At 39.1% G+C, this 144179-nt stretch overlaps 8 protein-coding genes, 1 long non-coding RNA gene, 1 other non-coding gene and 1 pseudogene across 15 annotated transcripts in view; 4 read left to right on the top strand and 7 right to left on the bottom strand.

The window, feature by feature from the left end:
• LOC121765755 overlaps positions 1-1272 on the bottom strand; it is a 5133-nt gene extending 3861 nt beyond the window's left edge. Inside the window, exons 1-2 of the mRNA XM_042161970.1 lie at positions 672-1272; positions 1-76 (exon numbers count right to left, since the gene is read on the bottom strand). The exon at positions 1-76 is cut by the window's left edge and continues 110 nt beyond it. Coding sequence (XP_042017904.1) covers positions 1-76; positions 672-902 — 307 coding nt within the window. The 5' untranslated portion in view covers positions 903-1272. The remainder of the gene's footprint in view (positions 77-671) is intronic.
• A 3072-nt stretch (positions 1273-4344) lies between these two features.
• On the top strand, positions 4345-5291 carry LOC121764327 (annotated as a pseudogene).
• A 50118-nt stretch (positions 5292-55409) lies between these two features.
• On the bottom strand, positions 55410-57621 carry LOC121764326. Its single transcript, XM_042160366.1, has 3 exons — positions 56070-57621; positions 55867-55985; positions 55410-55796 (listed from the first exon to the last, which is right to left on the bottom strand). The coding sequence occupies exons 1-3, from the start codon at positions 57619-57621 to the stop codon at positions 55410-55412; spliced, it is 2058 nt and encodes a 685-aa protein (XP_042016300.1).
• A 518-nt stretch (positions 57622-58139) lies between these two features.
• On the bottom strand, positions 58140-61132 carry LOC121764744. Its single transcript, XR_006042617.1, has 3 exons — positions 60906-61132; positions 60043-60239; positions 58140-59414 (listed from the first exon to the last, which is right to left on the bottom strand). It is a non-coding gene; the product is annotated as an uncharacterized LOC121764744 (long non-coding RNA).
• Positions 61133-69569: 8437 nt separating this feature from the next.
• Positions 69570-70959, bottom strand: LOC121766014 (expansin-A4-like). Its single transcript, XM_042162345.1, has 3 exons — positions 70799-70959; positions 70252-70564; positions 69570-70121 (listed from the first exon to the last, which is right to left on the bottom strand). The coding sequence occupies exons 1-3, from the start codon at positions 70941-70943 to the stop codon at positions 69818-69820; spliced, it is 762 nt and encodes a 253-aa protein (XP_042018279.1). The 5' UTR covers positions 70944-70959; the 3' UTR covers positions 69570-69817.
• A 9646-nt stretch (positions 70960-80605) lies between these two features.
• TRNAW-CCA lies at positions 80606-80677 on the bottom strand. The gene has a single exon. It is a non-coding gene; the product is annotated as a tRNA-Trp (tRNA).
• A 422-nt stretch (positions 80678-81099) lies between these two features.
• Positions 81100-87459, bottom strand: LOC121765422 (B3 domain-containing transcription repressor VAL1-like). Of its 4 annotated transcripts, none has more exons than XM_042161575.1 (15): positions 87260-87459; positions 86953-87062; positions 86600-86764; positions 85804-85885; positions 85607-85723; positions 84650-85260; positions 84448-84544; positions 84171-84345; positions 83702-83778; positions 83507-83587; positions 83192-83410; positions 83054-83103; positions 82635-82748; positions 82277-82341; positions 81100-81969 (listed from the first exon to the last, which is right to left on the bottom strand). In XM_042161575.1, the coding sequence occupies exons 3-15, from the start codon at positions 86710-86712 to the stop codon at positions 81305-81307; spliced, it is 2466 nt and encodes an 821-aa protein (XP_042017509.1). In that variant the 5' UTR covers positions 86713-86764; positions 86953-87062; positions 87260-87459; the 3' UTR covers positions 81100-81304. The 4 variants fall into 4 exon arrangements, with proteins under 4 accessions (XP_042017509.1, XP_042017507.1, XP_042017508.1 ...); XM_042161573.1 differs by having other exon boundaries at positions 86600-86772; positions 87260-87458; XM_042161574.1 differs by having other exon boundaries at positions 86953-87459.
• Positions 87460-104498: 17039 nt separating this feature from the next.
• Positions 104499-106098, top strand: LOC121764325 (protein FAR-RED IMPAIRED RESPONSE 1-like). The gene is made up of 2 exons (XM_042160365.1): positions 104499-105582; positions 105935-106098. Exons 1-2 carry the CDS (start codon positions 104499-104501, stop codon positions 106096-106098), a joined length of 1248 nt encoding a protein of 415 aa, XP_042016299.1.
• Positions 106099-114007: 7909 nt separating this feature from the next.
• On the top strand, positions 114008-114509 carry LOC121764324. Its single transcript, XM_042160364.1, has 2 exons — positions 114008-114312; positions 114399-114509. The coding sequence occupies exons 1-2, from the start codon at positions 114040-114042 to the stop codon at positions 114507-114509; spliced, it is 384 nt and encodes a 127-aa protein (XP_042016298.1). The 5' UTR covers positions 114008-114039.
• Positions 114510-116221: 1712 nt separating this feature from the next.
• On the top strand, positions 116222-134108 carry LOC121765165. 3 transcript variants are annotated; one of them, XM_042161211.1, is made up of 3 exons: positions 116222-116810; positions 131306-131420; positions 131512-131886. In XM_042161211.1, exons 1-3 carry the CDS (start codon positions 116618-116620, stop codon positions 131657-131659), a joined length of 456 nt encoding a protein of 151 aa, XP_042017145.1. In that variant the 5' UTR covers positions 116222-116617; the 3' UTR covers positions 131660-131886. The 3 variants fall into 3 exon arrangements, 1 of the variants encoding a protein (XP_042017145.1); XR_006042745.1 differs by lacking the exons at positions 131306-131420; positions 131512-131886 and adding an exon at positions 132313-134108; XR_006042746.1 differs by having other exon boundaries at positions 131254-131886.
• Positions 134109-136719: 2611 nt separating this feature from the next.
• LOC121765928 (trans-cinnamate 4-monooxygenase-like) lies at positions 136720-139681 on the bottom strand. Its single transcript, XM_042162224.1, has 3 exons — positions 138833-139681; positions 138115-138245; positions 136720-137517 (listed from the first exon to the last, which is right to left on the bottom strand). The coding sequence occupies exons 1-3, from the start codon at positions 139615-139617 to the stop codon at positions 136919-136921; spliced, it is 1515 nt and encodes a 504-aa protein (XP_042018158.1). The 5' UTR covers positions 139618-139681; the 3' UTR covers positions 136720-136918.
• Between the last annotated feature and the right edge of the window lie 4498 nt (positions 139682-144179).

Raw genomic sequence — 144179 nt, 5'->3', positions numbered from 1 at the left:
GACCTTTTAGGATGGTCAAATCAATATCACCATCCGGTAGGTACGTCTTTAGTGGCACTGACCCATAGGGAACAACCTGATGATACCAACACGAAATAGCCAACATTAAAATGAGAGAGAAATGAGCTGCTATATTAATTGATTAAAAAAATTCACTATGCAAGTTGTTTGACCTGGAATATAATAATACAGAGAAACATCTTCTTGGGGATTCAAAAGAATTTGATTAAATCATGTTAATTACAGTATTTCTTAGTGGGAAAATAACTCATCCTAGTTTGTCATGATCAGCACATGGTATAATAGGATAGGACCATACACACACATTAGTTTTACTCTTTATCACATAAATTGCAAAATCAAGATTAGTACTAAATCCAAGCCCTACAAGCCTAAGAAGTCGTAAAAGCTTTGTCTTTCCTCAATATATCTACCTAATCAATTCCAATCTCTCCCTACAACCACCTTCACCATTAATAACAAGTTAAGAAATAAAATTAAAATTCAGATCCATAGAAAACAATGATAAAATAATCGTAAATCAGCAGAATCATACGCTTCCACCGACATGCACATTTAAAAAATAATTCAATTTGAAAAAGAATGTAAAAAAAATATAATTCAATTTCGGGGAGAGAGAGTGAGAGAGAGAAAAGACCAAAATCGATTACCTCGCAATTCAATTGACTCTTGACGAGCTGCTGAACGTAATCGATGACGTCTCTCCTCTTCTCCTCCGAGTCGAGTGTGGGGTGTACGCAATTCAGCACCTGTTCCGCCGCAGACAAACACTCCTCACTAATCAACGCCGGATCAGCCAGAGGAGACGCCTTCCGCGCCACGCCAAAATCCGCTCGCTCCTCCGCCGCTAAAACGTCGATTTCGGAGCTCAACTCTCCCATACTCGATGTTAGTTACTTAAAATCAAACGAAAAGACAATTCAATCAATGAGAAGAATCATCACTCCTCCGTCTCTTAATCATCATCGTTTCACTCCTCAACAAGTTAAAACCCCAAGGTTTAGAAATTTTGGGGGTTTTTGCGCAGACATATAGCAATAACTCCAGCCTTAATTTATCTTTTCCTCAATTTTCCGCCAGATTTCTTCAGTCAGAGAATTCATCTTCCTCCAAATCTCTCCTCCCCATTTTCAGTTATTTGCAGAGAGCAAAGGAGAAGACAAAACCGCTCTCATCTCTCTTCGTAGTGAAAAAGATCTACAAATAGCGCAGCGGCAAGGCGAGACGCCACGAGAAACAAAGGAAAAGAATAGTCGCGTTTTCTATTTATGTATTTTTATTCTGACATACGACGACGTCGTTTAATAGCCATTACGTGTCGTACTGTGTCGTTTTCATGGGGCCTCGGTTACGGCTGCGGAATTTGTAGGAATAATAAATAAACTTTAACGGAATTTCGTTTCCATAATCTTACACACTTTTTATTTTACACACAACTTTCATTTATGTGAAATCGGATCATTATACTCTTCTTCACATGGAATGAGATCTTTTACATGATTTAATTTTAGTGGTTTAGCTTCGATTTACAAAGATTTACTATATAATGTGAATTTTTTGTAGTTTAGAGAGACACGCCATTCCTCAAAAACACAAAAGAGAAAACCATACCAATTTTAAATTTTATGGAAGGGAGTTGGTAAAAAGTTATAAAAGGTGGAAATGTTGCATTTGGAAAAAATATCATTTAATGTAGCTAGTGACATCAACAATATCTTTTGCATCCAAACAATATGTGTGCAAATATCTTGAATAATTTTAAGCAATATTAGTATTTAATTATGAGTTAGTTGTAATTTTTACTAAGATAATGATAATGATATTGATATTGATATTGATATTGATATTGAATTGTTTATGTTAAGATGCATATTATTTTGTGAGTTAATTCCTTGTATTGCAATTTTTATTGATTTTATAGAGAAAAATATCGTTCACGTCATTATGTTGTCATTGCATGTTATGGTGAAAGGGTATGTGATTTTAAAGAGATCGAAGTTGCTCGGGGTCATAGTTGACCTATCGGCCAAATTGAGTTGGGCCAAAACCCCCCACAACGAGTTGGTGGGGGGTTGAGGTGGCACAAAGGGAGAGCGGGAGCGGGATCAGGGGCCGATGGAGTCGCGACGCGACGACGGTTGGCCGTCGACTTCTTCCTTCCTTGCGGCCGGCGTTGGGAACTACTCGTGCCGGCGTCGGGGCTACCCAAGTTAGCTCCGGTGAGCTGGGTGGACACCTCATCGGAGCCGGCGTCGGATAGGGATACCGACCTCGACCGTTTTCCAGAGGAGCTAGAGGAGGATGATACGTCTCCCCTATACTTCAGATGCACATGCACCGCATGCCAAACATTGAGGTACTTGAACGGTTTGTAGTGTTGGGATTGGTAGGTCGCCAACGCGGCACTAATGATGTCGACCTCGCTTCTGCCGCTCCCCGCCGACCGCTCTTTTAGATTTCTTCGTTGGCTATGTATATGGCATTGCGCACCATACTCTCGTTGCGCTCGATTGTTCCAGCCGGCCGGTTTTGATTGTACCGGCGAAAGATGTGCCACCAAAAATGATTCCCTGATTGGTTCGTGCCAATCTTCGGATCTTCGGAGATTGACAAAAACGCTTTGAATAATTGATCCATCTCCCCCGGAGTGTACGGGGTGCAGACACCACGAGTAGGAACATGAGGAGTTTGAGAGCCGCCGCTCCCTCCCGCTCTAGGTACGGGTGGTTCGGGTGCCCACCCATATTGCCCCTCGGGGGCATCTTGGTCGTCCACCGGGTAAGGCCGATAGCCACCCGGAGCTTGCGAACTTTGGGTTTGAGGAGGGGTCGAAAATTCCATTTTCGGACTAGGAAATGGTTGCGAGCCGAACCATTCGTGGTTCCAACCGCGGGAGTAGGAGGGGTGATCGCCGGAGTCGGACATTTTTTTGTTGTAAGAGTGAAAGAAAGATTGAGAATTGTAAGAATGGAAATGAGAGAATTTAGATGAGAATTGTGTAGTGTGGTGTGAAATTTTTTGTGTGGAAGTGAGGGTATTTATAGATGAAAATGTGAATTTTTGGGGGAAAAATTGAAAAATAAATTAAAAGTGGGGAGAAAACGGATATAATTTTTTGGGAAGTGGAAAATATTTTTTTTATTTTTAATCGGATTTTTTATTAAAATCTGATTTTAAAAAAAAAAATTAAATTGCCAACAGTATTGCCGTTGGTCAATCAAAGGAGGACACGTCAGCTGCTCGCTGGCACGGACGTGCTCGATGCATCGAGCAGCACCGTGCCAGCGGCGAGAGCGCAGTGGCGGACAGCGGGTGCCGTGCCGCTGGTACGGACAGACGGATGTTGTCCTTCAACTGCTGCGGATGCTCTAATGCTCATGGATAATATTGTTTAATGGAAGAAAAAACTTTCCTTAAGTAATGAATATTATTATTAGTGCCTATACTTCATTTATGTTTTATTTAATCCCATTTTTTGAAGATTTATATAATACTGGTAGTATTATTTTTTGACTTGGCTTCCACATTTCTTTATTTCCTAATAAATTATAAATTTATCCACTATTATAAATTTATCCATTATATACATACAGGATATGTTATTTCATCCCATCATTAAATATGAAGTAATCTCCGTTTGTCGATTCAAAACCGACATTTTTTTCTGTATTAATATAGATAAGATAAAAAAAAGTGTTATACAGATTGCTATGAGCATGACTCTAACGTTTGTGGATCAAATTAAAGAAAATATGGGATATTTTAAGAAAAAGAAGAATATCACTTTGACGTTTTAAAATTATCACAAATTATAGTATATAAAGGCCATATGAAGTAATCTCCGTTTGTCGATTCAAAAATCAAAACCGACATTTTTTTCTGTATTAATATAGATAAGATAAAAAAAAAAGTGTTATACAGATTGCTATGAGCATGACTCTAACGTTTGTGGATCAAATTAAAGAAAATATGGGATATTTTAAGAAAAAGAAGAATATCACTTTGACGTTTTAAAATTATCACAAATTATAGTATATAAAGGCCAAAACTAGTACTTAACGTATGCACGTTTTACGAATTTTGGCCCTGGACATTATCTATTGAATTTTTTTTATCCCAAACATTTCAACTCGGATCATAATTGGTCCAAAGTTAACTATTCCGTCAAATTTTAACGGTCAACGTTTTTAATCCCAATTTTGACCAAATTAAGTTGTTAAATAACACAACAAAATTTAGCGACGGAACAAATCCGTCACTAATTGGGAGATTGGGAGATTCCCGGCTGAGGCGCATTTCATCAAACACCTTGCCTTCATCCACATGAAGACCGGCGCCAAGTTCATCGCTCTCCACCATGGAGGGCCGGCGGGGCCTTCCCACCGCGTGTGGCTCTTCGTCTTCGTCTTCGTCCTCTTCTTCACCTTCACCTTCGTCTTCACCCTCTTCACCACCAGGGACGCCGCCGGCCGAGAATTCCAAATCCAGCCTCCCCAACTCCGTCTTCGACGTGCTTCTCCACTACGCCGCCCTCAACGCCTCCTCCACCGGCCGCATGTCCGCCGACGAGATGAACACCGTCGCCGCCGTTCTCCGCCGCTGCACCGCCTCCTGCAACCTCCTCGTCTTCGGGCTCAGCCACAAAACCCTACTGTGGAATTCCCTCAACCACAACGGCCGCACCGTGTTCGTTAGCGACAGCGCGTACCTGGTGTCGAAATTGGAGGAGAAGCAGTCGTCGATTGAGGCGTACGACGTCCAATTCACGACGAAGGTAAGCGAATTGTACGATCTGATTTAGTATTCAATAGGTGGGGAGTGCCGGCCGGTGCAGAATCTCCTCTTCTCCGATTGCAAATTGGTCGTCAACGACCTGCCTAACCACCTGTATGACATCGCTTGGGATGTGATCCTGGTCGACAGGCCGAGGGGGTACTTCGGAGCGGCGCTGGGGCGGATGTCGGTGATTTTCACAGCCATAGTGAGAGGGGCGGCGCGGCGAAGACGCACGTGTTTGTGCATGAATTCTTCGGGAGGTGGAGAGGGATTGCAGCGAGGAATTCCTGTGTGCGGAGAATTTGGTGGAAACGAAAGATTTGTTGGGGCATTTCGTCATTGGAAAATTTGAGGATAATAGAAATAGGTTGGATTCTGCTCAATTTCTCCCAATTAGTGACGGATTTGTTCCGTTGCTAATTCCGTCGCTAAATTTGTTGTGTTATTTAACGGCTAAATTTGGTCAAATTGGGATTAAAAACGTTGATCGTTAAAATTAGACGGAATAGTTAACTTTGGACCGATTGTGATCCGACTTGAAATGTTTGGGATCCAAAAATTAAAAAGATAATGTCTATGACCAAAATCGTAAAATGACATATTTTTAAGACCAATTTTCGCCATTACTCTAAAAAAATACATATGTTAATTCAAATATATAGTAGAAAAGAAGAAAAGAAGAAACAAATTGACTTGAAAGATATGGTTGTTCTATTCGTGTAGCCAATTTGATTTCCCTTATAAGGGCATCCACAATAGGACGCCCGATGGCACGCCCGATGCGTGCCATCGTCCGCGCCCTACGCCCACGCCCGATGCATCGTCCGCGGTTGAAGCGCGGACGATGAACCGCGGACGATGGCCTATCGTCCGAGCCATTGTGGGCTCGGCGGACGATGGACGCGGACGATAGGCCATCGTCCGCGCCATTGGGCGCCCCATTGCGGGATCGGGGGACGATGGTCGTGGACGATGCCACGGGTTTTTAATTTTTTTTCTATTTAAACCTCGTTTCTCATTCACTTGTTCATACGAACATCTCGCCTCTCTCATTTCGCTCCTCTCTCACATTTCTACCTATCTCACATACCAAAATGAACCACGACGATGACACCACTAGTTCTAGCTCCTCGGAGTCGGGTAGTTCGCACTCGGAGACCTCGACAGCCTTAGATGCAGCCGTTGAAGAGGCCATGGTGGAATGCTTACTAGAACTGCAGCGCAAGGAGACGGCGGCGGAGCAGATCCGCAGGCCTATTCGACGTCGGACGTCTGTCCGACGCGACCACGCGGCAGCTCACCAACGTCTGGTTGAAGATTTGCCGATCAACCACGGTGGGGACCGACTGTTTTTCGCCGGCGGTTTAGAATGCCGTGTTACCTATTTCTCAGCATTGTCCGGGCGTTGTCATCACGTGATGAATACTTCACGTATCGGGATGACGGCATCGGCAGACCCGGCCTTACACAGTTGCAAAAGTGCACGGCTGCACTTCGTCAGTTGGCATACGGCACCACGACGGACATTTTCGACGAGTACCTCCACATCGGGGAGACAACAGACCGGGAGTGCTTGAAGAGATTTTGTAGGGGAGTTGTGGAGGCCTACGACGACACATATTTGCGCAAGCCGACTGCCGATGATTGCCTGGGCCTGATGAAGATGCACGAGACGGCACACGGCTTTCCTGGGATGCTAGGGAGCATCGATTGTATGCACTGGGAGTGGAAGAATTGTCCGACGGCGTGGAGAGGCCAATTCACTAGTGGATATAAGGGCAGTCACCCGACTTTGATCCTCAAAGCCGTCGCTGACCATCGGCTCTGGATCTGGCATGCGTACTTCGGCGTAGCCGGGTCGAACAACGACATCAACGTCCTCAACTCCTCTACCCTCTTTGCCGAGCAATGCAACGGCCCGACCATCGAGTTCACTGCTAACAGGCGCCGATACCACATGAGGTACTACTTGGCCGATGACATATACCCACGGTGGCCTGTTTTTCTGAAGACGATCAGCTGCCCAATGGGTGAGAAGAGAGTTTTATTTGCGCAAAGGCAGGAGTCGGCGCGGAAGGATGTCGAGCGGGCATTTGGTGTGCTCCGATCACGGTGGGCCGTTGTGAGAGGGCCGGCTCGTCTTTGGTTCAAGGAAATCATCGCCGACGTCATGTATGCGTGCATTATCATGCACAACATGATAGTCGAGCATGAAGGTGGGAGCATCACCGAGTGGAACGATGATGACGGTGCATCTAGCTCGTCCAGCACGGCGACCGAGCCCCCCGCTAGAGGATTGCCGTCGGGCTTCGACGAGGTTCTAGCTAGACAGGCCTCAATGCGCAACCAACAAGACCATGCGCAACTCATGAACGACATGATTGAAGAAGTGTGGGCCCGTAACCTCCGTCGTTGAGTTTGCGTATTCTTTTTAATTCGTATTGTAATGTATTAATTTTTATATATGAAATAAAGTTTTTTCCCAATTTTTTGTTATTTAAATATTCAAATAAAATAAAATGCATAGGGCGAGCCTTAGGGCGACCCATTGCAGGTGGGGGGTAGGAAGATAAAACTGCTGACGTGGCGCGCCATAGGACGCGCCTTAGGGCTCCCCATTGTGGATGCCCTTATATGCTATAGTCACCACTCATAGTATTTTGTTCAATTATTTGAATCTTTTTCGAAAAATGTATAAATGAAGAATTCACTTATTAAGTACAGTTACTGAAGATAAAAGGATGTACATTCAATGTGGATGGAGGCAGCGCGACGATTTCTTTAAAGTTAAAAGCAAAATTGTTTTAATTTTTTTGTAATTATCAAATACCCATATATGTGAAGAGGTTACGAGGTGCGTAGGTGTCGTTCAAGTGAGGATATATCCTACTGGCAGGATAAAGATCCTAACTAAGCCTAGACCTCGTCTTCAAAGATTCCTCAACCCACTTCTACTGATCAGTATAGTGGAGGTAAGGGTCGAATCCCACAGAGATGGTGCGTTTAAACTACTGCGGTGATGTTTTGGAGGGTTGGTTAGCTACCACGCTCGGGTTGAGTTTCTACCTAGGCGAGTAATTAAAGGGTGGCGTCCTACTGACTAGGATGGGGGAGCAGATCATGAAATGCAACTGTGTACGTGGAAATGAGGGGACATGGTGTAACAGAAATTGTTTGGAAAGGACGGTATTTCTATTTTTGGCTAAACAGAATATTCAGAGTGTAGTGGAGGTAGTGGTGACTAGGCTGACAGATCTGCAGGTACAACCAGAGGTGAAGGACAAAAGAAAGCAAAAGTAAATAAAAGTAAGGTGGTCCCCAATCTGGATGTAGACATCGTCTTCTCCAACAACACAACTTAAACTCAGATAACAATTCCAGATCCAACCCGGCAAACGCAGATTAACAACTCGCGAACACAGATCTAAAACTAAGAAATCAAATCTGAAATCAAACGCTGAAACTGGACTTCTGCATGCTGGTCAACATGAAAGATCGATTCAGAAAATAAAACGAAACCTTGCATGCAACGATCTACTTCCAGATCAAATAGTACATGTTTACCTATCCTAAAGAAATTTGTTACGTAACAGAATTTAGAGATTTAGCACTTAAAACACCGAGAAATCTTAGATCTAAGCTAACTAGACAAGGAAAGAAAAGAACACTACAATGAACGAAACGGAAATCAACTTCATAGCATTAACACGTTCGGATATCCAAAGCAAGCATTTCAAAACAACAAAATCCCAAAATGTAACAGAAATCCAACGTAAAGACGGAGAACTAATTAAACTACGAAAGCAATTTAAAGATTGTTTGCCACTCCGGGCGATAAAATCTCTGACTGGAACTACGATCTAGCTAACTGGAACGGACGATGACTGGAACTCGGGAACATTCTGAACGTCAGGTGATCATGGCTCGGCGAGGCAAGAAGTGGACACGGCTGAAAGACTGAAATTACCGAGAGAACTCTCTACCTAAAGATGATGGTGAATTGAAGTCTATCTCCCCCCGGCTTCTCCTTCTCTCTCCAACTTGGCTACCTTTTATAGGGAGGCTACCCTTGATTTTAGGGTAAATCCTCGCTGCAATTTGACTTCTTTGCCCTTAATTGTGGGTAATCCGTCCCAGCTATCCGTCTTCTTCATCTCAAGCCGTTTTAGCACGTATACGGATCAGTATGAGACCATGCTGGCGCTTTTTCTACCCGAACACTCCGGAACTTCCCTACTGGCCAGAACACTTATCCTGCACACTTTGAGCAACTGCTTTGCAAATATAATCATTTAAACCTGTCATACTGACCAGTAACCGAGGCCTAGAATACGACTTATCAAACTGCTCACACTTACCACATGCTTGCCCTCAAGCGTGAAGAACAAACAAAAAGCAATAAGTCGCATTCTAGCCTGGTTACTTCCCTGCCCGACTCTACCTAAAACTGGACTCTAGACTACAACGACGAAGAAAAAAAGAAAACACAAACACAAACACAGAAATACATAAAACACTAACAGATTGGGCTACATTTTCAACCATCCCTCCCCTCGGGATCAGGTGCAATCCGGCCTTAGACAGCCTTGAACTTCTGCCGCCCCCCTCTTTCTCTCCCAGTCAGTACATCTGCTTGTCAAGATCGCCCACACTCTCGGTCAACCACTAGGTTCACTCAGTCACTCGCACCTCACCAGGAACGTTAGGACTGAATTCTCTCATCATGCTCAACCACAATTGCTTTGGACTTAGATCTCACGTGCAGCTACTGAAGGACTTTAAGGCTTGTAACGGGGCTGTTGGGTTGTAGTGTTTTGGGTAGATGTTCCTAAGGCTCTAAGGTTCAAAAACTTCTATTTAATTTATGAAGGGGGATTGTGTGCATCAGGCTTCTGATCAGTTGCTTTTCTTAGCTGGTGCTTCTGGCTTGAGTTTCCAACTGGTTAGTAGGCTTCTTGTGGCTTCGCCACCCTTATTCCTTCATTTTTTTGTGTGGTCAAATCTCTGACCATTTTCTTCTTTTCTTTCTTTCTTCCTCTCTTTTTTTTTTTTTTTTTTCGTGGCTTTGCCACCCTTATCCCTTCCTTTTTTTGGACCTGGAATGTCTCCCTGGTCGATTTTCTTCTAACTTTCCTGCCCAGCTGGTTTCTGCTTTTTTCACACTTCTTCCTAGCCAGTAAGCTCCATTTGTTTCATGCCTTACACACAGTCCCAGGGGCTAGGGGTGTTTATCTGGGTATAAAAGGTTAAGAAAAAAGGGTTCTAAAGGTGGTGGTTTTCTTTTTTCTTTTTTTTTTTTTTTTTTTTTTTTATGGGGGGGTTCCTACTGCCTTCAGTATTTGCTACCCGTGATCACTTCACCCTAGGCAAATTGTGGCAGCCTCCCTTTTCTTTAAGTGTATGTGGAAAGTGGTTCCACTTTAAGGCTTATAACTCACATTTTAGAGGGCTTTCGTGTTTGGCTCTAAGTGTGGGCCTTTCTCTCATACTCACATCATCCATACTGGTCAGGAGGTACTAAGGAGAGTGGTTTCGGTTTTCCAGCTTGTCTTATCTCCCTCAATTCCCTTCACCTCCAGCTCAAGACGGTTGAGTTTTAAGCCCAAATCAGCACACAACATAAAAAAACTAGACCTAAAAAACACAAAACGAGCACAAACACAGAACACACATATATACATCATACTGGCCATTACGTCCCCCCCCCTACTTCACAAGTGTCTGCCCCAGATAAGGCTGTGAAGTGGAAAAAAAAGTACTGGCCAGTATGGTAGACACACAGACAACAAAATAACAAACAAAAATAACAACTCAAACAGAAACTTCTCACACTTAGGCTATGGAATAGGCTAAGTGGGAGAGGTTTGAACACCGGACAAAATCCACTAAACAAAGAAACACGTATATACAAAAGAAACACAGAAAACATGCTACCAAGAAACAAACCCTAACTTCTCACACTTAGACTATGGAATAGGCTAAGTGTTATGAAGTGGGGTTTGCTCGCAAACACAGATTATACTACCTAACCGAATACCACAACATAACAAAAATACGAAAAGTTAAAAAAAACTTAAAAAAAAAAAAAAAAAAACTAACTTGGTCAGTAGGGGGGGGTCTATCGAAGTCGTCTGCTCCTTCGTGGGGCAGGTGGTGCAGGTTGTTCCTTCGGGTTGTCCTCTTCCGTTCCAGTTTCATTTTCCTTCGCCGGCTCCTCGGCTCTTGCCGGCACCTCGGCGTCCGCTGTCTCTTGCTCATCTGCTACTCCGGTTTCTTGGATATGTGGTTCATCAGTCCGGCCACCATGGCCACTCGGTCCTGCAGCTTGCTCCTTCCTCAGGTAGGTCATTTCTTCTAAGATGTTATCCATACTGGCTAACATTCTGTTCATTGCTTTTTGCATCTTGGAGTTTTCCTCCCCGAGATCTGATACGATAGCTTCCATGGCCGCCTGCCTCTGATGCATCATATCCTGCTCTGCAGAGCCCTTCAACATCCTTTCCACAACTCCTGCCAGCTTGATCACCTCTGCCTTCAATTGCTGATTCTCCTCTGCCATTTCAGTGACTGTCCTTTCTAGAGCGGCTTGCTTCTGAGTCAGTATTCTCTGCTCCGCAGACTCCTTCAATACCTGTTCCATTGCTGACGCTAAACGAATCATCTCTTCCCTCATCTGTCTATTTTCCTCAGCCATCTTTTCCACAGATTGTTCAATTCTGTCTCGCCTCTGGTCATGTCCTGGTGCTTTCTGAGCTGTTGCTATCCGAGCAGTGGGTATTGCCTCTTCTCCCATCGCATAAAAGTAGGGCACGCCCTGCCTCATGTACACCGTGTTCGTTCGGACGAACAGAGGGATGTCGAACAATCCTGGGGCGCTCACCATCGTTAGTGGGGTTAGGTCTTCGTCCTCCGAAACGGTGATGTTGTTCCTCATGAAGATTCCCAATATATGGCAGAGGGAAATATTCCGTGCTGGGTGAGTTGCGACGAGGTGACATGTGTATGCAGTCCAGAACCCTAAGTGCAGCTTCTTGCCCTTTTTTGCACACCATATAAGGTACAACTCCGTCATTGATGTCCGGACTGCCGAATTAGACTGCCCCAAAAGATTGTAGTCTAAAAAAAGTTGAACCAGGCGTAAAACGGGGTCGCTAAGGTGGATCGATCGGGAGATCGTGGATTGGAACTGCCCTGCTCCGGGGTGAGTAAGTTCCTCCCAAGCCGACTGGGGCTCAAATTCCACATGCCGGCGGGGAATCCCCCGCTCCCTGTTTCTCCATTCAAGTCCTATTGCCTCCTCCAAACTGCATATACCCAACCTCACAGTCCACTCAATCAGATTCATCCTAATTTCTCCTCCAAATACCCTGAAGCTAACACACTCTATATCCAAATCAGTTGTGACTTCGAATCGAAAAGTTGCGAAAAACTCCTTGGCCAAATCGACCGGGACACTTAACTTCTCATTCCTCAACAACCATTCAAAACCCAACTCATGCAAAAGGGCTAGAAACGATTCACTAATTTGCATCTCATCTAAGGATGGGAGATGAATTACCTTTCCACACTTAACCTTCTTGCCTTTTGCGTTCTTTGTGCGGTAAACTGACTGGAGCTTCTTGTCGTCAAACAACTTCATCTCTTCCACAACGTCATCCGTGAGTTCCACCGTCCAACGCTTATACCGGAGTGGTTCGGCAGGTGGATGCAACAGTTCTCGATGATCGTTGGGGAGTTCCCGCTCCTTGTATTCCTCCTCTTCCATGGTTGTGTCGCTATCTGATTCAGATTCTTCACTGGCCTCGTACTCACTATCGCTCTGTGTCTGCCGGTTTGATGGGGTCCTCCGGGCAGTCTCAGTGATCACTATGCCTGTGTTCGGGGTACGCATTCTTTTGGTTTTTGATTTTTTCTCCACAACGGTCTTGCCCTTTCTTTTCCTTTCTACTTGGTATCTAGCTTCCTCTTCCGCCTCGGTTGGTGGCGTCTCCTGGGTAGTGGAGCTACACTCTTTCTTGGCATCTTCCTTCTCCAATTGTTCGGGGCTCACTGACTCGGGTGCGAGGTCCAGTCCCTCAGCCACCCGCTCGGCTTCCACACCCTGATCCTCTTGCGCCGGACAGGGTTCGTCGTCACTCACGATCTCTAGGGGATCCTCCGCCGTGTTCGGTTTCGCTCTGTTGGGTGCCCACTTACCCAAACAACGTTGCGATTTCCTCTGCGGTTTGGGTGGCTCTGCCTTGGAGCCTGTCTTCACTACCAGTTTCCTTCTGACGGGGATCGGTTTAACTACCGGAGGGGCCCCTGGGGTGGATGCCTCTACCTCTGGTTCTGTTGTCTCTGTTCCTGCTTCCTTGGCTTCACTCTGCTTTTCCCTCTCCTCTTCTCCTTCTGACTGGGATGTCTTATCCTTCGGTATGGGTTCTCTAAGAGCTTGTTCATTCTCTCCTACTGATCTTGGTGCGAGGTCCAGACCCTCAGCCACCAAGTCAGTTGTCTCCTCTCTTCGGTTTACCCTGTTCATTATCGAGTCAAACTCCTCGTCCGTCATGAGGCCCTGTTTCCTGGCTGATTCGTTCAGATCTATCTCTGGCCGTCTTACTTCTTGAAATACTGGGTCCTTCTCGGGCGTCATTTTTGCTCCGCCACTCTCTCCCTGGGTTTCCCTTACTTGGCTGGACCTTTTCTTTCGCTCCTCAGAGTCGGAGCTGTAAAACGCGGCGATAGCTTCCAGGTCTGCCGAATCTGGTACCGAGGGTTCCGATGCCGCGGTGGCTGAGGGAGATCCTTCCTCCGACTGTAGTTCTGCGTGTCTGACCTGTGCATGAGGAATTTCACTGGGTGCGGTTCCTATGCCCCCCGTGTGGCCGAAATTGGTCAATGCCGCCGTCCAGTCCCTAGTCGGGTCTTGTTGGCGAAGGAATACCATTACGGCATCCAAAGAAATAGTGGCCGGCGGTTGAGCAGTCGGTGCGGGTGGTTGGTTCGACTGTGGTTGGGCCTCCGGGGTATCTTCTCGCAGCGGCTGCGTATCTTGGGTGTTCGCACGACGGGGCTTGATTTTCCTCGCGATAGCTTTCTTACCCATGGCTGTAATTTGTGATTTGACGGTAGAAATTAGGGTTTGGTTTGAGAACGATGGTTCTGTGAGAGGGATAGAGGAGAATTTCTTGAAAGGTATTTTGGAAATGAGGGTTTTTGAGGGAGAAAGGGAGGGTCGGTTGGTTTAGTTCGGATTAGAAATGGCAGTTGCAGGTGATTTCAACCGGCTATCAGTGGTTACCGGTCATGCCGCTTCATGTGAAAAGTGGTTGGGCGACAGGCGTTGGTTCCTGATTGGCTAGCGTGTGTACTCTCTCTGCTCCACATCATTCCAGCACTGCCACCCTGCAAAAGCTGCACACGCTTAATTCAAATTTACGTCCTATCCACAATTTCCCTCTATACTTACCTATTACGGAAAATAATTCAAAATGGCACTTAAATACAAATTGGAGTGACACTAAATAGGTAATCTCTTGGTCAAAGTGTACCCCAACCTAAATTTAAGGCCCGAAAATATATTTTTGGATTTTTAGAAAATTTTCAAGCATGCAAAAATTAATTACGTATATACAGTATTTACATTCTCCTTAGGTAATTTGGAATCCTACCTGGCCAGTATATGCAGAATATTATCAAAATGAAACTAGCCACGTGGAATTCCAAATTCCTATCTTACTAATCAGTATGTGACCTTAGTATGTGGTAGTAGTGGAATTTCATCCACTACCCCCACCTCACTATTATCCCTAAAGATTTTCAACCTATGTCCATTCACAACAAAAGGCTCAGAGTTAGAAAGACTCCCTGAAATCTCCACCGCTCCATTAGCTCGGAGGGCTGTTACGATGTACGGTCCTGTCCACTTAGATTTGAGTTTCCCGGGCATTAACTTCAATCTCGACTGGAAGAGTAGTACTTTCTGGCCAACATGGAGCTCCTTGGTTCTCAGATTTCTATCATGCCATAATTTCGTTCGCTCCTTGTACCACATGGCCGAGTCGAAAGATTCCAATCTAAGTTCTTCAAGCTCCTGTAATTGCAGCTTCCTTTCCTCCTCACAGGCTGTAGCATCCATATTCACTTTCTGTACTGCCCAGTATGCTCGGTGCTCGATCCCTACAGGTAAGTGGCACATTTTTCCAAAAACTATTCGGTAAGGGGACATACCAATGGGGGTCTTGTAGGCTGTTCGATATGCCCAGAGAGCATCCTCTAATCTCACGCTCCAATCCTTCCGAGAAGGATTTACAGTTTTCTCCAAAATCTTCTTTATCTCTCGATTAGAGATCTCGGCTTGGCCGTTAGCTTGCGGGTGGTAGGGGCTTGAAAGTCTATGGTGCACACCGTACTTTTTCATTAAAGCTTCAATTGTACGATTACAAAAGTGTGTACCTTGATCAGAGATGATCGCCCTTGGGACTCCGAAACGGCTGAAAATGTGACTCTTTAAGAATTTGGCCACCTCCTTTGCTTCACACGTACTTGTGGCCGTCGCTTCTACCCATTTGGAGACGTAATCCACCGCGACTAGGATATACAGATTGCCATAGGACGAGGGAAAAGGCCCCATGAAATCCATTCCCCATATGTCGAATAATTCACAAACAATAATCGGTACTTGCGGCATCTCATCTTGGGCAGATATTCCACCGGTCAGTTGGCAACGCTCACAGCTCCGGCAGAACTCGTATGCATCTTTGTTGAGAGTTGGCCAGTAAAAGCCGCTATCCAGAATCTTCCTTGCCGTCTTCTTGGATCCGAAGTGCCCTCCACATGCTAACGAATGGCAGTGGGTCAACACATCCCGCTGTTCCCAGTCAGGAATGCACCTTCTTATCACTTGATCGGATCCTACCCTCCATAGGTAAGGGTCGTCCCAAAAATAATATTTTGCCTCACTCTTGATCTTCATTCGTTGGGCTTTGGTAACACTTGGTACCTCTGGAAGTTCTCCAGTTACTAGGTAGTTGGCCAGGTCCGCATACCATGGCTCCTGCCCTACCTTCTCTTTTCCTTTTGCTGCATCATTCTGACCAGTAAGTTTGTACACTTCTTCCCAATCAATTTTTCTGGGTGCAAAAATCACCTCACATAAGTGTTCCTCTGGAAACTGGTCGTGCACCTCCTCGCTGTTTCCTTCTTGCACTATTCTGCTCAAATGGTCTGCCACCTTGTTTTCGACTCCTCTCTTATCTTCCACCTCCCAATCAAATTCTTGCAACAAGAGTACCCATCGGATCAAGCGTGGTTTTGATTCTCTCTTGGTAACTAGATACTTAAGGGCTGCATGGTCAGTGTATACTACGACCTTAGATCCCAGCAAATATGGCCGGAACTTCTCGAAAGAAAACACCACTGCCAGCATCTCCTTTTCGGTGGTATCGTAATTCCGCTGGGCTTGATTTAGAGTCTTGGACGCATAAAAAATTACGTGCCTCCTCCCATCGATCTTCTGACCCAGCACGGCCCCTACCGCAAAGTCGCTGGCGTCGCACATTACTTCGAAAGGATGGTTCCAATCAGGAGCTCGTATGATAGGTGCGGATACTAATTTTTCTTTGAGAAGATCGAAAGCTGCCTTGCATTGCTCATCAAAAACGAACTCCACATCATTTTGAAGCAGTCTGGTAAGGGGTTGGGCGATTTTGGAGAAATCCTTTATAAATCTTCGATAAAATCCAGCATGTCCCAGGAAACCCCTTATTCCCTTCTGATCAGTAGGGAATGGTAATTTTGATATGACATCCACCTTGGCTCGATCCACCTGGATACCTCTTTCTGAGACTACGTGTCCTAGGACTATCCCTTCGGTGACCATAAAATGGCACTTCTCGAAGTTCAAAACCAGACTCTTTGCTTGACACCTTTCCAAAACTATGTCCAAATGATGAAGGCAAGAGTCGAACGAGTCTCCGTAAACCGTGAAGTCATCCATAAATATTTCTATGCACTCCTCAATCAAATCGGAAAATATGCTCATCATGCATCGTTGAAACGTACCTGGAGCGTTGCATAAACCGAAAGGCATGCGACGGTATGCATAGGTTCCAAACGGGCAAGTAAAAGTGGTTTTGTCCTGGTCCTCAGGATCCACGTGAATTTGGAAGTACCCGCTGTACCCATCTAGGAAGCAGAAAAATTTTTTCCCAGCTAATCTCTCTAATATCTGGTCGATGAAAGGCAAAGGAAAATGGTCCTTCCTTGTTGCGTTGTTCAGCTTCCGGTAGTCGATGCACATTCGCCAACCCGTGACCAGCCTTGTTGGAATCAGCTCGTTCCTCTCATTCTTGACAACTTGGATCCCGGATTTCTTTGGAACCATGTGGATCGGGCTGACCCACTCACTGTCCGGCACTGAATAGATAATCCCTAGCGACAACAACTTCAAGATTTCCTTTAAAATTTCCTCTCGCATGTTAGGGTTTACCTTCCTTTGAGCATCTCGATGAGCCTTCGCTCCCTCTTCTAGCCTGATGTGGTGCATGCAAACGTCGGGGCTTATCCCTACTAGATCTGTAAGGCTCCATCCGATTGCCTTCTTATTCCTATTCAACACAGTCAGTAGCCGCGCTTCTTGTTCTTTTGTGAGACTGCTGTTGATGATTACGGGATATGAGTTCTCCTCCCCGAGGTAGGCATACTTCAAGTTCGATGGTAACTTTTTTAGCTCGACTTGGGGTGGAAGTGTGTCTTCGGGTAGAGGGTTTTTCTGGGCCTCCCCGTCTTTCTTTAAGTCTTCCCCTGAAGGTTCTTCCGTACTGACTGGAAGCTTGGCCCCTGCGGCTCCAATGAACGCCGACTTTTGACAGAATTCCTTGATCGCTCCTTCTATTTCTTCGTCGGTCAACCCCTGGCTACTGATCAACTCACACCACGCAGCAGCTTCTTCGTCGGCCTGATCACAAGCATCTAAAGCCTGGAGTTTTTCCTGTAATAGTTCGGTCTCAAGAAAATCTTGGACTAGAGGGTCAATCACATCAACAAAGCATAGATTTTCAGAATCAATGGGTTTCTTCATGGCATCATTTATATCAAAAGTAAACTTCTCACCATTAAAATCAATGCAAATAGTCCCCTCGGCCATATCCACTATTGTCTTAGCCGTTCTCAAAAAAGGTCTCCCTAACAAGACTCCACTAGACTCTCTCGCTTCATGCTCACTCATTTTGATCACATAAAAATCAGCAGGGTATGTGAACTCCTGTACTCTAACCAACACGTTCTCTAAAACTCCCTCAGGGCTTATGCACGACCTATCAGCCAGCTGGATCAACACCCTAGTGTTTGACAGCCTCACTCCTTTCAGTCGGTTATAGATTGATAATGGCATGACATTAATGGACGCTCCAAGATCACACATCGCATGTTCAACCTTCACATCCCCTATAGTTATGGGTAAAGTGAACATACCTGGATCGGCCCTTTTGGGCGGCAGTTTCTCTTGCACAATTGCGGATGCGATCCCTTCCACCATGATTTGACCATCTTTTTGAGCTTTCCCGGCTATGAAATCCTTAATGAATTTTCCGAGCGGGGGTAGTTTCACGGCTTGGAGGAATGGTATGGTGACGTCCAACCTTCCAAAAATCGACAAGTAGTCGACCGGGTTCTCTTTCTTCCTCTTTGTAACAAATCGGAATGGGAATGGTTTCTCCCCTTTTTTCTCTTCTACGGGTTCCTCAGCAACTTTCTTTGGTAGCTCTTGGGTCCGAGCCTCCATTCTGGGATTTTTCTCTTGAGGAGGTTCCTTCCTGGTCAGTAAGGCATCGGGTTCACCTCTTATACTTGGTGTATCATCCAGGAAGAATGGATCCTGCATTCGAGGCATGAAATTCCCTATTTCCTCAGCTGAAATTGTCTCGCCTCCTATCTTCGTTCCATTCGATCCTTCACTCGGCTGTTTCGGTTGAGGTGCATCATAAGTAGTTCCTGACCTCAACGTGACCTTACTCACATTTGCCTTCTCGGGCATTTGGACTGTAGATGGGAGTTTTCCTGCATTTCCCTTCAAATCACCCATCGAACTGGCCAGTTGAGCTAACTGCCTATTCATCATATCCATGTTCGCCTTATGTTCTTTCTGGGCATTTTGCATCCCCTGCACGACTTCATTATGGGCTTGCAATTCTCCTTTGATGTTCTGTTGTGATGCTAGCATTTCACTCATCATGTCCTCAACGGATCTCCTCGGCCTGTTCGAGTTTTGGAAATGACCCGGCCCTTGGTGTTGATAGTTCTGGAAGGTTTGCTGTCCTTGATTAGGCGGGTATTGGTTATATTGGGCAGGAGGAGTGTACTGATCTTGAGGATATTGATTCTGGTGCTGGGCTTGGAATTGATTCTGGTTCTGATGGTGTTGGGATGCTTGGTTTGGTTGATTTTGGTAGTTTTGGAAATTTCTCTGATGGGGTGGCACGTAAACAGGGTTCGAGTTTGAGCTTTGTGGGTTATAGTTTTGGGCTTGTTGGTTTCTTCCTGACCAGTTGGGCTGGAAGTCTGGGTTTGCTGGTCCACGGTTAGGGTTTTGGTTCGGGTAAGGGTTATATTGGTTCTGGCCTTGACCTTGGTTCTGGTTTTGGTTCCCTTCTCCCCATCGAAAATTCGGGTGGTCCCTCCATGGTGCGTCCCGTTGTCTCCCCTGGATCCAATTCCCATTCTGGTTAAAATACCCAGCAGCATTAGCTTGCTCCGTACTGATCAAGTCATTCGGATGCTCGTATTGGGCCCCTTGATTCCCCTGCTCTGCACCCTTGTAGTTCCCAGTTGGGAGAGGTGGTGGAGTGCTCTTCTCGATGGCACTCAAAAGTGACTTCTTCAGTTCATCCATCTTCAAGTCCATTTTCTGCTCCAGCTTGTTCTCCTGATCAGTAGTCGATGCCACAGCAGCCCGCTCTCGGTTGTATCCTTCCCTGGAATGGTCATACTCTTTCTTTGCATTCAGTAGCTTCCTTAGGACTCTCTTTGCTTCGCTGACCCGTAATTGCGTGAAGCTTCCTCCCGAAGATGAATTGGCCAGGTCTTTGGTTACCGCGTTCATGCCCTCGTAGAAAGTATGATGTACTTCAATGTCCGCCATGCGATGGTTGGGACACGATTCCAAAAGACCCATGTATCTTGCCCAATAGTCGCTCAAGGGCTCGTCATATCCTTGCTTCACATTCGTTATTTCTCTCTTCAGTGCGCTTGTCTTAGATGACGGAAAAAACTCGCCCAGGAATGCTGACTTGAAGTCGGCCCAAGTCTCAATAGAGTCAGGGGGCAAGCGCATGAACCAGGTGTTCGCTTCCCCCTTGAGCACAAATGGCAGAGCTTTCAGCCTATAATCATCTTCAGTCGCTCCTGCTGGTCTTCTCTGCGCTCTACAAATCTTACAAAATTCGTGAAGGAACTCATACGGCCCTTCATAGCTTTTCCCGCAGTATGTAGGTAGAATCGCTATGACATGAGGCTTCACGTCACAAGCAGTCTGTCCCGGGGTGACCACGATAGCTTGCGGTGGTTCTCCTTCGGTATGCGCATTCAGCGTACCGATCTCTGGATCTTCGTCCATGTTGGCAGCCATTCCTGGATTGCCTTCCAACAGTGGTAACTCCACGGGAATTGGTCCTTCTATGGTGTACTGTTCTTCGTCGCTACTCGTGTCTAGGTCAGACAGAGTTGTTGACAGGCCAGAACGAGTGGTCACAAGTATGGATCCTCGCTGAAGTATCTTCGGTTTCCACGGATTAGGATCCGAACTGCTTCTCATAAACTGAAACAAAAGAAAAAGAGAAAAAATTATACACAATATTTACGCCAAAGTATCACACACAATAGTATATAAAACGCCATCCATCCCCGGCAACGGCGCCATTTGAAGAGGTTACGAGGTGCGTAGGTGTCGTTCAAGTGAGGATATATCCTACTGGCAGGATAAAGATCCTAACTAAGCCTAGACCTCGTCTTCAAAGATTCCTCAACCCACTTCTACTGATCAGTATAGTGGAGGTAAGGGTCGAATCCCACAGAGATGGTGCGTTTAAACTACTGCGGTGATGTTTTGGAGGGTTGGTTAGCTACCACGCTCGGGTTGAGTTTCTACCTAGGCGAGTAATTAAAGGGTGGCGTCCTACTGACTAGGATGGGGGAGCAGATCATGAAATGCAACTGTGTACGTGGAAATGAGGGGACATGGTGTAACAGAAATTGTTTGGAAAGGACGGTATTTCTATTTTTGGCTAAACAGAATATTCAGAGTGTAGTGGAGGTAGTGGTGACTAGGCTGACAGATCTGCAGGTACAACCAGAGGTGAAGGACAAAAGAAAGCAAAAGTAAATAAAAGTAAGGTGGTCCCCAATCTGGATGTAGACATCGTCTTCTCCAACAACACAACTTAAACTCAGATAACAATTCCAGATCCAACCCGGCAAACGCAGATTAACAACTCGCGAACACAGATCTAAAACTAAGAAATCAAATCTGAAATCAAACGCTGAAACTGGACTTCTGCATGCTGGTCAACATGAAAGATCGATTCAGAAAATAAAACGAAACCTTGCATGCAACGATCTACTTCCAGATCAAATAGTACATGTTTACCTATCCTAAAGAAATTTGTTACGTAACAGAATTTAGAGATTTAGCACTTAAAACACCGAGAAATCTTAGATCTAAGCTAACTAGACAAGGAAAGAAAAGAACACTACAATGAACGAAACGGAAATCAACTTCATAGCATTAACACGTTCGGATATCCAAAGCAAGCATTTCAAAACAACAAAATCCCAAAATGTAACAGAAATCCAACGTAAAGACGGAGAACTAATTAAACTACGAAAGCAATTTAAAGATTGTTTGCCACTCCGGGCGATAAAATCTCTGACTGGAACTACGATCTAGCTAACTGGAACGGACGATGACTGGAACTCGGGAACATTCTGAACGTCAGGTGATCATGGCTCGGCGAGGCAAGAAGTGGACACGGCTGAAAGACTGAAATTACCGAGAGAACTCTCTACCTAAAGATGATGGTGAATTGAAGTCTATCTCCCCCCGGCTTCTCCTTCTCTCTCCAACTTGGCTACCTTTTATAGGGAGGCTACCCTTGATTTTAGGGTAAATCCTCGCTGCAATTTGACTTCTTTGCCCTTAATTGTGGGTAATCCGTCCCAGCTATCCGTCTTCTTCATCTCAAGCCGTTTTAGCACGTATACGGATCAGTATGAGACCATGCTGGCGCTTTTTCTACCCGAACACTCCGGAACTTCCCTACTGGCCAGAACACTTATCCTGCACACTTTGAGCAACTGCTTTGCAAATATAATCATTTAAACCTGTCATACTGACCAGTAACCGAGGCCTAGAATACGACTTATCAATATGTTATGTTAATAACTATTCCTTCCTTTGTCCATCAAAACATATCACATTTTGTCATTTTATATATCTACAATTTAAAGCTTCAGTACTCCCTCCGTTCCATAGTAATATAATCATTTTATCATTTTGGTACGTTCCATAGTAATGAAGTCATTTTCTTTTTTAGTAAAAGTCAACACATTTCTCCACACCTACTTTATTCTCTCTTCATCTCTGATAAGGCTAATTTCATGCATCGGTCTAGGGGTTCATTTCATGAAATTGCTGGGTCTAACGCATTGAATTAAGTCAGGTATGTGAAGTTTTTCGCCAGATCCAGGAAAAGAAGAGGACGCTTGCATGGTCCTAGGAAGCTGGCGAAAGGGTGAACAATTGGAAGAAAATTGCTAGACGGAGGAAGCCTCGGAGTTGAAGGGTAGAATAGGGATTTCTACGAAAACTCTAGAAGGCTATGTCCGCATCTATAAAAGGGAGAAGCATGCAGGCTGGAGGGACCTTCTCGGCTGGAGGCCTCACTAACAGCTCCTTGCTCGATTCACCTTTCCACACACTTGACTCTGAATTCGCGAGAGATTCCAGTTAGCACTTGACTGGTGGTTCACGTTTAGCTTTCCGACAATGGTTCGAGGGTTGTAACACCGTCCTAGTTCAAGGGCGAAGAAACAATTTACATTTCCGTTGCTATTTACACTGATTCCGCCGAGCTTCGCTGTTCGAAGCTCGGTTTTCTTTTGACAACCAATATTTCCGGTTTTATTCCAGATTTTACTTTTGCTTATGTCTATTGTGTTCATTTCTGGTTTGCTGGTTGAGTTCGATTGATTTCGAGTTAGGATTGTCGGAGTTAGTTACTTTTGCAGTTGGTTCTGATTTATTGCCGATACTTGTTGTTTGGATCTGAAGAATGGTTCTGCTTTTTGGATGAATCGGAGGTTGGGTTTTGCTGGAGTTTGTGATTTGTTTGCAGATTGTTCATGATTGGTTGAGATTGGAGTAGATCTGTGAAAATCGGAGTTATGGCGTTGGTTTTGCTGTTTGTTGGGTTCAGATGGCTTGGATCCGGAGTGGATTAAGCGTCCGGCGTAATCTGAGAAGGAGTACTTGATTTCCATGCCTAGTTTACGTATTTACATTTCATTTCGCCTAGTTTACGTAGATCTGTCGTATCTTCGAGTTATTGTAAGTTTCCGTCGACCAAATCTGTTTATTATGTTTGAATCTGGGCATTTCCTCTGTTTTCTCCATTTGCGAATCTGAATTAGTTAGAAAAGTGCATGAAGATTGTTAGCTGCAGCTTTACCGTACGTTGTCAGGTTTGGATTTCATGGTCCCCACTTTTTATTTCCTTTGTCTAGTGGTTATCGGTAGTTATGTACTCGGTCTAGGAATTGTTTAACTTTTTCTGCCTGTTACTTGGTTTAAGAGTCCTTTGTTCTTCGGTCTAGTATTTACGTTTGTGCCTAGGTCTAGTAGTAGTTAAAATCTCAACCCCTTTTGCGTGGCAGCAGCCATTTTGTCCAAATTCTCTCAATACTAGCCTACGAATCCATCTCTGCGGGATCGACTCCACTTCCCTATACTAATCCATAGTATTCGGGTTGAGGAAATTTAATTGTTGAAGGAGCGTCGTGAGTGCCCAACGACCGGAGCGCCATTCGATCCCTCGAGTTACTGGACCCTGTGATTCAGTTAATTCGGAGAAGCGTGGTATCTCGACCTAGCAATTGCTTAGATCGAATTTTGCAAGCGCATAGCTCGCTAGATTACTCTCACAAACCTCCCTTCAAATGGCGCCGTTGCCGGGGATGGATGGCGTGCTTAGTGCTAGTGTTCAGAGTCTGTGGTGTAAATAGTTTTGATTTGTTTTCTTTCTCTTTTTTTGTTTGCAGTTTATGAGCAGAGGCTCAAGGTCTACCTACTGGAGCAACTCATCTGGGTGGACACACGGCCAGTTTGGTTGGCGGGTTAAGGATACAGTCTCTACTGTGACCACCAGATCAGGGTTCACCACGGGAGGCCCGTTTCCGAGTGAATTTACTAGCGACGAATCTTGGACGTCATCAGGACGCGAAGATCCAGAATCACCACCCGAATCAGAAACAGAGTCAGAAACAGGGGAAGCAGAGGAATTAGTCATGGCGCAGGTGGTAGACCCAGATCCAGAAATCGGCTCTCTCACTGCCCATTTAGATGGAGAACCAGCTCAAGCTATAGTAATGAATCCACGCCAGAGGACTATCGAGATCAAGACAAACGTACTCGGCATCTTGCCGACGTTCTCTGGGCGTAGAAATGAGTGTCCGTATGAGTTCTTAAATGAATTCAGTAAGTTATTTGGTATTCAAAAGAGGCCGAATGATGCAACAGAGGAGGATTATCGCTTACGAGCGATTCCGTTTACCTTGAAGGGGGAAGCTAATACGTGGCTATTGAGGTTGCCTCCGGATTCTATCCGCACGTGGAGGGACTTCAAGTTGGAATTCTTAGATTATTTCTTCCCATCCAACAAGACGAATGCACTTAAGAAAGAAATACTAGAGTGTAAGCAAGATTACGATGAATCGTTGAGTCAGTACTGGTCGAGATTTAAGAGGTTGTTGGATGCATGCCCGAATCACCGGATGATAGAGGCAGAGACCTACTCTCTGTTTTACGAAGGAGCCACTCCCGAGTCAAAGGACTTAATGAACTCCTCGAGTGGGGGAAATTTCACAAGAAAAAGGGGAAGTGAGGCAAGAGAGATCCTAGGGAAGTTGATTGACGCTAAGAAGGCGTACGATAACCCTAGGAATGCAGTGAAAAGAGGATCGGTGCATGCTGGGAGAGAACAAGAAGATAACAAAGTCGAAGCAAGGATTGATAGGCTCGAGAAGGCTCTTTTGAACGCGATTGAAAAGACGATTCCACTGGCTTCACAAGGGAATGAGAAACCTCCTGGTCCAGGAGATAATCAAATGCAACAATATTACGGGACCCAGGAAGGAGATTATCAGGCCCAGGTCAATGCAATGGGAAATTGGAATCCCGATGGGAGCTGGAATCCAGGGAGACAGAGAGATGCGCCTTGGAGAAACCATCCGAATTTCAGATGGACTGGCAACGAACAGAATCAGCCGGCACCACAACAAAGTCAGCAGTTTGCACCTCAGCCCGAAAGACAAGGTAACTGGTCAGGAAGGAATCAAGAGGGGCAGGGCAACTGGATTAATCGGAACCAAGGAGACCACTCGAGCTGGGGAAACAGGAATCAGAATAATCAAGGGAACCCTTATGTACCACCGCACCAAAGGAATTTCCAAAACAATTACCAGGGCCAAGGAAATCAATACAATAACTCTTCAGGCGGTCAAGGAAACGCTCGTCAGAATCAAGCAAGTGGACCGACTCTGAGTATAGGGCCGGGACCCAGTCAACCACCAAAGTTAACAAAGAATATCGATGATATGGTGCAAGACCTCGTCAGTTCTCAGCAACATATGCAAAACAACCTGCAATCGAACAATGACGTAGTGCACAAGCTGCAAGATGCTCAACAGGAGCAGACAACAGCCATGGATATGTTGGCTAAGCAATTGTCCCAAATAGCCACTTCTTTGAGTGACATGCGGGGAAACGAAGGAAAAATTCCGGCCTCAGTAAGGCCACCTGATAGAGCTAATATAAGTAAGATTACCTTGAGGTCCGGGAAAGGATATGAGGGACCGATGGTGAGAACAAAGGAGGGGACAGATCCTAAGGAAGGCAAGAAGAAAGAGGATACAACCCCCAGACCCAGACACTTGGAGGGAGGAAGTCCCTTGGTCAAGGATGACCTTGAGGAGAAAGATTTGGAGAAACAATTGCCTAGACCGACCGAACCATTCTTCCTCGATCCAGAGCCGGAGTTGGAAGATGAGGCAGTGGGAAAAGAAACTGGAGAGTTATCAGCTGAAAGTTCTACCGGAGCAGGGAAGCGACTGAAACCCTTTCCGAGTCGGGGGGAAGCCAAGAAACAGAAGGAAGAACCGGTAGACTTCATGGACATTTTTGGGAAGTTGGAAATCAATCTGCCATTTTTACAGGCCCTGAAGATGCCAGTCTTTAGCAAGTTCATCAAGGAATTTATAGCTGGGAAGGCTAGGCCCAGTGGGAAAATTCTGATAAGCGAGAATGTCTCCGCAGTAATTCAGAAAAGGAAGATGCCTTCAAAATGCAATGACCCAGGTATGTTCACCTTACCCATCTCTATTGGTAATGTAAAAATCGAGCATGCTATGTGTGATTTAGGTGCGTCGATAAACGTGTTACCACTTTCCATATACAAGAAGTTAGTTGGGGTAGGCATGGTAGATACGAAAGTTGTGATTCAATTGGCGGATAGGTCATGCATCTGTCCTGAAGGGGTGCTTGAGAATGTGATAGTCAGGGTACATGACTTCTTGTACCCTGCTGATTTCCATGTGATTAAGATGAGTGATAATGAGTCTGCTGAGTCGGGCGGAGTACTTTTAGGGAGACCCTTCCTACGAACCGCTAAGACTATCATTGATGTTTTTGATGGAACAATTTGCCTTGATTACAATGGGGAGAAATATACATTCAGCATTGATGAGGCAATGAAGAAACCTCTTGACGTTGAAAATATGCATGCTATAGATGTTATTAACCCTTTGGTCCAGGAATATCTTGAGACGGAATTAATGCAGGAACAGATTGAGAACTCCGAGGTGAGTCTTGACATTGATAGATAGGTAGCCAGTTGATGTCAAGCAATGAACACAAGTGAGTTATCTGATGAGGAGTTAGCTGAAGCAATTCTGGAATTCTGTGCAAATCCGGAGCTAGCCAGGTCAAGGAATACACCTTATGTGGCGAGTGTGGAAGGTTCTGCTGGGTCAAGGAAGGGAATGACTACGGAAGTAACAGAGAAAAATCCCTTGCCCCAGGAAAAAGATGTTCCCAAGAAAGAGCTGAAAACACTTCCACCAGGCCTAAAGTATGCTTATCTAGAGGAGAACGAAACTTTCCCTGTTATTATCAACAACAGCTTGACCGAGGGACAAGAAGAGGAACTGCTGAAGGTAATCCGAAGAAACAAGAAGGCTATTGGGTGGACACTCTCTGACCTGGTAGGAATTAGTCCAGATTTGTGCATGCATCACATCCGCTTGGAGGAAGGAGCAAAAGCCTGCAGAGACCCTCAACGCAAATTGAATCCTAACATGAGGGAGGAAGTGCTGAAGGAAGTATTGAAACTACTCTCCCTAGGAATCATTTATTCCATACCAGACAGTGAATGGGTGAGTCCAGTCCATATGATACCCAAGAAGTCAGGAATACAGGTGGTCAACAACGACAAGAATGAATTGGTGCCCACCAGACTAGTCACTGGGTGGAGGATGTGCATCGATTATAGGAAGTTAAATGAAGCGACCAAGAAAGATCATTTCCCTCTACCTTTCATTGACCAGATGCTGGAGAGGCTAGCGGGCAAGCAATACTTCTGTTTCCTAGACGGGTATAGTGGGTATTTTCAAATCTATGTGGATCCCGAGGACCAGGAGAAGACAACTTTCACGTGTCCTTTCGGCACGTATGCTTATAGGAGGATGCCGTTTGGCCTGTGCAATGCGCCGGGCACTTTTCAGCGGTGTATGATGAGTATCTTCTCGGATCTTTTGGAGGACTGCATCGAGATTTTTATGGACGACTTCACTGTGTACGGGAATTCATTTGACTCATGTTTGGCTAGTCTGGATAAAGTATTGAGAAGATGCCAGGAAAAACATTTGGTTTTGAACTTCGAGAAATGCCACTTTATGGTCCCTAAGGGAATTGTCCTAGGGCACGTAGTCTCGGAAAAAGGTATACAGGTAGACCAGGCAAAGATTGAGGTGATATCAAAACTGCCTTACCCGACGAACCAGAAGGAGGTAAGAGGATTCCTAGGGCACGCAGGATTTTATAGAAGATTCATTAAGGATTTTGCGAAGATTGCTCAGCCACTCACTCATTTGCTGCACAATGATGTTGAGTTTGTTTTCAATGAGGAGTGCATAAAAGCTTTTCAACTACTGAATGATAGACTAGTATCGGCTCCCATTATCCGAGCGCCCGATTGGAGTTTGCCATTTGAAATAATGTGCGACGCGAGTGACTATGCAGTAGGGGCGGTGCTAGGTCAAAGAGTTGACGGAAAAAGTTACGTAATCTTCTATGCGTCAAAACTGCTCAACCAGGCCCAGAAAAACTATGACACCACGGAGAAGGAAATGTTGGCAGTCGTGTACTCTTTTGAAAAATTCCGACCATATTTGCTTGGGTCGAGGGTGATAGTCTTCACTGATCACGCTGCGATAAAGTACTTGCTGGCGAAGAAAGAATCCAAGCCGAGATTAATCCGTTGGGTGTTGCTTTTGCAAGAATTCGATTGGGAAGTTAGAGATAAAAAGGGAACTGAAAATAAAGTAGCCGATCATCTGAGCAAGATATTTCAAGGGGAGACCGAGGAAGCAATACCGGACACATTCCCTGAGGAACATTTGTACTACGTAAAAAAATTTCCTCGACCTACCAGCTGGGAGGAGGTTATGGAGTTAACAGGTCCAGGGGATGACGAAAAAGGGAAAAGCCATCAAAACGCTGAGCCATGGTTCGCAGATCTGGCAAATTACTTAGTCACTGGAGAAGTGCCCAGTTCGCAAGTAATCTCCCGGGCCCAGAAGATGAAATTGAAGAGCGAGGCCAAGTACTATTTCTGGGATGACCCGTATTTGTGGAGAATGGGAGCCGACCAAGTAATCCGGAGGTGTATCCCGGAGTGGGAACAGAGGGATGTGCTGAATCATTGCCATGCCCTAGCTTGTGGAGGTCACTTTGGACCTAGGAAGACAGCAAGGAAGGTGTTAGATAGTGGTTTTTACTGGCCTACGTTGCATAAGGATGCATTCGAGTTTTGTCAGAATTGTGAGAGGTGTCAGCAGACCGGGGGAATATCCAGGAGGGATGAGATGCCGCAAGTCCCAGTGATTGTGTGTGAGATCTTCGATGTTTGGGGGATGGACTTCATGGGTCCATTTCCGTCTTCATACGGGAACACCTACATACTTGTGGCAGTGGATTATGTGTCAAAATGGATAGAGGCAAAAGCAACCACCTCGTGTGAAGCTAAGGAGGTAGCAAAGTTTCTTAGAGCTAACATTTTCAACAGGTACGGAGTGCCCATAGCTATAATATCTGACAATGGGACACACTTCCGCAACCGGACTATTGAAGCTCTGATGAGAAAATATGGCGTCCATCACAGACTGTCTACACCTTATCATCCTCAATCCAACGGCCAGGCGGAAATATCCAACAGAGAAATAAAGGCGATACTGGAAAAGACGGTTAATCCGTCCAGGAAAGACTGGAGTAAGAGGCTTGGAGACGCACTATGGGCTTACCGGACGGCATACAAGACGCCTATTGGGATGTCACCATATAGGCTTGTGTTCGGCAAAATGTGTCACTTGCCCGTGGGAGTAGAACACCGAGCATATTGGGCGGTCAAGGAAATAAACATGAGACCCGAATCCTGCGAGGAAGAGAGGAAATTGCAGCTGCAGGAGTTGGAGGAACTAAGGCTGGAGTCATATGAATCAGCGATGTGGTACAAAGAGAAAACAAGACTCTGGCATGACAAGAACCTCCGGGTCAAGGAATTGCAAGTCGGGCAGAAGGTTCTCCTATTCCAATCCCGGCTCAAGCTAATGCCGGGTAAGTTAAAGTCCAAATGGATTGGGCCATACACTGTTGTGAGTTTGCGTGCAAATGGAGCTGTAGAAATCCAGGGAAGTTCTTCAAACTCTACTCCTTTTCTAGTTAACGGTCATAGGGTAAAGGTATTTAGGGATAGCTCGGAGATGTGTGTAGTGGACGAAATGCCACTACGCGCACTCCACGATATCGCCTAATAGATCTGGGAAGTGAGTGTTCTTAGAGATTTCCTAGGTCCAGCATCCAAGAAGTTTTAGCATGACCTGACCTAGGGAATCTTGAGAACACTTGAACATAAATTGTAAATATTCAATCGCTTTCTTTAAATCAAGAAAAACCCAAACAAATCAGAAAAAAAAATAATCTTCCAAAAATATTTTCGAAATACCAGACTCCTTAAGGAATTTTTTTGATACTGTCATACCCTATATCCGGGGAGTCTGGCGTTTCAATTTTTAGTTTAATGTTTTTCTTTAAGTGTGATTTTGCAGAAGGAATTCACAAGGGCAAGGAGTTGTGGAGTAAAAATTTTGGAGGGAGTTGGCACAGGTTCGGATTTCAAAAGGAACTTTATGGGGAGGCGTACGGTCGCAAGCGTCATCACCTGCAACCGCCTGCCAAAAACGTCCTCTCTCATGCCTACACTATAATCAGTTTTGCCTTCTTATTTTCATTACCTATTCTCTCTCCAATATTCACAAACACAAAAAAAATCCCCAATTTCCTCTCCCCTTTTTTTTCTCTCTCTAACCCTAATCTGCAAATTCCGCCCCAAATTCTTTACAAAAATTCCACAGAACATCCATGGAAAACACACAAGGAACCGGAAGCACCTCAGGGTCCGCCGACTCTGGGGCGGCGGCGTTTATGGCCGAGCTATTCCAGAAATTTGGGGGTGCGGAGAAGGCGATGGAGGCATTCGCCATGTTTGCAACCGCAATGGGTAAATCCGTACATGCTACTCCGTTTTCTAGTGTACCACAACCGGAGGCCGTCTCAGAACCCGTCGCCGAACCTGAAGCCGTTCAAGAAGCCATCGCCCAGGAACCCACTGCCGTACCAGAGGAGACAGTTGTTCCGGAGACCACCACACAACCAGAGGACATTCAAGAATCCACGACCACTAGCCCGGAACCAACCACCGTAGGGAATCGTGAAGACGACTCAGATTTGGTCACAGGGTTGGAATTGTTGGCTATGTGCGAACCAAGGGTAGACTCTGCAACTGAGGGGGAAACCCTTGTTTCGATTAGTGTTTCTGAGGGGGTGAAGCCCGTACTTGCTAGTGAGGAATATGTTGAGAGAGATGTTCTGGAACCATCTGGGGAAGTTAAAGATTTTGTTGCTGATGTTAGTATTTCTGAGGGGGAAACCCCTGTTTTGGAAAAATCTGTGGGGGGGGAGGCCCCTATAGTTGGTAAAGATGGGGGAGACGAGGCCCTAATTTCTGAACAAAATGTGGAGGGGGATACCCCTGAGAAACCGGTGGGTACTGAGGCCCACGTCGGGGAAAGATTTGAGGGGGTAGAGACCCCTGTTTACATCTCGGGGGCAACCCCATTGTTGTCCAAGGAGGGAGAAGCCCTCGATTCTGAAAATAGCCAGGAACCCGCTGACGCCGGGGTGAAGTTGATTGTGGATCTGACCGAGATCCCAGAGGATACCGACTCGCCGGTCAACCCCAGAGATGCTAGGAGGCGGGCTCGCCGGAGCCTCATTGATGAGATTGATGAGACAGTGGAGCCGACGGAGGAAGAATCGCTGGGTCCAAAGACCGCAGCATCTGAACAGGTGAACTCTCCCAGACCTGGCAGGGGGGAGAGTAATGAGGAGAAGCGTCGCCAAGCGGCTGAGAAGAAAAGGAAGGGGAAACAAATTGCTCCTTCCTCGACCAAGAAGGCGAGAGGGAACTCTACTGAATCCACACTTCCGCCGGCAGCTAAGGTACCATATGCCGCAGAAACCGAGAGCCCTTCTGAGTCCGGCGACTCGGAAGAAGAACATGAAGAGGAATTCAACTTTGAGCCAACCGAAGTGTGGATAACAAACAGCTTGCTAGATAAAATGAGGACGTTTGACGACCCAAAGCGCACGACCATTTATAAGGAGAAGAGTACTGAGGGGAAGGTCGCTAAGTCAGGAAAGATGTATAGCTCATCGGAGCTCAAAACGATTGCTTGCAACGATGAATTCCGGACTTATATCGACGCAATAGGCTTCGATTGGTTGCTCAAGCACAGTACTACCGAGGTCCCGATTGACCTGGCCCGAGAATTCTTTTCCACCTTCCGATTCAAGTCCACTACCGATTTGGATGCCGAATCCATTAATTTCAGACTTTTCAGTGAGGAACATATGATGAGCATCCAGGAATGGACCTTGCGGATGGGTTTGCAGACGCGAACGGAGGACGATGAGGGCCTGTGGAACGAGAGGATGATTGGTCCACCGAAAATGACGCCGGGATTCAAAGCGCAAAGCGCCTGGGAGTTCTTGACTCACCCGAGGGTGGGTCAGTTTAAAACGAGCTTTTCGAAGGCACACCACATCGAAAATAGGGTCCTGCGATTTGCCCAGACTTTTATTAGTTACAATTTAATGGGAACAGCCAACAACGCTCTGACTACCGCCGATCTATACTTCACATGGTGCATGGCTACGGGGGTAAGAGTTCACTTGGGCTATTGGATAGCCCAAGCCTGCCATCAAGTGACTGCAAATCCTTCCCGGCACCTATACACGTGCCACCTGCTCGGAGCCTATCTGCAGAGGAATGTAATCATGAAGATCCATAAGGCATGCCGAGAGGTAAAGACATGTTCGTCCCCTGAGGTTTTTAACATGGATTATTTTTTCAATAAAGGGTTGCTGATCGCACGCGGGAGGGAAGTATGCTTTTACGAGGTTGGGCAGTCAGAGGCTCAGGTGAAACAGGACCCCGATGTGGTGGAAGTGAAGGATACTGCTGACGTAGAAGCAGGAGCCAGGATAGAAGTAGAGGAAGTGCGAAAGGAGGTTGGTTGGATGAGGTCAGAAATGAAGATGGTTCGGGAGGAAATTGTGTCCCTGTGGGGAAAAAGTAAGAATAGTACTGAGAGTGTCAGGAAAGATGTCGCTGGAGTACGAACGGAACTGGAAGACATACGGACGGAAGTTCGGAAGGTTAGGGAGGAAATGGTGGCCCTCAAGGAGCGCTTGTCTGATCTTGTGGCGACATCGACCAGATGTACTGGGAAGATGACGGAAGGAGTTGAGTTGATGATGGCGATGACAAAGTGGCTTAGAGCAAGGTTCCCAGAGACACCGAAAGAACTTCCGAAGCCTAGCGGCGATTCTACAACGCCAGGTCAAGGAAGTCTGACTGCGCAGAAGCCACCGCATGCCCCAAGGCCCCAGACTACTCCATCTCCCTCTCGGCCCGTGATATTGAAGACAACCGTACCCCGCCCGACAGAAGAACGACATGAGAAGCCGGAGTTGCCGGCCAGAAAGAAAGCTAAGGTGACCCACCAGACAGCGCCACCAAAGTCTGGCCCTCGCGGGGGCCAGACCCCGAATTGAACCCCCCACGGAGCCAAGTAACCCTTATTTTCTATTTCTTTTTTATTTTATTTTCCGTTTTGTTTGTGTTCTTATATGCCAGCATGCTCTGTAATTGTACATATGTGTTGCCTTTCTTACACTTAGCCCAACTTTTGGTCTAAGTGTGAGAAGGGGGTGTTTTGTTTTTTTTGCATGCCTTGGTTTGTTTGTTGCGCCTTCTCCCACTTAGCCCGATGCTCGGTCTAAGTGTGAGAAGTTTTGCTCTGTATTTGTATTTGTTGTTGTTTGCTTTATCAGTCTGCTGTTAGTACTTCCCTTTTCCCCTCTTCACTACGATGGCTTGGGGACAAGCTTGAGTGAAGCGGGAGGGGGGGGAGTAAGTATCGTTTTTGTGTCTTAGGATGTGTGCTTCGCATGAGCTAGCTAGATAATAAGGCGAGATCCCCTTAGTAAGAGTGATTGAAGAGAGAAAGCAGATCAACTTTGACACTTTCTTCCTTAATAAGCCGAATGCGATCTGAATGAAGTTAGGACGATGGAAAATGCCTTAGATAACCTAGCTGTACAGCCCTACTATAAAGTGAGTTATAAGCCTAAACACTTTTAGAGCAAACATGAAAAAAAAAATGGGCTATCACTAGATGCTTAGGGAGTAGAGTCTGACGGAGAAAAAAAAAGGGGTTTCTGGAGGTATAAGCTGGGCGAAGTCCAGGAAAAGGAGGTATAAGCTGGACGAAGTCCAGGAAATTGAGGTATAAGCTGGACGAAGTCCAGGGGAGAAATAAACTAACAATTCGGAGGTATAAGCTGGGCGAAGTCCAGGGGAAAGGGGTTATAATACAGGAAAATGAGGAAGAGAAAAAAAAGAAGAAAAAAATATAATCCTCAAGGGCAGAAAAAATCGTAGCCTGGCCCAGGGAAATTCATAGGAAAGGAGGAAGAATAGGGAGAAAACTCTCATAACCCGACGCATCAGTTGTATAACTCTAACTTTGGAGCGTTTTGATCCTAACATCCCTGGTGAGGAATGAGTGATCAAGCGAACCTAACAGATGGGAAATCAATAGGCTATCTTGACTAACTGACAGACCGTTTAGGCAGACGAAGGAAGGGGGAAGATTTGAAGACTGTAATCGATCAGATTGAACTTGAGCTTGTGGGGATAGTAGCTTAAAAATTCGAAACTAGTTCATGCTTGTTTGTTTTGTTGTGTTTCTGTTCTTTGTGTTCTTTTCTTTTCTTAGTCCGTAGTTTCTTAGGTCTAGGAGTTTGTTTTGTTTTCATTTTTAGGGTTTTACTTGGCAACCATGCATTGAAATTCGCCTTATTCCTATTTTCTTGTCTTTCATAGTTGAGGACAAGCATGGTTTAAGTGTGAGCAGTTTGATAAGGCTAATTTCATGCATCGATCTAGGGGTTCATTTCATGAAATTGCTGGGTCTAACGCATTGAATTAAGTCAGGTATGTGAAGTTTTTTGCCAGATCCAGGAAAAGAAGAGGACGCTTGCATGGTCCTAGGAAGCTGGCGAAAGGGTGAACAATTGGAAGAAAATTGCTAGACGGAGGAAGCCTCGGAGTTGAAGGGTAGAATAGGGATTTCTACGAAAACTCTAGAAGGCTATGTCCGCATCTATAAAAGGGAGAAGCATGCAGGCTGGAGGGACCTTCTCGGCTGGAGGCCTCACTAACAGCTCCTTGCTCGATTCACCTTTCCACACACTTGACTCTGAATTCGCGAGAGATTCCAGTTAGCACTTGACTGGTGGTTCACGTTTAGCTTTCCGACAATGGTTCGAGGGTTGTAACACCGTCCTAGTTCAAGGGCTAAGAAACAATTTACATTTCCGTTGCTATTTACACTGATTCCGCCGAGCTTCGCTGTTCGAAGCTCGGTTTTCTTTTGACAACCAATATTTCCGGTTTTATTCCAGATTTTACTTTTGCTTATGTCTATTGTGTTCATTTCTGGTTTGCTGGTTGAGTTCGATTGATTTCGAGTTAGGATTGTCGGAGTTAGTTACTTTTGCAGTTGGTTCTGATTTATTGCCGATACTTGTTGTTTGGATCTGAAGAATGGTTCTGCTTTTTGGATGAATCGGAGGTTGGGTTTTGCTGGAGTTTGTGATTTGTTTGCAGATTGTTCATGATTGGTTGAGATTGGAGTAGATCTGTGAAAATCGGAGTTATGGCGTTGGTTTTGTTGTTTGTTGGGTTCGGATGGCTTGGATCCGGAGTGGATTAAGCGTCCGACGTAATCTGAGAAGGAGTACTTGATTTCCATGCCTAGTTTACGTATTTACATTTCATTTCGCCTAGTTTACGTAGATCTGTCGTATCTTCGAGTTATTGTAAGTTTCCGTCGACCAAATTTGTTTATTATGTTTGAATCTGGGCATTTCCTCTGTTTTCTCCATTTGCGAATCTGAATTAGTTAGAAAAGTGCATGAAGATTGTTAGCTGCAGCTTTACCGTACGTTGTCAGGTTTGGATTTCATGGTCCCCACTTTTTATTTCCTTTGTCTAGTGGTTATCGGTAGTTATGTACTCGGTCTAGGAATTGTTTAACTTTTTCTGCCTGTTACTTGGTTTAAGAGTCCTTTGTTCTTCGGTCTAGTATTTACGTTTGTGCCTAGGTCTAGTAGTAGTTAAAATCTCAACCCCTTTTGCGTGGCAGCAGCCATTTTGTCCAAATTCTCTCAATACTAGCCTACGAATCCATCTCTGTGGGATCGACTCCACTTCCCTATACTAATCCATAGTATTCGGGTTGAGGAAATTTAATTGTTGAAGGAGCGTCGTGAGTGCCCAACGACCGGAGCGCCATTCGATCCCTCGAGTTACTGGACCCTGTGATTCAGTTAATTCGGAGAAGCGTGGTGTCTCGACCTAGCAATTGCTTAGATCGAATTTTGCAAGCGCATAGCTCGCTAGATTACTCTCACAAACCTCCCTTCAAATGGCGCCGTTGCCGGGGATGGATGGCGTGCTTAGTGCTAGTGTTCAGAGTCTGTGGTGTAAATAGTTTTGATTTGTTTTCTTTCTCTTTTTTTGTTTGCAGTTTATGAGCAGAGGTTCAAGGTCTACCTACTGGAGCAACTCATCTGGGTGGACACACGGCCAGTTTGGTTGGCGGGTTAAGGATACAGTCTCTACTGTGACCACCAGATCAGGGTTCACCACGGGAGGCCCGTTTCCGAGTGAATTTACTAGCGACGAATCTTGGACGTCATCAGGACGCGAAGATCCAGAATCACCACCCGAATCAGAAACAGAGTCAGAAACAGGGGAAGCAGAGGAATTAGTCATGGCGCAGGTGGTAGACCCAGATCCAGAAATCGGCTCTCTCACTGCCCATTTAGATGGAGAACCAGCTCAAGCTATAGTAATGAATCCACGCCAGAGGACTATCGAGATCAAGACAAACGTACTCGGCATTATTTTATCAATTGTTGGTATATTTTAATTATGAGAGTGGATTAAAATTTTAGATTGGAGATTGGAATGGAATGAAAAAAAATAATGAGGAATAGGTTTATTTATAAAAATAATAAAGAAAATTTTTTTAAAAAATAAAAAGTTAACCGCCGGTGCCGCGGAACCGCCCCCTCCGCCCCTCGTCCAGCAGTGGGCCGCGGCGGCCGCTCCCCTGTCGACACTCTAATGGGCTACCTGGTATGGTGGAATGGAATGAGGAATGAAGTGACATTCTTGCCTCCATTCCATTCTTTTGCTTGATATTTTTTTTTATTAGGAATCACCATTTTATTCCACATGAGAATATCTATTCATTCCATTTAGTTTTAGTCGTATAATATTATATTTAATCATGTAATATCGGGTTCGTGTCGTTATCGTGTAGTGTCAACCATATTATACTGTGTCGCTAACGGGTTCGTGTTGGATTCGGGTCGTGTTCGGATTGACATTGTCCTTAACAGGCCGGGTTCGGTTTAGACCTCATTGGGTTGGATCGTTCTCAGGTTGACCCGATAACGACCCAATTCGCACGATTTGTCACCTCTAGCTATAATTCATTTCGTTAGTACTTGATGGACTGGTTCACTTCCCAGCAGAAGATGACAGCAAAGCTGGAGGACTATGTCGGGCCTAAGATAAGAAGAAAATTGAGAAGATAAAGGATAAGATTGGGGACTGTATGGTGAGGGAGGCCGGTGAATGGATATATCAGGTGAACACTAAGTTCAACGAATAGTCAAACAGTTCATGGTCGATCTACAGGACCGAAGTTGTAGTTGTATTGGATGTTGATTGGGATACCTTGCCAACACACAATTGCTGCCATCAAGATGACATCGGAGGACCGGAGTTGTGGCCAAGGACTCCCCATCCCGATGTTGTTCCACCAGACCTTGCGCGACTGTCAGGACGTCCAAAGGGAGCAGGGCCATAAACGATTGAATTATTGTTTAAATTCTCCAAGTCTGCTCCCTGCTAATAAAATGTATCATTATAATTGATACCGATAAAACAACATTTGAGTTAATATTACTCAAAAAAAAAAGATTAGTTTGCTAATTGTGAGGGTGTATTCAACGCATTCATTTTTTTTTCACGACATATTTGTCACTATCTGCAAGACGCTCGTACGGACTACCTTCGACGGCTTTGTTATTGTCGTCAAGGCGCTCGTACGGAATACATTCCCAATAATTATGGAAAATAATTTAATATTATTGATCTTGAAACCAAAAACCAAATAATCATAACAATAATCAAAGAATAATGGGTCAATACATTATATTTTCAACGACCGCCTTAGAAATAGCTTGAACCTTAAATATATTATCAAAAGCCTCTTCGATTTTTTTTCTGGAGGGGTGTAAATAACAAATTGTAAATATATTAGTATAAAGTATGACCTAAGTATGTTCACCTCATAAATAGCTTGAACCTTAAATATAATATCGAAAGCCTTTTCTACTATATTTCCGAAATTCATGGGAGGGAACTTTGGGTTTTGAGCTTCGAGTTCCAAGGAGATATGTTAAAAAACCATCCCTAAAATCCTGGCCCCTGGAGTAGACATTTCCAACCTGTAGCAAAATATTACATCGACCGCTCCATATCCGAAGGTGTTTGGTTGTTATAGAGGAGGAGAAATTATGTTTTGGGGAAGAAAGAGAGGAAGAAATAACGATTAAGTGTTATCCAAGCTCCTTGGCCTAGCGGTAAAGAGCGCTGGATACTGCGTCCATTCTAGAGGTCACGAATTCGACCCCTGGGAGGTGCATCTTGGGGATTAATTTCCCTTGAGGGTGATGAGTTCACTGGCCTGGACCCAGGAGCTGGGGGAGGTAGCCTGTACCCATGTTTTGGGGGGGGGGGGGGGGGGGGCTGGACCCGTGCATGGGGGAGGTAGGTGGACTCGTTTGTTCCCACCCAGACAACAAAGCGCAGATCGGTGGTAAGACGCTTCACCTCCGACCGTTAGGCTGGGGGTCTGAGTCACTTCGGGGGTAGATGGGGACTGACCTGGACCTAGGAGCTGGGGGCGGCCTGGACCTGTGCTTGGGGGAGGTAGGTGGACTCGTTTGTTCCCACCCAGACAACAAAGCGCAGATCGATGGTAAGACGCTTCACCTCCGACCGTTAGGCTGGGGGTCCGAGTCACTTCGGGGGTAGATGGGGACTGGCCTGGACCCAGGAGCTGGGGGCGGCCTGGACCCGTGCTTGGGGGAGGTAGGTGGACTCGTTTGTTCCCACGCAGACAACGAAGCGCAGCTCGGTGGTAAGACGCTTCACCTCCGACCGTTAGGCCGGGGGTCCGAGTCACTTCGGGGGTTAGATGGGGAACCATCGTTGATCCTCCTTAAAAAAATAACGATGAAGTGTTAATAATAAGAAAGAGAATCGGTTTTTATAGTACTAATTTTTGTTTTTTCATTTAACATTTTCATTTATTTCTAGAAATAAAAAAAATAGCCATAGTAACCAAAATGACCTAATCAGGTCAAATTTTCGTTAATTCTTTTGATAGTAAAAAATTTACGGAACCATAAAAAATGACTAAATCGACAGTGTTTTTGTATGTTTAGGAGCCGATTTTCAAAAAGTGAATATTTTGGTCATATGTTTAGGACTAAAATAGTAATTTAGTCTTAATTTTATAGAATGTGACTATAATGAATGATGGCGTCCATTTACTAAGAATGGAAAAAGGTAAATGAGACTTTAAATCGCGGATACCCGGAAATAACAAAATGGGAATTATTTCACAGACGGAGGGAGTATCACATTCTACTAGGGATGGGTCAGTACGGTATACCGTACTGCGTACACAATACCGCATACCGTATCGAAAACTGCGGTATGACAAAATATTATACTGATATCATGCCAAATTTTCAATATGCCACAATTCAGTATGATTAATTTTTTATATTGCTACCTTACCGTTATTGCGGTATATTGCACTTTTATGGTATACCGAAATACGATACGGTATACCGTAATACTGTTATGCAAAGATATATATAGGGAGATGATCAAAGTATAACTAATATTAAGTGCATAACTAGAGAACAAATTATATAATATTTCAATATATATATATATACAATCCTATATATATATATATATATGAGTGTATTAAAAATGACAACACTTATTATAATGACACCATACCACCATTCTCGGCCCTTGGATCTAAAAATCAGGCGATTGTTCAGATTTTATTTAATTTTAATCATGAAAAATTACCCAGGGGTAAATTTGGAACTCTCTGTCCCAAATCAGTTTCACGGCAGCAACAATCACACTGTTTTTCATTCCAGATATCATCCAATTCTGGGGAAATTTTAAGCGATTCAATTGCGCATCTCATCTCCAATTTCAATCAATCCATTCCATACGAATCTGTTCAATCCATTCCACACGAATCTGCTCAATCCATTCCAATTTCACTCAATTTTTTTTACTGAATCTCGTTCATCTGATATGGCCGACGACTCCATTCTCAGTTTTATCTGTAATTTTGTGCATAATTTTGGAGCGTATTGTTAATTGAAATCTATGAATTTCATGAATTTCATTATGCAAGTCGTGAATAGTAATTGAACTCCATGAGTTTTGATATGTAATTGAACTCCGTGAATTTACTAAGTAATTGAACTCTCCGATTTGTAGCAGTTTACTTCGTGTATTCCCCTTTGATTTCTGTGAATCTCTTCTTGATTCCTTTTTTTTGCTATTGATTTCATAAATTTCGTTGTTAATTTCGCTGCGAGTTTCAGCTTTGTTCACCATTTAATATTGCAGTGTTATTCATTTAATATTGCAGTGTTACCATAGCGATATTGCACTTTACATACTCCCTCCGTCCTGTGTTACTTGCACGTATTTCCTTTCTGGGCGTCCCAAGTTATTTGCACTCTTTTCATTTTTAGTAAAAATTATCACCTACAGCCGTAATATTTGACTTTGTCTATCACTTATTCCTTAATCTCCGTGCCGAAAAGGAAACGTTCAAGTAACGTGGGACGGAGGGAGTATTATTTTAATAATTTTTGTTCATGTTGTAGTTTAAAAAATGTTGTAGTTTAAAAAATGATTGCAGATTAATTATTAATTTTTATACTATTGTTCTCAGGTTGCATTCCATTTCAATAATTAGTGTTTGTTGATGAGAACAATTTTATTTGTGTCGAGATTGCAGTATACCGCTATATGAGTTGCAGTGCACCCAATAACTAAAGGTTCGGCAAAGTGATTCTAAAAGCCGTTTGGTGTCCGCGAAGGAGAAGGCTATAAAGTTGAACATCAAATCATTGTGTCAGTGTAAAAAATGTGGACAATTAGGTCACCATGACTCTAGGAACTGTGACTGACAAAAGGGAAAATAAAATTATTAGTTCATTGCAGTCTTATACATTGTATATTGCAGTATTAGTATCACCATATTGCAGTCTTATACGTTTTATATTGTTGTATTAGTATCGCCATATTGCTGTCTTATACGTTTTATATTGTTGTATTAGTATCGCCATATTGTTGTCTTATACATTGTATATTGCCGTATTAGTATCGCCATATTGCAGTCTTATACGTTGTATATTGCAGTATTAGTATCGCCATATTGCTATCTTATACATTGTATATTGCAGTATTAGTATCGCCATATTGCAGTATTAATGTAACAATTGCCGACCACACTATTTGCTTCAATCTATTATTTCCAGAAGGATTAATTATTAATTTTATACTCCCTCCGTCCCGCACTACTTGCACTTATTTCCTTTTTGGGTGTCCCAAGTTATTTGCACTCTTTCCATTTTTAGTAATAATTTATACCTGCAGCCGTAATTGTTGACTTTGTCTATCACCCATTCCTTAATCTCCGTGCCCAAAAGGAAATGTGCGAGTAGTGCGGGACGGAGGGAGTACTATTTATTTCCAGGTTGCCTTCTATTTCAGTAATAAGTGTAACTTCAATCCTTTTTAATTACAAATTTTTACATTATCATATTGTTGTGTTGTTCAATGAATGTTGCAGTGTTACGAAGACAATATTGCAGTTTACATATTATTTATTAGAACAACTTAGTTTGTGTTGAGATTGCAGTACACGGCTATATGAGTTGCAGTGCACCTATAACAATATGATGTATAATGTTGAGACGTATTCTTTACCTATATTTAATCTCAAGCGTGCAAGCATTTCATAAGTAACTGACATCAAAACAACATCCAAGCCCCTTGGCCTAGCGGTAAAGGGTGCTGGATACCGCGTCCATCCCGGAGGTCTCGAGTTCGAACCTTGGGTGGCGTAATTTGTCTTTCCTCCTTGTTATAGGAGTTGATTTGTAATTTGTCTTGTAATTTATCTTTCCTCCTTGTTATAGGAGTTGATTTGTAATTTCTCCTTGTTATAGGAGTTGATTTGTAATTTGTCTTTTCCTCCTTGTTATAGGAGTTGATTTGTAATTTCTCCTTGTTATAGGAGTTGATTTGTAATTTGTCTTTCCTCTTTGTTATAGGAGTTGATTTGTAATTTCCTCCTTGAGTTGATTTGTAATTTCCTCCTTCATATATATGATATAAATAGATATAAATATATGAAGATTTGTAATTTGTCTTTCCTCTTTGTTATAGGAGTTGATTTGTAATTTCCTCCTTCATATATATGATATAAATATATGAAGTTTTTCTCCTTGTTATAGGAGTTGATTTGTAATTTGTCTTTCCTCTTTGTTATAGGAGTTGATTTGTAATTTCCTCCTTCATATATATGATATAAATATATGAAGTTAATTAAAAAAAAAAAAAAACTGACATCAAAACAACTACGCAAAAAAGTCAAATCAAATTAAGTCACCCACATTGTCTAACACCAAAATTGTAATACCCACCCTTTTATTATTTTTTGATTAATGTTGAGGTCGAAATAGTAAATCCTAGCACTCTTGACTTGTGTTTTGGAATGAAATTTATTGCCACTCATAAATACTTAATGTCGTTAGTTCACGAAAACCAAAATGCAAGTAATAATCGAATGAATCAAGACAAGTCATAATATTGTACTAATGACTTTTACATACGTAAATAAGCTACCATCTAATTACAAAAATGTTCTACACACGAATCAACGAGATGAAGGTTAAAAAAAAGGAGAAGAAAGAAAGAAAAGAGAGTGCGTTCGGGCCCTCCTCGAAAGGCCCGAAACCGCACCCTCTACGGGCCGGGCCTGAACAAGCCGGCGGCCGAGAGCAGCGGGCCCAGATCTTCAGAAAAGCTGCTATGCAACAGCAATGGGAGCCAATCTCCTTCCACCTATAAATCAAGACAAGTCTCCTTAATTGCTAAGGAACAAGAGAGTTTAATGGGGCTTTTATTTGAAGAAAGGGGACAACTCCTTTAGTATGGTAGACCAAGAACTTACCCAAAGAAGCAAGTCAAAGCCTGAAACACTCTTCCCCTCAAGATCAGCCGCTGCACCCTCTCTTTGTACACTGTACAAGAACAAACAAAATGTTTAATGGCCAAGTACTAAGTACCCAAACTAAACACCATTTTACATTAAGATAAAGGAGCCATGAGATCAGAAAAAGGAAGATATGTTATGATTTGTAAACCTGCGAAAGTATCAGCCATTTATTTCCCCTTGGTACACCACACTCTTGCCTATAAAAAAACCCCATCATATATGCATAAATTCCTCCCCTCCACACACACCAAAAACCCAGCAATTTCTAGTGAAAATCGAGAACAAGCAGTAGCAAGTTTTGAGAGAGAGCCGAGAGAGAAGGAGAGTAGGAGAACTTGTTTCAAATTCCTACAAAATGCTCTTCCATCTTTCCCTTTGATTTCCAATTTGATTACAACCAAGGACTCATCTTTTTCACATGAAATTCAAGTTCAAAAAACAGAGAGTCGAGGAGCTGCCAATTCCTCATTCAACACTCTTCCCAAACGTCCCTACCACCAAGTTTAGTTCTCAACAAGGTATACCCCTTCCCAATCGATCAATTACTTTCCATAAGCATAGCATTTCAGTACATAGCACACTCTGCCAAATTCAACTCCCTCACATAACTCAATCAACAACCGAAACTCGGAACTGTATGAGCAATAACACCAATCGAACATCACCAATTGAACAACCGCTGTAATCAATCGAAAGTGCGAAAGAACATAATTTGGTAAAGAAAACTTATCAGTTCGGGTTGGTTTCGGAGCTGTTCGGAGTTGATTCGGGTTGAATTGGAGTGTTTCGGGGCTGCTGTAACAGCAGCGGCTAATTAACCCTGCGGCGACGACCTGGGAGTGCACGGGCTGCCGAACAGCAGCCATCGGCGCGACGAACTGCTGCTGCGCGCGGCGTTTGTGCACAGCAGTGACAACCAGGCGGTGGTGGCTCCACAGTGACGGTGGCAATCGGCGGCAGCGGCTGAGCGGCGACTGCCTTTCCCCCTCGCTGCATCGGCGGTTTCCGCGGAGGAGACGACGGTGGTGGTGTTCGGGGATGGTGGCGAAACAGCGTAAAGGTCGCCGGCGTGAGCGAGGTCGATGGAGGCCGACGGAAATTGTGTTTCTGGAATTGAGGATCTATGGAAATTGGGGGAATTTTGTGAAGGAGAGTGAGGGAGGCGGAGGTACCGAGAGGGAGAAGAGGAGTATTTTGTTGACTTCCTTTTCTTAGACTTTTAGTTTGGGCTTCTTTATTTATATTGCTTTGGGCTCTAAAAATTTAATTGGAGATATAAGGTGGAGAATTGGGCCTTTTAATTAAATCTTTGGGCCTCTTAATATCCCTCACACTTGGGCCAATTAATAAATGGAATGTTGGAGATAGTGTGTTAATTACTTTTAGTTGGGGCCTAAGGCAATTATTGGACTAATGTTCCGATTTAGTAGAAAAGAAACAGGTGGGCTGCCTTATTTAATTGATAGGTTTTATTAAGTGGACTACTTATTTATTTGGACGGCCGATTTCATTCTAAATGGCTAAGAATTTAGGTTGGACCAACGAGCTGCATCCTTTAATTATTTAATAGTTGGGCCAAATTCCTCTTGCTTTTAAATGGAGTGGATTGATTTCTAGAGACATTCCATGAACTTTTGAGATGATGTGGCTAAAGAAATAATAAAAGTAGTTTGGGCCGAGATGTTAATGGTGGGGCTTGGAAATAAAATGTTGGGTTGGAATTAATTTAAGGTTTGAGTTGAAGCTCAATTAATTAATTTCTGAATAAATTACTAAGTATCCGAGAAAATTCAAAGAAAATATTTAAAAAGGGATGTTCCAAGAATCCATATTTTATTTAATAAATGCTCAAGTGATTGGTTGTTTGAGATAATTGAATTTTTTTGGATTTAGTTGAAATGAATAAATAAATCCTACCACTTAGTAAAGCCCGAGAGAGGACTATGTTAGGGTTTTGTATACTAGAAATCACATTTCGAGTGATTGCATACTGTAAAAACTCTAATGGTTATTTTCCAATAAATGCAACAGATTATTTTTGTCATAATGTTGTTATGTTTTACATTTAATGGTTGTTTACTGCATATTTAAATGTATAAGCAAACGTAACAAAGTCTAAGTCTTTGTTTTAGTAGACCGGTTGTGGGCGTCGTCCAATTTAAGGTAACACGGTCAGTTCTAAACAAAGAAAAATAAGAATTTCACAACCTAGATAGGCCTAGACTACCTATCGCGAAAGATTGCAATGTCAGTCCGATTATTTCTAAGCCTTATTGAAATAAGATGACGTTGGTGCGGTATAGCACTGAATGGATCTAACAGCAAGACGAGTCTTTATGCTATCTACTGAAAGACAAGGTCTTAATAATTAATTTCTTAATCAATGTACGTTAGCATTGAACATACGATATTGAGTATCCACTACTTTGACTTACCAAAGGTGCGGGTTTTTCGTAACCCAACGATCCAGGTATATTGGGTAGTGGTGATCATTATCTAGAGGTGCTAGGATTGCTATTATGTTGAAACGTGCGCGAGGAGAGTCTCGTTTGATAACATCCACAAGAGGAGCTCGAAACAAGGTTTTATTATTCGGAACCTAGCTAGTTGGAGTTTAATTACTCTATGAATAATAAATAAGAGTTTCTTGCTAAGTCCACTCTTGGAGAATAAAATATGTTAATTAATTAAGTTCATAGCAGACAATAATTAATTAATGGATGTTTCTATCTTAAGCACGGGAAATAAATTGAACGCGAATAAAGGAAACCCGGAATACTTGTAATTTGGAAAGGCGGTGCAATATTACTTGTAATTTCGGATTTGGAAAGGCAGTGCAATATTACTTCTGTAGTGGCTGCTTGTAATATTCCAATATAAGCTTATGTTAAATTGTGGGTTCAATTTAATTAGTAAAAAGCTAATTGGGTGAGGCCTGATCCAAATTCTTCCTTAGATCCCTGACTGGGCCCAATATGTGACTTATATAAATAGGAGAATAAAGGAGACAGAAAACACACCTTTTCCACTCACAAATTTTCGTCCACTCCTTTGAGAGAGAGAAATCGAAAATTGCCTTCCTCCGTGAGCTGAGTTCTGTCTTCGTTATTCAAGTCCTAATACGTTGGTGAGATTTGCCCACACAAATATCGGCGTATAGTCCGGGACACGGAGCGAGCCATCACCGATTCTTGATTGAATCAACGAGGTAAATTGACTAATTCCGTAGTAAGCATGTTTTAGGGATTTTATATGCTAAAGCATGTTTTAATTCAAGTTATGAGCATGATACATGTGAAAATTGCGCGAATAGAATTTGTCTAAATAATATGCTAAATAGATCAAATTCATGTGATCGGATATTGAACGCACGCTTCCGCTGCCAACCCCTTCAATTGGTATCAGAGCCAGTCTTTGGCTCTGATTATTTGGATTTAAATTTTGCGAATTTCATGTATGCATGTGTTATTTGATTGCGAAGCATGTTCTTGGTGTTTTTGTTTAATTTTATGCATGATGAACTCAAGAACTATCGAATCAAAGAACTTGAATTGCTCGAACGCACCACGTGCGATCGAGGTAGAAATGTCGAGACAGTGGGAGCCGGGAGCCGTGATCACAGGGCGACGCGCAGACGTTGGGGGCTCGTGCGCGCCGCCGGTCGAGACCACACGCACCAGTCGGAACCCGGGTCGAGGTCGACGTGGCGGTGACTGGCGCGGAGTGGTGGTTCGTCCGAGAACCACCGAGACACCAGGCTAACCCTAGGCGGAAGGCTTCCCGGGACGAAGCTCCAGTCGTGGCCGAGACGTGTGCGCCATAAGGCGCGACGTGTGCCGAGACGAGAGGAGAATCCAGTCTCGGGAGGGACGAGACGGGCGATAGCAACTGGCCGAGAGCAGCGCCGCAGTCGTGCGCGCTGCTGGCAGAGAGTCGCGGGACCCGACGAGCCACGACACCGAGACGGACTTAGCGGCTGGCCGAGAGCTGAGGCGCCTGTGCGCGTCTCGCTGGCTGAGAGCTGCCGAGACACCGACGCGCCGGTGGTCTAGCCAGGCGGCCGAGAGCATGTGTGCACTCGTGCGCTACTGGCCGAGACGCTTCATGCGTCGTGATCCGACGACGAACTCGTCGGATTTTCATCGTTCATCGTTCGTGCGAACCTCGTGCGATGAGATAACGATGAAGGATTATTTTAATGATTATTTGATTATTTTATTAAAAGATATCATTAAAATATTATTATTTAATGGAAATAAAATCTTTTTGGAAGATTTGTCTAGATTTTAGGAATATTTTTATTATTATCTATATCTATGGAAATAATTAATATTATTTTATTCCTAGATGATATAGATGAGAATAATTTAATAGTTTCCTAATATTTATCTAGATTTAAGGAATATTTTTATTATTATCTATATCTATGGAAATAAATAATGATTATTTTATTCCTAGATGATATGGATGAGAATAATTTAATAGTTTCCTAAAATTTATATATCTAAGATCCTAATAAGGATTGATATGTATGAATACATTAAATAATAAAATATTTCTTCCTAATCTTGAACAAGGAAATAATTTGAATTTATTTTTCATGTCTTATTAAAGATTAAATAATTTATTTATTTTAGATATACCTTATAGTAGTCATGAATAAGAATAAAATTCTAGATCAACAATTTCCTACAGGAAGATAACAACATTAATCTAAAGATTTAATTATCCAGTAGATTAAATACCAACGGAATTTAATTAAGCCTTAAACTGCTTCAAGGCTAAGGATAATTAAAGTAAAACCATAACCCAAAATATCTAAGCTATAATTACGAACTCAACGTTTGTATATGGTCTCCATCAATTGGTCTGCAATTTATGAAGCTTTTTTATAATATTATCGCCACCTGCTCTGTGGGGACAATAATCCTAAGAAAATAGCAAGTTCATGAGGGCGGACTTCTCAAATATAAATAGTATGAACTAGAATATAGTTTCCAATATTATCGCCACCTGCTCTGTGGGGACAACAATCCTAAGAAACTGCGAGATTCAGAAGTTCATACAGGATTTATGAGATAGCTTGATCTTGTTAGCAACACATGAGCATTGTTATGGGAGTGTGTTGTAGAAATGAGACTTTGTAATGCTAAAGAGATGGTCTTGCTTAGGCAACATTAGGCGGCCATGCCACTCTGTGGTCTCTGGACTATTCGTCGGTGTTGTGACCAGTAAAATTGTAAGATTTTAATGCGTATTGACTTCCTCTGGAGGGTACAAAATTTAAATTTTACAGTTGTAAGATTTTGAAAAGTTTTATGGTTAATCTAATCAAACTTCTTACATAAGTTTATGACAATAGTAAAATACTCTGTTTTGCAGTGCAAATCAAATCGTCAATATGTCGTTTAATCCTCTTTCTGCAATTCTCAAAGAAAATAAACTCGAGGGCCAAAATTACATAGAATGGAAACAAAATTTGGACATCGTTCTCACAGCAGATGAGTACATCTTTGTGCTCACCACCCCGCGACCTCCAGTGCCGCCGGCTAACGCTGCGGCAGGAGTCAGAGATGCACACAGACGGTGGCATAAGGCGAATGAGATGGCTAAGTGCTACATGTTGGCTTCTATGTCTTCGGTAATCAAGCATCAGCATTCAACAATGGAAACAGCCGCCGAGATTATGCAGAATCTCAAAAATCTTTTTGGTACTCAGAATCGAACGGCTAAATCTCAAGCCTTTCGGAGTATCATGTCGAAGACAATGAAGGAAGACTCATCTGTGAGGGATCACGTCCTCGAGATGATTGGCCACCTCAACCAAATTGAGGTCTTGGGAGGGACCATCGATCCCGAGTCCCAGGTGACTATCATCCTTCAAAGTCTTCCCCCTAGCTTCCAACAGTTTAAGCTCAACTTCGAGATGAACAAAAGAAATTACACCTTGGCAGAGCTGTTGACTGAACTTCAGTCGGCAGAGGACCTTATGGTCCAGGCTAAGGCGGCCATGATGATTTCGGCGCCTCGTACCTCTGGCTTAAAGCCTAGCAAAGGAAAAAGGCAGGCACCGAACTCAGGACCGGCCAAGATAGCTAAGGGAAAGAAGAAGAAGAGGGCTAACAAGAAGCCCACGGGGAAGTGTTTCAAGTGTGGAGAGAAGGGGCATTGGAAGCCAGACTGTCCTAAACGGGGCAAGTCTACAGGTATGCACCAAGCTCTAGTAGTCGAGTCTTGTTTGACTTCGACATCAATCTGCACTTGGGTTATTGACACAGGAGCCACTGATCATATTTGTTTTGATCCTGACTTAATGCAGGTGACAAGACAGCTACATGATCGCGAGATCGAAGTCCTGCCAGGCGACGTTACCAAAGTGGCAGCCGTTGCAGTGGGAGACATTTATTTACGTTTTAGTAGTGATATATTTTTGATTTTGAAGAATGTTTTGTTGATACCTTCTTTTAGAAGAAATTTAATTTCAGTTTCTATATTGGTTTATGATGGATATTCGATTTCTTTTAATGACAACTGCGTTATTAAGAAAGATGGTTCTTATATCTGTCGTGGTATCATGGAAAACAATCTGTACACAATCACTTCTACACAATTTAATAATCGCAAATCAGAACTCAATACAACATCGAAAATTTCAAAGAAACGAAAGGAACCTTCAAGTTCAATGAACGAAACGTACTTGTGGCACCTTAGACTTGGTCATGCCAATGAAAGGAGGATCCATTCTCTTGTTCAACAAGATCTTATCAAAGGTCTAGAGGAGGAACCTTTTCATAAGTGTGAGTCATGCTTAGAAGGCAAGATGACCAAGAGGTCTTTTAAGGCTAAGGGCAATAGAGCCAAGGAAGTACTTGAGCTCGTTCATTCCGATGTATGTGGACCAATGTCTACTGAGGCAAGAGGTGGTTTTTGATACTTCATCACATTTATTGATGACTTCTCGAAAATTGGATATGTCTATTTGATGCGTCACAAGTCAGAGTCTTTTGACAAGTTTAAAGACTTTAAGACTCTTGTGGAGAAGTATCATGGAAAGAATATCAAATGCCTACGATCTGATCGTGGAGGCGAATACCTCAGTGCCGAATTTTTGGACTACTCATCGGAGTCGGGAATTGAATCCCAACTGACTGCGCCGGGCACGCCCCAGCAGAACGGCGTGGCTGAAAGAAGGAATAGGACCTTGTTTAACATGGTCCGTTCGATGATGAGTTTTGCACGGTTACCTATTTCGTTTTGGGGACATGCCTTGCTTTCTGCAAGTCACATTTTAGACAATTTACCATCAAAATCCGTACCTAAAACTCCATATGAGTTGTGGACTGGGCGTAAGCCCAATCTAGCACATCTCAAGGTTTGGGGTTGCCCGGCTCATGTATTGGAAAAGGATCCAACTAAGCTAGGATCAAGGACAGAGATATGTTTGTTTATAGGGTACCCTAGAGGGACGAAATGCTATGAATTCTTTAGCCACCGAGACAAGAAAGTCATTGTGAGTTCTCACGCGACATTCTTAGAGGAAGACTATGTAATGAATCATAAACCCAGCAGTGAAGTGGCTCTTGATGAGCTTACTTCTGTCACAAGTTCCATTAACCAAGAACAAGTACCAAGTGTACAAACAATTCCCGAAACTTCAACTTCTACTCAAAATATAGTAGTGCCGCGCCGCAGTGGGAGGGTCTCGCAAGAGCCCGACAGATACATTGGTTTGGGAGAATCTATGGATCACTCCTCGGACAACAATATATTAGATCCCTGGAACTTTGCGGAGGCGCAGACAGATGTCGATCATTGCGAATGGGTGAAAGCAATGGATTCGGAACTACAATCTATGATAGACAAAGACGTATACGATTTGTCCGTCCTACCTGAAGGCTGTACTGCCATTGGGAGCAGGTGGATATATAAACGTAAACGTGGACCCGATGGACGAGTTAAAGTCTTCAAAGCAAGACTAGTGGCCAAGGGGTATACCCAAGGGGTATACCCAAAAGGAAGGCATCGATTATGATGAGACCTTCTCCCCAGTGGCCATGCTCAAATCGATCTGGATACTGTTGTCTATTGCAGCTTATATGGATTGGGATGTATGGCAGATGGACGTTAAGACTGCGTTTCTAAACGGCAGTCTTGAGGAGACCATCTACATGGAACAACCCGAAGGATATGCCATAAAGGGCAAAGAACACATGGTTTGGAAGCTTAAGAAAGCCATTTATGGCCTCAAGCAAGCATCTAGATCGTGGAACCAATGTTTCGATCAAACTATTTGCAAGTTTAGATTCGAAAAGTGCCCAAGTGAAAGCTGCGAGTATAAGAAAGTTGATAAGGGGAATGTAGTGTTCTTAGTTTTATATGTAGATGACATTCTTCTAATTGGAAATAATAAAAAGATGTTGTCATCAGTTCGAACATGGTTATCAAACCAGTTCGAGATGAAGGATATGAGAGACGCGGGACACATCCTCGGGATCAAGGTTCTTCGGAATCGAGAGAAGAAGATGTTGTGCTTATCTCAAGAATCTTACATCGAAACAGTACTTAGTCGTTTTAGCATGCAGGATGCCAAGAAAGGTTTCTTACCTTTTAGACATGGCATCCATTTATCTCAAGAGATGTACTCTAAAACGCCGTCTGAGATACAGGAAATGAGAAGGATTCCATATGCTTCGGCAGTTGGAAGTCTCATGTATGCTATGCTTTGTACTAGACCTGATATTTGCTTTGCTGTTGGCATGGTGACAAGATATCAGTCGAATCCGGGCCAAGGACATTGGACTGCCGTAAAGAACATACTCAAGTACCTTAAACGGACTAAGGACTATGCTCTAGTTTACAATGCAGCCGAGCTCTGTCCTTTGGGATATACTGACTCAGACTTTCAAGCTGATCAGGACTCGAGAAAATCTACTTCAGGATATGTGTTCACCTTAGGAGGTGGAGCCGTAAGTTGGAAGAGTGCGAAGCAGAAATGCATCACGGACTCGACCATGGAAGCCGAGTATGTGGCCGCTTCGGAGGCTGCAAAAGAGGTTGTATGGTTCAAGAACTTCCTTATGGATTTAGGTGTGGTTTCGAATCTGCCCAAGAGCATCACCATTTATTGTGACAATTCTGATGCTGTGGCAAACTCGAAAGAACCAAGAGCTCACAAAGCGAGCAAACACATAGAGCGGAAGTATCATATCATTAGAGATATAGTGCAGAGAGGAGACATAAAAGTGGTCAAGATTGCGTCAGAGAACAACCTGGCAGATCCTTTTACAAAGGCTTTGGCGGTGAAACCGTTCGACTGCCACGTTAAAGGGATGGGAGTTCGACTCATTCAAGACCTCAACTCGCTTTCAGTATAAGTGGGAGAAATTTATACGTGTGCACTACCATTTTGTATACTCGAAAGCTGTTTTGAGTATAAGTGGGAGATTGTTAGGGTTTTGTATACTAGAAATCACCTTTCGAGTGATTGCATACTGTAAAACTCTAATGGTTATTTTCCAATAAATGCAACAGATTATTTTTATCATAATGTTGTTATGTTTTACATTTAATGGTTGTTTATTGCATATTTAAATGTATAAGCAAACGTAACAAAGTCTAAGTCTTTGTTTTAGTAGACCGGTTGTGGGCGTCGTCCAATTTAAGGTAACACGGTCAGTTCTAAACAAAGAAAAATAAGAATTTCACAACCTAGATAGGCCAAGACTACCTATCGCGAAAGGTTGCAATGTCAGTCCAATTATTTCTAAGCCTTATTGAAATAAGATGACGTTGGTGTGGTATAGCACTGAATGGATCTAACAGCAAGACGAGTCTTTATGCTATCTACTGAAAGACGAGGTCTTGATAATTAATTTCTTAATCAATGTACGTTAGCATTGAGCATATGATATTGAGTATCCATTACTTTGACTTACCAAATGTGCGGGTTTTTCGTAACCCAACGATCCAGGTATATTGGGTAGTGGTGATCATTATCTAGAGGTGCTAGGATTGCTATTATGTTGAAACGTGCGCGAGGAGAGTCTCGTTTGATAACATCTACAAGAGGAGCTCGAAACAAGGTTTTATTATTCGGAACCTAGCTAGTTGGAGTTTAATTACTCTATGAATAATAAATAAGAGTTTCTTGCTAAGTCCACTCTTGGAGAATAAAATATGTTAATTAATTAAGTCCATAGCAGACAATAATTAATTAATGGATGTTTCTATCTTAAGCACGGGAAATAAATTGAACGCGAATAAAGGAAACCCGAAATACTTGTAATTTCGGATTTGGAAAGGCAGTGCAATATTACTTCTGTAGTGGCTGCTTGTAATATTCCAATATAAGCTTATATTAAATTGTGGGTTCAATTTAATTAGTAAAAAGCTAATTGGGTGAGGCCTGATCAAAATTCTTCCTTAGATCCATGACTGGGCCCAATATGTGACTTATATAAATAGGAGAATAAAGGAGACAAAAAACACACCTTTTCCACTCACAAATTTTCGTACACTCCTTTGAGAGAGAGAAATTGAAAATTGGCTTCCTCCGTGAGCTGAGTTCTGTCTTCGTTATTCAAGTCCTAATACGTTGGTGAGATTTGCCCACACAAATATCGGCGTATAGTCCGGGACACCAGTCAGAAGATCTGAGGTCTTGTATTGAAGATCTTCACGTGGAGACGGAGCGAGCCATCATCGATTCTTGATTGAATCAACGAGGTAAATTGGCTAATTCCGTAGTAAGCATGTTTTAGGGATTTTATATGCTAAAGCATGTTTTAATTCAAGTTATGAGCATGATACATGTGAAAATTGCGCGAATAGAATTTGTCTAAATAATCTGCTAAATAGATCAAATTCATGTGACCGGATATTGCACGCACGCTTCCACTGCCAACCCCTTCATAGAGATCCTATGAGACAAGAATAAAGATATGGGTGCTATGCCATAGGGTACATGCATTCCTTTTAAGGAGAAATATTTCAAGTACTAATTAGCGTGTTACGCTATTTTATTTCAACGGGAATTTTGCCTGAGGGCAGAGCGAGGCCAACCCGAGTAATTAAATTGAGGAATAAGCATATCAGGTGGGCATTCTTTTCAAAACGTGATTTTAATATGAAAATGTGAATTTGTTTCTAAAGATGTTTGTCATGCCATGTTTTGTTTTACGATTACCTATGTGTTGGCTATGTCAATCATGTTAATCGAATTCGGGTCCCACTAGGGTAGCAAACCCTACTCGGACTAGTGTACACATATGGAGACCGTGTGCTAGATTTGGAGTTGGCCGGTCCAGTGACCGTCGTGGAATGTGGCCACATTCCCGGTTCACGTACGTTTAGATATGGTATCTATGTTTACGTCATTGCACAATCAATTTTATGAAATGAAAGGAATTTAGTGACTCGAACCTTTTTAAATAAAAAACCTCGTGATCACTCAACTATGGCTGACAAATTAAATAGAACTGTTTTTGGCACTGTGCCCACTGAGTATATCAATTACTAAGCCCTGCATGTTTCTTTTCTAACGTGCAGGTTGAACGTGAACGAGGAGGCGAAGGTATTGGGAAATGACTGTTAACAAGTAGCTAGGTAGCCCAAAGTAGTATGTCTTCATACCAGTGTTGTTAGGGTTGAGGGTCGCACCGGGTCGATAAGGTAAAAATTCGGGTCGCGGGTCGACGAGTCGACTGGGTCGAGAGACCCACTAATCTAGGCTAATTTTTTTTGCCTTTTAATATTAAATCAAATAAATATATTACTCTAATGTTTATAATATATCAAATAATATAAATGTAGACGTAATTCATGTGAATATTTAAAGTGGAAAATAGAAATTATTAAAATATCAAAACAATTCATAAGTCATAAGTATAACAAAAAATAAATAATTGAAACCATTGTCTGAAAATGTCAAAAGAAAGTTATATATCATCTTCACTTAGATGATAGTCATCTTCTCCTTCATCAAATTATGCTCCAACCAAGTTTATATCTTCATTCTCTTCATCTTCATCCACAAGAATACGAGTAGACTTGGAGCTTGAGGCATGATCTCGAGTATTAGTATTGCCTCTAGTATTTTGAGATGGCTCCAACACACTAGAAGCTCTACCAACATCTCTCCATCTGAGCGACTCATTTTGGAAGACAAAGTCATCACCCCCCGCATCCTCATCCTCATCCTCTCCCCCCATCCTACCCATTAACCATTCATTACTATCGTCAATGTCACTTAGGAGTATATGATCAGTGATGTTTTGTATGTTGAATCTTCGCTCAAGATCTCTGTTGTACTTTACAAACACTAAGTTGTTCAATCGTTCTTGTGCCAAACGATTCCTCTTTTTGCTATGAATCTGTAAATGAAAAGGTAAAAATAACATATATTAGCTTCTCACAAATATAAGCACAAATTTCAAGTCTTACATGTTGAAAAGTACTCCAATTCTTCTCACAGCCAGTAGCACTACAAGTTAGGCTCGAGACTCGAATTGCAAAGTTTTGCAAATTTGGTGCCTTAGACCCATAATGTTTCCACCATTCAGCTGAAGAAAACAAGATAGAGAAATATTTAGTATATCATTTATCAATCAAATAAATAGTTTAATGAAAAATATGATAATATTTACCTGGTGCCATTTGATTTCTATATCGAATAGCTAAAGGATTTCCAAAACAGGAAACAGCGTCCCGATACAAAGCCGTTTCTTTTTTCATGATCTGATCTTGCATATTTATGTCGGGAACCAGTTTTAGAATACACTCGTGCAAGCCTTCGATAACCTCTAAACAAGCCAAAATACCTTTCACATCTTTATAAAAGACTGCCGGATTCAAGTAATGACCTGCAGCATGCAATAGTTTGTGCAATTGATCATTCCATCTAGAGTCAATTACATCAAATGCTCTCTTATACTTGTCTTCGTTTCCTTTGAATGACTTGGAAATGGTCTCTTTACAACGATCCATAGCCTCATAAATATAACCCATCGCGGGCTTGCGCTCAGCATCAACCATTCTCAACACCTCAATAAGAGGAGAACCCAATTTGAGTGCATGGACAATATGTCTCCAATAAGCATCATTCAACATAGTAGTAGTTGCCTGTTTTCCGGATGCCTCTTTGTACCACTGACTAGTAGTCCATTCATCACTGGTGAACATTTTTCTGAGATTCTGCCGCTGGTTATGGATGGACATCAAAGTGATGAAGGAAGTAGCAAATCTAGTGACTGCCGGCCTAAGTAACTCTATCTTATTCGTATATCTTCTCATCATGTTCAGCACGCCCATCTTACTGTAAATATAACCGGTCAAAGATATTGACTTTTTGATCACACCATTGATAAGCGATATTTTACCAATATCTTCAAGCATCAAATCGATGCAATGTGCTGCACATGGAGACCAAAACAGTGAGGGTATCCTTACTTGCAGCGTCATTCCAGCTTTCTTGTAATTGGAGGCATTATCCATCACGATTTGGATCACATTCTTCTCTCCAACATAATCAATCATCTCTTCAAACATTGCTACCAGAGCGTTTGCATCTTTTACGATGTCAGACACATCGACAGACTTGATGAAAATTGAACCTTTTAGCGAATTCACTAAGAAGTTGATAATTTCTTTATGAGAAACAGAATCACGCCACCCATCAGATATAATTGAACATCCATAAGTTGCCCAATCATCTCTATGCTCTTTTACGAGAGCACTCACACTCTCAACTTCTTTCTTCAGCAAAGGCACTCTCAGTTCATGATAACTCTGTGGCTTCATACCGGGACCATACTGTCCAACAGATTCAATGGCAATCTTAAAGCTTTCGTGCTTAGCAGCATTAAATGGTATTCCGGCTTCATAAAACCATTTAGCCAATTTAGTGCAAGCCCTGTCACGTAACTCTTTTCCCTGAACATCATTTATCGTATGTTGTTTTCCCTTGCTCAATTTTTGTACTTGGACTCCTTTTGCTGGAACGCGGTCGTAATATACATCCAAAGCACCTTTCGTCCTCGGCTTCTTCGATTTAATTGTTGTATTACCAACATCATCCTCTTCGTCATCTCCAAAGGTTAAATCTTCAAAATCCTGCCTACCTTGTGATGCTGATGGAAGATCTTGATCCAGTTTAGCATCCTCTTTTTTCTTCATGAACTCTATAATCTCATCTCTCATATGTGATGGGCATTTAGGGCATGCCGTGACATTTTTAAAACCACCGACCAAGTGTTCCTTGACCCATTCGAACCCCTGATGTTATATTCTTCGAGCAAAAAATTGCACGTAAATAAATATCTAGTCTTTGGATTTGGAATTGCGTATTTTCTTGCAGGATCTTGAGCCATCTTATATTGACTGTGATAAAAAAATAATATACATGTTATGATGTATCGATAAGAAAGCATGCATTTACTACTAAAAAAACATTTGGAAGTGGATGGGACATGATCAATGGTGTTGAAGAATGCAGATATTCATCGTCACAAACATATGTTACTATGTCTTAAAAACTAAAACTCTCATTTTGACCAAAGGAAAACAACTAGCAAACTGCATTGTACAACAGATGATTCAGGCTTTAAGAAATTCTACAAGTACAACAGACGATAGTCATGATGAATCTATATTAATTCAATAAAATATTACATGATCAATGATGTTCAAATAATTTTCGGCTGTTATTAATTATACAATATACATGGACCTACAATTCAATTTAATTATACAATATACATGGATCTACAATTCAATAAAATATTACATGATCTATAGTTCTATACAAAAAGTAAGAAAAATAAAGTTACATAAAAAAAAATTAACTCCTCATCTAGACTCAAGTTTCAATACATATAACCTATAGGTAGACAAAGTGGTACAAGTTGCAATCATTTGTAGGGTCCGACCTAAATTTAAAATTAACTCATGCACACAAAATTCAAAAAGAAGATGAAAGTTAGAACAATACCTTGATTAAACAAAGGAATATATAAAGGGTGGCAGCAAACACGATCGTTGAATTGTTTATGTGTTTAGGAATGCAGAGGAGACTGAAGTATAAAGTGTAGAAAGTAGGGTTTGAGTTTGAAAATTTTGATGTGTGCGTGACTGCGTGCATATATAGAGAGATTAGAGAATTGAGGTTGAGAATGATCAGAAAATCGTGTGAGATATTTGAGATATCAAAGATTTGCAGATTTTTAGGTAAATTTACTTTTATATTAATGTTTAATTTAGTAAAAACAATTCAGCAGCAAAAAGGAAAAGATTTACGTAAGAAAAGATTGGGAAATTACCTTAAAATGTTAACTGCGAAGCATGTATTAGCCGTTAGGGCGACCCACCCGAAATGCTCGACCCCACCGACCTAGCGCGACCCATGCATCTAGATCAACCCACACATGTTGGGGCGGTGCTGGTCTCGACCCGGGCGACCCGAGCGACCCGAACGCCAAATTAACAACCAACACTGCTTCATACATACTATTTTGTCTTGGAATCTTCCGCTGCAATAGAACTATGTTCTAGGAATTTATGAATTTGGCCTTGATACTCTAATTTCACTTTGACTATGTACCCATTCGCCTTCGAAACTATTACCTCGAGTTGATTATTTCCCTTATGTTGAGTTTATGATTGATGAGATTATTTTAGTCACGAAATAGCTATACTCACTAGCACTAGGGAGTTGTGGTCGTGACAAAAATAAAACTGCAAAACTACATGTTTCAGTACTGAGTTCATTCACACAGCCAAGATTTCATTAATGTTCAAAAATGCCAAGAGTTAATTCATTGTTTATGGTTTCTTGTACTCTGCAACCATCTTCTCCACATCTATCGGTCCTCTCTTTTTTGCCTCCTCGAACTGATGTGAGGCATTCTCAACACACAGCCAAAGGCCTTATTCTTGTTGTATGGCCTTTAATCTGAACAGCAGGGCATTCACCCCCTTGTTTAGTTTTACCAAAACTAAAAAAAAAATTGTTACAATACTGCATTATTCTAAATGACGCACCGCAATATATAACAAGCAATACAACAATATAACATGCAAAACTGCAAGATGATAATGCATTATTCTAAATGGCCCACTGCAATATATAACAAACAATACTGCATTATTCTAAATGACGCACTGCAATATATAACAAGCAATATTGCAATATAACATGCAAAACTGCAAGATGATGATGCATATTCTAAATGGCCCACTGCAATATACTCCCTCCGTCCCGGGCTACTCGCTCTTTTCCTTTTCGGCACGGAGATTAAGGAATGAGTGTATAGGAAAGTCAAAAATGACGGCTGTAGGTGAAAATTTTTACTAAAAATGGAAAGAGTGCAAGTAACTTGGGACGCCCAAAAAGGAAATAAGTGCGAGTAGTGCGGGACGAAGGGAGTATAACAAAGAAGACTGCATTATTCTAAATGATGCACTGCAATGTATAACAAGCAATACAACAATATAACATGCAAAACTACAAGATGATGCATTATTCTAAATGGCCCACTGCAACATATAACAAATAAGACTGCATTATTCTAAATGATGCACTGCAATATATAATAAGCAATGCTGCAAGATGTATCACAATACCTTCACCTGCTGGTCCTCTTAGTTCTTCATCGATGTTTATTCTACTGCATGTTTCAGCTTCCGCTTCCTCCTCATTCATATTCTGATGATTAGTGCTGGTTTCAACTTCACGTATATCCCTTCTAGAGTTTTGTTCAGACTCTTCCTCTTCTACCTGTGACCTTGTTCTTTTTCGTGCCATTTTAATTTGTCTTACACTGCTTTAAACCAAGAATATCAATCAAATATTGTCCACCAATCAAGCAACATCCAAAAAATGAATCATATACAATAAAGCAACATACAAAATGAACCAGATACAACCAAATCATCCACAAATCAACCAAATCATCCACAAATCATTCAAATCAACAAAAAAAAACGATCTCACATGGCTTGGTTACAGTAGCTCACTGTAACACAAAAACAGATTTGCAAACAAGAACAGAAACACAAAAACAGATACTAAACCTCACGCGAATGGAAAAGACCAACTATAATTTCACTTAATGGAATAGTAACACCAAGCAAATCAGCAAGAACACTTAATCCAATAGAATAAAATTCACAATAGTCGATCACTTCAAGAAGATGGATCACTAGATGTAGGGTTTCCTAACCGAGCTTCATCTAGGTTTTCCAAAACATCAACCAAAATTTTGGAAAAACCTCATATCCATATAACAAAATCGCGATAAAACTAGAATAAATCATCATACAATTGCAAAAATACCAATACATGGAGCAAATAGCTATACAATTGCGAAAATCACCAAAAACACCGATTAAAAATTTGCCAAAAAACTGAACTCGCGACTATACAAAAACCTTCATATCACTACTGCATCTCTGAAAATCGATTTCCAGAAATAAAAAAACCATACCGCCGTCGGAAATCTAGTTCGCCGTCGGAAACGTTGCTTCCAGTTCACCGTCGAATTGAGGGTTAATCGCCGTCGAATTGAGGGTTAATCACCAATTCACGGTGTAAAGGCGGAGGCGGAGGCGGAGGCGGCGTGAACTTGTGAATTTAGAGTTTGTTCATTGTTAATCGGCGGATGGTTGGGGGGAGTAATGGCGGTAGAGAGAGAGAGGATGTGAAGAGTCCCGCTATTTTTGGGATATCCCCAATTTTGATTTGAAAATATTATGAAATGACTATAATACCCACGACAATAATTCCTAAGGCCATCCACAACGCTGTTCTTATATCGTTCCTTAAACCACTATTTGATGGCCACACTGTACTTTTTTACTCTATTCCTTAACTAAGGAACGAAACCTGCAACCCTCCGTTCCTTAACCGTTCCTTAAATTACTATTCATTCAATTTCATTTTTTTTATTTCCAACCCAATTCAATTTAAATAAACACACTTTAATAAAAAACAAACACACTTTATTAAAAAACACACAACATTAAAAAAAATTCAACTTAAACTTAAAAAAAATAAAAAAAAGCACACAATTAAAATCCTAAAAAAATAACAAAACACAAAATAAAAAACACACAATTAAACGTGGGAAAATAAAAAAACTACTCCGCCGGCGAATCATCCCCCGGAGGCGGTCGAGGTTTAGGGGGAGGAGGAAGACCAAGTAGTCCTGGCATATGCACAATTCCGTTCCACCAGGCCGTGAATTGGGCACATTTTGTGAAGGAGATTGAAATAGAAAATTGGAGAGGAATTGATGTTGATTTAGGAAGAGTAGATGTGTAGTTGTGTGTGAAATGTAATAAATTAGGTGTATTTATAGAATAAGAAAATAAAAATAAAAATAAAAAAATTAAAAAAAGTTTTAAAAAAATTAGGTGTATTACCGTTAAAATTTTTTTTTAAAAAAATCAATTTAAAAAAAAATTTAATTATTGCGTCACCGCTGACGTGTCCCACTCGCGGGCCGGCGAGTGGGAAGCACGCACGAAGCGGGGAGCGCCACGTCACCCCAGCGCGTGGCGGCACAAGCCGTGCCGCGTTACGTGCCGTCGGCACCCGGCACGGAATGGGAACGGAATGGGAGCGGAATGGTGCGCTGCAACGCGTTCTGCGGCGAAACCGTTCCGGCGGAACGGCACGCGGAACGCCGGCGGCACGCGTTGCGGGTGCTCTAATACACTAGACAACAATATGTAGTCTGTTCGTGAAATTTAATCTTGAGCATTGGATTTCCAGATCCGACGGACTATATTGGTGGTATGGTGTTACCCTATCTATGGTGGCACCATATATATATATATATACGTATATACATATATATATATATATATATATATATATATATATATATATATAGAGTCCCATTATTCACAAATCCACTCTTAAAGACCGAACCACCGAACCATACCAAATTAGGGTTTTTAGATCTAGTTTTTTATGGATTTTTTTATTTTTTTTTTTTTTTTAGGAGGATCGACGATGGTTCCCCATCTACCCTCCGATGTGACTCGGACCCCCGACCTAACAGTTGGAGGTGAAGCGTCTTACCCCGTAGGTGCGCTTCGTTGTCATTCTGGGCCCACAGGCCCAAGGAGAAATTAATCCCCAAATCTGCACTTCCTAGGATTCGAACCTGCGACCTCCTAGGAAGTGAAAGCTCCCTGATATCAACTCCCAAGCCACTAGAGCAGCTTGGTTGGATGATCTAGTTTTTTATGGATGAGAGACACAAATTTATCAATTATTTTCACCTTCATCACGAGCCTATTTTAATTCATCCGAAGGTAAATAAGTCATACTAACATGTTACGAAGATTTAACTTCATTCCAGTAGGTTTTTACTTCATTCCAGTAGGATTATTATTTCATTCCAGTACGTAAATGTGGTTTCGCCGTCGCGTGCTGTTCTTTCTCTCTACAATATCTATCACCACCGCCACAACGCTGATATGGTGTAATAAACACATGGAATGATGTAATAAATTATTGGAATGAAGTATGTGTAGAAGCATTTGAAGTCCTACTGGAATGAAGTAAAAACCTTATCCAATGAAGTAATAACGTTTCTGAATGAAGTAATAAACGCACTTGAATAAATTGCATTTTTTAATGTAAATAAAGTAAAAACTCAGGTCAATGAATTCAAATGAAACATATGTTGAATCATTTCAAAACCTACTAGAAGAAAGTAAAAACATGTTGTAGTTTCAAGGTATTACGTACGGAATGAAGTAATAAACCTATACAATGAAGTAAAATGGGCTTGTAATGAAGACCGAAAAATTTACACAGCAGCACATCTCATCAAAAAAACTAGATCTAATGGCCCAGATTTGGTCTCTAGTTCGGTCTTTAAAATTGGTTCGACATTTATCACAACTCTATATATATATATATATATAGGGGCACCTTATTCTCCTTTTCACATCTTACATCCTTTTTCCTTCTTAATAATACCCGTTAGATCTAGGGAATCGACGGATCACATTGTTTCAATAAATCTACTTCCGTGTTGCATTATAGAAGGTTCGTAAATGCATTATAGGGGTAATCTAGACATTTTGGCCGAATATGAACCGCCATATTTTTGGAATACACGACTTTCGTGGGATTTGAAACGATCTCAATCTTCTTCTTTCTTCATTCATTATTCTTTCACCCCATCCCACTCCTTCCACTCTCTCCACAACCGAAACCCTAGACAACTCCCTCCCAGCGCCGCGTCTGAAGATTGGGGATTTTGTCGACCAAATTTCGGAGGAAATAGCTATCACCGATAACATCTACTCAGAAACACCGATTCGTTTCTACTAGGTATGTTTCCATAGTGATTTATGCGTCTTTTTGTCGTGATTTTGCAGACCCACGTTGTTAAAATTGAATCTTTGAATGCGCCGAGGCGCAGAAATCTCTGAAATTAGTTGTTCGACTAGGGTTGTCACTGATTATCCTGACGTAGAAATTGTGTTGTGTTAAATAGGGATGGAATTAGGTCTCTTATATTTCCGTTGTATGCCAGGTTCAAAATGCCGAAAAGAGGTCGTCCGCCCTCCCAAGCATCACAGGATGCAGGTAATTTGTCGTCGCATCTTGTGCTTTTCAGTATCAGATTAGTTTATTGTGTATAATGGTATTCCCATGTCTGTGTGTTGTTTGTATTAACTGTGCTAGAGAATAAAATAGTTAAGATTACTGTGTGCATTTTTTAGGGCATACTGTACATTATGTATCATTATCTATGCATTATATTGCTGTTAACATGGAGTGTTGTTTGTATTGTTACAGAGGATTCAGATTGAGGATTAAATATAGATTCTTTACAATGTGAATTGACAGTTATAATTATCTGGTTGATTTTATGCATTATGGCTAAGATTAGTATGCTCCATTAATTTTTCTTACATCATACGTTTTTCCTTGCTATACGTAGTTATCCGCATTAATCTCATCTGATTTTGTTTTTTTTATCTGCATTGCATTATGTCAAAGCATAACAGCATACATTCCAGGTTTTGTTGCATTTTAGAGGTGTAAGTAGTGTCATCTGTGATGTACAACATAATGTTAACAAAAAATTTTATGTGCATTATTTAACTTACACTATGCATTATGTAACATGATATATGCATTGTAGTCAGTATTTTAAGCATTATTGCCGGTCTTAGCTGTCGTGGTTAAGTTTAATATATTATTTATTATGACTTACGCATCATATGTTGTGGTATATGTATTAATGGTGTTAGCTGTGGTGTTTAAGTTTAATTCGTTATTTATTGTGACTTAAGCATCATATATTGTGCTATACATATTAATTAGTAATCAAATTCAGTTCATGATGTGTTTTTCGGTCCATTTCAGATAACCAGCTTAGAGTCGACAAAGACAGTGTTGTCGACGACATTATTCCCGTGGCGCTACCAAAAAGATTTAGGGAGAGGTTAGCCGAGATAGGCCCTGAGACCTCTGGTAGTCAAGGTGAGCCTAAACCACCTACGGGGCGAAAACTTAGCACAGTCTTTGTTGGAAGACTTAGCACTTTAGATATTTTTACAACCTTGAATACACTGAACAATGTTTTTGAGCATAGTCTTTCTAATTTTGATCTTGTGAACACTCAGGCCAAACTTAAATTAAATTTATGAGTATAAAAGTACATTATATATCAAAAAACGTGCATTACAGCACTTAAAACAAGCATTATATAGTATCATGTGTACATTGTGTATATCGGCTAAAAACTACTACCTAACGGATATGATTCCTAAACCTTAGATGAACCTTAGATGAATGACCGAAACTCGTGGACTCAATGCATACTACAACCTAGCCCCAAGAATTCCTAAACCCTTGGGACAAATAATAACCGTGCACCGAGCAATCAATCTCGGCTTAATATGTCCACATAGATGGAAGCTACTTGGTCTTCTTGTATTAATGGGCCAAGCGGTGAATCCTGCTCTCCACCAAAATCAACCTGAACTTGGAATCCTTATCCTTCTTGTTCCTCTCCAAATGCTTCCTGATGGCCACGACCTTCTTAATCAAGTGGTATAGCTTCCTGGAAGCGGTCCTTCATTAATTCCTCCAACCTATACATTGCAGATGACGTTTTATGCATTATACAGACAATATAATACATTATGCATAATCATTTGGTGCATTATTTGTACCGGGTTAATGCCAAAAGGTATGATTCATACTCGCGGGCAATCATTTATTTTCTCTATCCTATACATTGCCGATCACGTATTATGCATTATATAGTCAATACAATTCATTATCCGTCATCTTAAACATTTTTTTGATGTGTACGTACCATACCCTACCCCCTAGGCTTATTAAACCCTAGGTGAAACAAGAAACGTGTGCAAAACATCAAAACTACTAACCGATATTTAAGACCTAAAGGAATAAGGCATACTATCGGTCCTTCAAATATTCGTACAACCTATACATTGCAAATAACATAGTATGCATTATACAGATAATATAATGCATTAGGCATATTCATTTGGTGCATTATTTAAACCAACTTTATTGAGTACAACATGTGCATTGGAAACTTACGTGATTTATTTTTAGGTCAAACACAAGCTATTCTTATACGTTTTTATTAATGGGTATGTACTATACCCTAGCCCCTAGGATTATTAAACCCTAACGGGAAATAAGAAACATGTGACAAACATCAATACTACAACCCGATATTTATAACCTATACATTGCCGCCCACGTATTATGCATTATATTGGCAAAAAATGTCATTATACTCCATCATTTGGTGCATTATTTGTACCAACTATAAATAGTATAATATGTCAATTGGAAGCTTACGTGATTTATTTATAGGTCAAATACAAGCTATTCTTAAACGTTGTAATTAATGTGTGCGTATTATACCCTAGCCCCTAGACTTATTAAACCCTTAGGGGTCAAAACAAACGTGTGCCAAACATCAATACTACGACCCAATACTTATACCCTATGCATTGCCGCACACTTATTACGCATTATATAGTAAAAACAATTCATTATACTTCATCATTTTGTGCATTATACGTATCGTTTTAAATTGCTGCACTATTCAAGCCGAGAGCTAAACCCTGAAGGAATGTTTCATAATCGCGGTCGGTCATTATTTACACTATCCTATACATTGCATTATATAAATTACGCATTATATAGTCTATAAAATAGATTATCCATTACTATTTGGTGTATTGTTAGTATCAATTTACATAACTACATTAGCCACGCCATTAACTAGACCCACAAGGACTGATACGTACTAACGGTGCATCATCATGGTTTTGACTCTCACCCTATACTAAATCAACAATCCACAACTATTGGGCATCCACAGGCCATAACAAGAACCCTAACGGACAATAATTGAAACCTCGCCAAAGTTGTTTTTTGCAATATATCGCAACACACAAAATACGTGCTCAACAAGTATCTGGATAACAAATCGGATCTGAATTGGTATTGATACCTACGATACATAAACAAATACACGCATACGGAGAAAATAGAATTGAAAAAAACGATTATAACAACGCCGGCGTAACAAGATTATAACAACGCCGGCGTAACAAGATAGAAAACCCTAGGATCGAACAGCCGAGAGAGACGGAAATTGCAACGACCCAAATACTATGCTTCGAATTTCAAAGATGGAATACTGCAAAAAATTGCGTCTGGAACGCGTGAAGAAGATGAAAAAAACGGAAGATTTCATGGGAGGATTTCATGGAATTTTCCTTAACCACCAAGCTATTATTTCCCTATAATGCCCTTCCACGTTAAAAATTGTATTAAAATGTATTATTTAAGTTGAATATTTTCGGCCTTAGGATGTAGAAAATAAACGGTTGAGATCAAGAAGGAAAAAGGAGGAAATATGAGAAAAGGAAATGAATACATCCCTATATATATATATATATATATATATATATATATATAATATTTCAACATATACCAATTTTTCAATATACACCGAGGATGCGATATATTGTTACCGTACCAAAAGATTTCGATACGGTCATACCGTAGCGATAATTGCGATATACCGAAAATCAATATTTTTTATATTTTTTAAGTACGGTAAGTGCGGTACTTCGGTATTTTTCTCCACCCCTACATTCTACTGAATCATCACTCAGTTTTTATTCACATTTCATAAATTATTACATCTACTTCTTCATATTTCTTAAAATTTGATAATTCTTTCATAATGTATATGGTTATATTTTGTGTTCTAGCTTAATTAATGGGACATTTTTGTTTGTGTTTAATTCCAAGTACTCCTTCCTTCCCAAGGAAAATAACTCATTTCTTGAAGGCATAAGATTTATCATTTATGTAACTTTATTTTGTGTATTCAGTTAAGATAGTAAAATAAGAGAGAAGAAATAAAGTAGAGATAAAATATTTTTCCATTTTTGGTAATGGACTAGACAAACCAAAAAGGAAACTGTGACATCTTCGAATTATGGAGAGAGTACTTGAACTTTCGTATTTTACTTATATTGTGTGCATAATGATTTGTGATATAAGTAATATATTTGGAATGTAAACTTAATTACAACAACATTATCTAAACTATATAAACGAGCCATTTTTTACAATTGCCTGAAATAGCTTAATTAATTGAATGTAGTCAGGATTGAATGTTGCATTCATAGTTTGGTTGGAAACTTTTGTAGATATTAGACTATTACTGTTTGAGTCCATTTAGAGACATCTAATAAATTGGAACGATATAGAAAAAATTAACATGTCTCATGTACAAGAAAACGTGCATAAATAGATAAATATACTATTATTAGTAATTAATCACCTAATTACATTATACAAAAAACTAATTATTATAAGGTGGGCCTGGACCAGGCCTAGGCTGATCCAGGGCCTGAGCTGGGCATGGGTTTACAAAATTGCCCAATTGAAATCCATCTCAACTAATGAGCCCAACTCAGACCCACTTCATTTCATTGGAGGATCGGGCCTGGGCATGGAGCTTGACTAGGGGTCGTCGGCATGTCCGTGGCAACAAGCATAACAACATATTCATAATGCAACAAAAGATGCAAATCACTAAATATGAAAGGGAAGGCTTTGAGAGGTCAATATCAGCATTTTGGTTAGGTTTTCAGTTACAAGGGAACTAATTCAGGTTTACACTATACTCCCTTCGTCCCTAAAAAGTACTCCTTCCATTCCTCTGTAGTAGAGACGTTTCTTTTCGGCACGAGATTTAAAAAAGTTATGTTAAGTGAGGTAATTAATAAAGTATAAAAGGAAAAAAGTAGAGGGCTGAAGAGAGAATAAAGTAAGAGATAGTAAAGTAAGAGATAAGAAAAGTTGTTGCTTTTTGCCAAAAAAGGAAATGACTCAGCTACAGTGGGACAACCCAAAAAGGAATTCGACTCAGCTACAGAGGGACGGAGGGAGTATGAACTATTTCCCTTTTAATCCGTCTCTAAAAAGTATAAACTTTTTAATTTTAGAAATTCTTTTCTCTCGTGGGACACATTTTCCACTAACAATACTTTAAAAACTTTTTCTTTCTATTTATCTCTTACTTTTCAAAATTTTCATTAAAACTCGTGCCGAGCTAAATATTCATACTCTTTGGAGGCGAAGAGATTATACTTCGTCCCCAAATGGTTGATATCTGCCCTGCAAAACCAATTGGATCTTTCCAAATCTCGTTTTACATTTTAAATTTAATTATACTTAGTGGCCCAAACTTTTAGCCCATTATCAATATACCATCTCATACCATAAGTTGAATAATTTTTTTACTTACATGCATTAACTATTTTCATCAAAATTATACTATTAAACTTACTCTTTGAGACGTGGAGAGTAGTATATATTAAAAGTTTTCCATTTTTTCAAAAAATGAGACTCGAATTGAGATTCCCCATAGAGAATAATACCCAGTTTAACATATGTGAGAATTTAACATTTCAAATTAGTAAATTACCAACTACTATAAACTAGTCATTGGTAATAGTTATAGATTAGAATCGACAACGCATATTGGCTTTACAGTGAAACACGTTGATAAAGTATGTGTGCATGTGATTGCTTATTAATTAATCAATAAACAACTCGAATTTATATTTATATATGAATAATAATAATAATAATAATAATAATAATAGAGACAGAATGGCAACATCCCTTAAAAAAGAGAGACGCAATTAAGGCCAAGCGGGTACTAACAAGTCAAGATACCTCTGCTTGAACCTCTCTATGCATACCAATCATAAACACAATGTTCACCAAATACATACATTTTATATCATCAATTTATGTAATCCTAGCTTAAAATTACGATCTAAATCAGCATTAAAATTGAGAGCCTTGGAAGGTCTGCCCAAACTGCCAATTCGCGGGTACCACGTTGTTCGCAGTGACGGTTCTACCATCACTGGCTGTGACGCGGAAGGAGAGGGATTGACCGTTGAGATACGAATTGGCTTGCCAGTTTTGGCCAAAATTTCTCGACATTGTTTGCCAACCGGTCTTGGAGCCTTTGACTGAGAGAGCATGGACGTCCCCTGCACCCGCGACGTTGCTGATCAGAACCAAGTTGAAGTACGTGTGGCCGTTGATTGTGAACCTAATCCCCCCTTTCTTCACACAAGCCACCCTGCATCAATTTTTATATTAGAAATTAAATTACTTATATCATATTAAATTTTTTTTGAATTAGTATACAAATTAAATTACTTATGTCATATTTAATTTTTTAAAATAAATTAGATGAAGTATTGAGAGACCTTCTGTAGGATACCGGCACGATGCCAGCGCGGTACTTGGCGATTTGGAGGAAGGCAGGTTGTGCCATGTCGAAATGTTGGAGGGGCGGGTTGCACCAGCCGCCGTTGTTGTTAGGGAGGCCGAAGTTGGGAGGGCAGAAGTTGGTGGCAGTGATTTTGACCGTGCCGGGCAAGCACGACCGGGAGTCGCCTGTGCACTGCATTTCGTAGCATGCACCGCACGTGAGGCCGTTGTTGAAGAGGGCTGTGCTCAATGCCGCGGTGTTGGTGCCGTACCCTTGGCTATACATGTTGCCGTAACCACATGCCCCACCTGTATAAAGTAATTATGTTACTAAGAGACATCTGGAAGAAAGGATAAATAAACTAAATCATAATAAGAGTACACATTTTAGATCAGATAACTCAAAGATACAAGAGTTATCTGTCTTACTCAACAACCCCTAAGAATGTTATTATGTACAAGTACAATCGATTAAAATCGTATTAAGTGTAAGATGCTTTTTTTAATAATGATATGATAATGAGAAATGAGTGAGTAGCGTACCCATGGTGCCGGAAGCATCGGCGCCGCCGTAGAAGGTGGCATGAGCATTTTGCCAGCCTCCAAAATCAGCTCTAGCAACGTTCAATCCAAGAATGTGTAGAACCAAGATAGAAATAGTAGCAAGAGAAACTAAGTTGGCAACCATGTTTGATTGAGGTTTTTTTAAGGGCTTGATGAAGTGAGGATAAAAGGGCTAAGTAGGAGGTATTTATAGAAATAAAACACTTAATTTCAAACAATGATTGCGAAAATAGAAAAATAGAAAAGGTGAAGGGAGACAGGATGGTGATAACAGCCGGCCACGAGGGGGTTTCTATGTGGTTTATGATAAATTAAGCATTTGTATTTTTATTTGCTGTTTTATTTATATTTTTATTGTTGGGCAGCCAAATTGTGAACATTTTTTAGATTGTAGGGACCCCTCTTGCACATGGACGCAGCATCTTTATGTATCGTATGGAATTTCTCTATTTTAATGTCTTCATAAAAAGGACTATTTATTACTACTATTTATAAGTCAAGATTTATTAAACAACTTTCTGCGCTCAAACCCATTGGTAGGGATGTCAATCGGGCCAGCCCACCGGGTTTCGGGCCAACCCTATTCGGGTTGCGGGTCAATCGGGTGCGCGCTAATCGGGTTGTGATTTTTCCGGGTTATAAAAGTTCAACCCTAACCCTAAAGGCTCGGGTTTCGGGTTAGCCCATCGGGTTAATCGGGTTGCTACCGATAAAATTAACATGCGATCAATCCAATAAATAATGGTGAAAATTAGTTATATTTATAAAATGTAAAATATTTAATTATGATAAATTTGAGATATATGCTTAAACTCAAACATAAATATGATCAAATACTAATATTTGAGATTTTTTCAAAATAAAACATAAACATCAAGAAATTTTAAAGCATGTTTAGAAATTTAAATATATTTTTTAGTGAATTTGAAGTTTCTAATTCATTTATTTACTATTATATTAATAAAAACTTAATATATAATTTATATATTTAATATATAAAATGGAAAATTATTTTTTCAGTAATCTATATTATAAAATAATCAATGAAGTGTCGAATTAGAGTCAAACAAATAGAACAATAGAAATTTTATCGGGTTTTCGGGCCAGCCCATCGGGTTTTCGGGTCTGGCCCTAACGGGTTGCGGGTTAGTCGGGTGCGGGCTAATCGGGCTGTAATTTTATCGGGCTGAAAATTTTCAGCCCTAACCCTATAAATTTGGCGGGCTATTCGGGCCAGCCCACGGGTTGCGGGCTAAATTGACATCCCTACCCATTGGGGTGAGTAATAGTCCAAAACCAGAAACAAAAGTTATCCAACAAATCAAATAAATGAACATAACTCTTAGTCTCTTACTCAAATTAAAGATGCAACATCTAATCAAACGGCAGAAGCAATAAAACCATGAGACCAACAAATAGCACAGAGAGAGCTACTCAGGGTTCGTCGATGTCCACCCAAACTCACATTAGTACTACTATGATCGATATTGTCCGTTTTGAACTAAGCTCTACAGTTTTGTTTTTGGGACACTCTTTAAAAGACCTCTGAAGTTGGATTGCTCTTATATATTGCTTGCTACTTATTATTTGGCGTGAATTGTGATTTACACCCTAACCGAGATTTCCTGGCGATGTGAGTATAAAAAGGAAAATTTGGGCACCAGCTTTTAATCCATGAAACAGACTCTCTATCGATCCAAACAATATTGGCAGAATATTGAAAACGTAAAAGATAAATAAACGGGACAAATATATGTAAGGTGATTTATTACAATATGTAGATAAAAGGGTAATCATAGTAGTACGTAGGTAATTGCTACTCTTCTGTTTTCGGTTTTTGCGGATTGGCTTCTGGCCGCTTGTCTTGAACCTTTGCTCGCTGCTTGCCGGCTCGAGCTTTTTTTATTTATTAAAAAAAAATTACAAAGGGGCATCTTTCTTCTTAATGACACTGATTTACTCTAATCACGCAATTAACGATTAATTTTATACAGTTACTATGTGTTAGAGCATCTCCAATGGCGGCGTCGTCACCGGCACGCCGATTTTTTGCGGACGCTGGTGCTGACGCTGAACCATTGCGAGCGGTGTCGGTGCAATCGGCGTCAAAATTGGCGTGCCCACGCCGATTCTTGGGCTGACGCCGATTCTCACGCTGATCCTCACGGCGCCATTGTAGGCCCCGGATCGGCGTCAGATTTTATTTTTTTTTTATTTTTCGAAACACTATATATACGCGTTTTGGACATCATTTTCATTCGTACCACTTGTTTTAATGAGTACCCTCTCTATCTTAATTTCTGTACAAGATCAACAACGAAAAAATGGAGAACAACTACGAAGGTACTCCAGTGACGACCGGGTCTCAGACTCCCCCGACTCCCGGGGGAGGGTCTCAGACTCCCCCGGCTCCCGTGGGAGGTGGTTGGCCTCCGATGACCGGGTACTATAACATGTACGGCGGCGAGTAGCCGCGACGGAGGCGGTGGCGACGAAGGGCTGGGCGATGACGGAGGCGAGGACGGCGGCGAGGAGTGATTTTTTATGTAATTTTTTTTTTGTACTTTTTAATTTTTGTACTTTTTAAAATTTTAATAGTATTATTCAATTTTCCTGTATTTGTCTCGTAAATTAAATTCCGTATGTTGCTACGATTGTAAATTAAATTATATAATTGTTATTAGTGATATGGATAGGCTATGGGAGGGCTATTGCATGTCCAGTTGCTTGTCCAGTTGCATGTCCAGATGATGTGGCAGGAGGATTTTAGTGCTAATGATGTGGTAGTGGCAAGGCTATGAGAGGGCTATTGCATGTCCAGAACCACTGGAGATACTCCTACAGAAAGCGGCGAAATGAATGACGCATCGACACGACAAAAGCATAAATGAATTTTCTATCAACTTTGGCCTATGTTAATGTTAGTTAGCAGACTGATTATGTTTTCAACTCAATTATTCTAGTCTTTCACGTTAGCTTGTATTCACTAAATGACAAGCTGCAAACATTATATTGATGAGAAAAAAACTATATGTAAGCATAGAGTGAGTGTGTTTGATTATTACTCCATAAGCTAAAAAAATTATAGTGGGAACATGAAACTAAATTGGTTAACATCAATACATTTTAGTATTATTACTGTAGATATCTTATACGTTCACTCAATTTATTCGATTCATCTTTAAGAATACTTTTATGTAATTATTTCTACATGACTGAGACTGAAATAATTCAAATTTATAAATAGACGTCCTTTGTCGTATGATCATACCTTGCTTTGTATCTTTTGTTAATTTTGTGAGAGATTCGGATTTCAATTTCAATATTTTTCTTATTTCAACTAAAAATTAAATGAAAAACAAATTGTCGTATCATAATCTTTTTTCTCATTTTAGTAGTGTAAATTTTTACTTCACATAACAAAGAGAGGGTTAGATAGGATGGATCATGGCAATGTAAAAAAATCTATTTCCACCGAAAGTTAGTTTACAAAAGCTACTTTATGTTAATTTCTTTATTATGTGTATTAAAACAGCAAGTAAATATATATGTGTGTGTTGTCTTATCATTTTCCTAAATAGTATAAGCCATGTTACAACTTACAACCTATAATTTGTAGTATAGGTTATGCTTAAATATGTGAAGTTAGGTCTCATAGACAGAACAAATTATGTGTCTGGTTTTGTTGGATGTTGGTTGAGTTACAAATGAGATGTTCGTGTGTAATTTCATAAGAGAGCTTCCACGAATTCACTTATAACTAATATGCTACTAGTAGTTATACTGTTTCTATATACGCACATGTATAAATTATAATCTCTTGCAATAATTGAGAACAATTGTACCCCACAATATGATATACTTTTTGTAATATTTGAGTTAAAATTTATTTATTATTTCACACAATATTTGTTACGTCTATATTATTTGTAGTTATGTTGATCTACATTCAATATTACTTATATCTATTGATAACCTACATGAATGGTAATAATTAAGAGTTATACTCAATTTTTTATAACCGTGAATGAAATGCGTCAAATTTCAACTATTCAATAATCCAACTCAATCAAATTAAAATTATTTAAATAAATAATATGTGATACTCAATTTGTATTTGACTTCTTACTTATTTAACCGTCCATATTTAAGAATTACTCCATCGGTCCACCATTAAGAGTCTCAATTCTTAACGACACGAGTTTTAAGTAATGTTAAGAAAAGTGGATGAAAAAAAATTAGTGGAATAGAGGTCTCAGTTGTAATATATATTAGTTTTAAATTAAACGTGAGTGGAGTGAGTTTAGTGGAAGGTGAGACTCTATTACCATTTATGGTAAAAGTGAACCGAGACTCCTATTTGCGGGTGGACTAAAATGGAAAAACGGAACCCCTATTCGCGGACGGATGGAATATTTTCTAAAATTTCAGCCACAAAAGCACATTAGAATATATTGTGCTATCAGTTTAATGATAAACCTAGCTACTTTAATTGAACTTTATTGGGTAAAAAAGTTGAGTTATCGACATCAGGGATTAAGAGGGATTAGCATGTCATTGTCGTTAATGACGATAAGCAAAGTCAATTTATACGGCGGCTGTCTCATACAAAAACAGCTCATGCGCATAAGATTAGTTAACATGCTAAAAAATGAATTCCATCCCACATTTATTTCTGATAACAATAATTGTTACGTTAAGGGTATTCACATTTCACAATACGGCTTTGGGGCTTTATTGTAGACTCAGAAATTTTTTCTGGTCGTCGTCGGCTGTTTCTCCGGCCTTGTTGTAGGTTGTTTCAGTTACGGTTGGAATTTTTATTTTTTATTTTAGTACATTATTCTATTTTTAATTTTTTATTATTTATCAGGTATATAACAACTCAAGTTTAATGTAAGAAATTTAATCAAATAAAACTATTATCATTGTAGTATTTTTTAAAAAATTGTATTGGTGTTTTAATCTATGTGTATTTGTTTTTAAATTGAAAATTAAAATAACAAAATACTATGGAAAGTGGTGAAATAAGTTGTGGCTAATTTTGGAATAGTCTTATTGCAAGTGTTGTGGCTGAAATTAAAATGTTGACGTCAGAGGGAAAATAGATGTCTAATTTTTTAGTGATTTTTGGGGTGTTATTATGAATGCCCAAATTATTAGGAGATTAAATCTTACTTATTTCATTTTGTATAAACATTTAATCCAAAAGAAATCGTTGTTGGCATTCGAAATCATAATCTTTTGATTGTACGATTTCGAGCTATTGTGACAGTTGTTCTTTTTACGCTGTAATATTATTCATTTTGTTTGTATCGGATCGTGATAATTTTATCATTCAAATGATATAAAGATATCTGAATTTATTTCTGTAATGTTATATATGTCCAGGTATATTTGAAATTTTATTTTGTCTATATTGATCATAAGTTGAACATGTTGAACCCCTCGTAGCTTTTTTTGTGACAATAAACGGAACCAAAAATCAAACAAACTTGCATATGATTGTGTGACAACACATCACTTTTGAAAATTTCTGAAGATGCGATTCCCTCATAATGAAACAACACAAAAATCAGATCTAAATATCGTTCACATGGACAACATTGGGTTTCTACATTATTTCAATCAAATAATTGCAAATAATTTGTAAAAAACGAAAAATATAAAATTCATTGTTAAAACTCTTAAATCTTATCCTATATCGACAGGTGATGATCCTAGTTCATCTATATAAGTGTATGTTCGGATTGTCCACTGCAACAAAGATTGATACTGCCCGCTTTGGGTCAAGCCCGCACATATTTGTTTTTAGGTCACTCCCAAAAGGCCTCTAACTAATTGGGGTTGGACATGATTTATATATACCTTCCAACTTCTCTCAGACTCCCGATGTGGGATGAGTTTGTACTCAGCAAACCTCCCACTCAAACCAGATCACATCGGGAACAAACAGACTCAGTCGACACGTCGAGACAATACGGGCCCGATTCGAACTTTAGTTGTCCTAGGCCCCACTCGACCTGGCTCTAATACCACTTGTTCGGATTGTCTTCTGCAACAGACGTTTGATATTGTCCGCTTTGGGTTTTTTGGGTCGCTCCCAAAATGCCTCAAACTAATTGGGGTTGGACATGAATTATATACACCTTCAAACTTTCCTCAGACTCCCGATGTGGGATTGGTTTGTACTCAACAGTGTGGATAACCCTCCACTTTATAAGACGTTTTAAGGGGTGAATGGCTCATTCTAATATGACATCAGAGTGGGCCCAAGTCGATGATGAATTTTATCTCGCCCGACAAATCATACTCCCTCCATCCTACAAGAATATGTATTCTTTCCTTTTAGTCTGTCCCACAAGAATATGCACTTTCCAATTTTGAAAACTTTTTTCTCTCTAATGTGGTAGGATCCATTTCCCACTAACAATACTTTAATTACTTTTTTTCTCTACCTCTCTTTACTTTATCAATTTAGCATTAAAACTAGTACTGGTACATATTGTTTAGGGGATGGTGGGAGTATATAAAAGGAACACTGAAAACAAATAGGCCCGTATAGCATCCACAACCCAATTTTTTACAATTGTCAGCGTTCCTGTTACATTTTAAAAGGTACACGGAAACAAAATAGGCCCATATAGCATCTCCACAGCCCAATTTTTTGTATGTAAAGGTGCAACTTTTGTTACCAGCATCTTGATGTAGACCAAGTTTGGTTTAGTAGATGAAGATGAATTTTAATTCATTAGCCCATTATGAAGAAATATGCTCATCAATGTGAATATTTTTTGTTGTTGCATTTTGGTTAGTTAAATGATGTGTGCACTCAATCTTGATAATGTGAGTTAAATTTATTGTTTTCTGGTTTTCAAATGGTTTGATATTGTTTGGAATTTGGAAATCTATGTAGTCTGGAATTGAGGTTAATTACTGTATACTCTATTTTATTCAATTTGAATCGCCACAAATTCGTGGGTGCCTATTTTGCAACTCCAATTGTATCCATTCTTCGTGTGACAAAAAAAAGGAAAATGAAGATTCTTGTGGTTAAGAGAATCTTGATGAGTTTGCGATTCAAATCCAACAAAATATTCCATTATGTATTTTTTTCATAGATATTTACTAGAACTGGATGTTTAGCTCTTTATACAGATATTTATCTTCTCAATATTATTATTAGTACCATAAAAATGGAGAAAAATGTGGGCTTTATTAAAGATATTTTATGAAGAAATTACATCCACATAAAACACTACTGAAAATCAAGAAAACATACGTCTCTAATATCAACCAGTTAGAGAGGTCAGAATCATATCCTTTAAAGCTTGACATCTCACCAAACCAAAACAATAAATTCAGAAACAAATAGAAAATAAAATCTCCATGTCTAAAAAATATCTGCCCTGTTTCTGTCTGTATGCAATTTGCCACACAAGTCACTATTCAACTCTGCAAATTGCAATTGTATTCTAACGAATAAAACGATTTATGCTTGCAGCACCAGTTCTTGATCAACCCTTTATCCATTTCTTGATGCTTTGCCTTAAAAATCATTTCTTTCCCATGAAAAAACACCTCTCTGTTTCTTGACATTTCTTGCAAGAAAATGAAGCTCCAATGATGGCTCATCACCACCGTCGCCTGCTGCTCGACCCCTCCGACATCACCGCGCCTGCGGTGAATAAAACCAACACCTCCTACGACGGCGGCGATTTCGACGGCAACATGATGATCATCCTGGCGGCTCTGCTCTGCGCATTGCTCTGCGCTGTGGCCCTCAACTCCGCTGTCCGTTGCTTCCTGCGCTTCGGCGCGTCCCGGGGAGGAGGCGGGCGCGATGCTGCGGTCAAGAAGGCCGCGCTGAGCCGGATTCCCGTGGTGTCCTATGAAGCAGGCCCGGCCACGGACTGCCCTATTTGCCTCGGGGAGTTCATTGGAGGCGAAGACGTCCGCCTCTTTCCGACGTGTAATCACGAGTTTCACGCCTCGTGCATCGACAGGTGGCTGTTTTCGCATTCGTCTTGCCCCACTTGCCGCCGGCCGTTGATTTAAGATTATGACAGAAAGGTCTTGGGTTCAAGTCCACTGCTGATTAGTCTTTATAGTTATTAGTCATGGTGTGTGATCCGTTGCTAACTTTCTTAAGTTGCTAACTTTGCTAACTCATCAATGAAGTGTATTAAAAATGTCAACACGATGACGTTAAAATTTCAACACATAATTTTGTTGACATTTCAATATACTTTGTTGATATTATGTGTTGATATTTTAATGTTATCGTGTTGACATTTTTAATAAACTGTGTTGATGAGTTAGCAGAGTTAGCAACTTAAAAAGTTTGCTAACTTAAGGAGTGTTTTAAGGTTTTGTGTTTGTGAATCTCTTGTGTTGATTAGGGAATGAATTCAATTGAAAAAATGAGTTACATAGATTTGTGGAAGTGAAAAAAGTTACTAGTACAACATTGTTGTAAGGGAATTGGAAGTGCAAGAGATACTACTACAAAGGTAAGAAATGGTGGCTAGTATTTGAGTAGGGAGATGAAGGGGGATTGGGAGTGTGGTGATGGCTGCTTGGTGTCATTGTGGGGGCCACCGTGGTGCGGTGGCGGTGGGTGGCGTCGCCTCTTGTCCGCGGCCCCTTCTCGGCCCACTCGAGCTCTTGCTGTTTGACTGTGGAAGGATATCCTAGACAGCATCCTACATTTCCTGCCTTGTTGATGTATCTTTGGCTGAACCTTCTGCCTAAACAGTCTATGCATTTTCTTCCTTCCTTCATGTCTCCCATTCCAATTGCAACACATTGCCTGCAGTAAACTCTCCCACAAACCTGATAAAATGGATTCAAATTCTTGATCAAGATTGTTGTGTGGAAATGTTGGTATAGAGACTTTTTAGTTTACCAGGCAACGGTGGCGAAAAATGTAGGTGTAGGTGGAGCAGACGGCGCAGATGTTGGAGTGGGGAATCCCCGGCCTACGCCTCCTCCTTCCGCCTACGCCTCCATAAGGAGACACGGAGCTCATGTCGCTCGCGTGACTCATATCATCGTATGATGTGAAGCTCCTGTGGTCCATGGGGGCGGGAGACCTAATCCCGACCCCATGGTGGTGGCCGTGTGGGCGGTGAGAATCGCCTTGGTGGTGGTGGTGGTTGTTGAGGGAAGCATGTTGTAGAGCTCTGCTGAAGTCTAGGCTGGGGAGTTTGGAAAGGGCGGAGGAGGAGTTTTTCGGTGGGGCGGCCTCGGAGATGGGGGACATTGTGGTGGAAGGAGAGATCTTGTTGTGCATGACTTGAGCCAATTCTTGGAAGGAGAGGTTCACGGAGTCATCTGCAACTCCCACATACATATCTTCAAGCTCTTTTCTAGCCATGGTTAATGTTTTTTTGTCTCCCATTTTGCTAACAATGTATGTAGAGGAGGATGTTGGTTTTTGTTCTCTACTTAGAGAAATTGAAGGATATGTAATGAAGGATGAGGGGTTTAAATTGACAAGATGTAAGGCCGGTTAAGAGTAGGTGAATATAGTGAAAAAAAAAACATGAATCATTTGTTTGGTGCATGCAGGCCTAGTAGTTTAATAGGTTGTTAGCATAATTACAAAATTTATGAATTTTTAATGTGTGTTGTGTGTTGGGGTCTGCTGTAATTTTTTTTCTTAGCTTTGAAATTCCCGTCCGTGTGCATATATCTTGGCAGGATATACAGCTGGTTACTTATTGAGAAATAACAAGAAAAAACTAATCAAAAATAAAAAAAATTAGTGGACTAGGAAAACATTGAACCCGACGTGAATCGAACACGCAACCTTCTGATCTGGAGTCAGACGCGCTACCATTGCGCCACGGATCCATATGAATTATTTTCACTTAGTATTTAGTATAGATTTATTATTTTCATTACTGCACATTATGAGTATTGTTGTATCATTTGAATATGCATTGTTTTTAGATTATTACTTCATTTGTGGATTATCGCTTAATTAGTTTTGTATGCTCTAATTGCAAATGACATATTGGGAGGTAGGGGTGTCGAATCGACCCAAGATATCGGATATCCGATCCTGAAATTTCCCTAAATTCGTAAATCCATACCTAAATCCGAAACTTATTTTCGGGTAACCAAATATATGAAAATTCATACACACGAGATCATGGCCGTTGAATTCCAACTAAATCATCATCATGATATGAGAGAGGGAAGAGGGGGGGGAGGGAGGGAGAGTTTCAAACCAAGTATACACATGAAGAAAAAACCCATAAACATAAAAAAAATTAAAACAAACAAATCCTTTGTTATTACTACTACTTTGGGGGATTTTAACCAAATACAATCCTTCCACCAACACAAACCAAAACGATATAAATATATGTAAATATGTACACAGTTTTAACAAGATAGAATCTATAAAATCTAAACCAACTAAAAACGCCTCTCTAAGAAAATCTCTATATCATCTCAACAACAAAATAAAGATTGTCATCCCTCTTTGCCTTCCGCAGTGCCTCCGCCTCCACCCTCAGCCGCCTTCTCTCCAGCAACCGAGCTTGGCACAGCCCCATTCTGCCCCGCGTACGCTTCCATAGGGAACGCAGCCGTGTTCATCAATGTAGTCAAGCTCATACCCGACCCATCCGCGAGGATCTCGTCTTCCCGGTGGGGATCGCAGTTCAAGTCCAGCCCTCCTCCCTTGCCTGTCTCCTCCGCATTCGTGTGGACCCCGTTGCTGCCCGGCTCGTTCTCCAGGTTGTTCATGTTGAGGAGCGCCAGCCCGGCGATGTCCTCCTTGAGCTCAAGTTTCGCGGCGGACTTGCTGTTGTCCTTCTCCTGCGCGAGCTCGGCCTCGCGCTCCGACTGCCGTTTCTTCTTGCGCATCATCAGAGTCTTGAAGCGCCGCCTGACAGTCAGGCAGACGTTGCACTTGCATGTGGGCTCGTGCTTCCCCTTCCCGCTTGGCGGCTGGATGCAGACGATGCACGAGCAGCCCGGGCGGTGGCGCGGGTGCTTTGTGGTGGCCCCGGCCGAGTAATCCCCCATATCGGCTATGTTGTCACCAAGAACCGCAGCGTTTGCCAGCGCGTCCAGCCCGGACGGCTCCCCTTCTTTCGACGCCGCGCTTTCTGAAACCTTTCGCTTCTTGTTTTCTGTGGCCGGAGACGATTAAAATCTTAGAAAACCATATAAGAGATAGAAAAAATAGCAAGACATCACAAGATAGATTTATTTAATAAAGCTCTCTATATCTTGTAATTAACTTAGTAATTTGTAAATAAAGTTTAGCAGAAACAAATAAATTTCCATAACTAATTATCTTCTCAACCTAAAACGATTTTCAAAGCAATGTGCACATAAAAGACGAGAAGGCCTCAAACAAGCTCGAGTTTCCATATGTGTGGGTGTTTGAGACCAACGGGGGAAAGGGGCTTTCGAGAAATTAGACCAACCCCTTACCTTTGTTAACACTCGAGGAGTCGAGATCTCTCGGGCTTAAATCCTCTGGAGCAGAGCACGTGGCCCTGAAAATAATACCGTAAGACTGGAAAATCGTATTTGCATCACAAAATAGGCTAATTACGAAGAAATCATATCGATCAATGTCAAAATTTGATAATTATTCGAATAAGATTGAGGTTCATTCATTTCAGTTTACTCATCCTGCAATCCTCAACCATCAAAAAACATACTATAAAGATAAATATTCATTCTATCATAAAATGGGGGATGGTCCTATTAACTCAGTGACTTCGAAACAGATCATCAGCGCTAAATCTAAAATATGTCGTTAGTTTTTGTCGAAAACTTTGCTAACCTGCTCGAGTCCCAGGTATTATCAGAACATATCCACTTTGCAGAGACAAGAGCACTGACAGGCAACCTTCGCCACTTTGAACAACTGTCACATTGAGCCAGTTGTTCCTGCTCACTGATAAGACAACGATGTCAGCCGTTTATACCCAAAAAGAAAACAGAATTAAATGATATATAGCACTGGCATAGAACATCAACCAGTTGAATTAGTTGCTGCAAACAATTTCCTGCTGAGATATCGAGGGGCCTTTAAAAACCACAAGTCAATTAACTTTTCACATCATATTCGAATTATAGAGCAAAAGAATTAGCCAAGACGTATATTTGTAAGCAGAGAACACAAGTACAAGTCCACGCTTGAATGAATGCTCATAAGAAGTGACAAAAATTGTAAGCCGAACAAAATATGATAGTCCTTACCCAGAAGGTTGAGTAATGAAAATAGTCCTCTTTCCAAAAACGGGTGGTTCCTACATGATATAAGACAATAAATCAACATGAAACGACTAAACGACTATAAGCAAAAATCATGAATGATGGTTGCCAAAACTCTTTTACCTCAAATTCTTCGAATTCGTACCCATCAACTGTGATCACAGTTGGCTCAGAAGACGGAGCTGGACGAAAAAGCTCCTGAGCTTCCTCCCAAGTGACCCTAAGTTCTGAAGCCTCGTCGTTGTGCATATGAAGCCTCTTGTTTTTAATGTTTCTAGCCTTCTTCTTCTCTGATATGTCCAGATGTGGCGGTTGTGAATCATCAGATGCTCTGCCTCCGTTCTTCACATCATTTGAGACATCAGAGCATCTCGATCAGAATAGAGATCGGAATTTATAAAAGCAAAAGTCATGGCAAAATAGCAAATAAGAACATACAGAAGTCGGAGTATCATTAACCCCAGAAAACGATGCCTCCCCGGGAGAATCGCAGTTCAAGGCTGGTGATTGTTGTGGCTCCTGCTCATTGCCAAATAATATTGGTAAAAGATCAATAAATCTTTCAAGTTTCGAATAATTCAAAATCAAGACACAACAAAGAAATAAAATGTGAAACTGCCTAAAGTTTCTGACCTGCACATCAGCATTGGTAGCTGCCTTCCGACAGCCTATGACAAGCTGGCCCCCAGGATCTATCCGACTAAATATCACTAAACAGAAGGCAAAGATGCCATGAAAAGAAATGAATTGATCCATCAAAATTCAAGCCGAAACACAAAATAAGCTCTAAGAGATGTAGCAATTGATGGTAAAGCACAGCACCAATTGCTTAACAGATTCAAAATCGAATTTTATCTTACTCAAAGAGTTACCATTAACTTCAGATTAAACAATAAGCCTACTCATGTCAGATGGTACGAGGAAGAAGATCGAGAAAATGAATTATTAAGGTGAATAGAGCAAAATATGCTATAGGTAGCAATTAATGAGGTCCTTACCAAGTGTCATATATGGATGACAAATGTCAGATGAAGAAAAATGGAAAAAATTAGAAGCTGTTTTCATCTCAAGGTTCAACAAAACGCACAAGAAAAGGATGTACCTGTGTCACCAGCTTGTAACTGCATATTTTGGATGCACGGTGTTACGCCCTCCAAAACATACATCCGGCTATTATTATTAGGCCAAAATCTGAACTGAAACGTCCACTCTTTTCCCTTTATGTCCTGAATCTGTATTGGTATACCCTCCGATTGATTGATAGTAGGAAAGTATGCCTGCTCCACATTATATTGATTTGCAGAAAGTAAGAATCGAAAGATAGAGAATATCCGATCATCTATATGTAATATTGCAAAAAGTTGAAATCAAATACTCACTTCAGCACACGCTTTTGGAAGGACCAGGCGACCAATTCGCCCAGCATCACTGGCACTAAGAGTCTTCTCGAACAATGGTACGATAGTGGATTTCAAACTAAGATTTGATGGTTAAGGCAAATTCTTGATAAATGTTAAAAGACATGATATAAAGCAGGCATGACATAATTGGAATTATGCATAGTTAAATTCCAAAAGATACTCTCCAGATAATTGTTGCAGCTCTTGGTCCGTGATCCTAGGCCAGTACCGAGGAAGTAACTGACTGCGTCCTCGGCCTTCAGCTGGAGGCCTAGGAATACGTGTCTGTGAAGAAGACCCTTTATTCGCCTCTGAGCTGGGTTTGGGGGGTTTGGGTGAAATATGTCGTGCCCTTTGCCCATGTTGCAATGATCCTTTTGTCGGTTCATTTGCTTCTACTATCCCACCGGGAACAGGAATAGGCAGCACACTGTTTGAACTACCCATAGGAGAAGTCAACGAGAACTTCAGGGACGGAAGAGCTAGAGATTCATACATATCTTTGACCCCTTGTTTCGGTCTGCTGTAGTCGGGTTTGACAAAAACTGGTGATGAACAATTTTGGGAGTGATTCTGTATGCGTTTACTACTTACTGCAGATCTAAGCATGGATTCGTGTTTTTTAAACTCGACTGATGAAGGTGCGCTATTGACCCCTATAGCCCTCGTCAGCTGCAGAGGCTTTTGTGTGCTGAATTTCTCATCTTCAACTCTACGTTCAATAACTACCGGCTGGACCTCCCTAGTAAAAGTTTTGTTGGCAGATTTGATGCTTGTAATATTATCAGGAACCTGCAAAAACAATTTAAGGATCAATATCCTAAAACTAATTGAGTCATATGTAAAGATTAAAAGCAATTGGCTATAAATATCCTCCAACTTCAAAATAATGCAGTATCTAGTCAGTACAGGAATCCCTGTATGGATCAATAAGCAAGATTTGGGGATGAAACAATGATAACTGCAAGCTATTTTGAAGGAGATATACCCATCTCATGACTTAAGATATCATAATTGTGGGAGTGCTATATACTTGACCATCAGACTTCTTTGAAAAGTTGAAAAAGAATCAGCTCGAAAAACACATATCAGATAAAGGTACAGAGCAAGCATCTTTCAATAAGTAAGAAACTCTAACCTGTACTGGTTGTGGAGACTGAATTTCCAAACGCTTGGCACAACTTATGCATGCAACACCACCGAATTCCATGTATTCAAATAGATGTTTTGAAGCAATACATCCACAGTGAACAATCTGCCAACCGAGAAAGGAAAAAGAGTTTATGATAACCGAGAAGGGTGTGGCCAAAGGTGTGGAGGCAAAACTATCATTACCTTTCCACATATTCTGCATTCCCTCCAACCAGATTCGTCTTGATGGTACGTTTCACAGAAAACAGAGTTCTCATACGCAGATCTGAAATCCACATCAAACTACATCATGGGCAGAAAACATAGACGGAAATAGTGAAACAGGTTATCAATCCATATAAGTACAAATATGCAGTAACCACGCAATATGCAAAATAGTTAGAGCTAGAACATTAGAAAAACATTGAGCTAGTAATCAGATGTTTAAACTAACACAACGTAAACCATAAGAGGGGTATTCGCACCATGTAAATGTTCTCAGGAAACTCAGATATGAGCTGCTACAGCTCAAAAATACTCTTGGACCACACAATCAACAATTCATGACATTTTTACTATATATGGATCAGCCAGTCCATTGCCAACTCTGATCTTTGCATTAGTCCATCACTAATCACATCAAAATAGCAACTTTATATCATCCTTTCCTTTAATCTTCTCAAATAAGAAAAGCACAAAATAAAAAGAAGCAATTAGCAGAGTGCCGTGAAGCTCAATTTCAGCAATACAATGAAAGAAAAGGCTAAACTTTTGTCAAGAAAATTGCTAAATATAGGAAAAGATAATCAAATTGCAGCAAAAGGAAAAAGCCTATTGATAGTAACAAAATGGGAAAAACAAAAAATTGGAGAATGGATATATTTCAGGAATCAAAATAGCACATCTCAAACTACCCTTGAGAAATTGGAATCAGACCTGCAATGGCAATGAGGCTACAACATCAAGAAAGAGGGCAATAATTGGGATTTAGAAAAATTACCCGCACTTGTAACAAAGCCCAGCAAATCCACCGAATTTCAAGCTCCAACCTTTCTTCGAATCCGACGACGTCGTTCCGCGGCACACCTCATTCATGCAATTCTTGGACCCCATTTCTCGCTAAGTCAGTTCCTAATCCCTTTCTCGCTAAGTCAGTTCCTAATCCCTGATTTCCTTCAAAACCCCAAACCCAAACCCGTTACGATTAAAAACCCTAAACCCAGATCAAATCAAATTCAAACAAAATCAACAAATTCCCACACCCCAAATCACGGAAAACACAACACCGCCATTCAACCTCCTCAACTCAAATTCTTCACTAATTGAAAATAAAAATCCAATCTTTCAACTCACCTCGTCCGAATCTAATTAATCCAACGTCCGCATGCGTTCATCCTCAAACAAAAACAGAACCCATGCGCCCAATTGCAGAAACCATGTAGACTTGAGACCTCAAATTGAATCTGAGAGTTGAGCAATTAAATACTATAAAAACACCAGAAAATTAAAAAAAATCAAAATTAAAATTAAAACAACGGCAGGTCGGTGGCCGATTCGGCTAATGCCAGAGATAAATCGAGTTGAATATAGTAAAACCAAAAAGACGCTTTATCTATATGTTTAGAGAGAGAAAGGGAGCGGGGAGAAGAGAGAGAGAAACGTTTAGGCATGCAGAGAGTAAATGGGGCAACGATATGCATGCACGACATTTGAAGACCGCTTCACAGTTCATCCATTCTAATAAAAAAAATCCCCTAAAAATCAAATCTTTTTACAGGATTTTCTATTTTCTGGGGTGTTGGAGTTTAGGTTTCCTAGTTCTTGAAGATTATTACGGCGTGTGGGCGTTCAGACAGAGATTAGTATAATAATTGGATGGCCGTAGATTCCCTTGTTTCGGGTAAAATGTGTCAAAGTCTTAAAGTAGGTCAGGCTGTAAACAGTAAATCTTTGGAGCAATGGAAATATGGTGAAATAAATGTTGTGAAATATTTTACTTGCCATGTATATACACTTATTTCGTTCCACTGATAGAGATTATTGTACTACTCTTCATACAAAATATTAAGAGTTCAACATTGTTACATGACTCATGAGGGTACAAATTAAAAAAGAATACTCCATAATTGACAAGAGTTTGAGCTTTTTATTGATATTTCTAACTTACTATCGTGCGTTTAGACAGTAGATCGTTGTAGTATTTTTAACTTACTAGTACATACAAAAGATAATAGGTGCGATCAAATCACTGAACATGGTGTAATATGGTACTTTATTTAATACTATTATCTTAAAAGGAGATATTGCAGTGAAGGAATTCTTTAGGATCGGGGATATAGAAAGTTGTGTGTTTGATCGTTTGGTTGTATTTGTAACTCACTAGTAGACGTCACCACGGTTCGGGAACAGGCGGTTCACGGTTCGGAACTGCCGGTTCCGGTTCAAGAAATGAGTGAACCTGAACCGGCCCGGCCAACGTTCGGCGGTTCCGGTTCGTGAACCGTGAACCGCAGGAACCGCCGTTGCATATCCGGTTCCGGGCCGGTTCGTCAGGTTCGGCGGTACATTTTAATTTTTTTTATACATTGTAAATTTGTAATTCAAGTAAAAAATGTAAATATATTTGCATAAATAAAATTATAATAAAGCGATGTACAAATGCAATTTTATTGATACAAATTACAACTTCAAAATTACAAATTACAACTTTAAAATTACAAATTAAAATTAAAATTTACAAATTACAACTTTAAAATTACAAATTACAACTTTAAAATTACAAATTACAACTTTAAAATTATAAATTACAACTTAAAATTTACAAATTACAACTTAAAAATTCTAAATTACAAAAGACTTAAAGCCTTGATTACAATTTACAAATTACATATTCGAAACAAAGGGGAGAAAAAAGAAATAAAGGAAAAGGACTTGAGCTCAACTAAAATTTAAAATTTAAGTTGAGATGCCTACGTATCCTCAATGCTCAATTGCATTTTGGAATCAAAGTTCACGTAGTTCTCTTACCTTGCTTACCTATTTGGCTTGATCGGAGGAATTGGCGCTTACTCTTCTTCGCCGGGGAAGTAGTCTTGGTCGGGTTGTACTACTTGATTGTCCCAATCCGGTTCTTGGTCTCTAATTTCGGCGGAGCACCAATCATCAAGTAACATGGTGTCTTCCATGTTTTGCCCCGTGAGTCTACTTCTTCTGTCGTCCAAGACGTTGCCTCCAACACTAAAGGCGGACTCGACGACGACAGTGGAAGCCGGAACCGAAAAGATCTCCTTGGCCATTGATGCAAGGATGGGAAAATCTTTCTCGTGTGATCCCCACCAATCTAGGACGTCGATTTGTTGGGGAACGGGACCTCCTTTTTCCTCATTGAATGAAAAGTGTGAGTCAAAATATAAATCTAACTCACTTGCCGAATTTGCCGTCCTTCCTCCGCTGCTGAAGCCGTATAGGTCCGCCAATTGGGATTGGGCGTCGGGGTCATCAACTTGGAAGAAGCCAAAGTTATGTGTTTGACGGGGGGGTCTAGGTCTCACTTGGTGGGTACTGTTGTACTTGGCTTCGTAATCGTGAAAGAGAGCCCGCAAGTCGAACTCAAAACTTCTTTGGAGGGTTGGGAGGTGGGGGAGGTTTATTTGGAATGTTTGGGCATTGAAATACTTGAGCCATTTTTCAACCATGTAATATAAAACACACATTAACTCAAGATTGTTTGTGGAGTTTTTCATTGCAGTTTTAAAACCAAGTGATATGTACATGCAATGTTCTAAAACACGAACGGATGTGCAATAATACACACCCGATAACTCAACGGTGACATTTCAAAAACCTTTGAATAATTTAAATAAGCTCATGCTTTGATCCCAACAAGAATAGGTTAGATATAAATCATCAACATGGAAAGTTCTATAAAATCAACCAAATATTCTATATGCTCTAATGTAGAATGCAACATATCATATGTAGAGTTCCATCTAGTAGACACGTCTAAAGTAAAAGTTGTGTACCTTATTTTCTTCGAGTGACAATACTTCTTCCACGCCTTGCCAATTTGAGGCTTCCAGTGGATTAAGGATACAGCTATTGTAATAGGTTGAATATGTCTTTGCCATAAAGACAAAACATCTTGTACACATAAATTTAATATATGACAAATACATCGTTGGTGAAAATACTTACCACTTATCACCGGGGAGCAAGCCACAATTAAATCGGGTATACTTGCGGTGTTAGCGGTTGCGTTATCAAAACCAACCGAAAATATCTTGTTGCATAACTCATAATCATTCAAAACTTGAATAATTAAAGATGCAAATGCTTGTGCGGTGTGTGATGAAGGAAATTGTCTAAAACCAATCACATTAAATGAGTAGCATCACGTTTTATCCGCAAATATAGAATGAACAAGTAGATCGCAGCACCTGTAGTGAATGACGTTATACTTTGCCTTTAAATAAATGCACGCATGTTGACATGCAGTGGCGGATCCAGAACTTGAATACGGAGGGGGCGGAATTAAATATTAAAAAATTAATATAATTTTTAAGAATAAAATTAAATAATATATTTAATTAAAAATAAAAAAACAATACTACATTAAATAGCAAATATTTAAACTCCACAAATATTTCAAATGTTTATTTTGATATACTAATAAGATGCAATAAAAATTACATAAAATAAGTATTTTTTAATAATATATAGTAAAATATAGTATTAAAAAATATGTAACTAAAAAATTAATAGTATAACAAAATAATATGTGTAAACTAATAAAAATATAGATTCATAAAGTATTTCAATGGTTTAATTTGGTAATAAGAAGTCATATGAATTGATAAAATAAAGAAAGAAATGTCAAAAGAATAGAAAATGGTTTTATTGAGGCTTGATCCATGGACCTCTTGGTTAAAAGTCCAAAAACATAACCACTAGGCTACTAACTATAATACAGCATTCATTGAAAACTCATATTGTTTTATGCACGGAGGGGGCGATTTTTGCTATTTCCGGATCGATTATAAGGGATATTTAGGCTCTCCGAACGGCCGGGAAGGGGTGGTCGCCCCCTCCTGCCCCCTGGATCCGCCGGTGTTGACATGGACAAATATTTTAAACGGCTACGGTGAGACCTTTGCATCTCCGCCAAGAATACAAGTAAAGCATGCAAGAACCACCAAATATCCTATTGTTACTAAAATCAAGCTTTAATAGTTACGAATTCATATATGATTACAGATGTATACAGTGACGGAGCCATGCTTTTGTAAATGGGATTAGTCAATTTACTATTAATAATGTGTTAGTATTATATTTTAGTGTCGACATTGTAGGATACAACAAAGACATAGCGAGTAGGGATTGTGAAAAAAGTAATTAGAATATGAGCAATAGAAACTAGAAAACTCCACGACGAAATTTAATATAGATAATAATAAAATATAAAGAATAGTATATTTTTTGAATAAAGAGCATAGTACGAAATTATATGTATTGATATTACATGATATATTGCAAATAATAAGTACTAGAAGGCGTAAAATATAAAATAACATAATTTTTTTTAAATGTAAACTACATCATCTTTATTTTATTTTATCTATCTTTAACTCATAAAATTGAAACTATGTAACATCACGTTCCGAGGAGTACTATATAAAACACAAATTGATGACATGATTCAGTGTAGCTTTGCCACTGTATGTATTTGTACCACTATTTTACTAGTAATATTTTATTTAGGAGGATACGGTGTGGTGGAGATATACAAAATTGTGCATTTAATCGTATTTGCAATTTAGTACACACACAAAGAATGTAGGCATGTTTAAAACATCATAAATGGGCAAATTCACTATCTATTTCTAAATAGAGATGGGAACGAACTTAGGCACAACATAATCACCTTCAATTAGTAGAGTCATATTTTACCCGTATATAAAGGTAAGTATGTATGCACAAACAACTATCAACAACAAAAGATTAGACTTACATCTCATCCATTAGTATAGATAAGCATGCAATTATAATTTATACAACACTAAAGTCATGCTTTTTAGCAATATTGACTTCATATACATGTCCATATTATTGCATTGATTCAATTATTTAATATTCGAATATATACCGACTTTAATTAGTACCGAAAATTATGAAATATAATCCCTACTACTCTCATAATTATAACACGATCGTATGAATGTTCCGATGGAATTAAAAGTTGTCGAAAGAATGTGTAAAAATATGCATTCTAATCCCTTAGAAGGGTTTTAATTCATTCAAAACTAGATCTAAAAAAAAATACATAACAAAATTATATGTCCGTGTTTTTAATTAATTATTAATCCTTAAATTTAGGCTGCATTTTTTATTTCTTGCTCACCCCTTTCAAAATGTTTAACTTCTCACCAATAGATTTAATACAATGGAAAAATTGGTCGGTGCCTCGTACTGAGTTCTTGCGGATAGACTTGCATATTTATTACTACACTTTTTCGAACTATTTTATTTATTTTCAACTATGTCACAATCATAAAAAAACAATCTACATATAGACAGTTATGCCATAATAATTAACAAATCCATCTACTGGAAATGTTTCAATAATTTAACATTAGAAAAACTACCATTTAGTTTTTAATTTACTTATTTTTCTTGAAAGTTAGAAATCGAATTCTTCTACTTGAATCGCCCCTATGGACTACGCCTACATGTTTTGTTTTATCTTTAGATAACGAATACAAAAAAACACGTACATCCACAGTTAGTTTTAATTGCACTTAATTAGAATTAATTAGAGCTGGGAATTCATTTGAGTTTATTAATTCTTTAAAAACAGTTTATAATTATGCAACTAAAAACAACGCATCGTTGCTCTTGAGTGCTTTTCTTTTATGTTTCCCTCTTTTATTCCGACTATATTGTAACTAGTCATCTGACCAAAAATTATGATCTTAGCATATTTTTGTTTTATCATCAATCAGATTAAACAATTCTCTACCTAATACTAATACTCTTCCTTCCGAGTAAACAATTCTCTAACTAATACTATTCCGTCCCGATTGCTTTGTTTCCATAAAATGTAAGTACTTCCTCCATCAGCGATTAGAATCTCGTTTGTCTGTTTTAGTATATTTTTTTAACTAAAATGATCAAACTCCATTAAACTTGAAAATCACAATTCCAAAATGTTCTCAACAGGCTGAAAAAAGTTTCAAATTTGATTGAAAGTAAAAAAACATTACAACCTAGTACAAATTAACAAACACATTCATCCTTCACTTTTATCAGCATGCTGAAAAAGTGTTAAATTTGATTGAAAGTAAAAAATATTACAACTTAGTACAATGGATAGAGAATCATTTTCTTACTAAAAGAATTGCACATACACTCTGAACCACATAGAGACTGACAACGAAAATTGCTGCCAGTAGTAAAACCATCTTCCATGGAGTCAAGATGTATGAACTCTTAAAAGTTGCATACCAAATTTTAGCTTCACTAGAACAATGTCTTCTTATGCGTGAATAACAACACTGAAAAATTGTTGTTATAGATACCAAACTGTGTCAATATTCTTAAAGACATCCAACACTTCTTCATCATTAGCCATCATACAAGCAAGTATGTGGGCTTCCCTAAACAACTTCACACCAGTTATATTACGAAGAAGTGATTTCATAAAACTCTCATATGAATCTAATACAATAATCAGTAAATGAATTAGGAGAAAGCTCATAAGTAATAAGATTTGTAAACAACACTTTAGTGTCACTCGTTACACAAAAGGAGAGTTCAAGAACCCCAGATAGGCATGCTGACTAAAAGTTGATATCCTTTAAACATCTAGAGCTCAAACGGAATTTGATTCCTTTCTGTACTAAAAGTGTGGCAAGATGATTTGGTTTGAATCTAAGCTCTTGCACAAGATTGGGAGTTCCACCTTGTTGATTTTTTCTGTTACAATATATTTGTAGATAACTAGTTCATTTTTACTATAAATAATAATAATAATAATAATAATAATAATAATAATAGCCTCTAAATTCCACTAATTTATTCGACTCATATTTTATTTAATATTAACATCTATAACTAAGACTCTAACTCATATTCATTAACTATTTTTCATTCACTTTGAGTAACAATTTTCTAAAACTCATATAATAAGAAATAAAACTCCCATCATTATGATGGATGAAAGAATTAATACTCATATGTCCCAGATCGTTTGTCTCACTTTGACGGACACAGGTTTTAAAAAATGTAATGAAAAGTGAATTGAAAAAGTTAGTGGAATGTGAGTCCTATTTTATATATTAGTTTTATAATAAAATGTGAGTATGAATGAGTTACTAGTACCAAAAATGGTAAAAAGGGAAATATGACAATCTATGTGGGACGGACTGAAATGGAAAAATGAGATAAACTATCTGGGATGGAGGGAGTAATTTGTAACTCCTCTACTTTACATCTTCATTAAAATATCAAATTAACTCTTTAGCATTACTTGGTCATCCATTTAAGTATTAAACTTCCGATGGTATAATTATAGGCAATACTTTGAGAATATATGAAAGATCATTTTACATTGGATTAAAAGAATAAAACCTTTACTGTTACAATTGGAAAATTAGTAATCCTATGTCCAATCCAAAGAATAAAACCTTTACTGTTACAATTGGAAAATTAGTAATCCTATGTCCATTAGAAATGAAACGTTTTTTTCAGCACGTATTTTACAAAAATGATATTTAATAAATAGTTCAAGTGAAGAAAAAGTAAAATAAAAAAGAGAATAATGTAGAAAATAGTATAATTCGTGTGATGCACAGCTTCATTAACACAACCCGGAATGAATACAACTAAAGAAAATGACTCAACTATTTTAACACAATCCGAAATGAATACAACTAAACTAACTTGTAGGAGAGAGTATAATTTAATTGGTCGTGTATACAAATATTAGAAATAGAGCATCCACAGTGGATGCCCAATCGGGCGCCCGATCGCGCGAGATCGGGCGCCCATTGCAACGCGTCGCCCGAGCCCGAAGATTTTGTAATTTTTTTTGTTTTTTATTCATTATTTAACCAATATAAATACCCTAATCCTCATTCACTTTTCACACACGTACACACAATACTCTCTATTCTACTCTATTTCTCTTCTCTTTTCTTACTTTCACACTTGTGGTGTTTCATATAATATATTATGGTATTTTAGGGCGAACACTAGGGCGAAACCATTGCAGAAAGAAGTGGCGGACTAAGAAATGCTGATGTGGCAAGCACTAGGGCACCCACTAGGGCATCCACTGTGGAAGCTCTTACAAAATATTTACATTTTTAGTCCAATATATCTAGAGCATTTTCTTATTATAATCATTGTTTTGATCATACTTTTATTAATGTTTTTAAAATATCATAGCGTAAAATTTTATTTATTACTGTATTTTATAAATGTAGTTGCTTAATTTAAATATAAATAAAAATTATATCAAAATTCATGTGAACAAACCATACTAGATAATAACTTTTTAAAATATTTAACCAATAACATGAAATAAACACTTAAAGTTAAATGTTCAAACTAAATCAAACTGAAGAAGAAAATAAAAATCTAAACCAATTTTAAATTTCAATTTGATTATTAGATATTCAATTTTCGATAATTTTGCTTAAGCAACATTTATAAATATTTTGGATACAACAGGTTTTTTTCGGTATACCGTTACCATACCGTATACCGTTATTACGGTATGGTAACGGTATCAAAAATTATCATACCGAATTTCCGGTATACCGAATTTTCGATATATACCGAAGATTCGGTATACCTAGAAAAATTGATACCGTTACCGTACTGTAACACTGCGGTACGATATCATACCGTACCGGAAACTGCAGTATACCGAAAAATTGGTATTTTTTCGGTACGGTAAGTCCGGTTTTTCTGTATTTCGGTATAATTTCCCACCCCTAGCAACATACAAGTATGTTGGTCCAATGTGATTGTACGGTGTTTTTTAGACCTCCGATTTTTCATGACTTGGGGGCCTGGTTTTAGACCTACATTTTTCTGAATTTATTTTATTATTCTTATAATTACAAAGTTTAACAAAACATTTCCATAATTGGTTTTGTTTTTAGACCTATTAACATTTTGTATATATCCCAAGTGATAAAACTCGTAGGGGAAATATTCGTCTTATACCTTATTAACATTTCCTGATCCGAGCATAGTTGATTTTTGCCACTGGTGAAAAGGTCTCATCATAATCTACACCGTGAGTCTGAGTGTATCCCTTTGCCACAAGACGTGCTTTATACCTGTCGATTGTTCCATCTGGTCTTCTCTTTATCGTAAATACCCATCTGCACCCTACTGTTCTTGCTCCTTCGGGTAACTTGCTTCGTACCCATGTACTGTTCTTCATCAACGCCTTCATTTCCACCACCATTGCATCTCTCCACCGTTTATGTTTCATTGCCTCTTCAGCTGTATGTGGAATTTCCTCCTCCTTATATAACGCAGCCTCAAACGCTCGAGCCATTTTGGTTAGATTTCCTTGTACGAAGTTTGCTACAGCATAGCGGCTCTTCTTCCCAATCTTCTCTGGGGAGTATCGTTTCGGTGGAATTCCCCTTGTACTCCGATAAGGGAGCATGTATCTTCCTGTATCTCCATCAATTGTATTGTCGTGGGGTTCTGTTTCAGTAGAGTTAGTGGTAACCGGTATCTCAACTATGCTCGGATCAGGAATTACCTCGGATATCGTCGGAGAAGGAGTTCCAGGGCTTGGCTGAGATGACTCTTGTGGTGAGACCTGCTCGGCAGAAGTGACAACTGGATCGGATGGCTCCTCAATCGAGGAGTTTGGAATTGGCACAACCCAACTTAGATAGTCTGTGGACCTATCTGGATCACTCTCCCCCTGACTACTAAGGTGGGTGTGATAGAAGAGTTCGGTTTCCAAAAAAATTGCAGTTCATGGTGGTGGTGATCTTTTTGGCATTGGGATCAAAGCATCTGTACCCCTTTTGGTTTACCCCGTACCCCACAAAGACACATTTGACGGCACATGGTGATAGTTTCGTTCGTTCATGTTTAGGTATGTGGGTGTAAACGGTACAACCAAAGACTTTTGGAGGAAGGCTAAGGTATTCGGGAATTTGGGCCTGTGTAGATAGGATATCAAGGGGGGTTTTCATGTTTAGGATTTTGGTCGGTAGGCGATTTATGAGATAGATGGATGTAGCAACGGCTTCTGGCCAGAAATGTTTGGGAACTTTAGATTCAATCATGAGGGCTCGGGTCATTTCTAGGATTACCCTATTTTTCCTTTCGGCTACCCCATTCTGTTCAGGTGTATAGGCACACGAAGTTTGATGAGTTACTCCGTTTTCTTTACAAAAAAGGGCCATAGCACTGTTAACATATTCCCTCCCATTATCTGACCTAAGGGTTTTTATGGTGGTCTGAAATTGTGTTTGGACTAGTCGAAAAAAGGATGAGAATTTATCAAAGACTTCTGATTTGTGTTTTAAAAAATAGATCCACGTCATCCTAGTACAATCATCCACAAATATCACAAAATAACGAAAACCATTTCCACCAACAAAAGGCACAGGGCCCCAAACATCTGAGTGTACTAAAGAAAACATGGATAGCATTCGAGTATTCGTAGGTTTAAAATTCTGTCTGTGGCTTTTGGCCAAAACACAAGTCTCACAAGTAAAATCAGAAGGAATAGAAAAATTCGGGTAGAGTAATTTAAAGTAACCAGGAGAGGGGTGTCCTAGTCTTCGGTGCCAAAGCCAAATTTCCTGTTTCGTGGATCCGTGAGCCAGCATTGCACTTCCAGTTTGAGCAATCTCGTCCACGTAGTAGAGCCCCTGCTTCTCAGTGCCACGCCCAAGAATCCTCCTCGTCTGAATATCCTGTAAATTGCAAAAATCAGGATACATTAGAAGTGTGCAGTTCAATTCCTTCGTCACATGACTTATAGACATCAATCTTTAGGATAGAGTTGGAACATAAAGGCAGTTCTTAAGTCGTAGTGTGGGTGATATTTCAACAGTGCCAGATCCCACAACAGTAATTAATTCCCCATTTGCAGTTCGAATATAAGATCTATCAGAATCTTCAGTATAATCAACAAAGTCATTTCTATTCGGAGTCATAGTGTCAGTCACCCCACAATCAAATATCCAACCCTTCGAATTTTTTTCAGAGATATCATAAGTATGAAATGCAGCGGAAATTTCTCGTAAGGGTGAAAAAGCATTATTTGACATAAAACTGGGGGTATTTTCGGGTTTATTAACAGATGGGGGGCCTTTTCGAATTTGCATAAAGTCTGGGGGTTCATGCGAAATGGGATGGGGTCTTTTATCATATTTCCTATATTTCTGGAGAGGTAAATAAGAATAGGCAAGAGTTGATTTAGGGTTTGGATTATATCCAAACCCTATACCTCATTTCAGTGCGCCGCTCCCTCCGATTCCGCCATTTCCTCCGATTTCCGTCCATTCAGCCAGGTTTCCAGCGCCCCGGATGTTGCCGCCGGCTGATGGAGACTCCTGACGCGCTCCCCCGGTTCCGGTTCCGGTTAATTCGCCATGGCTCCCGGTTTCTGTTCGCCGTGAGATTCCTTCGCCTATGGCGAGTTTTGCCTGTGCCGGAGATGTCTTTGCCTTCTGTCGTTCTTCCCACCACTCCGGGTAACCGATGCATTTGAAGCAGGTCTCCCATGTATGCTTTTGCTTCCCACAATACGAGCACCATAATTTGGAGGTGTCGGGCCTGTTTCCCGGTCTGCTGGTGACCGTGGGTCGCAGTGGTGGCGCGTTGGTTCGGTGCGGTGGTCGCTGGTTCTGTGCGACGAGCCCCTGTCCAATTCCTCCGCCAAATGATGATTCGGTCACTCCGCCGGCTTCGTCAGTGGGTGAGGACGACGTCGGTGGCATGATTCTCCGTCGAGCCGCCTCCGTCTTCACCCACCCGTATGCCGCCTCCACTGATGGCGCCGGTTCTTCCTTCAAGATTTCCCTACGGATTGAATCATACTCCTGATTTAATCTGGTTATGAACTTGATAAGTCTCTTCGAATTGGAGTAATTTCTGAATTGTTCGACCCCCTTGTCACAGCAGCTAATTGGTTGTTTCTGACTTCGATCTATGTTAATCCATAATCCATGGATTTTCCTGTAATACGTTTCAAGATCCATGCTTCCCTGCTTGATATTGATCGCCTTTTCTTCCAGGTCATAGATGATGTATCGGTCGGCTTTGCTCTCGAATGTGACGGCGAGGTTGTCCCATAAGGCTTTTGCCGTCTGATGGTGAGCGAAATCGGCAATTATGTCGTTTTCAATATTATCGACAATCCACGAGAACACCACGAGGTCGTTCTCCTCCCATTCGTCATAGCCTTTACTCCCCGGTTCTGGGGGATCGTTCTTGATGTATTGGTATGCACCCCTGCCTCCAATCTTCACTTTAATTAGGCGTGCCCACAGCGGGTAATTCTTACCATTCAACTTGAATGGCACGGTGATGCTTTTACTATTTCTGAGATTCATGGCCTGATCTGTCTCCTTCGTTTCTCCAGGCTTTGTTTCTTCTTTGTCTGACATGTTTGGTGTAGGTTGGATTTTCTGGATGGGTTGATTCTGGTATGAAAAAAGGTCGGGAAAGGTATGTTCGGGTGCTTGATTTCGGCCAAACAGGGTCGGGAAAGGTATTATTGGCTGTGATGAAACTTTTCTGAGCCAAGTTCGAAAACTTGCTCTGATGCCATGATAAAACTCGTAGGGGAAATATTCGTCTTATATTTAATGGAAGAACCGATTACATTGTTATATAGACTAAGAATTCTACACATATAAGGTAACCCTAATTTACAACTAATTACAATATATTTCCATATAATCTCCTTGATTTGGTGTAATCTTTTCCTTGATCAATTCCTGATTTCGTGTATCTTCTGACACCAAGTTTTTAAATTAATCCAAAATCACTCTTTTTCTATAGTTTTATTTATGGAAAAATTATCTTCGTATGTATCGGCCTTTTAAGCTGGAAAATGTTCTTAATATAATCAATTTGATGGATTCATTCTAGAACAACATTTATTATTTGTTATTTACAAGCCTTATCTATCTTCATTAGGGCATTGGCAATGAGAGCTGATCGCAGGGCCCGCGCGATCGGCTCTCCTATCGGCTCTCTAAGGCTCCCATTGTGGAGTAAGGCCGATAGCCACTCACATGGGCTCCTCCCCAAAGACCGATAGATCGGCTAAGCCGATCTCCTATTCTTTTTTTTTGTTTTATTTTTATTTATTTTTTATCCCATATATATATATGCTCTATTTCCCACTAATTATTCACATTCATCCCATTTCATTTTATCTCACTCTATATTGTACTACTCTCTAGTCACAATGTTTTTGATATTTTTATCAATATTTTTTGTTTATTTTTTTTCAATAATTTTTTTAAATGTAGGATGTTTTTTTAATGAAACTTGTCTTTATTGAGTTGCTCTGAGATAAACTCTGGGACGGGCCTGCTGAAGTGACATGAAACTGGAGATAAGCTCTGAGATGGACTCTGAAGATAAGCTCTTATTATTTAATTTTTATTATTCTATTTATTTATGTACTATAAAACTTGGTTAAATAAATATTGATATAATTAAAACCTAAAATTTAATAAAAATAAAATATTCACATGCATATTAATTTTGATATTTTTTTTGAATAATATTAAAATTTAATTCACAATTAATAGGTCGAACTACTTAATTTCTCTTCATTTTTATACTTAAAACTATTTTTTAGGGAGCATAATTATATAAACTTTTAGTTTAATTAAATTCGCGTTAATTCAAAAAAACAATTATTTTTCATATTAATTCAAGTTACTATAAAATATGGTGAACTACAAATATGTTATTCAGAAAATGCCATTTTCACATTTGAGTATCCAACATTTTGAACTTACAGTTTCGGGTAACGCCTAAAAAATCACAAGTTCAGACAGTTTTTAATCATCATGCCCTTGTGGCTTAAGGACTATAAATGTTCAATATAATATACAACTATAAATTAACTTTTGCAAACTATAATACTCCCTCCGTCCCAAGGAAGATGATCCCTTCCTTGGGTGGCACGGAGTTTTATACAATTTTATTTTGTGTGTTAGATGGAGAGACTAAAGTAAGAGAGAGAGCAAAGTAGAGATAAAAGTTTTTCCATTTATAGTAATGGGTCATCTTGAATGGGACAAACCAAAAAGTAAAGTAACTAATCTTTAGTGGGACAGAGGGAGTTCGTTGAAAGTATTTTATAAATAGAAATTAAAATAAGATAAATAGTATTTATATTTAATTTTTTTTAAAAAAACCATTACACTTATAAAATTAACTAAGTATAATCTTTAAATTTTTCACATTTTTATTTTCAAATTTTTATAATAAAATAAATATAAAAAATTGTTAAAAATCAACTTTTGTATAGTAGTACAATGAAAAGAAAAAAATGTGAAAAAAATTGAAAAACCATTTCTAGGTGACATGAATTTTAGAAAATGTTAAAAAAAAGTGGATGAGAAAATATTATTGAAATGTGGATGAAATAAGTTCGTGGAATGTGAGATCCTATTGCCATTTATAATATAATGAACCTCGATTTCTACTCTGGAAGAACTAAAAAGAATAAATGGAAGTTATATTTGTAGGACGGAGTGAATCTCAGTTAAAGACAATCGCCAAAATTTTTTGGTGTTAGAGCGTCCAAAATAGGGGAGCCGCGGCTCCCGGGTAGGGGTTGGTTGGGCCGCGACTCTCTATTGCTAAGGAAAGGGAGAGCCGCGGCGGGAGCCCATGGGCGACCGCGGAGTTGGCCTGGCATGGGCTCTTGGGCGCGGGGCCCTATTGTGGCGGCCGAGAGCCACGACGCTCGTCCATCTTCGAATTGTTTTTTAATATTTTCAAAATTTTCTATAAATACCTCATTCCACACATTTTCACATCACACAAATTTTACACCCTAATTTTTATTTTCTACAATTTTTATAGTCTCAAAATGCAAGGTGGAGATGATGATTCCCCCGCTATGGAGAATCGGGATACGACAACTTCCCACCTTCCCAACCCTGGAGATCGAGTCCCACCACCCCTTCATTCCATATGTGGAGTCCGCAGTCGCCGTCGTCGTGGCAACAGACACTCCAATATCGGGGTCAGTCCTCCTCTCATCAACAGAGGAACGTTGGTCGTCCCCAATCGGGTTTCGTCCCTTCTCAGCAATTCCAATACTCCCAATTCCAATCCACCCAATCTCCTCTGTCTGAATCTGATAGATTCACATGGGAGCAGTTGATGGGGACACCGGAGACCCCGACGTCCGGACGTGTGGAGAAGAGAGAGGAAGCGGTGGGATAGGCGGCGGCGGTGGGGAGGGGGGAAGGCGAAGCAGCGGCGGTGGGCGAGGCGCCGGGTGCGACGGAGAGCAGCAAGACGGCGGCGGCAGAGGCGGTGGCGGCGGTGGCGGTCAACGGGGGTTGTATTACAAAACGACGGAGTCCGTTGCTATTGCCAGGGCCTGGGACGCGGTCACGACGGATTCCGTAGTTGGTACGGATCAGACCAACATATGCTTCTGGAAGCGCGTCCTGGCGGTGTACAACGAATTCAAACCGCCAGGCAGCGCCGAGCGTTCACATGACCAGATCCGGAAGAAGTTCAGCAGGATCACTAGAGCCCTCAAGAGGTTAACTGCCATATACGACAACCAACTCCGCTCTGCTGAGAGCGGCATGCTTTTCAATTGTACAAAGAAGTGCAGACTTTTCTTCCACATCATAAAAAGATCCAGAGATCGACTTGTTCGCCCTACCATTCACGGTCACTTTTTGATTTTTAGTGATGCAGATAAAAAGATCAAATTGTACTAGTATCATTTCTTTTGCCCGAGAAATATTTAGTGGTTTCTCTTTTTGGGCAAATTGGAGACAACAATGTATTGGTGCCACATTGAGAATTTGTAACTTTATATACTCCATTCGTTCTTTAAGGAGTATGTACTATCCTACTTTGATTTGATTCGGCACGTGTTTTAAGAAATATAAAGGAAGTAAGTTGAAGAAATTAGTGATATGCGGGTCATCGGAGAGGATACGCTAAGGCATAAACTAATCCATCACATAATACACCAATGAAAAATAGATATGTGGAATCTATTTGTAAAATTAAATAAAAGACTAAAAATATAAATTCTCATAATACATCTTATGCTTACACTAATATTAATTAGACACGTGGACAATCTTTAATAATGACTAAATGGATTAAAATTAAAACCTAACCTTTACATGTCGTATTGATTTCACGTATTAGGAAAATCCTTTCATCTCTGTGCTCAAGAACCAAATTTTTTAACTGCCGTTGCTTTATGTCTATGTCAAAAGGTAATCACTTTTGTCTCAATATATGGATTTTGCTAAAAAATCTTTAAAGCTAATTTATAAAACTATCACATGGGAGCAACTCATAAAATAGGCTATAATACATAGTACAGTAATTATTTACATTATTTGAGTTGTAACAGGATTGGATTATTAGCACATGCCTTCAAAACTTTAGTGGCATAACAAAATAAAATTACATACATATTTATGTTGTCTAGCTTTTAACGTTGTAATGGAACTACTATCTCAAAGAAATTGACATTGAGTAAAAGAAATAGCTATTGAATATACGATTTTTTCTTTTGCAGATATGGATGACAATGTATTGGAAGACCATATTCCTAAGATAGGAATGGAGTTTGAAACAAAAGTTGAGGCATATGATTTCTATATGAAATATGCTAAGGTAACAGGTATCGGAACTCGAAAACTATCTGCTCACAGAGATCCAATTACGGGCAACATCTTGGACATTAGTTTCTGCTGTTGTAGGGAAGGTTTTAGAGCAACAAACAATAGATGTGTTACAATTAAGAATCCTCGTCCTGAAATTAGGTGTGGATGTAAGGCTTTGATGAAAATCAATTGTAGGTACAGTGGAAAGTTTCGTATTGTGAAGTTTGTCGAGGAACACAACCATGATTTGTGTGATCCGAAAAAATCTTACATGTTTAGATGATTTATACAAATGTCTAATATTCATCAAACACAAGTTGATGTTGCTTGTGGGTTTGCACCAAATAAAATAATAGATGTAATGGCAAAGGAAGCCAGCAGAATACAACATCTTGGTTTTACACATATTGATTTGAAGAATTATTTGAGAACTAAGAGGACTTTGGAGATTAAACAAGGAGACAACGGAGGTGTTTTACAATATTTACAAAGGATGATAAGTGAAGATCCACATTTTTACTATGCTATTCAATTGGATGTGGAAGATCTAATTACCAATATATTTTGGACCGATGGTAGAATGATACAAGGTTTTGGTCATTTTGGTGATGTTGTTTGCTTCGATACTACATACAGAAAACATCGAGATGGCAGACCAATTGCTTTGTTCGTCAGCGTAAATCATCATAAACAAACAACTGTATTTGGTGTGGCATTATTGTATGATGAATCAATTGAAACCTTTGAATGGTTGTTTGATGCATTTGAAGATGTTATGATGGGAAAGAGACCAAAAACCATTTTAACGGATCAAGATCAAGCAATGAACGCTGCTTTAGCTTCCAAGTGGCCATCAACTTATCATCGCTTGTGTGTTTGGCATATTTTTCAGAATGTAGCAATTCATCTTCCAATGTTTTTGCGATTTTCAAGAACACCTTTACAGCTGATTTTAGTCGTTGTGTGTACGACTTCAAAGAAGAATCATAATTCCTTGATGCATGGAATGAAATGTTGGAGAAATACAACTTGCAAGATAATCAATGGTTGAAGAGAATGTTTTCTCTAAGAGAAAAATGGGCATTGGTTTATGGAAGAAACACATTTTGTGCTGATATGGTTTCTACTCAACGAAGTGAGTGCATGAATGTTGTTGTGAAGCATTATGTAAATTACAAAAACAATATTATCGAGGTGTTCCATCATTTTCAAAGGTTGATAGATGATCGCCGTGAGAAAGAGTCGGCAGAAGATTTCAAGAATGCTCAAAGTTCTCATGTTATGATATTTCCAATAGAAATATTGAAGCATGCATGTGTCGTATATACACATAAGATATTTGCATTGTTTAGCGAGGAGTTGAGGAAGGCATTTGAAAGCAAGATTGAAGGTGAGAGTCAACATGAAACTTCTATGATATATAAGGTCAGACCATTTCATCGAGCTAATGAACATATAGTCACATATGATTCCATTGAAGGTTCCATTTTTTGCAGTTGTAGGAAGTTTGAATTCTCGGGTATTTTATGCTCACATAGTCTAGGAATCTTAACATTTACGAATGTTGTTCAAATGCCCGATGAATATATCTTAGAGCGATGGACCAAACATGCTAAGGGTGGAACATCAAGAGTTTGTGATGTAGGAGTTGTCATTGTTGATGAAAAAATAAGAAAGAAGCAGCGGTATAAAGAGTTATGTAACTCTTTCATGCGTGTGGCTATAAAAGCAGGTGAGAGTGAAGATAGTTATACTTCTGCTTTAGATTGTCTCCTGAAAATGGAAAACAATGTGGATGGAATGATAGGGAAGGCAGATAATGTGACAATTGAGGCAAAGGACGAAGATGTTGCAGTTGATGATGAAACCAATGAAAGTAAAATTAAAGGCTTGAAACCTAAAGGGAGAGATACATACCATTCATGTAAGAGGCCGAAAAATGCTTTGGAACATGCTATTAGTAGAAAACGAAAACCAAAGCCAAAAGCAACAAAGAGTGGTTCGCAACATGTTTCTTCTATGCAGGAATCTAAAGAGACTACACTCATTAATGATGACTACTGGAACGTGACATACAATGCTTTTGATCCTCAAAGTACATCATAATTTTAGTCTAAGCAATGCTGCAAGCCTGCCATCAATGAAGAGCAAGTCATTTAATTTTGGTGTTGTTGCAAAGGATAAATTTTATTTGATCTTTTCTGTTTAACAGTCATGGTTAACTTGAGTTAAGTTTTGATTAAGAGTTTTGTGGGAGTTTCATTTTTAATTCAAGAGTTGCATTCTGATATTGTCAATTTACCTCTACGGGATTGTGTTTGATTGACAGTTCTATTAATTGCACAAATGACTAAATGAAAGATAAGTTCATTAATATGCTGAAAATAAAGAGACATTAGTTTGACTCATTTATTCTATTGTTTTAAGTACTGTTATTGTGTTGATAGGAACACTCTGGTCAGTTGTCGAGTTCATGAAAGCTCATTTACATGGGCAGCAAGCATGGGCTCATTCTTTTGTTCTTCAGATTTTGTTGTTACCTTCGTGTCTTTTGTACTCAGCTTTGTCCAGACCCGACCTTTCAGTTAGCATTGGTCAAAATGATTTCTGATAAATGATTTTTTCTTGATCTCGACCTGCTTTATGTTGTCTAGCTTTTAACGTTGTAATTGAGCTACTATCTCAAAGAAATTGTAGCTATTGATTTCTTTCTATAGATCAAATAGCATGATTTAGGTTTTATATTGAACTAGTATCACGCCCGTGCGATGCACGAGTCATTTTAATTTCTTCATATTTATTTCATTATGCGAAATAAATTTTGTGAAATGATAAACAAAAGAATATTCGACATCCTCTTACTTTGGATTATACTTTTTCAATCACATTAACCGCACATGGGCACAAGAGTGCGTCTAAATACTAACTTTTCTTTAAAATGTCAATACGATCACATTAAAATTTTAACACATATTTGTGTTGACATTTTAATAAACTGTCTTGACATTTCAATATCAGACTAAAAATTAAATCACTTTTTAAATTCTGTGAAAATATGAATTAATCGTTGAGTTATAACTGCAGGAGCAAGTTTACGTTGCAATAATTTAAGATTGCACTGGTGAGACATTTCCTAGTCGAGCTTCATTTCATTGCAATATAGTGACCCTATACACTAAAAACCCAAACCTTGAAACCTAAATCCTAAATCCTTAACTTTAAAATATACTCATCATGACCAATAAATGAGTCATATATCAATAAAATTCACCCTCCGTCCCAGATCAATTTTACTTTGTTGATCACTTATTCTATTTTGGGGGTTTTAGATATGTATTCGATATCTTACATTGGGTCGGCCTACTTGATAATCCTTACTGATAATAGAGGTTTTTTACCTGAATCTTGGCTATAAATCTGATTATATGCTCATATCAAGAAAGTGCAAATTTAATTAAAAACATGATGACATTCTGTTTATTTTTAAAATTTTTGTGCAGATCTATACATATATAAAAGAGAGTTTTGGATCAATAAGAGTGGCTCGATCGACACATTTGAATCCTAAACCATAAACACTAAACTTTGAACTCTAAACCATAAATACTAAACCCTAAACCCTATTAGCTTCTAGATATGTATTAGTATTAATTTTCATAAACTTTCTCACTTCCGCTTCGCCTAATTATCATAAAATAAAAAAAATATTATTATGCATATTGAAATATGCATAATAATATGTACTTGTCTGTGAAACCTTCAGTTCATGACGACGATAGTACGTCTGAGGCGGCAACACATGAGAATCACCGCACTTTTTTTCCACCACGGTCATTACAATTTTAATTAACATAATTGGTATTTATAGAAAATTTAGTAGCTTTTGGCATTCTAATTCCTTTTATATTCTTCTCTGTTGACTCTTAGTGATTCCAATTTAATTTATTATAAATTAAAGTAGTAATAAAATGACATAGAAATTTTTAACCGGTCTCAATGGAATTTTTTTTAATATGAACCAAATGTAAGTAGAAGGTCAACCACTACTCATATTATTCGGTTTTATTGAATTAAATTTAATTCCAATGGTCATTGTCTTCCATTTATTAAAGAAATACGTTATTAGTTACAATTAGAATTCTCCTTATCATACGTTTTACATTTAATCAGTCATTGTATCTTTAATCGTATTAATTTTTAACTAAAATGGTATTTCCATAAATATACAAAGGTGGAATGAAATACAATAATAAGTAATTGACTTCCGTTGTAACTTAATATCATTTAGCCGGTAACGAATTTTTCAGAAGGTATTTATAGAAGATCTTTATATCATTTGGTATTCTTCCCAGACTGACTTTTAGTATGTCCACTATTAAAACTTAAATCAATAGTAGTAATTGTTTAGACCTTTCAAATAATGTCGATTGATTAAATTGACCTTTTAAATAATGTAACGTTAGCTTAATTAAGATTATGATCATTTTCTGAAACTGCCAATGAAGATAGACAAATTTATTAACAAAAACTATTTCTAATAAATTTTTATTTTTTAAATTAAAATGGCAGTTTTATAAATAACGCCAAAACTCCTCTTTTATATATGTATAGATTATTATTTTATTATGAATTTTGAAAATGTCCAAAAAATACACATATTTAATTGTTATTACCATTTTTTACTCATCATAGTTAATTTTATCACAGTGAATTCACATTTTGAATTAATTACTTAAAATCAGATATAATTACATTATTTGAGAATTTAAAATCATAAATACATAAACCAATTTAAATGTACAATTGTATACACATATTTAAGATGTCAAAAAGTTCAAACCACTTATGCTAAATTATTGATGAATGAAAAATTGTAACAAAAATGTAACATTAGTTAAATTAGTGAATTATTTACCAAATGATCAATATATCTGAAAATAACACTAAATAATTGTCATATTGAATTCATTTGCAATAAATGTAATTTTAAATGCACTACCCCTTCCGTCTCACAAGAAATATACACTTTTTAATTTTGAAAAATCTTCTCTTAATAAGATGAGACTCATTCTCCATTAATAATACTTTATTTATTTTTCCTCTTAATCTATCTTACTTTACCACTTGTAGATTAAAACCTGATGTGCAATCAAAAGATGTATATTTTTATTAAATGGAGGGAGTAATAATTAACTTTATAACACATTTGAATTTATTAACTATTAATTTAATAATATCCAAAAAAATATACATGGAGCATCACCAATAATCTAAAATTGGATCCTAACAAATATCTCGAAATCAGTATAAATATCTGATGATACCTAACTCAAATTAAAATAGGTATGAACAACAAATTCAATCACGCATAAAATATTCTACTAAAAACATTTTAAGTTTCGTCGTTTCTCCTACATACTCTAGAAATATCCCGACAATATTGCAACTTCTCAATATCCTGCTTTATAGCAAGATCCACCATAATCATATAAAAGCAATGAAATACACTATTATATTGGAAAACAAAGCTATAAACCTGATACGATAAGAAATGACAAAACACCTATTATGCGGTCATGAAAAATGCATTCTAAGCTGACACGTTTAACTTGTCTTCAAGATTGGTCTTTTCAAACAAAAACACATAGAACTTTGATGATTGATGAAGTTATGCAGGTTGCATATTACAAATTACAAATTCTACTTGAGAAGTCAATGAGGAAGTGAGTAATAAGCTTATATATGGCACATATTTATAGTCAAAATATATAAAGAATCTTTTTCAATCATTTTTAGTACGTTTCTAATGATGCGGTGGTTACAAATTAGTGTAACGCTAATTCCATTAAATATGTAATATACGAATTTGTGGACTAAACAATGTTTGACTTTATTCCATTAATTAATAATAAATTATACTACTACTATACTATACTATACAACTCCTCTGATCAGTGTAACAGTAACAACTAATTCCAATACCTATTTATTATATATTTATAATATTATTAATTGTAACCGTTCAGCGGCGTTTATTATGATTAAATTACACAGCACTTATTATATTACTCCTTAATTAGTGTAACCATTTATACATTGCTTATAATGATAATAAATAAATATAAATATGATAATAAATCAAACATATGAAGAAACTATATTGCGTATAACATTCACAAATTTATACTTAAAATAATTATGCCAGTTACAAATGTTAGGCTGAATTTATTTTAAAACTCCCGCACCATATTGTTTAGCCAAAATAATTTTAAGAAATGCCTAAAAATAGTGACAGTTACGAAAATTAAATGGGTTAAAAATGAAAGGCCATTTAATATTTTTTCTTAATTGCATTTACATCCTTTACATAGAATAGCTATTCAAAAGAAATGCCTAAAAATAGTGACAGTTACGGAAATTAAATGGGTTAAAAATGAAAGGCAATTTAATAATTTTTCTTAATTGCATTTACATCCTTTACATAAAATAGCTATTCAAAACGTCCCAAAACTCAACTTTTATATATGTATAGATGTATGGAGTTGAGTAACTAGTTCAGTTAGTTGTTTGGCAAATCTGTTTGAGGTGCTAATATTTGCTCATGATGCTGATAAAAAATTTTGGTTGGATGAAAGGGGTTTTCTAATTAAAATAGTGAACGAATGTAAAGGTTAGGTTTGAGAAAATATTCAGTGGTCCTTCCACACCACCATGTCACCATGAGGTGGTGTGTCCAACCAATTATTTATTGACAAATAGGAATTTAAAATGACACATATCCAACTAGACATGCAATTATTTAGGAAACATTCGTTATACCACTTTTATGAAAAATGCATAATATAAATATGGATATTACCAATATATTTTCAGCTTTTATATATATTTCATATTTATATTTGCACTTACAATAATAATAATATCCAATATGTACCGCAATTAAAAATGTAATCCTACATCATTTTGTTAATATTATTTTATGTGTGTGGTTTTCTTTTTCTTACTTTTATATTCATAAATAAATATATGTATGTATATATTACACATAATATAATAATAATAACTTATATGTACCGTTGATAAAAAATAAAATGTTACTAACACTTGCGGGTATTCTTTTATGGGTATGATTATCTTTTTTCTTATTGATTATGTATATAAATAAATATGATATATATATATATATATATATATATATATATATATATATATATATAGAGGTGTGATCAAATACAAACTCTCTATAATACACTATACAAACTGATGTCAACGGAGTGTACAAATTCTGTCAACGGGGGGGCTGATGTCAACGGAGTGTACAAATTCTGTCAATGGGGGCTGATGTCAACAGGGTGTACAAATTATGTCAACGGGGGTGTACAAATTCTGATTGTTCGATGTCAACGGAGTGTACAGATTTGTAGGAAATGTTGACATTAGAAAAATCTCTTATATTAACTGTTGATTAATTGTATTAAGTAAGTAGGATTAAAGTTTTTATAGTTTGTATTATAGAGGGTTTGTAGTTTATCACACCCCTATATATATATATATATAAAGCATGACTGTAATTTAAATTTATTTACATATTGATCTATTTGAGTGAATATATAACCGTTTATATGCACTAAAAAAAGATAGAAAAATTACATTATAGTCATACGTTTTTTAATTTATGTTATAAAAATTTTAGTTATATATATACACATATTTATTTATGTAAATAAATATGAGAAAAAAAATCATACACAAAAAATAATATTAACAAAATGACGTAGGATTACATTTTTAATTGCGGTATAGTCATATTAATTTATGATGTAAAATTTTTAGTTATATACATACACATATTTATTTACGTAAATAAATAAGAGAAAGAAAATCATACACATAAAATAATACTACTAACAAAATGTTGTAAGATTACATTTTTTATTGCGGTACATATGGGATATTATTATTATTATAGTATGTGAATATATAAATATGAAATATATATGAGCTGAAAATATATTGGTAATCCATATTTTGATTATGCAATTTTTCATAAAAGTAGTATAATGAATGTTTCCTAAATAATTGCATGTCTAGTTGGATGTGTGTCATTTTAAATTCCTATTTATCAATTAATAATTGGTTAGACACACCACCTCATGGTGTCATGATGGTGTGGAAGGACCACTGAATATTTTCTCGGTTAGGTTTTAGTTTTAATCCTTGTTAGTAATTTTTAAAGATTGTCCACATGTCTAATTAATATTGGTGTAAGCATAAGAGGTATTATATTTTTAGTCTTTTATTTGATTTTACAAATAGATTCCACATGTCTATTTTTCTTTGGTGTATTATGTAATGGATTAGCTTATGCCTTAGCTGATCCCCTCCGGCGAGCGATACTTTTATACACTCCCCCCGTTCTATTAAATATGAAATATTTGTTTTTCGATACGAGATTTTATATAGTGTTGTTTTGTGCGTTAATGAAGAGAGAATAAAGTAAGAGAAAGAGAAAAAATAGAGATGGTGGTTTTTTGCATTTTAGAAAACGTTTTATTTTTAATAGGACAATTAAAAAAGAAAACGTTTTACTCCCTCCGTCCATGAAAATTTGTCACATTTCATTTTCTGCACTCATTTAAAAAAATAATAATAAATAGTTAAAATTAATAGAGGTAAAACAAGAGAGATAATAATGTAGATAAAAGTCTTATCTATATTATTTTCTCTCTTACTTTACTTTATCTCCACTTTAACTATTTATTATCATTTTTTTAAAACGACTGCAGAAAATGAAATGTGACAAATTTTCAGGGACGAAGCGAGAATTTTTAATAATAGAATGCGAGGGAAATGTGTTAGTGGAATGTGAAGTCCATTATAAAAAATAATAAAAGGGAAGTGAGATAATTAATAAGGGACGAAGCAAAATGGAAAACTAAAATACCACATCCGTCCCATGCTACTTGCATATTTCATTTTCAGACTGTCCCAAACTATTTGCACTATTTTTCATTTAGATAAAAATTATAGTTTAATTAAGATATTAGAGTCAGTTCGTATTTCCTTTATCAAGTGTTGCCTTATTGCACTTAAAATTTTAATTTAATTACACTAATTACTTATGTTGAAATTTACGTTGTCAAAGTGAAAAATGTGAGTATCATGGGACGGAGGGAGTATATAATGGGGGTCGGAGGGAATAAAATACTTCATCTGTTTCCCTCTAAATAAAATATTTCTTTAAAAAAAATCAAACGTTCATATTAGTCCAATACAGGTCATATTGAGGACTAATTCTTCTTTTGTGAAAGCATGTCAACTTACTTCCAATTTAATGAAGAGCAATAGATTAATTCCCGCATAGTGAGTGACGCATGACATTTGTGCGTCGCTATTAATGAAACGCACAAATGTTATGCGTCTTTACTGAAAGACGCACAAATAATATGCGTCTTTAATAAACACGCATATAGATTATGCGTCGATAAACGACGCATATATGTTATGCGTCATTAAATAACGACGCATAACATATATGCGTCATTTGTTAAAGACGTATATTATTTGTGCGTCGTTAAATCGGGATTAAGAGGGCAGAATGCTCGTAATTGACAGACGACGCAGCGAGCAGCGAAGGAGGGGCGATTTCAGCGACGATTTCCGGCGATTTGAGGCATTTTCCGACAGATTTCAACCAAATACCAAACATATTTCGGTAATTATTCATCCATTTGGCTACATAAATCAATAATTGCTGAAGTTATGGAGGTTTTCCCTAATTTAGTAAAGTTAGGGTTTATATGAAATTGCTCAATTTACGGACGATTACTGTTAGTGTGTTGCTTATTTGTGTTGTTTTGTTGCGTATTTGTGTGTTTCACATGAATTTAGGGTCAATTGTAGAAGTAAGTGGTTCAATTGAAATTATATACCCAAAGTGCAGAAAATATATATTCTTGTGCAAAAATGTGAAAATTTTAGTTATCTTATGCTATTATATGTTGGGTGAATGTTTTGAAGTAGATGGCATCTGCAAGTTCTGAACAACAGTTATGTTATGGACCTGAGGATCCATCCGTACTGTTTCATCAAAACGAACATATTTCAGCCTCATTGTTGGCGAATGGCACAACAAATGTGTTCAGAGTTCGTAGGACGGAGAGTAAGGTTTGGGCATTGCCAATACATGAAGATGTGATGCATTGGCTTGATGTTTGGGGGTTCAGAGGTGTGATTGAATGTGGAAGGCCAAGAAGGATGGACAATGACCTAATAACTGCATTGATCGAGCGATGGAGGCCTGAGACCCACTGTTTCCACCTTCCAGTTGGTGAGGTAACCGTAATTTATTTTTGTTAGCTTAGCTAATGAATTAATCTAGTATGAAATTAATTGTGTGAATGATATCCTGCCCGATTACTGCATTGATTCGACCGCATCCTACTTGTGCGACACATATTTGGTGAGCTGGTCATTTGTCGAGGCACACGAGGCTGGACGCGTTTGCCGACAATTCAACCGCTACCAGCGTATTCCTCAGTATTGTGATAGGATGCTACATAATGCCGGACATCTGTCTAAAAGTCACCGCCGTGGGAGGAAGGGCGCCGATTGGGCTAAGGTACATAAATTCTACATTGAAGAATGGGATTTGAGACACCACAGGTTCCAAGCAAATTTTGATCATGCCACGATGACCATGGATGGTCGCATTAATCCGGGCTATATGGCGTGGTTCAATAGGATCACAGTGTCGTACCTAGTTCAACCTGCGACACAGTCAACGGTTGGGATGAACGAGTCAGCATCTTCTATGATGAAATTGGTATGTAATGTTTTTTTATATAATAATGTATTTAGTTTGAAGTTTGTATAGATTGATTGTAATGATTTTGTATTTGTGCTATCTAGGTCGAGACCATTCAGGGGATATGGCATTTGACCTCTGAACACGACACAGACCCTCGATTACGGCAGATTCGTGCAATGGCTGCTGATGCGCTTCGTACGACGGACCTCTGAACACGACACAGACCCTCGATTACGGCAGATTCGGTGGTGCTGATGATGCCTGCCCCTGTTACTGTCGTTCCTGCTGGAAATTTGCATACAGCATGCCACCTTCTTAGTTTGCTCTCGACAACCTTAAACTGTTTTTCATTCCACAAACTCCACATAGTAATAGCAGTCTTCACGTGTAGCTTGGAATCGAATTTTGTTCCCAACACAATCCGATGCGGCTCATTCTCATTCCAATACAAAAGGCTGTGTTCATTACCACCCACATCATCCGATACTCCAGAAGGACGACTTGGTAATTCACGAAAGAATCTAAACCCACTAGGATTGTATTCCGGAAGTGGTTGTTCACCTTGCATAACAGGTTTACATGGTACTATCTCATCATCAGAACTAGCACCGACATCATCAGCACCATCACCATCACTGAGATCGGGGTCTGCCTCTGTCTCAGATAGTGGCCTTGGCTCAGCAAGATCATCTGCAGCATCGACCTCATCATTCAATCCAACCCCAACATCAGCAACATCTACAACATCGAAAACATCTCGCTGCTCATTCATACTACGATCAAAGCTCATTTGGTCCACCCTCGCAGATGAACCAATACCACAGTCAAAACTCATTTGTTCAAACCTCGCAGATGCTCCAATACCATAATTAACAACTGGTGGGATTTCTGCACTCCTCACCGGTGAATACTCAACAAATAATTCAATACACCCACTTGAATTTTGAGCATTGTTGAACATAAACATCACACTGTCATCATTGCAAATCAGAGAACATGTATAACTCATACCGGAAGCAACGACTATACATTGTCTCCATAATAATTCAATTGTGTGTTGGTTCATATCTATTCCCATCGCATCACAGATCATTGCTACCAATTCAGAATAGGAAACACCTGAATTTAATATGATGGAGCTCCTCGGACGAGGTGGTTCATAACCAATACCCATATGTGGTAGTTGAACTACTCTACCACCCCAATACAAACTCACAAATACTTGCATGATTTCTGCATCAAAGACATTTAACACAACGACAATTAAGGACATTTTTCCTACAAGCCCTAATTTGTATAAATTGGGTCAAACTAACAAATGAAAGCACAATAAACATGAATAATGTCGAATGTAGCTAAATTGATTAACAAATTACCGGATCTTATGGAAAAATCGCCGGAAATCGCCTGAAAACGCCGGAAATCGCCGAGAGAGGAAATGAAAGTGTGTGTATGTTCGTCCTGTGATCTGCGTCTGCCTGGAGGGGGTTAAAAGCCAATTTAACGACGCATAATGTTTGTGCGTCGTTCAATAGCGACGCATAACCCTTGTGCGTCGTTCAATATCGACGCACAATCCGTATGCGTTGTTAAGCGACGCATAATCCTTGTGCGTCATTAATTAACGACGCATAAGGATTGTGCGTCGATATTGAACGACGCACAAACATTATGCGTCACTCCCTCAATTAGAATGAATCTATTCTCCTTCATTATTTTGGAATTCCATTAACTTCTTAGCACAAAAGAAGAAAGAGCTCGTCATATTGATCAGGGACAAATTATTGTTGTGTGTGGGGCTGTCCAATCTAGGCATAATTTGGGGTCATAAAGCGTAGGGCCTATCCAAGTGAAAAAGTAGAAAAATCATTCAACATTATCTGTATCCAACTTATCAATAATGGTGCACATGATTCTACTGCTCCATATTTTTATGTTATAACCAGTTGCAATTCTCATTTGGGGTATCAAGATTGGTTGTGTTGTTTAATTTCATTGAAAGAGTTATCATGGCAGCTTATGGAGCTCTGGTTTCTCTTATGACAGCCTTCACAAATATCCTTCCCCTCCCATTTCCATCCCCAAACCACAACTTCATTCTCTCACCCGAAATGTTACCTTCTTGCAAGAGTTTCTTGATGGCTATATTTCCCCTTTTGCCGATAGCCATGAAGCTCATCCATTGGAGCGTCGCATTGCTAATGCAGTTTATGCAGCTGAGGATATTATTGAAGCCCAAATTGTGGTTCAAATTGATAAACGATCCACTTCTGTTGAAGATCATAGCTTTTACAGTAATCTACAAAAAGTGATAAAACAAATGAATCTGATCATGAAAGAGGTGCAAGAGATTGGAGTTGAAGCTCAGCTGCAGCAAAAGCCTGTTGCTCCCTTGACGACGTCGTATTCCACCGAAAACGTGATGGTGGGCTTTGAACAAGTGTGTCTTGAAGTTTTGGATCGGGATCAACTCAACCGCCAAATCATCCCCATCACCGGGATGGGCGGAATTGGTAAGACCACTCTCGCCAAAAGTTTATTTCAGAATGGACTTGTTAAGGATCGTTTTGATATTCGTGCTTGGACTACAATTTCTCAAACTTATAATGTTAGAGAAACACTTAGACAAGTTTATTTTCAAGCAAGTGGGAATGAAAATTTGAGCCATTTTAATGACAATCAATTGGGAGAAAAATTATATAAGTTTTTATATGGTAGGCGATATCTCATAATAATGGATGATATGTAGAGTGTAGATATGTGGGAAAAGATAAAAAATTTCTTTCCTGAATGTGGAAATGGGACTAGAATAATTATAACAACTAGGATGTCAAACTTGAGTGCTCAATTGAATGAGTCTCGTAGAGTTGATATGAAGTTTCTGGATGAGGCTAGTAGTTGGGATTTGTTTTCTAAGACTGTGTTTGGGAAAGAGAGCCGTCCTATTGAGTTTGAGAATATTGGCAAGAATATTGTAGCAAATTGTAAAGGGCTTCCTTTATCAATTGTTACGATTGGAGGACTTTTGGCAAAATCTGAGCACACGAGAGCATATTGGAAGCGTGTAGATCAAAATTTGAATTCAATTGTTAATAGTAGTAATGATGATTTGTGCTTGAGAATATTGAGGATAAGCTATATCTATTTGCCAAACTATTTGAAGCCGTGTTTTTGCCAATACGTTATTACACAACACGACTTTTGCCAATACGTGTTTTAACAATAATGTTATAATCATAATGTTCAAAATAATTGTGGGACAAGATGGTATCAGAGCCATTTTGTTGGCGGTAGTGGATGTTATAAGATTTATAAGCACAATTGTCTTAATATTCGAAACTAAGATGATAAGATTATCCTTAGGATTAAACTTAGTCAAGAAAACGTTGGAATTCAGGTTTGGTAAGCTTGTAAGACGGTTGGTAAGCCTTATGTCTAGGTGTTCCACGCAAAGTGTTCCCCTGCGACCAGTTTCTCTTATCTAAACAACTCCTAATCTTAATCTTTATCCCTCTCTTTGAATATGGCCAGTAAGTTTAGAAATCACTTAGGATCCAAAACCAAAAATAAAATGGACAAGAATATTGTTTTGAGTAGTGAAACCTATGCTCCCATTGAATTTTCAAATTGGAGTATTCCTAAAGAAAAAGTTGAAAACTTCTACGAGATAGGTCTTATTGATTTTAAGACTGCCTTTTCTATTAGAACTCATGAAGAAACAAGAAGTACTCTTCGTAAATCTGAAAGCTTCCCTCTGCGTAACCAAGAATCTATAAAAAATATATAAAACAAGGTCATAGGTATGCCCACTTCAGACTTGCCCAAATAGCTGTCAAACCTTTAGTTCATATAGGAGTTGATACTCCTATTTACCTTGCTCTAAGAGATAAAAGGCTTAAAAAGTACCAAAGATCTATTTTAGCCATGGTTCAAACTAATATTTGTAATGGACCGATATATTTCAATTGCTCTCCAAACTTTTTTGTTGATTTAACAGATCCCATGATTCTTGAATCTCTTGTTCTTGATGTTCAAATACAAGGAGATGAATTCCATAATAGTCTAAATTTTGCTATCATGTTTAGAGTCTACCTTAGGCTTATGTCTTCAAATTTAAATCCAAAATTTAGCAAGAATCCTTTTGCAAAAGGAGAAACTATTCTCCTACAAGTTGATGCAGAACAATCAACAACTTACACCCCTAAACGCCTCAAATGGGATTAGATTACTATCCCAAGTCAATTCATCATAAAAGAACCACAAATTCCTAGGAATATTGAAAAAACAGAACCATCTCAAATTATTGAGGAGCTAGATGGCACTGTAACTGTTAAATTCGATAGGACAAATTCTTTCTCAAATTTTAGGAACAGTAGGAGTTTTAACTACGAAAGTAGTAGGGCCTCTTGTTCTGACATACCAAGCACCTCAGAAAGGAATTGGACTTTTAAAACTCCTATTCCACAACCAAACTTATCTGTTGAAGAAAATTCAGGTGATTACTCACCCACTAGAAGTACTATGGTTATAACTCATTATGAAGATTTCAAACCAGATATGGAATATTTGAATAAAGAATTAAGCTCTTCTTTTTATAAAGAAAAAGAAAAATGGTTTAATAAATTAGATAATAAAATTAAAAATAAAATAATAGATGAATGGATGAAAGAAATGATAAGAATTAGATTAAACTTCCTTTTCTATGACTTCATAGCAATATACCTATCCTCAGAAGGATGGTATAATTGTTTTAAAAACCCAGCCATTGAAGTTGGCTCAAGCCTTATGAGAAAATGGTGCTCTTCTGAAAATAATGCTATTATTACAACAATTCATTCCCCTATTCAATCCTTAAAAATCCAAACTTTTAAAGGAGAAATTATTGCTGACCCTTTCAAACGAACTAATGTTAATGACCCTGAAGAAAATAGAGAATTTCGAAAAATTATCCAACAAAACAATTATGCAAACCAAATTCTTAATACTATTGCAAATCAATTAGATACTATTTCTCCAGTAAATTCCCAGGCTGTCAAGCAGAGTATCCTTAATGATAATTCCAGACCTTTTTTCAAGAGTATTGAAATTTTAAAAAATAAAAATATTACTTTTAATCCAAAAGCAGAAAAATTACTTTCAAAAATCTCTGAAAAACTTGGTGAATCAAGTAATTCAAATACTAATGTTATTCATGAAAGTCATGAGTCAAGTACTGAGCAATCAAGTTATTCTTCCTCTGAAAAAGAAGATAACTTCGTTGAAAAATTAGAGGATATTTTTAAGGAACCGGATATTTCCCCTTTAAGGATAAATAAAATTTTCAAAGGGAAAAGATTTAACAGTAATAAACCGTATTATAATAGACCTTCACCAGCAGATATGCTGTATTATGAAGAAAGAGGTCAATTTCATAAATCCAGTTATGATGGAAGTTCGATCACTGAATGGAATATTGATGGAAAACCTGAGTATGAAATCCTTAATACTCTAAAAGAAATGGGAATGGCAAAAATGGCATATAGATACGTTGGTATTTCTGAAAAAGAAGCTTGTGTCCTCCTTGTTAATGGTTTTACTGGCCAACTTAAAAACTGGTGGGATAATGCTTTAAGTTTAGAAAGTAAAGAAGAAATCCTTAATCATGTAATTAATGTTGAAGATCAATGGAGAAATACAAGAAGCAAGCGATGCTTGTGATTTCCTTGTTGTTACTATTTCAATGTATTTTGTTGGAAACCCTAGGGAAGAGTACAATAGTTCTTCTATGGTTCTGACCAACATTAGATGCCCTTCCTTATCTGATTATAGATGGTATAAAGATATTTTCATAACTCATGTTCTCAAAAGAAATGATTGTAATCAAGCTTTCTGGAAGGAAATGTTCATAGCTGGATTACCCAAGCTGTTTAGTGAAAGAATAATACAAAATCTTAAAGATGATATTAATTCTGAAAACATCCCCTTCGAAAATATAACATTTGGTCAATTGTTTGCTTTTGTCAAAAAAGAAGGATTAACTCTATGTATGGAAATAAAAATACAAAATAAATATAGGAAAGACAAACAAAAGGCGAAAAATGAATTAGGATGCTTCTGTGAAATGTTTGGAATTGAAAAAATAGAAGCCCCTTCTTCTAAAATCAAAAGGAAAACTAAAAAATTTAAAAAAGATTCGCAAAGGCAAAATGATAACAATGAAGGGGTTGGCAGCAGAAGCGTGCATAAATATCCGATCACATGAATTTGAACTATTTAGCAGATTATTCAGACAAATTCTATTCGCGCAATTATCACATGTATCATGCTCATAACTTGAATTAAAACATGCTTACTACGGAATTATCCAATTTACCTCGTTGATTCAATCAAGAATCGATGATGGCTTGCTCCGTCTCCACGTGAAGATCTTCAATACAAGACCTCGGATCTTCTGACTGGTGTCCCGGACTATACGCTGATATTTGTGTGGGCAAATCTCACCAACGTACTAGGACTCAAATAATGGAAGACAGAAACTGCTCACGGAGGAGGCACAAATTTCGAACTCTCTCTCTCTAGAGGGGAACGAAATTTTTATGTAGAAAAATGTGTTTTCTGTCTCCTTTATTCTCCTATTTATATTAAGTCACAAATTGGGCCCAGTTAGGGATCTAAGGAAGAATTGGATCAGGCCTCACCCAATTAGCTTTTTAGTAATTAAATTGAACCCACAATTTAATATAAGCTTATATTGGAATATTACAAGCAGCCACTACAGAAGTAATATTGCACTGCCTTTCCAAATCCGAAATTACAAGTATTCCGGGTTTCCTTTATTTGCGTTCAATTCATTTCCCGCGCTTAAGATAGAAACATCCATTAATTAATTAATGTCTGCTATGGAGTTAATTAATCAACATATTTAATCTCCAAGAGTGGATTTAGCAAGAAACTCTTATTTATTATTCATAGAGTAATCAAACTCCAACTAGCTAGCTTCCGAATAATAAAACCTTGTTTCGAGCTCCTCTTGTGGATGTTATCAAACGAGACTCTCCTTGCGCACGATTCAACGTAATAGCAATCCTAGCACCGCTAGATAATGATCACCACTACCCAATATACATGGATCGTTGGGTTACGAAAAACCCGCACCTTTGGTATGTCAAAGTAGTAGATACTCAATATCGTATGCTCAATGCTAACGTACATTGATTAAGAAATTATTATCAAGACCTTGTCTTTCAGTAGATAGCATAAAGACTCGTCTTGCTGTTAGATCCATTCAGTGCTAAACCACACCAACGTCATCTTATTTCAATAAGGCTTAGAAATAATCGAACTGACATTGCAACCTTTCACGATAGGTAGTCTAGGCCTATCTGGGTTGTGAAATTCTTCTTTTTCTTTGTTCAGAACTGACCGTGTTACCTTAAAGTGGACGACGCCCACAACCGGTCTACTATAACAAAGACTTAGACTTTGTTACGTTCTTATAATTTAAATATGCAATAAACAACCATTAAATGTAAACAGAACAACATTATGACAAAAATAATCTGTTTTATTCATTGGAAAATAACAAGTAGAGTTTTACAGTATCCAATCACTCGAAAGGTGATTTCTAGTATACAAAACCCTAACAAACAAGCCCTACCGAAATAATGTTGGAAGAACAAAGCCTAGAAGAAAATTCAAATCAACTAATGATAAGGATAGAAATGAAATAAAATGTTGGTATTATAAAAAATCAGGTCACAACGAAGACCAATGTTGGAAGAAAAAGAAAAGAAATATTAGGTCAATTTATAAGCAAATTAATAATCTTTTAAGAGAAGAAGATAATTTCTCCAACTCAGAAAGTGAGTCGGAAATTGAAGAAGTGCAAAATACCTCTGAAAGTAGTAACTATCATAGTACTGTTGAAAATGAAAAAGATGTTTGTAAAAATTGCATGAACGTCATTTCTAAAGAAAAGAAAGAGGCTATTCTTGACCTTGTCCAACAAATTCCAGATACTGAGGTAAGAGATGAATATCTCAATAAGTTAAAAGATTTCATTCTTGAAGAACCTTATACTTCTAAAAACATTAATATCAATGAACAATTCAGTCTAAATAAACTTTGGGATAAATATCCCTATCAAAGTATATCAAAACAAATTACAATGAGAGACCTTCAAGGTGATATTAATAATCTTAAGAAACAAATTAATAAAGAATTTTATGAATTAAAAGAAAAGAACTTTGATTTAGAAACAAGACTTTCTGTTATCGAAAATAATACAGAAGCCAATAATTGGGAAAATCCTGACCAAAATTCAGAGAATAATTCTATAAAAGTCATTAAAGAAATAAATTATCAAAAATGGCATGTTAACATAACACTTGTTGTCAATAATTTCAAAACCAGTATTATGGCCTTAGTTGACTCAGGAGTAGACCATAATATTATTAGAGAATGAATTGTTCCTACTAAATATTGTGATAAAACCAAAGAAAAACTTTTTACAGCTAATAATAACCCTTTAAGAATCATATTCAAACTCTCCAAGGCACATATTTGCAATAATGGATATTGTTTCAGAAATATTTTTACAATGGTTGAAGATGTTACTTATAATATGATCTTAGGAACACCCTTCCTAACTCAAATCTATCGCTTCCATGTTAACGACAATGGTATTACCACTAAAATTCAGGGAAGAGAATTATTTTCAAATTCATATCCCCTGTTAAGAAGCAAGAGATCCTTAATCTTCAGAGAAATTCAATTTTTAGGCAAATTAATAGTATTGCCCAAAAACAAAAACAGATGGGATTCTTGAAAGAAGAATTACCTTTCCAAAGAATTGAAGATCAACTCAAAACTCCTAAGTATATCTCTAAAATTAAGGAGATAGAAAATAATTTTGTCAAAAAAGTCTGTAACGATGTTCCTAATGCCTTTTGGGGAAGAAAACATCAAGTCATAGAATTACCCTACGAAGAGGATTATTGTGAAAGTAAAATCCCTACGAAATCAAGGCCCATTCAAATGAACCAAGAACTTATAGAAGTTTGTAAAAAGGAAATTAAAGACTTATTAGAAAAAAACCTAATAAGACCTTCAAATTCTCCCTGGAGCTGTTCAACTTTTTATGTTATGAAACAAGCTGAACTTGAAAGAGGAACACCTAGGCTAGTCATTAATTATAAACCTCTCAATAAAGTTTTGCAGTGGATTGGACATCCAATTCCAAATAAAAGAGATCTTATTAATAGACTTTATAATGCCAAAATATTTTCTAAGTTTGATCTCAAATCTGGTTTCTGGCAGATTCAAATAGCTGAAAAAGATAGGTACAAAACTGCATTTACTGTTCCCTTTGGACATTACGAATGGAATGTAATGCCCTTCGGTCTCAAAAATGCTCCTTCAGAATTTCAAAAATCATGAATGACATTTTAAATCCTTATAGTCAATTTAGCATTGTTTATATAGATGATGTCTTAATCTTTTCCCAAGATCTTGACCAACATATAAAACATTTTGGAATTTACTTAAAAACCATTGAGAAAAATGGATTAGTTATCTCTACTCCAAAAATGAAACTTTTCCAGACTAATATTAGGTTTTTAGGTCACGAGATCGACAAAGGAAGTTTCAGACCCATCAATAGGTCTATATCATTCACTGACAAATTTCCTGATGAAATTAAAGATAAAACCAGCTACAAAGATTTTTAGGATGTTTGAATTACATTTCAGATTTCTTTCCTAATCTTAGAGAAACATGTAAACCTCTCTATCAGAGACTTAAGAAAAATCCCCCAAATTGGAAGGAAGAGCATACTAATGTTGTTAAAACCATAAAACAACAGGTCAAAACTCTCCCTTGCTTAGGTATTCCTAATCCAAAAGCCTTCATGATTGTTGAAACTGATGCTTCAAACATAGGCTATGGAGGAATATTAAAACAGAAATTGGATTCAAAAGAACAATTAATGAGGTAGCATTTTGGTATCTGGAATAATGCACAGATGAATTATTCCGTTATTAAAAAAGAAATTTTATCCATAGTTTTATGCATTCAAAAATTTCAAGATGACCTTTATAACAAATATTTTTTAATTAGAATTGATTGCAAATCTGTAAAAAGAAGTCCTTACAAAAGATGTTCAAAATATTGTTTCAAAACAAATATTTGCCAGATGGCAAGCCATTTTATCTGTCTTTGATTTTGAAATTGAGTTTATTAAAGGAGAAAACAATTCTCTACCTGATTTTCTAACTAGAGAATTTTTACAAGGTCACAATGACAGACTCTAGGACATCCAAGAAACAAAGTATCAAAGATTATGAAGTCTTTCCTTCAAATGCAACCTCAAATGCCCTGGTTTCATCCTCGGCTCCTCTTACTCCTCAAAAACCCCAAAAACCCAATCAAACACACCTTTTCAATCAAATTACTCCTAATAGGTTTTCTCCACTCCAAAATATTCCAGAAATACCTTATAACACTGCCCTTGCTTCAAATATTCCCAAACCCACTAATATTCAAATGCCAAACGCTCCTGAAGAATGCAAGTATTTTTCCAAAGACTGGCATGAAGATTGTGGGACGACCCCTTTTTCTGAATTTCCAGCCAAACCCTCTCTAATTGATTTCATAAGAAATCGTTTTCCCAATCCTTCACAACTCTGGGAATCTGATGATTGTTTAAAAGATCAAAAGTATTATGAGTTTATTCTTGTTGATTCTGACTCAGTTGAAATAACTCATAATTACAATAGATCCAAAGAAATTGAGTATTCAAAATGTATTATCAAAAGAATCCATACTGCAACCACTTTTGGTGGCCTTAATGAGTTCAAAGTTTTAAACCACCCAGCTGAGGGGTATAATTATATCGATTATAAGAATGTTTGGTTCAGAGCTTTCTTATTAAGATATTATAACCACTCCTGGTTCATAACCTTCCATCACAATTGTGAAAAACAATTCCCAATTTGGTTTCCAGACTGGTGGAGGAAAATGGGATCATCAATACAAATTCTCCCATTTGAAGTTCAACAAGGATTCCATGCCTTTGCTGAATATTCTACTCTCAAAATTTTTCAAAAATTTATTATGTTCCATGCGGAGTTCAAAGTCCCTTGGCTTTTTGCTTGGGATTTCAATTTTGAAAAAATTTATCCAGACCCTACCCCTTACTCTTTGACAAGGGTCTATAAAGTCAAATGGTGGGCCAGGTTCCAAAATCATATCAGAGCTGAACCTGCAGTTAAGCAATTCTTTACCACTGGTGAAAAGGTGGTTTATCAAAAAGACAAGAAAGGAAAAGATAAGGCAGAGAAAACGAAAAAGGCCAGCAATTCAGAATCAAAACCTGATATTTTTTTCGACATCCTTCCAAAACATATCAAGAAAGATTTCTTTGAATTTATGGCTCAAAGATCTGTCTCCTCAAAATCCAAATCTGAGGAATCAGTCTCTTCTGATCCTGTTGGGGGACAAGACCCCTTTGATTTTTGATGACATGATTCTTCAGGAAAAAGAGTACTAAAGCCTATTCTAGGTTTCTTGTTGATGAAATCAGAATTCAAACCAGTATTGTTGAATCTCTCTTTGAAGCTGCAAAAGAAGCTCTTGAATTTCCCCCAGAAGAAGTGGATTTTCCACACCTTAGGGAAATTATTGATAGAATTGAGCACAGAAACTTCAGAATCATACAAATGCAAAGAACTCTAAAGATCATTGCTATTATTACTGTAGCTTAAAGATGACAAGATGGAATGCTTTATCAAAAAGACACCATGATTATGGTATAGAAATAAATATTTTAAAAGAAAGGATCGCAGAAGAAAGATGGAAACTTAAACTCTTCTATGAAGTCAGATTTCGGAGAAATAGATTTTTTGATCATTGGTATGATGATGAAGAATGGAGAAGAGATAAAGTAATCAAAGAATGCGAAAGAAGGATTCGTATAATCCACATCATCCTTGCAGCTTAAAGAAGTCAGAAAGGTCCACAAAACAATGCCTCAAAAGTCATAAGAAATCAACATGCAGCTTGCAATAATGTAAATTACTATTTATAATAGTAGATAAGCACTATGTAAATTATTGTAGTTACGTCACTGCTTACGTTTTTGTAAAATACTGTACTCCTATGTAGCCAAGGTTGTTGCCTATAAATAAGAGGTTTTGGATGAAGAGAGACACACCGGTTACTGATCTCACTGCTCTTCTCTCTCCTTCCCTCTGAAATATTCAAAGTTTTAAGCCAAAGTGAGTTTTCACAATTTCATATTTTCATATTACTTTCAGTCGTTATGCAAATTACTTTCATGTTTCATATGTATTTTCCAATTCATATGTTTTGCAATAACGGAATAATTCATAATGATTATGTCATAAACAATATGGTCTTAACCAATACGTTATTACACAACACGGCTTTTGCCAATACTTGTTTTAACAGTAAGGTTATAATCATAATGTTCAAAATAATTGTTGGACAAGATGGTATCAGAGCCATTTTGTTGGCTGTAGTGGATGATACCATTGTGTTTCAGTCACTACCGCCAACAAAATGGCTCTGATACCATCTTGTCCTACAATTATTTTGAACATTATGATTATAACCTTATTGTTAAAACACGTATTGGCAAAAGCCGTGTTGTGTAATAATGTATTGGTTAAGACCATATTGTTTATGACATAATCATTATGAATTATTCTGTTATTGCAAAACATATGAATTGGAAAATAAATATGAAACATGAAAGTAATTTGCATAACGACTGAAAGTAATATTAAAATATGAAATTGTGAAAACTCACTTTGGCTTAAAACTTTGAATATTTCAGAGGGAATGAGGGAGAAGAGAAGTGGTTCTGAGATCAGTAACCGGTGTGTCTCTCTTCATCCAAAACCTCTTATTTATAGCCAACAACCCTGACTACTGTACAATATTTTACAAAAACGTAAGCAGTGACGTAACTACAATAATTTACATAGTGCTTATCTACTATTACAAACAGTAATTTACATTATTGCAAGCTGCATGTTGATTTCTTATGACCTTTGAGGCGTTGTTTTTGAACCTTTCTGACTTCTTTAAGCTGCAAGGATGATGTGGATTATACGAATCCTTCTTTCGCATTCTTTGATAACTTTATATCTTCTCCATTCTTCATCATCATACCAATGATCAAAAAATCTATTTCTCCCAAATCTGACTTCATAGAAGATTTTAAGTTTCCTTCTTTCTTCTGCGATCCTTTCTTTTAAAATCTTTATTTCTATACCATAATCATGGTGTCTTTTGATAAAGCATTCCATCTTGTCATCTTTAAGCTGCAGTAATAATAGCAATGATCTTTAGAGTTCTTTTCATTTGTATGATTCTGAAGTTTCTGTACTCAATTCTATCAATAATTTCCGTGGAAAATCCACTTCTTCTGGGGGAAATTCAAGACCTTCTTTTGCAGCTTCAAAGAGAGATTCAACAATAATGGTTTGAATTCTAATTTCAACAACAAGAAACCTAGAATAGGCTTTAGTACTCTTTTTCCTGAAGAATCATGTCATCAAAAATCAAAGGGGTCTTGTCCCCCAACAGGATCAGAAGAGACTGATTCCTCAGATTTGGATTTTGAGGAGACAGATCTTTGAGCCATAAATTCAAAGAAATCTTTCTTGATATGTTCTGGAAGGATGTCGAAAAAAATATCAGGTTTTGATTCTGAATTGCTGGCCTTTTTCGTTTTCTCTGCCTTATCTTTTCCTTTCTTGTCTTTTTGATAAACCACCTTTTCACCAGTGGTAAAGAATTGTTTAACTGCAGGTTCAGCTCCGATATGATTTTGGAACATGGCCCACCATTTGACTTTATAGACCCTTGTCAAAGAGTAAGGGGTAGGGTCTGGATAAATTTTTTCAAAATTGAAATCCCAAGCAAAAATCCAAGGGACTTTGAACTCCGCATGGAACATAACAAGTTTTTGGAAATTTTTGAGAGTAGAATATTCAGCAAAGGCATGGAATCCTTGTTGAACTTCAAAGGGGAGAATTTGTATTGATGATCTCATTTTCTTCCACCAGTCTGGAAACCAAATTGGGAATTGTTTTTCACAATTGTGATGGAAGTTTATGAACCAGGAGTGGTTATAATATCTCAATAAGAAAGCTCTGAACCAAGCATTCTTATAATAGATATAATTATACCCCTGAGCTGGGTGGTTTAAAACTTTGAACTCATTAAGGCCACCAAAAGTGGTTGTAGTATTGATTCTTTTGATAATACATTTTGAATACTCAATTTCTTTGGATCTATTGTAATTATGAGTTATTTCAACTGAGTCAGAATCAACAAGAATAAACACATAATACTTTTGATCTTTTAAACAATCATCAGATTCCCAGAGTTGTGAAGGATTGGGAAAACGATTTCTTATGAAATCAATTTGAGAGGGTTTGGCTGGAAATTCAGAAAAAGGGGTCGTCCCACAATCTTCATGCCAGTCTTTGGAAAAATACTTGCATTCTTCAGGAGCGTTTGGCATTTGAATATTAGTGGGTTTTGGAATATTTGAAGCAAGGACAGTGTTATAAGGTATTTCTGGAATATTTTGGAGTGGAGAAAACCTATTAGTAGTAATTTGATTGAAAAGGTGTCTTTGATTGGGTTTTTGGGGTTTTTGAGGAGTAAGAGGAGCCGAGGATGAAACCAGGGCTTTTGAGGTTGCATTTGAAGGAAAGACTTCATAATCTTTGATACTTTGTTTCTTGGATGTCCTAGAATCTGTCATTGTGACCTTGTAAAAATTCTCTAGTTAGAAAATCAGGTAGAGAATTGTTTTCACCTTTAATAAACTCAATTTCAAAATCAAAGACAGATAAAATGGCTTGCCATCCGGTAAATATTTGTTTTGAAACAATATTTTGAACATCTTTTGTAATGACTTCTTTTGCAGATTTGCAATCAATTCTAATTAAAAAAATTTTGTTATTAAGGTCATCTTGAAATTTTTGAATGCATAAAACTATGGATAAAATTTTTTTTTTAATAACGGAATAATTCATCTGTGCAGTATTCCAGATACCAGTATGGTACCTTATTAATTGTTCTTTTGAATCCAATTTCTGTTTTAATATTCCTCCATAGCCTATGTTTGAAGCATCAGTTTCAACAATCATGAAGGCTTTTGGATTAGGAATACCTAAGCAAGGGAGAGTTTTGACCTGTTGTTTTATGGTTTTAACAACATTAGTATGCTCTTCCTTCCAATTTGGGGAATTTTTCTTAAGTCTCTGATAGAGAGGTTTACATGTTTCTCTAAAATTAGGAAAGAAATCTGAAATGTAATTCAAACATCCTAAAAATCTTTGTAGCTGGTTTTTATCTTTAATTTCATCAGGAAATTTGTCCGTGAATGATATAGACCTACTGATGGGTCTGAAACTTCCTTTGTCAATCTTGTGACCTAAAAACCTAATATTAGTCTGGAAAAGTTTCATTTTTGGAGTAGAGATAACTAATCCATTTTTCTCAATGGTTTTTAAGAAAATTCCTAAATGTTTTATATGTTGGTCAAGATCTTGGGAAAAGATTAAGACATCATCTATATAAACAATACTAAATTGACTATAAGGATTAAGGATTTAAAATGTCTTTCATGATTTTTTGAAATTCTGAAGGAGCATTTTTGAGACCGAATGGCATTACATTCCATTCATAATGTCCAAAGGGAACAGTAAAGGTAGTTTTGTACTTATATTTTTCAGCTATTTGAATCTGCCAGAAACCAGATTTGAGATCAAATTTAGAAAATATTTTGGCATTATAAAGTCTATTAATAAGATCTCTTTCATTTGGAATTGGATGCCTAATCCACTGCAAACCTTTATTGAGAGGTTTATAATTAATGACTAGCCTAGGTGTTCCTCTTTCAAGTTCAGCTTGTTTCATAGCATAAAAAACTGAACAGCTCCATGGAGAATTTGAAGGTCTTATTAGGTTTTTTTCTAATAAGTCTTTAATTTCCTTTTTACAAACTTCTAAAAGTTCTTGGTTCATTTTAATGGGCCTTGATTTCGTAGGGATTTACTTTCACAAAAATCCTCTTCGTAGGGTAATTCTATGACTTGATGTTTTCTTCCCCAAAAGGCATTAGGAACATCATTACAGACTTTTTTGACAAAATTATTTTATATCTCCTTAATTTTAGAGATATACTTAGGAGTTTTGAGTTGATCTTCAATTCTTTGGAAAGGTAATTCTTCTTTCAAGAATCCCATCTGTTTTTGTTTTTGGGCAATACTATTAATTTGCCTAAAAATCGAATTTCTTTGAAGATTAAGGATCTCTTGCTTCTTAACAGGGGATATGAATTTGAAAATAATTTCTCTTCCCTGAATTTTAGTGGTAATACCATTGTCGTTAACATGGAAGGGATAGATTTGAGTTAGGAAAGGTGTTCCTAAGATCATATTATAAGTAACATCTTCAACAATTGTAAAAATATTTCTGAAACAATATCCATTATTGCAAATATGTGCCTTGGAGAGTTTGAATCTGATTCTTAAAGGATTATTATTAGCTGTAAAAAGTTTTTCTTTGGTTTTATCACAATATTTAGTAGGAACAATTCCTACAGTTGTGATGGTCTAGAAGATTGGGCTGTCTCACATAACTCTCTCTTTCCACTTCTCCAACAACTTCATCTTTTTTATTTACATAAACTGAATGAGATCCCATCAGAAGTTGGAGATATAGCAAGCTTGAAATCAATTTATTTGAGATATTGCAATGAATCACTTGTGGTATCGGCTAAAAAGATAGTAGAAGAACAAGAGGATTATTATGGAGACCAACTAGACCTTCATATTATAGCTGAAGTTAGGAGTAGAGAAAAAGCATTGATGAACTTGACAAGTGCCAACTTTGAAGTCAAAATTAATGTATTCACTGATTTCTTGATTTCAGTGAAGAAATTACACTAATGTATTCACTGACAAGTGCCAAGTATCCGCAGCAGCAACAGCAGCAGAATATGTTTGTGATGGACGGCGTGCATGGTGGCGCTGGCGCTGGCGGGGAGTGGGAATAGGATTAATTATGAAAACTTTATGGTTTGATTTATGGGGAAATAGGTGATTATCTTTGCTGACTTTTCGTTGTAAATTCTTTCTTCTTCTTTTTTTTTCCACTCTTGACTATATGGAAATCTATGAATCATAGTAGCTCTCGCAATCGGGGACGCATCCCGCCCTCCCCATCCCTTTCAACACCTCCACTGCTTCCCCAAATCAATAGATTTTTGAAAGAGTCAGAAATAGGTAATTGGAGGTGCCGCAATCGGGGGTGTATCCGATCGATTTGGAACTTCTAATTGAGAAGAAAAGAGCGAGAGAAGGACATGACAGAAAGAGGGAGGAGGAGGAACGAAGGTGATGGTACGGCGGAGCTCGGCGGCGTGATGGTACGGCAGAGCTCGGTGGCAGGTCGCGAAACCAAATAAGAAGAAGAAGAGAAGGTGGATCAATGGATAGAAAATGAGGTGACAGGGAGAAAAATTGGGAAATTTTGGGGAACAAATTCAATTTTGGGTGTGAAAGGAAGAAGCATGTTAATTTTTTGGAGTTATTTTATTTATAGTATAAAAGTTTTTTTTTTATAATAATTATTATGATTTTTGAATTAATTAAAAATGATTAATTGGGTCAAAATCGGGTAAACATCCGTTGACTGTTAATATTTAACGGTTTTGAAATGTATAGTATACAATAATTCAAAACGTAATGTTTATTACCAAAATCGTAAAACAGCCATATGTTTAGGATCACTTTTTACCTTTAGTCTACTTTTTACCTTATTTATTGAATTTTTTCACTTAATTATTTAATTTTCTTTATACTAAAATTCCGTATAAAAAATACTTTAATTACGGTAAGACGGAGTGTAATATACTAAAAATAAAAAAGAATTAAATGGGAGAGCACAAGTTTGAAATTGAGTTGGTTGAACTTGTACCAAATTCTGCAGGGAGGAGAGTAGAGCCTCAAAAACTGAAGGGCAATTCCAGATCCTCAAGTTTCTAGAACTGTGGTGGTGTAATTGTTTAGAAGATTGGATTGTCTCATACAACAATAATAGTGGAGGAGAAGCATCTTACCGACTGAGCTACGCTTCATTGTAAAATAACTAAGGTTCGTGCACCAAGAGATTCGTTGTTTTCTTTTAATCTCCTCCGAATATAAGATTGGTTGTCGTTTTTCACCTAAAGATTTGATCACGGCAGCTTATGGAGCCCTGGTTTAATTTCTCTTGTGCATATCATAGATACCCTCCAAAAACATCCTTGCCCACCAATTTCTATCCACAGTAATGGATGATATGTAACGTATATAGTTATGAAACAAGATCATATTTTTCTTTCCTGATTACCGAATATTTGTAACAAGTAGCCTTACCAAATCCCCTGATTTTCGAACCACTCCCATCCTAATCTTCAAATTGAATCTGTTCTGTATTAGCAAGATGCAAAGTCTAAAATGTATTTTTGTACATCCTTTAAAAGGCAAAGGGAGAACTCCCTTGTCTCCTCTATTTCAAGGCGAGAAACAGTATTAGGTTTAGAGGCAGATCAAAACAATTTGTTTCTCCAACAATACCTTGGTTGTATGAAACGTGCAAAAAAAATTCCCATATAGTTTCATAATGTACCAATATAGTAGTTTATAGGGATGTCAATCGGGTCGGCCCAGCAGGTTTCGGGCCAACCCTACTCGGGGGCGGGTGGTCATTCGGGGTGCTAATTTGGCAGGCTATTCGGGCAGCCCACGGATTGCGAGTTGTACCGACATTACTAATAGTTTACCTAGTTTGAAGTGGAACCATATTCTTCCACTTTAAAGTTTATCTCACTTACTTTATTCTCTCTTCAGTCTTCACTCATGCACTTTTCTGTCTTATGGAGTACTTTTTTACTCTTTGTAATTAACTCTTTTAAATATCAATTTTTTAAATTACGTGTCCAAAAGAAGTGTCTCACTTGACGAAGGTTGGAGGGAGTAGGAGATATTTTTATATAAACAATATTTGGATAATCTAAGTATCTAAAATACTTGATATAAGAAATCCTTCACACGAACTGGAGTGACGAAAACAAAACAGTTGTGGAAACCGGCGCCTATGAGGGTCGGCGGCGATAAGTTCTGAGCGGCTATGTGCAGGGATCTTCTATTGGGCAGCAGCGATAGAATAGTTTTGCTTAGATAACAAGAATTAGGGCAAATAATAATTTGATTGCTTAAGGAAAAATAATGAGTTTTGCCCTATTTATATAAGGAAGACCCTATGGTTGGTTAGACTTAACTTAGACATCAAGGAAAGAACCAACAAAAAAAATCAGACGGAGCTTATAAATCACTCGACACAATGATAAATTAAATAACAATAAAAGTCTCTAAAAAATAATTAAAAAGGAAAATAAACTAACTAATAACTCAGATATTATGCACCTCATTTGGCGACGTAATTCTGGAATCTCTCTGGCCGCTTGAGCTTCTCGCGGGGCCGCAAACTTCTTGCTGCTGTCTCTCCTTCGGGTTGGCCTTCCTCCTGCGTCAGCTCAGCATCCGCTTGCGCTTCTTCCTCGATGTCGTTCGCCCTTGATGTCTCCTTGGTTGTTCTCGCATCATTGGGCTCCATGGGTTGTTGAAGGACAACCGTATCATATACCCCTACTACATTCGTAAGAGCATCCACAATAGCGCCTAGTGCACCGCCTAGCCGAGCGCCGGCGCTAGGCGGTGCGCTAGGCGAACTATTGCAACCGCCTAGCCGATTTCGCGGAAAAAAACCGCCTAGCGCTCGGCGGTTCCGCGGCGCTAGGCGGTGCGCTAGGCGATCCGCTAGGCGCTATTGCAGCGTCCGGATCGCCTAGCGCACCGCCTAGCGCGAATTTTTAATTTTTTTTTATTACGAAACACTATATATACGCGACTTGCCTGTCATTTTCATTCGCACCACTTGTATTAACGAGTACTCTCTCTATCTAAATTTCTGTACAAGATTAACAACGGTAAATGGATCTCAACAACGAGCCTACTTCAGGGAGTAGCGGATCTCAAACTCCCCCGATCCCCGTGGGAGGTGGATGGAGTCAGATGCACCCGAGTCAGATGCACCCATACTACAACATGTACCCGTGGCAGCAGATGATGCCCGGGATACCAGCGGGGGGGAGTCCGCCGGGGGCGTTTCCGACGATGTCGGGGTGGGCACCCAGTGTCCAGATGCCGGGGTGGGCACCCGGAATGCAGATGATGCCCGGGGGGGTACCGGCGACACAGGGGACGCCGGGGGACGTCTATCGCCCCATTGTTGATTTTTCGACTGGTTCGTCGCACACATCGATGCCAACGGAGGCTGCGCCTCCGACCGAGTTTGACACTTTCTCCTTCGATGACTTGGGGATAGATCTTTCCGGTATTCCGGATGCTCCCGTTCAAACGGGGGGCGCAGGGCGAGGTCGGGGCGCCCCAAAGAAGAAAGGCAAGGGGAAAAGGGTCGGCAAGTCCTCGCAGCCGGGTGAGGACGACAACGCGGTATGGAGGAGGTGGACGGACGCGGAGAACGTCGCGCTGTCCAAGGCATGGGTGAGTGTTTGCGACGATCATCTCGTTTCGAACAACCAGAGGATCGTCAACTTGTGGGGCAAGATAGCAGCAACCTACCAGAGGTTTTGCCCGGAGGGGAGGCCACGCAATGGGGAGGATTGCCGGAAGGCGTGGGACCGAATCAGGGTTGCGGTCTCCCGATTTGCGGGCTTGTACACCAACGCCCTCCGCATGATGAGCAGTGGGCAAACTGAGGACGACTGCAGGAGGATAGCGGAGAAAGCCTTCCCCCTGAAGGGGGTGTACAAGGACATCACCTACTGGAACTGCTATCTTGTGCTGAACGACTCCGAGAAGTTCCGAGTAGGTGTCGACTCTGGCTGGCCGAAGAAGCAACGGCTGAACTATTCCAGTGATTTCAGCGGCAGTAGCGGTGGTTCCCACGACCTTCCTGAGACGGCCCAGGAGGTCCCGACTCCTCGTTCGTTTGCTCGTCGTACTCGCCCGGTTGGGCACAGGCGGGCTCAACGGGAGGCGATGGGGGTCGCCGGGGGTTCACAGGAGGTCCAGTCGGCATCCCCCCTTGGTCAATCCACATCGGATCTCAAATTCATCGCGCGTCAACAAATGCGCGCTCAGATGGTCAAGACGATGGCCGAATGGCGGGCGGCGGTGGACCCCGTGGAGAAGAGTTTGCTTCAAACATTGCTCCTGAGCATGCAGGAGGATTTGGAGGCGGCACGGAGGGAAGCTGCCGGGAGTAGAGGCGACGGCGACGGAGGCGGAGGCGATGGTGGCGACAGCGACGGAGGAGACGGCGACGAGGAGTGAATTATTGTACTTTTTTTTTAATTATTGTACTTTTTTTAATTATTGTAATATTTTTAAATTATTGTACTTTTTAAATTTTTAATAGTATTATTAATGTTTCCCGTATATGTCTCGTAAATTAAATTCCGTATATTGTGTGATTGTTAATTATGTCATTTTATATAATTGTTATTAGTGATGTGGCTATTGATGTGGCTGAGCTATTTATGATGTGGCTAAGCTATGGCTGGGCTATTTATGATGTGGCAGGAGGATTTTTAGTGCTGATGATGTGGCAGTGGCTAGGCTATGGCTAGACTATTGCTGGGCTATTCCTATTGTGGATGGCCTAATAATATGATATCATTAATGTTTTAATGGAATTAAAATTGTCTAAAGAACGTGTTATATATACTTCATCTGTCTTATAGAAATAAGTCATATTTCTTTTTTCGTCCATCTCAAATCGTCCATAACCTTTTATGACAATTTTTTTCTCATTTTCTTTTACTTTATCATTTATGGGCCACATCATTCACTATACTATTTCAATTAGTTTTTCTCATTGTCTCTTACTTTACCAATTACCATCCGTCCGCAAATAGGAGTCTCATTTCATTTTAGCACGGATTTTAAGAAATGTTAGAAAAACTAGGTGGAAGAAAGTTAGTAGAATATAAGTCTCATTTGTATATGCTAGTTTTAAATTATATGTTAGTGGAATGTGGAGCCTCTTTATCATTTATAGTAATTATGAACCGAGACTCTTATTTTGAAAAAATAGGACTCCTATTCGCAGACGGAGGGAGTACACATTAAAACCTGTGTCAACCCTAAATAGCCTTTCTATGGGACCGAGGGAGTTGCTGATAATTTCTTGCGTAGTACGAGTGGTCAACTAGTAGACATAGTGACATTGCTTCACCCTGGATGGGGCTTTTTACGGACCATGTCTGCATCATCCCAACATTCACAAACGTTTCTATTTAAATACAAGAGTGTAACGTGAGAGATTATGTTTGACAAATCAAAAGATTGAGTAACATTAGAAACATCAATATTACAACATAACGTCGACTATTTTCAAAATCCAAGATCGAGTCGCACTTAAACACATCATCTTTACAAGTTACGTACAACATTACACCTCCCCCCCCCCCCCCATATATTTCAATACACCATCAAGAAATGACCAAGGAGAGCTTTTTTCAGATTTTTCAAAATGATCTTGGTTTCAAGACAATAGTGGAGTGCTTCAAAATGTGGAGGCTGAACTGCCCGCCTTTCTCCGATGTGTCGATCTTCGACTGCCCCGGGGGAGGCAACAGCTCGAAGTTCTGCACAAGCCGCCCTATCGTGATTCCAAGGATAGGCAACGCTAAAATGATCCCAGGGCAGCTCCTCCGGCCAACCCCGAATGGGAGGTACCTAAAGTCGTTGCCGTTGGCCTCGACTTTAGCCTCCTCCTCCAAGAATCTCTCGGGCCTAAACTCTTCAGGCTTTTTCCAGTGGTCGGGGTTGTTGGCGAGCCACCAAGCGTTCACCAAGATCTTGCTCTCGGCAGGGATGTCGTAACCGCCGAGCTTCGCGTCGTGGAGGTTCATGTGGGGCACTAGTAGCGGGATGGCCATCCGGAGGCGGAGGGTCTCCTTGATCACGGCCTGAAGGTACGGGAGCTTGGTCGTATCAGGTTCTGTTATTTGGACTCCCTGGCCGAGCACCGTGTCGAGTTCGTGGCGGAGCTTGCTCTGGATCTCGGGGTGGTTCACAAGCTCAGCAATGCCCCACTCAATCGACCATAGAGTTGTCTCAATTGCTGCAATTTGGACACAACTATTGTTATTAAATTTTCATAGTGCGAAGGCAATCAATCTACTATGTGACATGTCACAATCAAATTCAAACATTTCCATAGTTAGAGCATCCACAATGGGACGGATGTCCCGGCGGACATCCCGACGGACTTCCCAAAAACACCTCCTGCCACGTCATAAGGACCTCCCACTGCACTGCCACGTCATAAGAACATCTCACTGCACAATGACGGACATCCCCAAGGACATCCCGGCGGACATCCACAAAAAAAAATCAAAAATCGGGACATCCGCCGGGATGTCCCGGAAAGCCGCGGATGTGCGGTGTCCGCAGCCGACGTCCGCGTCCGCCCCTCCCTCGCCTAATGGCGGACGTCCCGCGCGGATGTCCGGCACGCCGGTCCGACGTCCGGTGGGACATCCTCCATTGTGGATGCTCTTAGGATACGTGGCGTGAAGGCGAGCCATATGTGTGAAAATCATGTGACAACAATATCCAGTCCCAAGGATAAAACTGGACTATCTTACTTGATTGAATATAAAAGTGCACCAAATCACATGGAGTTACTTATAACAAGGATTTGCTCGGAGAAACATACCAGCAACATTAATATTCTCAACAATGTAAAGGACATTATCCTCGTTGATCTCTCCCTTCTGCTGGGCTTCAAGCATGTGATCGATCGCGCATTTTAGGCCATTATCGCCCTGTTTCGTGCTCACGAGCTTTCTATAAATACAAAAAGCATCCATCAGGATTGGAAAGGGGAAAGGAAAGAAAGGATTTTCTTGATACTTATTCATATAGCTAGAATAAAAATAAGTGAGCAACATTATTGCACTAATACATTTTTATTTACTACTAGGATCAAATCACAATCCAAAGCCAATAAGAAAAGGAGCAAAGTCCTCAACTTCATTTTTTTAAAAGCTAAGAACAGTATGCAAACTAAACTGAACTAATGCAAAAGTAAAAGCAGACTCTATTCAAGCAATCACACCAAGAGACACTTTTGGCATACAAATGAGACAATAACCATGGGTTCAAATTTGAGTGGAATCCAGCTATGATTTATGCAAGCAGATAAGACTCAATTCCCCTGTTCAATACCTTTCCCTCAAAAGTAACTTGTATATCCTAAAATAGAAGTTCCCACACAATCATATAAAATCAGAGAAATAAAGCTAAGCCCCACATAACAATTAACAACATCGACAATCAAATCAAAGTTATTATCAATTTAATTAAAACACAATCAAGTCAGCCAATTAGAATTAAGAACTAATCGCGTATATTTCATAGTTTGTATCGCTTACTTCCTCTCATCAACGAAGTAATCCTTGAAGAGCTGCAACCTCCTCTCCTTGACCTGCTGGCACAGCTTGAGGTAGCCTCTGAGGAACGGCCTCAAAATCGGGATGAAATCGCCGTAGTTGTACTCGAAGCTCTGCGCCAATCGGCTCCTCTCCCCATTCAGCGCCTTCAATTTCACAAACAGAGGATCCTCCTCGCTCTCAAACCTCCGATCGAACATGATCCGGTACATGTTGTTGTACATCATGAGCTGCAGGCGCCGCCTCAGCACGATCCCCGTCGTCGCAGACTCCGGCATCCTCTTCACGTCCTTCACCACGGCCTCCGCCTCCGCCTCCCACCCCTGGTGGTACTGCTGCACCACCTTGTTGGTGAAGAACGGCACCGTCATGATCCGCCGCATCTTCCGCCAGTGCTCGCCGTAGACGGTGAAGACCATGTCCTGGCCTTTCCCGGTGAAGATGTCGAACACGACGTTGCGCGTGCGGGATCCGAACTCCACTCCCTGCGTGTGGAGCACCTCCTTCGCCAGATCCGGCGACGAGACGACGGCGAGGTTGCGCTGCCCCATGCGGAGGAGGAAAATGTCGCCGAATCGCTTGGCGTACTCGGTGAGGTTGCGGTGGTTGAGATCGTCGCCGACCTGGAGCCAATTGCCGAAGATCGGGATCGGAATCGGCCCCGGCGGCAGCCTAAACTTCCTGCCGCGGAGCTTGGAGACGACGGCGGCGACGACGATGGCGGAGAAGAGGCCGATCAGCGCCTTCTCTAGAAGGAGGAGATCCATTTTTATATGTAGGTCGTTTTCAGCGGGAGTTGGTAGTTTGTGGAATTGCGGAGGTTTTAAAGAGGAGGCGTGGGTTTTTATAGTATGTGGAGAGGTTTTAGGTGGTGTGGGGCCCGGTGGTGAACTGACGGCGTCGGTGGATTTAACGGCGGGAGGGTTCATTATGTGGCAAGTGGAAGGAGTCGGGGGTAGGTGGCGGGTTTGGTGAGCCACACGTCAACCCCCCTTTTTGTGGTTTTTATCATTTTGCCTATCATTTTTGTATTAATTGCACAATTATCTCTACCGATTTTAAACACTACAATTAAACCTTACTTTATTCCTCCATTCGTCTTAATCACGTTATGACTACACTCTCTCCCAAATTAGGTGTTCCATTCGGACTCTGATAGAGAAAGTTACGTTTATTTTGTAAAAATTATGCTAAGCAAGGCATGGGCGAGCCGACGATTGGGTAGGCACGGGTAAGCCAGATTTTTGCGATATTTAGGACATTCTTTCTTTTTCCTTTTGAAAAACAACCTCTTACGTATTAAAGATATACGATTTTGAAAAACATCAGTGATGGACTCCACAGTCCACCACCACTTATCATATTTTGTGTGTATATAATGGGAGATGGAATAGGAAATGTCATAAATGATCTCAAGTGATCTTAACCTACTTAACACTATAAATATAAATATGTTTGCTCTTACTTAGAAATAATAGCCCAATAATTCATTTGTGGCTTGTCTATAAGAGCATTAGCAATGGGGCGCCCCTATGCACCGCCACGTCATCATTTTTATCCTCCTACCCTCCCACCTGCAATGGGGCGCCCTATGCATTTTCGTTTATTTGAATATTTAAATAACTACAAAAATTAAGAAAAAACTCCATTTCATTTATAAAAATTAATATATTACAATACGAGGTTCGTATGAACAAGTGAATGAGAAACGAGGTTTAAATAGATAAGATTCGGAAAAAAAAAATAAAAAACGTGTGCCATCGTCCGCGGAACCCACAATGGCGGACGATGGCCTATCGTTCGCGCTTCTTCTGTGCCCGAAGCTTAGGACGTGGGCGTAGAGCGTGTCATCGTCCGGGCACCCACAATGGAGCCATCGGGCGCGCCCGAGGACGATGGCACGCATCGTGCATGCCATCGGGCGCCTCATTGTGGGTGCTCTAACAAACCTTATGCATTAGTATATTTCATAGTGCTACTAGTTATATTCCACTAAGATCTATAACACCATAATATTTTCTCATCTAGCCGAATACCATGTGACCTATATCAGATCCCGAGTCCATTGCTCATTTGCCAAACGTCATGCAATGAACAAGAATGGAGGACAATGTAAATGCCAAATGCATATTTGAGTATTATCTTAAATAGATGCATCAATTAAAAGAAACGAGTTTATTACTAATCGAGAAGTTGTTATGCTAAAAAATTGAATCTAATTTACGAAACATTCGAAAGATTAAGTAACTACTAAGTGCTAACGAAAATTTGTGAAAAATTATGTTTTGGGTTTAACGTCTTGTGCTCCAACTAATTCTCAATGAAAACGTGGCTTCATTTTTTGACCTCAAATTTGCAATTGCTAGCCACTTTAAACTCCTACCGCATCACGATGAATCTAGCAAAGGATGTTTTACTTTTTTAATAAGACTTTTGTCTCTTACGAAACGTACAAATATTTATTTTAATGAAATTGGACTTGTTATATTGAGTGGGTTCAGATTGATTTTTAAGAATGCCCTCTAATCATTTGTTACTCTTTTCATTCCATAGATAGTAGTACTACTAGATTATAAGTCCTTTATACTTATAAGTTGAAAAAGAAAGGGAAATTTTGAGTTTAGTTAGCCCATCCAATGAAAAAACCTTCATGTGATACTCTTACAATATAAAAGGTTAAGATTCCATGTGGAATCCATATTATAATTACGTGGTGTTTGATTGTATTAAATCAGAATCTAAATTATTGTCATTAATTTTGACTTACGACTTACGAGATTGTTTCACACAAGACACCATTTATAGGAGTAACTATCGAAAACCACATGACTAAACCACGAATTCTAATCACAAATATGATTTTTATAATCGTTAAAAAAGTAGTACTATTATGTATTAATTAGATAGTTCTACAATCATAATATTTTATTTAATGACCGTATTATGTAATTAGAAATTCAAATATCAGACCCATTTAAAACAATTAACCCAATGCAGAACTTGTCGATATATTAATTCGGATTTATTCATGAACAGAACATACAATGCAACAAATATTAAAACAATTAGAGCATTCGCAAACAACAACAATGAGACGAACAACAATGAGATGAGGTCGCAATGAACAACAATGAGACAAACAACAATGAGATGAGATAGAGATGGCTAAGAGACTGGCTACAAGCTTCCCATCTCCATAAAATCTCACAGGCGAGGGTTGGGGAGAAGAAATTTTGGAGACAGCTTGACACCCTCCCCCAACCACACACACGTGGCGAGCTTGGATTGGGCTGTGACGCCCACTCACGTGCCAGCTAGTTGGCGTCGTTTATTATAGTTTTATTTTTTATTTTTTAAATCATAAAAGTTCAAAAAATTACCAAAATTAATCAAATTTTCTCAATTTCCCAAACAAATATGTAACTTTCGGATTTTTCAAAAAAAATATGTAATTTTAGGATTTTAATTATTTAATTTTTGGATTTTTCAATACAAAATAATATTGCATCACAGATTATTTTTTTGAAAAAAAATTAATTTGAATTAAAATAGTGGGACCCATGAATAGTTATAAGATGAAATGATTTGGAGATGGAAGATTGCAAATGCTATCTCTTGATGAGGAGATGACTAAAAAGTGGTGTGGAGCCCATAAATAATACTCCCTCCGTCCCCTAATAGGAGTCGTTGTTTGACCGGGCACGAGTTTTAAGAAATGTAAAGAAAAGTTGGTTGAAAAAGTTAGTGGAATGTGGGACCCACTTTTTTATATTGGTTTTATAATAAAATGTGAGCGGAGTGGGTTAGTGGAATGTGTGACCTACTACCATTTATGGTAAAAATGAAGAGCGACTCTTAATGGGAGACGGCCTAAAAAGGAAATTAGCGACTCTTATTCGGGGACGGAGGGAGTATAAAGATAACTGATAAAATTAATTGGATATGAAATGGAGATAGGGTTATGGATGACCTTAAAGCATGTGAATCTTATCAAAGCACGTCTTCAAGTTGCAATTAATGATTATTTTCTTTTTTTTTAAAGTAGATTTTTCTTCTCTTAAAACTTTATTGCCGATTTGAAAAAGGCAATAAGCAAAATAAAGGTATTTATTGATGAAAAATGTGAATATTAACCACATGTTTCTTCATAAAGGAGTTACTCCCTCCGTCCCGATTAAGATGACACATTCCTTGGCGGGCACGGGATTTTAGGATTTATTGGTTAAAGTGTTTAACTGGAGAGAGAAATGATGGTGTAAGTATTAAAATAAAGAGAGAAAGAAAGATGAATATTTTAATAGGAGTGAGAAAAGGTGGTAAAGTGTATTAATTGAAGAGAGAAAGTTTCCAAAAAAAGAAATTTGTCATCTTTATTAGGACAAACTAAAAAAGAAAACGTGTCATCTTAAGCGGGACGGAGGAAGTATTATTCTTTAAATAGTACTAGTAGCTTCTTCTATTCTCCACATCACAATATAATTATCTGAGATAGGTATTTGTTTGAAATTAATTTTGTCACTTCACCAATCATTAATGCGTTCAAACATAAGGATGTGTATATTAGTGTGTCCATGGTGGTACGGAACAATCACGTCACAGTCACAAAAACACTTCCACAGCCACAAAAACTTGTTCAGCCCAATAACAGTCACGCTACAGCCACGTCACAGCCACATATTACATTATTTAATCAATTGTTGGTATATTTTAATTGGATAGGAATAAAAATGAGAGAATTGGGTGTATTTATAGAAAATAATTAAAATTAACCAAAACCGCTAGCGGTGCCGCGAACAATCCCCCCCCCCCCCCGGGTTCTCGTCCAGCAGTTGGCTGCTGCGGCTGCCCCACTGTGGACACTCTTACTCGCTACGTTTTTTAGATAATACTCCATCGGTCCTTGAAAATTTGTCACGTTTCATTTTCTGCACTCGTTTAGAAAATTGATAATAAATAGTTAAAGTGGGGAGAAATTAAAGTAAGAGAAAGAATAATATAAAGAATACTTTTATCTACATTATTCTCTCTCTTATTTTACCTTCTCTCCACTTTAACTATTTGTTATCATTTTTCCAAAATAAGTGCAAAAAATGAAATGTGACAAATTTTCTGGTACGAAGGGAGTAATAGAGTTGTTTTTACTATGAAAATTTGAAAAAATGAATGTTTAAAAAGTTTTTTAAAAAAAAGCAAAGCACGCAGGGTGGCTAAGAGACTGGCTACAAGCCTCCCATTTCCATAAAATCTCGGGGGAGGGTGGGGGGAAGAAATTTTGGAGACAGCTCGCCACCCCTCTCCCCCAACACACACACGTGACGAGCTTGGATTG

This window comes from Salvia splendens, chromosome 14, assembly GCF_004379255.2.
Source record: "Salvia splendens isolate huo1 chromosome 14, SspV2, whole genome shotgun sequence".
Taxonomy (NCBI): Eukaryota; Viridiplantae; Streptophyta; class Magnoliopsida; order Lamiales; family Lamiaceae; genus Salvia; species Salvia splendens.
Note: the sequence above shows the minus strand (reverse complement) of the source record. Positions and strands in the feature narration are given on the sequence as shown.

Bases quoted from the DNA above. Each gene is read 5' to 3' on its own strand.
- LOC121764326 (XM_042160366.1), bottom strand. From the start codon at position 57,621: ATGAGAGATGAGATTATAGAGTTCATGAAGAAAAAAGAGGATGCTAAA. The intron at 55,986-56,069 runs GTAAATATTATC...TGTTTTCTTCAG, and splicing joins TAGAAATCAAATGGCACCAG to CTGAATGGTGGAAACATTAT. The intron at 55,797-55,866 runs GTAAGACTTGAA...TTTCATTTACAG, and splicing joins ATTGGAGTACTTTTCAACAT to ATTCATAGCAAAAAGAGGAA.
- LOC121764325 (XM_042160365.1), top strand. From the start codon at position 104,499: ATGTTGGAGAAATACAACTTGCAAGATAATCAATGGTTGAAGAGAATG. The intron at 105,583-105,934 runs GTACATCATAAT...TTGTGTTGATAG, and splicing joins CAATGCTTTTGATCCTCAAA to GAACACTCTGGTCAGTTGTC.
- LOC121766014 (XM_042162345.1), bottom strand. From the start codon at position 70,943: ATGGTTGCCAACTTAGTTTCTCTTGCTACTATTTCTATCTTGGTTCTA. The intron at 70,565-70,798 runs GTACGCTACTCA...TACTTTATACAG, and splicing joins CGATGCTTCCGGCACCATGG to GTGGGGCATGTGGTTACGGC. The intron at 70,122-70,251 runs GTCTCTCAATAC...AAATTGATGCAG, and splicing joins GTGCCGGTATCCTACAGAAG to GGTGGCTTGTGTGAAGAAAG.
- LOC121765165 (XM_042161211.1), top strand. From the start codon at position 116,618: ATGAATCTGATCATGAAAGAGGTGCAAGAGATTGGAGTTGAAGCTCAG. The intron at 116,811-131,305 runs GTAAGACCACTC...TATCCGCAGCAG, and splicing joins CACCGGGATGGGCGGAATTG to CAACAGCAGCAGAATATGTT. The intron at 131,421-131,511 runs GTGATTATCTTT...GAATCATAGTAG, and splicing joins TTTGATTTATGGGGAAATAG to CTCTCGCAATCGGGGACGCA.
- LOC121765422 (XM_042161574.1), bottom strand. From the start codon at position 86,712: ATGGGGTCCAAGAATTGCATGAATGAGGTGTGCCGCGGAACGACGTCG. The intron at 84,346-84,447 runs GTGAGTATTTGA...AATGTGGAGCAG, and splicing joins TTCCAAAAGCGTGTGCTGAA to GCATACTTTCCTACTATCAA. The intron at 83,779-84,170 runs GTACATCCTTTT...CCTTCTGTTTAG, and splicing joins GTTACAAGCTGGTGACACAG to TGATATTTAGTCGGATAGAT.
- LOC121765928 (XM_042162224.1), bottom strand. From the start codon at position 139,617: ATGGATCTCCTCCTTCTAGAGAAGGCGCTGATCGGCCTCTTCTCCGCC. The intron at 138,246-138,832 runs GTAAGCGATACA...TTGTATTTATAG, and splicing joins TACTTCGTTGATGAGAGGAA to AAAGCTCGTGAGCACGAAAC. The intron at 137,518-138,114 runs GTATGTTTCTCC...TCCAAATTGCAG, and splicing joins TGAGAATATTAATGTTGCTG to CAATTGAGACAACTCTATGG.
- LOC121764324 (XM_042160364.1), top strand. From the start codon at position 114,040: ATGCTACATAATGCCGGACATCTGTCTAAAAGTCACCGCCGTGGGAGG. The intron at 114,313-114,398 runs GTATGTAATGTT...TGTGCTATCTAG, and splicing joins CATCTTCTATGATGAAATTG to GTCGAGACCATTCAGGGGAT.